This window comes from Leucoraja erinacea, chromosome 3 (genome assembly GCF_028641065.1).
Source record: "Leucoraja erinacea ecotype New England chromosome 3, Leri_hhj_1, whole genome shotgun sequence".
NCBI classification, from domain to species: domain Eukaryota; kingdom Metazoa; phylum Chordata; class Chondrichthyes; order Rajiformes; family Rajidae; genus Leucoraja; species Leucoraja erinaceus.
In genome coordinates, this window is record NC_073379.1 from 62,728,028 (window position 1) to 62,832,925 (window position 104,898).

At 43.6% G+C, this 104,898-nt stretch overlaps 1 protein-coding gene across 1 annotated transcript; it reads left to right on the top strand.

Moving 5' to 3' along the window:
- The first annotated feature begins 6,654 nt into the window (after positions 1 to 6,654).
- On the top strand, positions 6,655 to 83,866 carry carm1l (coactivator-associated arginine methyltransferase 1, like). Its single transcript, XM_055632802.1, is given in 11 exon segments — positions 6,655 to 7,347; positions 43,688 to 43,813; positions 53,760 to 53,866; positions 57,967 to 58,071; positions 59,610 to 59,720; positions 67,175 to 67,352; positions 69,223 to 69,313; positions 73,422 to 73,532; positions 77,758 to 77,880; positions 80,770 to 80,907; positions 83,773 to 83,866. Coding segments are annotated over 11 exon segments (1,380 nt in total). The 5' UTR covers positions 6,655 to 7,151.
- Positions 83,867 to 104,898: the final 21,032 nt, after the last annotated feature.

Here is a 104,898-nt window from a genome sequence, read left to right on the forward strand (position 1 = left end):
GAGAGGCAGTGGAGCCATTTTAAAAGTAGCTGACCCTTTAGTCTGGTGCAGTGTGCAGAGTTTACATGTCCCAGAGATTGGAGTTGATGGGCTTAACCTACATCTTTATCTTGGAAAAACTGTGTTGTATTTTGTGGGAAGGGGGAAGAGGGTTGAAAACAGTCAACAATGTGTTTAAATCCTTATATGCAAATACAGGTCTTGCCCTCTGTTATCAAGGCTCAGAACAGTCCTTCATAGGCTAGTGTTCAATTCACCTCTGCCCCATTGTGGACTTTGGACTGCAAGAGAACTGATGTGCTATGAACTGATGAGAACTATATCCTGCACTCTGTATCTTCTCCTTTGCTCTATCTATTATACGTAAGTTTAACTGACTATATCTGCTTATGGTATATCTGATCTGTTTGGATAACATGCTTTTCACTGTACCTTAGTACATATGACAATAATAAACCTAAAGTGTGTTATCAGCAAGAAGAACAAATAGTTAATGCTGAACAGACCACTACTGTTTAACCCCATCCAGTGCCCTACTGGAAAGAAAATCATGAACCAGGCCTCAAAAAGGAGAAAGCAATGTTAATATGCAGGGGTTTGGGTACCTAGACTGAGACTGCGCTGGTTATTACTAGTAGCTCTGGGTACAACAGCCACTGTTTAGCTTGATGTGAGGGTAATTTCAGGGCAACTGCTAGTGGTCCTGGGATCAGAGGCGAGTGCCGAGAATGGAGTCTGGGAACAATCTACTCTCCACGTGCAGCCTGGGGCAATCCATGGTTGGCCCTAAGCTGCCCTCTAGATGGCTGCTACGGAGAGGAGACCTCTGTGCAATGTGTGCATTTGTGAAGAGGGTCTGGGGAAGGATGCAAGGGTCCTTATCACGGTTCATGCACAGCTGCTGTTTAACAGAGGACACTCTGGTTTATGGGATGTTTTCCAGGGCACACTTGGAGACAGAGATCAAATGTTGAGGGAAGATCACCAACTCGGTGAAATTCACTCTTTGGTCTGCCTGGAACGTGTTGGCATCTGAGCACAGCAAGATGTAGGTCAGGGAATGTTGCCGACTGGCCCATTCCAGACTGCAGGAGTATGTGCTGAGGCACTCGCTGAAGCTTGATGTGGCCAATGCCGAAGATCTGTGAGGGAGAACAGTCTCTCGTCCTTCCGCTGCTTGATGTTGAATGGCAGAGTCTGGTGGGGTCACCCCTCAAATAAGGGAAGGGATATCACCCCAAGGGGCCACATGAGTGGCATGGATGTTTTGTTTAAAGATAGGTGTGAAAACCACTGAGTATGAGACCATTGAATGTATAGCAAATGTATGAAGAGTTTTTGCACAGATTTTGGTTTGTATATATATTATTATTCTTAAAGTTCTAAAATTAAATAAATTGGCTCTTCATGGAGCCCAGGGAAAGGGCTGAGATTCCCAGCTGGATCCTGGACCAGATTTTAGCCTGGTGCAGTGACTAAGCCCCATTGTTTTTGATGAGGATTGGTGGGCTGGAAAGAGAAAGTTCCTGGTTTTCGTTAATACTTTTAATTGCATGTGCTTTTGGGCAAGTTTAGCTTTACTTATTTTAAATGACCAAAAATATTTACTACAATTTTATTAGCTCTTAATTGTCCGTGGTGGCCAGAAAGAGGGAGAGTGAGTCTGCAGCGGCTCACTTCACCTCAGGAATGCTTTGGGCTTGCAATGATCGCACAACTGCAACTGGACAAGAGTGAGGCAGCGGCAATGTGATAGCATGATTACTTCATTCTACCCTCAGCACTAACTCAGATCTGAGGTGCCTGGTGCGTTATTTACAGTGAGGAATTTTCAACATCCCTATTATTGAGACCCTATTGACACTCAGTTGTCTAGATTGAGAAAATCAATATGTGCCTGATATTTGACCCTTGAAACATTCACACAATATTGGCAAATTGGAGGAACACCTCATATTTCGTTTGGGTAGCTTACACCCCAGCGGTATGAATATTGGCTTTTCAAATTTCAAGTAACCTTTGCCTTCCCTCTCTCCATCCCTCCACCTTTCCCAGTTCTCTGACTAGTCTGACTGTCCTCGTTTACATTTTATCTCTGTTCTTAAGGGCCTGTCCCACGGCGATATTTTTCGGCGACTGCCGGCATCATTGACTGATGTATCAGGTCACTGAAAAATACACATTATGACGCAGCTTGATGACGTATAACACGGCGGTGACGCAGCGTGATGACGTATGACGCGGTGTTTTTTCAAGTGTCGCAACATTTTTTTTGTCGCCGCTGGATTTTGAAATGTTCAAAATCTTTTGGCGACACTGATATGACGCCAACAAAATCGCCAAGTGGGACAGGCCCTTCTCCCAGCTAACAATGATCTATTCTACATTTTCCTTAATCTCTATCCCCTTTGTCTCATTTTCACACCTTACATTTCCTTATCTCTGTATCTCCCTCTCCCTTGACTCAGTCTGAAGAAGGGTCTTGACCCGAAACATCATCCATTCCTATCCAGAGATGCTGCCTATCTGCTGAGTTACTCCAGCATTTTGTGTCTATCTTCGATTTCAACCTGCTTTTGCAGTTCTTTCCAACACAATATGCCAAGTTTTGTTGCAGGAGCAGGAGATTGTCAGGTGGACATAGTAAAGTCTTCAAAGGTTATTTTTTTTTGGGGGGGGGGGGGGGGGGGGGGGGTTTGCTGTTTTCTTCGGAACCACTGACACATGATCATTCAAAATAGAACATGAACACTTCCAATGACCTAGTCAACCACATGCACAGGAAGAGTCTCCAGCTGCAAGTTTGATTTCTAGGTTTCAGAGTTGGAGCAGCAGCTGGAATCACGGAGGTATGTCTGTGATGCCAAGAACTTTGTGGATAGCTCATTCAGAGAGGTGATCAGATGTAGAGGGAAGAGGTGATTGCTGAGGTGAAGTGGAAGAGGCAGAATAGATAGAGCCGACAGGTCTTGGAGACGCGTAAGTCTATCTTGTTTACTAACAAATTTTCTTTGGGGTACAGGTTATAGTTTTTTTGGGGTAGGTGAGAGAGCAATAGTGAAATATGGGGCACTAATGCCTGGGGGAATCATTTGTGGCTGTAGGCATGACCTGGGGATGGACGTTGGTGCCAGGGTTAAGAATGTCACTGAATGGCTACAGTGCCTTGTAAAGAGGATGGGTGAGGAACCAGGGGTCATGGACCATATTGGTACCAATTACATGGGTAGGAGGTGGGATGAGGTCCCGCAAGCGGATATTAGGAAGGCAGAGTAGAGGTTAAAAACACAGCTCAAAGGTAAGAATCTTAGAATTAGTCCCAATGTCACCTCCAATAAGGACCAAAGTAAAAGGATAGAGCAAATAAGCAAGTTTGGTATTTCAACTGCGCATGCCCAGGTTATGGATCATTCGCGATAAACATTCTCGCCAGCTGTGCTGCTGCGTGTATATAGACCTGCGTTTCATCCGTATTTTCCAGTTTTGCTTCTTCGAGGTAAGAAAATACTGCTTTCAAAACTATTAACTAGTTGCATTTATGGTTCATTTGTACAAAACTACGATGATTTTGTTGGTTTTATTGCTTTATGCTTCGGTGTTTTATTGCTTTATGCTTCGGAGCGTATAACAGTTATACACTCATTGCAGTTATTGGTGTGCCTGGTGAGAACTTGGCAAACAAACTTTTACAATTTTCTGTGATATATTTGGATTTGTTCACTCTTTGCGATATAGTAATGTAACGTTATCAATCGCAGTATGTAGGACATCGGCGGTAATCAATAAGGTTGCTTTATGTTTTATTTTTTTTAACTCAGCTGGAATTAAACAAACTGTTGAAACAGACTCTCGCTCTCATTACTGCCGTTGCAGTGTCCACCCTTGTGGGTCCATTTCTACATGCCGCTGGAAATTAAATCTCGCCCCACACTCCTCCACTCTCTCTCTCACACTCCTCACGAACAGCCACCCGCTACAATAGGCGGAATAATTTTTTATTTTGTTAATCCTGCCCCACAGTCTCTGATGGAGCCAGTTTCACAGACTTAACCGTGACTGGTCACGTTTAACCAGGACACTGGGAACTTGGCATCTGATGGGGACGAGGAGGGTTACAGAGGGAAGGCAGGGTCAACTTAGAATCCGGCAGCAGAGTGGCTCTGTAAATGGATTCATTCCAATGGATGTTCAGTTCCATGCCGGTAGATCCATGGCCACAGGTTCAGAAGATTGATCCAATTATTGACCAACAGGTGGTGGAATCCATCTGTAACAGACTCCATAGTGAGACGTGTCCACAGGAGCGGGTGTTCACTCTGACTAATAACTTAGGCAACAGTGAACCTCACAATGTAAAACCATCCCAGTCAAAACCGTCCCAAGAGCTGCCTTGCCCGAGCACTGGGACAACTTGGGCAGGGTCCCATTGAAGGCAAGAACAACATTCTAGTTACAAAAAAAAATGTCAGCGGGCCGGATGATTTCGGGTTACAGGCTGAATCTGGCCAGTGTGCCGTAGGTTGCCGACCCCTGCCTTAACGGTACATTCACATCGCCTGTAGGTAAAGCATCAGCCCACATCACACTGATACGCTGCCTGCCTCAGATTAAATATATTGTAACATAAATTATGAATTATGGGGGTCAGGGGGACACGCCCTCCTGATTTGAGAGGTGGGGCCAATCCTCCCAATGTTTTGTAATCCGGACTTTATCAGCCGCTTTCTAAGGGCTGAATCGGCCCATTCGCGGGGCCTTTCAGTGACCGGCGTGGCTTAAAATCAAACACTGCATCGAGGCGATCGAGGCGATCGAGGCTCCCGTTGCTGAAGCCCCCGCCGGCCGATGAAAGACCCCGTGAACGGGCTGATTAAAGTCCGACGATTTGGGGCAGACAAAGCTGGTGTTGCTGGAGTTCGGAGTCGGTCACCAACCAGATCAGCTTTCGATGTTACCGTCCACAGGGCCCACGGCTGAAGCCTCGCGTGTGTGCGTGCCCCCAGCATTTTTTCTTAGCGATTTCCGTGCCTCGGCATAGGGTAACCAAAGCTGGGAAATACGTTTCCAGGATTTAGGACATTTAATAAGGACTAGACCAATTGCAGACCCATTGGGTTCCATTCCCCAACTCAATATTCCACCAAACTGCGCATGCACTGCAACGTTTTTAAAGTTTAAAATAGCAATAACTTGTAAAATATAAGGTCGATGTGAACGCATCTCATTCTCCCTCTTCAGTCCCCTATTCCCCTCGTCCATTAACCTCGCTCTCCCCACCCCCCACCAACCTCCCTCTGCTTCCTCCCCTCGCCCCCTCCTTTCTCTGCCCCCTCCCCTCCTCCATAACCTCGCCATCCCTCTTCCTACCCCTATCCTCCTCCATTCCCCCTCCCTCTTATTTCCTCTCCTCCTCCCCTCCCCCACTCCCTCTCCTTTCCCGTCATCACCCTCCCTCCCTCCATAACCCCTCTCCACTTCCTACTACCCTCCTCTCCCGCTATCCCCCCAACTCCCCCACTCCTCAACTCCCCTTATCCCACCCCTCACTTTCCCTCCTCACCTCCCCTACTGCCCTCCTCTCCCTTTATCCCCCACTCCCTACCGCCCCCACTCCCCCCCTCCATTCCACCCCCCACTTTCCCTCCTCACCTATCCCACTTTACCCTCCCTCTCCCTACCCCCTCCTCTCCCTCAATCCCCTACTCTCCCTCCTCACCTCGCGAGTTCCGCTCCTCTCCCTCCCCGCGGCCCAGGGCAGCAGCGCCGTCGCCCCCAGACACACTCAGCCAACATGTCCTTGGCGCAGCCCGTCCACGCCCCCGGACACACAGCGTGGATACCTGACCCACTGCGCACACGCGGTGCTAACAGGCCTCCCCCAACTGCAGGGCCACGGCCGGCAAGTGGGGGTACTGTTTTAAATTATTTTAAGTTTTAAATGTCAATAACATATAAATATAACATCAATCTGAACGATTGTTTCATTTACATCCCAGGACAATGGTGAGTAAGGTAGGCCAAAAATTGTAGGGCTATCGTGTACTGTTTTGGCGGGGTTTTCGGATATCACATCCACGCACACATGCATACAAACAAACAAACAAGCTGAGAGTTTTAGTAATATAATAATAACAATAATAATAATAATAAAGAAGGAAAGAGGAGGGGATTGCTCTGTAAATAAGGGATGACATCACTACGGCGGTTGGAAAGGATCTTGGTTTAGCAGATTGTGAGACTTAGAATAAGTTTGGATGAACAGCAGAGGGCAGAACTCATTGATGGGAACCTGTTCATGGGGGGATACACATATTTGTGATGTTGACCAGGATCTAAATAAGGAAGTCGGTGCATGTAACGGGTAATAAGGTAATAATGAAGGACTTTATAGACGAAGCGAATTATAACAAAAAATGCACAGAATGAATTCCAGGAGCATTTAGGAGATGGATTTCTAGACAGTTTAAATGATTTGTTTTTATTTGGCTAGATTTTAAAATTAAATGTCATGACGTTTTAGTTGACGGGACCAAGTCTCTTTCAAAATGAAGTGTTACTTTACGCACTTCTGTCGCTGCTGTCTGTAACATCTCGATTTTGTGAACACGTGTTACTTTCTCATCCAACCTAAGGTCGAATCCTTTGCCCTCATTTACTGGGTTATTACGTTTATTGCAACCGCCTCCTATAATATCAATGAACACACATTTAATCACGCGGTTAGCAACACCGTGAGCAAACTGTGGAAACCTATAAGATGGGATATGCCTGGAGGACTGTGTATATTTTCCCAATGTATCCTATACCCAGTATGCATCCAACTCAATTTGTTTTCGGGGTGGGTGGGGGTAGAGGTAGAGGTTAAATTTGACTGCCGGACTCTCGTTGCATTGCTGGCCGTGATTCACTAAGATCGATGCAGTTTGTTCTAAGCTGCAGGTAGTTCTGTGCTCGGCCCCTGGGCGTTGCGCAGGCGGTGCGTGTAGCAGCCGGAGCCCGGGCCGCGTCACTGGGATGTTTCCACCAGCAGGGGACGGAAGGTGGCCAGCGGATCATCCGACCCAGCAAAACCCGGCGTTTCCGTCCTGCTCAACTCAACTCGCTGCTGCCTCGGAGGCGTCGCGGTGCTTTTGTCTGTGCCTCGCCTGGTTATGGCCAGCTCGGCGCAGCAGCAGCAACAGCAACAGCAGCAACAACAGCAGCAGCAACAACACAGCGTCTCCTTGTTCTTCGTCAAGGAGGATCCGAAGGGAGGAGTTCAGTTTTCCAATTCGCTGCGGAGTGAGCAGCCGCTGAAATTGCTGGTGGAAGCAGAGGAAGAGGGAGCGGAATTGCGGGTGATTGACGGTAAGTTTGCTCCTGTTAATTGCTGCAGGGTTGCAGGCTGCCGGCCGTACCCCCCCCCCCCCCCCCCAGCAGCAGAGGCAGCATGCAGCCCCCCCCCCCCCCAGCAGAGCCCCCCCCCCCCCCCCACCCCCCCCCAGCAGAGCCCCCCCCCCCCCAGCAGAGGCAGCATGCCCCCCCCCCAGCAGAGCCCCCCCCCCCCCCCCCCCAGAGGCAGCCCCCCCCCCCCAGCAGAGGCAGTGTGCAGCCCCCCCCCCCAGTAGAGCCCCCCCCCCCAGCAGCCCCCCCCCCCCTCCCAGCAGAGGCAGCATGCACCCCCCCAGCCTAGCCCCCCCCCCCCCCCCCAGCACCGCCACCTCCTGCAGACCTTCATTGTGTTTGTTCAAAGTGCTTGGGAGGTGAATGAGGGCGGCCGCCTTAATCAAAGCACAGGTTAGAAAGTTCCCATCTTACCCAGAGTATTGATGAGTTCATCTCGCCAGGCCGAAATTATCTCCCAGATAGAAGGAATGCAAACGGATCCTTCCCATCCCTAACTTTGGGAATCTCGACCAGTGGCTGAGGGTCGCTCATCCCCGCACGGATACTCTCCTGGCGCCACCCAGCTTTGTTGGGAATGAGTGCTGTCACTTAATGAGCCATCAGCCCATTCCAACATTTTAAGACACTTAACACAAATTGAGCAGACTGTACATAGTTTTTTTTTTTAAGTCACAAAATCATGGGACATAATGCTGTGGCTTTATAAGGTACTGGGCAGATCGCATTTGGAGTATTATGAACAGTTTTGGGCCCCATATCTCAAGAAGGATGTGTTGGCATTAGAGTGAGTCCAGAGGACGTTTACCAGAATTATCCCGTGGATGATTGGGTTTAACATGATGAGCGTCTGAAGGCACTAGATCTGTACTCGATGAGGGGAGGAGACCTCATTGAAACTTACTGAACATGGAAAGGCCTGGGTAGAGAGGATGTTTCCACAAGTGGGGGAGTGTATATCCAGAGGGCACAGCCTCGGAATAAAAGAACGTTCTTTTAGCAAGGAGATGCCAGTTCATTGGCTATATTTAAGAGGGAGTTAGATGTAGCCCTTGTGGCTAAAGGGATCAGGGGGTATGGAGAGAAGGCAGGTACAGGATACTGAGTTGGATGATCAGCCATGATCACATTGAATGGCAGTGCAGACTCGAAGGGCCGAATAGCCTACTGCTGCACCTATTTTCTATGTGGGATAATTTCTTTAGTCAAATGGTGGTGAATCTGGAATTCATGGCTGTGGAGGCTGTTATTTGGGATTTTTAAGGCAGAGATGAACAAATTCTTGATTACTTAAAGTGTCAAGGGTTATGAGGAGAAGGGTTGATAGGGAAAGATAGATCAGCCATGATTGAATGGTGGGGTAGACTCGATGGACCAGACGGTGTAGTTCTGCTCTTGTGACATGAACTTATGATCACATCAATAGGAGGTCCTAACAGCCATGAATCATCCTGCATTCAGGTACACATTACAAATCATTTTCTCTGCAGCCTCCCATCAACCTTTACTGAAACAACAGATTTGCCTTTGTCGCACTTTACAGTTGTAATCACGACTAGCTCTCAGGTGCCATGGAGTGGTGAAACCAACAGCAACTTCTGCAATTCTGTGTTGAATAAGCACCTGTGGCCTCTGGGAATTGCTGTCATTGATTCTCTGCTCCACCAAGATCTGTGTTCTAAACTATAATCTTCAGTATCAATGACACTTAAGTCATTTATAAACTATTCTTTTTGTTGAAATATTTTAAATACAACATAAGACTGTAAGTCACACAAACAGCCCCTCTGTGCCAAACATGATGCCAAGACCAACTCATCAGCCTGTATATAATCTATAGTGTCCATTGGAGTGTCGGAGGAAACCGAATATCTCTGAGAATATCTAGTTGGCTGCCAGTGACTAGCGGAGTTCCGCAGGGGTCGGTGCTGGTACACTTCACGTTGTATATTAATGATTTGGATGAGGGGATTGAAAGCTTTGTTGCCAAGTTTGTGGATGATATGAAAATAGGTGGAGGGGCAGGTAGTGCAAAGAAAGCAAGTGACTCTGCAGAAGGACTTGGACAGGTTGGGAGAGTGGGCAAAGAAGTGGCAGATGGAATATAGTGTAGCAAAGTGTGGACTCGTGTATCGTGGTAGTAGGAATATAGTCATGGACTATTTTCTAAATGGGGAGAGTATTCTGAAATTAGAGGTGCAGAAGGAGTTGGGAGTGCTGTTACAGGTTTCCCAAAAAGTTAATCTACAAGTCGAGTCGGTAGTAAGGAAGCCAAATGTACAACTATCATTTATTTTGTGAGGACTAGAATATCGTCAAAACAGGGATATAATGCTAAGGCTCTATAAGGCACTGGTCAGACCGTATTTGGAGAATTGTGAGCAGTTTTAGGCCCCATATCCGAGGAAGGATGTGCTGGCGTGGGAGAGGGTCCAGAGGAGGTTTACGTGAATGATCCCAGGAATGATTGGGTTAACATTTGATGGCACTGGGCCTGTACTGCTGGAGTTTAGAAGGATGAGGGAGGACCTCATTGAAACTTATGGAATATTGAAAGGCCTGGATAATGTGGATGTGGAGAGGATGCTTCCACTACTGGGAGAGAGTAAGACCAGATCAGAATAAAAGTTTGTACCTTTAGAAAGGAGATGGAGAAAGGAGATGGGGAGGAATTTATTTAGTTAGAGGGTGGTGAATTTGTGGAATTCATTGCCACAGGAGGATGTGGAGGCCAAGTCAATGGTTATTTTTAAGGTGGAGATTGACAGATTCTTGATATGTTTGGGGTAATGGGAAGATGGCAGGAGAATGGGGTTAAGAGGGAAAGATGGCAAAGTAGACTTGATTGGCCGGAAGGCCTAATTTTGCTCCTATAACTTATGCCATGATCCCTCTGTACATCAATTCTGTTAAGGGTCATGCCATTGATTGTATATTTTCCCTTCAATATGACTGCCAAAGTGCAAGACCTCACACTTGCTCAGATTAAAATCCATGTGCAATTTCTCTGGCCATTTCTATATCTTATTGTATACTCTGAAAGCTATCCTCACAGTCTGTGGCTCCAGCAATCTTGCTATTATTTGGAAACTTGCTAACCAGCCCATCTACGATGATGTCCAGGTCAATATCTATCTATATTTATCTATCTATATATCTATCTATCACAAACAGTAGAGGTCCCAGCACGGATCGAATTGGAACTTGTGTAAGAAAGAACTGGAAATGTTGGGTTAAATTGAAGGTTGACACATAATGCTGAAGTAACTCAGCGGGACGGGCAGCATCTCTGGAGAGAAGGAATGTAGGCCAGTGAGGTGGTAGGAAGAGAAGGAATGGGTGACGTCTGGAGACTGATCAGTCTGAAGAAGGGTCTTGACACGAAACATCACCCATTCCTTCTCTCCAGGGGTGCTGCCTGCCCCACTGAGTTAGTCCAGCATTTTGTGTCCAATCGGAACTCTACTGGTCACATAACTCCAGCCTGAGTATTGTCCTTCCAACACAGCCCTCTGTCTTGTGTCAGTAATCCAGTTCTGAAGCTATACAACCAAGAAACTGTTAATCTTGTGCATTTTAATCTTCTGGATCAGCCTGCAGGTAATAAGCATGCAGGTACAGCAAGCAGTGAAGAAAGTGAATGGCATGTTGGCCTTCATAACAAGAGGAGTTGAGTATAGGAGCAAAGAGTGCAGTTGTACAGGGCCCTAGTGAGACCACACCTGGAGTATTGTGTGCTGTTTTGATCTCCACATTTGAGGAAGGACATTCTTGCTATTGAGGGAGTGCAATGTAGGTTCACAAGGATAATTCCTAGATGGTGGGACTGTCATATGTTGATAGAATGGAGTGGCTGGGCGTGCACTTTATGTGCAATGTGACGAATAAAATCGTATTGTATTGTATACTCTGGAATTTAGGATGAGAGGCGATCTTATTGAAACATATAAGATTATTAGGGGTTTGGACACGCTAGAGGCAGGAAACATGTTCCTGATGTTGGAGTCCAGAACCTGGGGCCTCAGTTTAAGAATAAGAGGCAAGCCATTTAGAATGGAGATGAGGAAAAACTTTTTCACACAGTTGTGAGTCTGTGGAATTCTCTACCTCAGAAGGCGGTGGAGGCCAGTTCTCTGGATGCTTTCAAGAGAGAGTTAGATAGAGCTTTTAGAGTCAGGGGATATGGGGAGAAGGCAGGAACGGGGTACTGATTGTGGATAATCAGCCGTGATCACGTTGAATGGCAGTGCTGGCTCGAAGGGCCGAATGACCTACTCCTACACCTATTGTCTACCATTGCCGACTTTATCAAATGCCCTATAAAAATCCATGTAGAAAACATCCACTGTCCTACCTCCATCGATCACCTTCATCAATCCTTCAAAACTTGATCAACTTATTAAAACACGATTTGCCATGTACAAAGCCATGCTGACTGTCCCTAATTAACACATTCTCTTCTAAATGGGAGTAAATCTTATCCAGAATAATCCTCTCCAATAGCTTCCCAACCACCTCAATGGCCTACAATTCTTTGGATTCTCTCTACTTTGTTTCTTAAATGTGGGAACAATATTAGAAACATAGAAAATAGGTGCAATTCGGCCCTTCGAGCCAGCACTGCCATTCATTGTGATCATGGCTGATCGTCCCCTATCAATAACCCGTGCCTGCCTTCTCCCCATATCTCTTGACTCCACTAGCCCCTAGAACTCTATCTAACTCTCTCTTAAATCCATCCAGTGACTTGGCCTCCACTGCCCTCTGTGGCAGGGAATTCCATAAATTCACAACTTTCTGGGTGAAAATGTTTTTTCTCACCTCAGTCTTAAATGACCTGCCCTTTATTCTAAGACTGTGGCCCCTGGTTCTGGACTCGCCCAACATTGGGAACATTTTTCCTGCATCTAGCATTGTCCAGTCCTTTTATAATTTTATATGTTTCTATAAGATCACCCCTCATCCTTCTAAACTACAGTGAATACAAGCCTAGTCTTTTCAATCTTTCCTCGTATGACAGTCCCGCCATCCCAGGGATCAATCTCGTGAACCTACGCTGCACTGCCTCAATCACAAGGATGTCCTTCCTCAACTTAGGAGACCAAAACTGGACACAATACTCCAGATGTGGTCTCACCAGAGCCCTATACAACTGCAGAAGAACCTCTTTACTCCTATACTGAAATCCTCTTGGTATGAAGGCCAACATTCCATTAGCTTTCTTCACTGCCTGCTGTACCTGCACGCCAACTTTCAGTGACCAGTGTACAAGGATGCCCAGGTCTCGCTGCACCTCCCCCATACCTAACCTAACCCCATTGAGATAATAATCTGCCCCCTTGTTTTTGCCGCCAAAGTGGATAACCTCCCATTTATCTATATTATACTGCATCTGCCGCGTATCTGCCCACTCACTCAACCAGTCCAGGTCACCCTGCAACCTCCTAACATCCTCTTCACAGTTCACACTGCCACCCAGCTTTGTGTCATCCGCAAACTTGCTAATGTTGCTCCTAATTCCCTCTTCCAAATCATTAATATATATGGTAAACAGTTGCGGCCCCAACACCGAGCCTTGCGGCACTCCACTCACCACTGCCTGCCATTCTGAAAAGGACCCGTTCACTCCTACTCTTTGCTTCCGGTCTGCCAACCAACTTTCTATCCATGTCAACACCCTACCCCAATACCATGTGCTCTAATTTTAGTCACCAGTCTCCCGTGCAGGACCTTATCAAAGGCTTTCTGAAAGTCTAGATACACTACATCCACTGGTACCCCTTTATACATTTTACTTGTCACGTCCTCAAAAAATTCCAGAAGATTAGTCAAGCATGATATCCCTTTCATAAATCCATGTTGACTTGGACTAATCCTTTTACTGCTATCCAAATGCCCCATTATTACCTCTTTAATAATTGACTCCAGCATCTTTCCCACCACCGAAGTCAGGCTAACTGGTCTGTAATTCCCCGTTTTCTCTCTCGCTCCTTTCTTGAAAAGTGGGATAACATTAGCTATCCTCCAATCCACAGGAACTAATCCAAAATCTAATGAACATTGGAAAATGATCACCAATGCGTCCACTATTTCTAGAGCCACCTCCCTGAGGACCCTGGGATGCAGACCATCAAGCCCTGGGGATTTATCCCCTGCTCTTATTATTAGCTGCTCTCTGGTCTTCTGGGGCTTCGCCAGTAGCTCGAGAAGAAGCAAAGATCTTTGTCAAGGTTCCCACATTCTCCTCTCTTGCCTCTCAACAATCTGGGATGGATCCCATTATATCTTGGGGATTTATTCATTTGAATGCTCCTCAAGAGTCCCAATCCCATCTCCTTCTTTATCTCAAATTGCCCTTGCGTGCTAATATTTTCCACACTGACCTTGCTGTCGTCCATGTCCTTGGTGAAAACAGATGCAAAGTACCTGTTTAGTATCGCTCCTGCATCCCCAGTCTCCGACCACAAATTCACTCCATTTTCCTTGAGCGATCCTACCATCTCCCTGCTTGCCATTATATTTCTAATGTAGGTACAAATATCTTTTCCTTAATCCAACTTGCCAAAGACATTTTGTCGGCCATTTAGGCCCTTCTCATTGCTGCTTGAGTTCTTTCCTCCTTTCTTTATATTCCTCAAAGGGCCTGTCTGATTTCATCCTCTTAAAACTTTGTTTTAACCAAATTTACAACCTCAGGCCATCCAAGATTCCCTTGCTTTGCCATCCTTATCCCTCCTCCTTATGCCAGTTCTGAACTTTGATGAACTCGGCTTTAACTGACTCCCACGTGTTGGATGTATACTTGCTCAATAACCACTCCTTCCAATGTATCCTCCCAAGCTCCTGCCTAATAATGTTGCAATTTGACTAACTCCAAGGTACCTTCACGCAAGATCCAGCCTTCTATCTATTCAAAACAATCTTTCAAACTTATGGAATTGTGATCACTATTCCCAAAAAGCTTTTCCACTGTAACACCAGTCATCTGGCCAGGCTCATTTCCCAACACATGGCCCAGCATATTACATTCTCAGGTTGGACCATCCTCGTACTGTTTTAAGAAACTCTTGTATATACCTCACAAATTCTGCCCTGTCTAAGCACCAAGGAAGTCCCATTCAATGTTGGGGAAGTTAAAGTAGCCCTCTTAGACAACCCTGTTGCTTCAGCTTCTTTCGGTAACCTGTCTACATAGCTTTTCCTCTATCTCCTGCATGCTATTGGAACCTTTTAGAAGGGGGGGAAATATAGTCCAATTCTATTAGAGTGCTCACATGTAGCGCATCAGTGGACAAACCCACCAATTTGCCCTCTCTGAGTGCCACCGTGGCAATCTCTCTGATTTAGTAGTGCAACTTCTCCACTTCCCTTGCCTCCCTCTCGATCACGCCTGAAGCATCGAAACCCCGGAACATTGAGCTACCAGTCGGTTCCCTCTCGCAATTATGTTTCTGTAGTGACCACATCATAGTCCCAAGCACCAATCAAGACTCTAAATTCATCTGCTTTTCTCCACAATACTCCTTGCATTAAAAGATCAGGATAGACTTCCTGTCATTGCATGCTAAGGTGAGCTGTTAAGCAACTTCCCTGTGTGAGATTTGTAACGTATTTTAAAAATGAATGGTTTGTAAATCTTTTTCAATTAAATAATTGTTAGGATGTATTTCATCATTTGCCTAAATCTCTCACAACGTTCAATTCTTCAACCAACTTATTTGAGAGAATTATGTGTTTAAGAGGGAACTGCAGATGCTGGACTTTGAGAGAATTATGTGTTGGAAGGAACTGCAGATGCTGGTTTAAACCGAAGATAGAACATAAAGCTGGCATAACTCAGCAGGACAGGCAGTATATCTGGATAGAAGGAATGGGTGACGTTTCGGGTCGAGATCCTTCTTCATAATGCAATCTGTCTGTCCTGCTGAGTTACTCCAACTTTTTGGATCTATCTTGAGAGATTTGTGTTGGGATGTGTGCTGGTGAAGTGGCAATGTATTTGGTCTGATCAAAGTCAAAGACAAAGTCCATTTTATTTGTCACGTGCACCCGAAGGTGCAGTGAAATGAATTTGCCAGCAGCGATACACTTAAAAAGAACACACAATAGGATTTAACACAAACATCCACCACTGCATTCTTCACTGTGGTGGAAGGCACAAAGTTCAGCCAGTCCTCCTCCTTTGTTCACCCGTGGTCAGGGCCATGGACCATCCGTATTGGCCGCTACGGACGGCACGATGTACAAGCCCTCTCGTCGTGATGTTCCAAACTCCGACGTCGGGATGGTCAAACGGACTCCGCGGCTTGGAGCGCCCGAATCGGCACTTTCTTACCGGAGACCGCGGTTTTAGGATGTTATAGGCCGCAGGCTGGTGGTCGGAGCTCTTCTCCGGTGATCCCCGGCAAGGGATCCCAGACTCCGGATGGTAAGTCCACCCCACACCCGCGGCCAGAAGCTCCGCAGACCACAGCCCCATGATGTCACCAGGCCAACGATCGGAGCACTCCTTTCTGGCGACCCCCGGCAAGGGTTCATCCGCTCCGCTGTGGAAAAAGTCCACGCTGCGCCCGCTGCTGAAGCTCTGGTTCCGACTCCAGTAAAGGCTGTTCCAATCCATGCTGTTAGGTCGCGAGGGAGACGACATGGAAAAAGTCACCTCTCCGTCGAGGAGGCGACCGAAAGTGGTTCCTCACCTTTTTCCCCACCACCCCCTACACAAGACAAACCGAGAGACACTAAAACAAACATTTGGACACACTAAAAAAAACAAAAAAAGTCTAAATAACGAACACGCAGGGCAGCTGACTTGCTGCGCCCCCACAAACCTTAATTACTGCTGACTGAGAAGGGATCCCAGTTCAGTTCAAGATCTTGCTTTCATGCACAAACATGAGACGGCAGGTGCTGGAATTTGGAGCGATAACCTATCTGCTGGAGGAACTCTAAGTAGTGCAGCATATGTGGAAGGAAAGGAACGGTTGACATTTTGGGTCCAAATCCTGGATAATTTTACTGCCCCAGAATTGTACCAATTGGTCATTTTTCAGCTTGGATGTTTTTTCTAATTTTACTAGAGTACAGAACAGCACCTTCCATTTGGAGACATTTGTATGATGTTAGAAATATATCATGTGTGAGAGATACATGGGTTTGCAATGCTTGGATAACTGCCGAAGTTGCATGAATCTGATCTTGTATTGTGATTCTGCAGTTGTAATTCGGACATTGTGGAGCTGACAGAGGGTGGGACAAGTTGTTAAAAACTATGAGGAAAGCTTTTACTTGATCCAGTAAACACCTATAATTGGCTCCATAGAGCTCCATTTTCTTGGACAGGATGGTATCTTTTCTTTCAATCGATTGTGTAATGGAAGCAGTAAATGTGAGATTTAGAGTTGCACTAACTTTGCACATTCACTGGGAAAGCCTTGAGCACTGTTTTTTGCAAGATCCTTGAAGTCGACTGGTGGGAGAGGCTGACCAATGTCTGCGTCCAATCCCAATACTGTTACATGGGCGGACCATGTCATTCCACATGTCTGACACCAGACTCTCAAGGTGAACTCTACTCCAGACTTCACTGTCACATGCAGCTTCACAGGATAGGAAAAAGTGTTTTGCAGGCATCTCAAGACCATTTTGAAAAGCGCAGCATCTTCCCTGCCTCGTGGGAGGGTGCTGTAGGCTCAGGAATGTTCACCCTGCACGAGAAAAATCTGCAAGGGCACCGGGCACATGAGGTAATTCTGACAGGAGCCCATGTAGTCCAAGTGCAAACCGAGGAAGGAGTATGCAAGCCCAGCCCACCTGCAGCCCAATTGTCCCACTTGTGGAAGAGCCTGCCAAAAGCCCTAGAGTGTAGTGCAACAAAGCAGCCCCCCCCCCCCCCCCCCCTAGCTTTGAGAATTGTACCCCCCCCCCCCCCCCCCGCATGTTTTGTAATCCGGACTTTATCAGACACTTTCTAAGGGCTGAATCGGCCTGTTCGTGGGGGCTTTCTGTGCCCGGCACAGCATAAAATCAAACTGCTGTATTGAGGCGATCTAGGCTCACGATGTTGAAGCCCCCCCTGGCCTATGAAAGACTCCGTGAACGAGCTGATTCAAGCCCCACGATTTCGGGCGGACGAAGATGCTGTTGCTGGAGTTCGGAGTCGGTCATGCTGTTGCTGGAGTTCGGACTCGAATAATAGTCGCGCCCTCACCAGGAAGCGGCTGAAGGACGGTATCCCCCGCACCGTGCAACCAGGTCGGCTCCCGATGTTACCGTCCACAAGGCCCACAGCCGAAGCCTCGCGTGTGTACGCACGCGCGGCTGCCAATAAATTGTGTCCCCAGCATGTATTGATAGTGATTTCCGTGCCTGCCAAGGCATCCTTAATCCCAAGGAATTGCTTTTGAAATATTCCGACTATACCAGCAAATGGGAATCTTTTGAGAGGTAAATGATGTAGAATAAGGGAGAATGATGGCCACATTTTAAGTAGCATGGACAAGAAAGTCTAACTGTTGAAGATTAGACTGCGTACTCTGATTATGCGTCATAAATGTAATTTGCTGGAGCTCAAATTTTGAAATGAAGCATGAGCAACCGTATAGGCATAAAATGGAGATAATTACATTTAAAATCAGTAATTGTCATATTCTAATAATAAGACTAAATCCTCGTTGATTTAGTAAATGGACTCCATTTTACCTCCTGCCACTGATCAGTCGTGCATTAATGCTGGGGAAACTCAGCGGGTGAGGCAGAGCAACAATGGAGCAAAGGAAATGGGCGACGTTTTGGGTCGAGACCATTTTTCGAACTGATGTGGGGGTGGGGGACGTGGGAAGAAGAATGGAAGAGGCGGAGTGTGGGATGTGAGAGAGCTGGGGAGGGGAGAGGGAAGGAAGGAGAAAGCAGGGACTACCTGAAATTGGAGAAGTTATGCATTAAATTACTACTGTACAATTTTGTTATTTTGAAGCGTGAAGTCAACTAATTGTCTGGGAAACATTTGTTTTGCACTATTCGCTGGTAATATTCAAACTTATTTTCCTGGGGCTTTATGTGTTTATGTTGACTGTCACTAATATCAAAGCATTGCTTAGACTAAGTTAGTGACAATTTAGTTAACAAATTAATCCACTGTAGTAGAGTGTCAGAATAGTATCCCTACGTGAACCACTGCCTCGTAGCTTCAGCAACACTGACCTCGAGTGAAATCTATGTGGAGTTTCATCCGATTTCCTTTCACATTCCAAAGACTGCAAGTTGGCAGGTTCATTGATCCACTGTATATTTCCCCTGGTGTGCCGGTGAGTGTTGGAATCTGGGGGCGGGGCTGGGAACGAGGGACGAATAAAATGACCTGGCTGGGTGGGCAGAAGGGCCTGTTTCCATAATGTATGACTATGATTTCCAAGCTTTGCATTCTAATGTAGTACAAAATGTTTAAAATATTGGTTAAAAATGGTGCCTTTTACCTTGTGCTGTTGTTTACCTGGTTTGATGATTTAGAAAGACATCTGGTTTAAAAGACATTTAGACAGGTACATAGATAGCAAAGAATTAAAAGTCATTGAGACAGATACATGGACAGGAGAGGTTCCAGATACATTTAGACAGATACATAGATAGCAAAGGTTTAAAAGAGATTGAGACAGGTACATGGATATGAAAGGTTTAGAGGAATACGAACCAAATACTGGAAAATGGGACTTGCCTAGATGGGCCATCTTGGTTGGCATGAATGAGTTGGGATGAAACGCATGAATGAGTTGGCATGAATGAGTTGGGATGAAACGCATGAATGAGTTGGCATGAATGAGTTGGGACGACTGTCATGTCTTGATATTTATTATCCTACTGTTTTTGTATTAATAAATGCAGGTATACAATCATTAGAATCGGCCAATAACTGACTAAACAGTAAAGTGCCTCCAAATTTGAGAGATATCAGTAAATTTAAGTGTTATTCAGAAAAATACTCTGGTGTGAATACAAATGTATACAATTTTATAATTTTGTAATACTGCAGTCTTAATATTGCAAGAAAATTTTAGATAAAGTCCCTTTTAATATTTAAATTTACTGGAGCCTCCATATAATAAATCAATGCAGTCTAGGTAATCCATTACATGCTCTTTTTATTTTTCTTCAAATGCCTTGTGCATCGTTCTTGTGGTGGAAATGTCAACGAAACTTAACTCAATTCTGTGGTATTATGGGAATAATAGTGTAAGGATGCGGTGGCCGGATGTGAAGTGGGAACCCGGGGGAGTGGCAGTTGGGGAGTTGCCCGGGCATGCACACGAGCCTGCGGCTACTGTACAGAGTTGTTAAATAAAGATATACTCCGTTTACATCGTGGTACGAGCCTTATTATACAAATAACTCGACATGCTGTCGGAAGTGGGAGCCTTGTAAGCAAAAAAAAAAGAGGAAGGGGTATCGTTTTGGCGGGAAATGGGAGAGGAGCCGGCAGATATGGCACAACCCACACCAACTGCTACGTTCACAATACAACCTCCAGAGCCATTCGATTTTACCAAGCCTCAAGAATGGGAGCGTTGGATCAGGAGATTCGACCGCTTTCGGCTTGCAAGCAATTTAAACGCGACGTCGGCAGAAAACCAGGTGAACACGTTAGTGTATTGCATGGGCGATGAAGCCGAAGATGTGCTAAAGGGGCTAACGCTAACTGCAGATGAGAGGAGGATGTACACGGATGTCAAGGCGGGTTTTGATGCATTTTTTGTACCTAAAAAGAATGTAATCTACGAAAGAGCCAAGTTCAATCAGCGTGTGCAACTGCCAGGAGAAACGGTGGATTCCTTCATCACTGCTCTATACGGATTAGCTGAACACTGCAACTATGGACAGTTACAGAACGAGCTGATCCGCGACAGGTTAGTGGTCGGGCTGAGAAACGTCTCATTGTCAGAAAAGCTACAGCTAGACAGAGACCTAACCCGTGGAACTGCTATAACAAAAACAAGGCAGTCTGAAGAAGTTAGACGACAGTGGTCTGACTTAAGAGGAGAAAATAACGGTGCTAGCAAGTGCTCAAATGTTGATGCTGTGCATGCTAAAAGCTACAGAAAACCCAAATTTCCCTCAAAGCCTCAGCCACAAGCACAAACACCAGGCAAAAATAAACTTAATACACAGCCACAGCCAGGTTCAAAGGCCTGTTATAGATGTGGAAAAATGCCCTCGCATGGAAAATTGGAATGCCCTGCTAAAGATGCAGTGTGTCACAACTGTGGCAAAAAGGGACATTATGGCAAAGTGTGCAGAAACAGTGCAAAATCTCTCAATGCTGTCACTACAGAGGAAGAAGAGAGCTTTTTCCTGGGAGCCGTGGATGCTGGAAAAGACCCGTGGACGGTGCAGCTACAAGTGAGACAAAAAAAAGTGTGCTTTAAAATAGACACTGGTGCTGATGTCACCGCCATGCCAGCGGAGGTGTACCATGACATTACAGGGGGGCATGATGTGCAGCGCCTGGCAGTGTCGACACGCCCATTGTTTGGGCCAGGGGGCAATGCACTCTCTGTCCTGGGTGTAGCCAGAGAAACACTGCGCAGAGGCAAAAAGACAGCCATAGAGAACATTTATGTAGTCAAAGACCTGCACACTGCACTGTTGGGAAGGCCTGCCATAGAAAGGCTTCAGCTTGTGTGCAGGGTTGACGGCATCACCGTGGAATCAGTGAAACATCAATATCCGAAGCTGTGTAGCGGCTTGGGTCTTGTTCGGAGGCCATACTCAATTAAATTGAAGCCAGAGGCTGTGCCCTTCTCTCTCCACACGCCACGCAGAGTCCCTCTGCCGCTTATGGGAAAAGTGAAGGAGGAGATAGACCGTATGGAGAAGATGGGCGTAATCACCAAGATTGAGGAGCCGACTGATTGGTGTGCCGGGATGGTGGTGGTGCCGAAAAAAACAGGTGATGTTCGCATTTGTGTGGACTTCACAATGATGAATGGATCAGTATGCAGAGAAAAGTTTATCCTGCCTTCTGTCGAGCACACTCTGGGCATGCTAGCTGGCGCAACAGTATTCAGCAAATTAGATGCCAACATGGGCTTTTGGCAAGTACCATTGACAAAAGAGTCTGCCAAATACACCACCTTCATCACGCCTTTTGGGCGCTACTATTTTAACCGTCTACCCTTTGGCATAGCATCAGCCCCCGAGCACTTTCAAAGGATGATGATGACAGAAGTGACCGGTGGCCTGGAGGGGGTACTGTGTCACATGGATGACATCCTGGTCTGGGGACAGACGCAGGAGGAGTATGATGTGCGGCTACTCTTGGTGGGAGGTCATCCAAAGCTAGAGAAGGCACAAAAGGCCGGCATTACGCTCAACATGGACAAATGTGAGCTCACACGCCACACAGTCAGATTCCTGGGTCATGTGATTTCAGCAGATGGAGTGAAGCCAGATCCAGAGAAGACGAGAGCAGTATAAGAGATGGATGCACCCAAAAATGTCAGCGAACTCAGGAGTTTTCTGGGCATGGTCAATCAGCTGGGCCGCTTCTTGCCTAACCTGGCTGAAAAAGACAAAGTGCTACGAGACCTGCTGTCCAAGAAGAACCACTGGTACTGGGGGACAGAGCAGCAGGCCGCCTTTGATCAGTTAAAAACAGAGCTGTCATCCACACCAGTGCTCACATTATACAACCCAAACAGTGCTCTAAAGATCTCTGCTGATGCCTCTTCCTTTGGCCTGGGGGCAGTCCTGCTGCAGAAGAGCGATGCCATGTGGTCACCTGTGGTATATGCGTCCAGGTCAATGACACCAACAGAGCAGCGCTATGCTCAAGTAGAGAAGGAGGCATTGGCTGCGACGTGGGCATGTGAAAGGTTCAGCTGTTTCATCCTGGGAAGACCATTCGAGCTGGAAACTGACCACAAGCCGTTGGTGAGTCTGCTGGGAGGGAAAGCTTTGGATGACCTCCCACCAAGAGTCCAAAGATTTAGGATGAGACTCATGAGGTACAGCTATACAGTCGATCATGTCCCTGGCAAAAGCCTGTGGACAGCCGACACCTTATCTCGTGCTCCTCTGAGAGCCGCAAGAACACACACAGACACAAGCCTATTAGAGGACACCAACATCTATGTAGACTCTGTCATCAGCAACATTCCTGTCAGTGGAGATTATCTGAGCAGCCTACATGAGCACCTGCAGGCAGACAGCACATGCTCTGCACTGATGGAGTACTGCACAGACGGCTGGCCCGACAAAAACCAACTGCAGGGAGTGCTGAGAGATTACTGGGCTGATAGAGCGCAGTAGACAAAGGTAGTCCACCCTTTGATCTCAAAGAAAGGGAGATGTGGTATTATGGGAATAATAGTGTAAGGAATGCGGTGGCCGGATGTGCCGTGGGAACCCGGGGGAGTGGCAGTTGGGGAGTTGCCCGGGCATGCACACGAGCCTGCGGCTACTGTACAGAGTTGCTAAATAAAGATATACTCCGTTTACGTCATGGTACGAGCCTTATTATACAAATAACTCGACAAATTCTTTATTGATTCTACTCTTCATATGCAAATTCAAACTTTCACTTCCTACAATGCTCTTGCAGCGTGCTAGATATGTCTGCTCTGTTTTAGTATAGGGAAGTCCAGCTGCAACGCTATGCCCTGCTGTCCAAGTGTCAGTGTGTCAAAGTAACACGTTGATTTTTCTCTCTTGAGCCGGCCCAGTGAGTGAAATATTGCCACTGAGAAAGTCTTGTTTATCAAGCCAATGCTGAGCTGTGACACTTATTTGGATGCACTGCTATGTCAATGGTTCCTTAGCCATTTGGAAATAGATTAAGTTTTGAATGAATGAATGATTTGAATAAGTTTAATGGCCAAGTATGTACACATACAAGGAATTTGCCTTTGTGCTCTGCTTGCAAGTAACAACACGACATACAGTAACAATAAAGAATGACACATAAAACATTAAACATTAATAATAAAACATTACAGTTTAAACATTTGAATGAAATATAATACCGAAGCAAAAGGAGGCTACAGACTTGGTTATTGAATAGAGTTACTGCTCATGAAAAAAAGCTGTTTTTATGTATGGCTGTGGCGGCTTTGACAGTCCGGAGTCGCCTTCCAGAGGGAAGTGCTTCAAAGAGTTTGTGGCCAAGGTGAGAGGGGTCAGAGATGATCGTACCCGCTTGCTTCGTGGCCCTTGCAGTGTACAGTTCGTCAATGGGCGGAAGGATGCAGCCAACAAGCTTCTCAGCTGATCGGACAATTCGCTGCAGAATCCGCATGTCGTGTTTGGTGGCTGAGCCAAACCACACCATGATGGAGAAGCGGAGAAGTCTCTATGATGGCACTATGGAATTGGACCATCATTACCTGTGGCAGGTTGTGTTTCCTCAGCTGCCGCAGGCAGGAAGTACATCCTCTGTTGGGCCTCTTTGACTGGAGTCGATGGTGGCCCCCCAATTCAGGTCCTTGGAGATGATAGTTCCAAGGAACTGAAAAGACTCCACGGATGTGACTGTGGTGTTGTTGATGGTGAGTGAGTGGAGGGAGAGCTCTCCTAAAGTCAACCATCAATTCCACTGTCTTAAGAGCATTGCGCTCCAGGTTGTTACAAAGGCACCAGGACGCCAGCTGTGTCACTTCCTGTCTGTAATGAAGAGGAACTGGAAGAGTGTATAAATCTGAGAGCATAGGGCAATCAAGGATTTGAAGGGTAACAATTGAGGCATTCCTAATCCAAGACCAACATGGGTCAGAGAGCAAAGGACTGAGTGTGCGGAACTTGGTGAGAGTTAAGCCTTTTGAAGAGTCCACATTTAGAGTTAGAAGAATGAGAGAGGCATTCAGGAAAGTATTTGTGTGGGTGAATTGGGGAATACGAAAGGATTAGGATTTCAGCAGCAGATAAGATGAGGTAGAGGTACAGACAAGTAAATGGTCCAGTGCCAGAATTCTAACCACCGTCACTGCCTTGCAGTGCAGTTACCGGGCCATTATGTGGCATCCTTTATTTTTCTTTCTTTCTTTCTTTCTTTCTCTCGCTCTCGCTCATATATGGGACTCGGGGGGGGGGGGGGGGATAGATCAGCTATGATTGAATGGTGGAGTAGACTTGATGAGCCGAAAGGCCTTGGTCTGCTCCTAGAACCTATGAATTTGCAGAAAGATAGTGTTCCCATGGACCTCCATCTATATGGAGCAAAAACTCCATCTATAATTGGAGGCAACACTTGATTAGATAGAAATTTGGTTAGGAAATTAGAGACTTAGTCGGAAATTTTGTGTATATATAAAATGGACATCCGGTGGCGCTGTTGAAGGCTGCCTCTGCCTGCAGTCTGTCTTTTTATCTTTTTTTATTTTTAGTATGTTTTTTTTTAGTATTTTATGTGGGGGTAGGGTAAGGGGGAAACCGTCCTTCAGTCACTTCCTGGCGAGGATGCGATTATTATCTGAGTCGCGCCCTCGCCCCCCTCCTCGCGGCCTACCGACTGGAATGGCGCGGCCTTTCCTTCCGGGACCGGACCAGAGCTTCAGCAGCGGCGGCGCAGCGCTGGATACATCCCGGAGCGGGCGGTCTCACCTGGCATTGCTGTTTGAGGCTCCGGAGTGTTGGGCCTGCTGCATTGACATCGCGGAGCTGTGGTTCGTGGAGCTCCCAATGCAGGGCAGCGCTGACCAACATCGCTGAGTCCTGGGACCATTTGCCGGGGGCCGCCAGAGTTGAATCTCTGCCCAGCTTGGCCTGTGGACTTCCCGGCGAGAGGGCCTGAACATCGGGTCGCCCGTAGCGGCGACTGCGGTGGGCCCGGGAGGCCACGACCACGGGTGAACATCGGGGAACATCAGCGAGGAGGTTGACTGGACTTCGGTTTCTTCCCTCACAGTGGGGAACTTTGGTGTCGCTGTGGGGATGTTTGTGTTGTGGACTATTGTGTTCTATATTTTTTTTTTATTCGTCTGACTGTATGGGGAATAGCATTTTGTTGTCTCTTACTTGAAGACAATGACAATAAAATCGAATCAAATCAATAGATGTATATCTATATATATATATCTCCAAATAAGCATGAAGTAATTACTAATGAATGAAATGAGAATCACGCAGTAGTTTGCTGACGACACCAAATTAAATGGCAAGATTAATTGAGGAGATGGGAACAGAAAGTTGCACAAAGACACTGGGAGGCTATTTGAGTGGGAAAACGAAGATGGATGAAGTTCAGTGCAGAAGGGAAGGAGGTAGTGGGAGACATAAGAAATGTTCAACTGAAATTGGCCATTTGACCGCTCGTACCAGACCTCTTGCAATGAAGGACAGCATATTGTTTGCATTCAAATTGCTTGCCTTAATTTTCAGTAATTCAGTCGATATCAGATCCCACTGAACAACACTGTTCTTGCCATTTTAAAAAATAAATTATTTTTATTCTACCAATTGTAGGGCCCCACCTTTTTCCACATTATATTCCATTTATCATGGTCTAGTCCTTTAATCTAATCTGTCTATTATCATGTGAGGCCATTCTGCATCCTCCATGCAACCTATGGCACCCTGCTTTGTATTCTCAACAAACTTTGATTATTATATTTGGTCCACACACACAAATAATTGATATAGGCTTTGAACAAATGTGCCTTGGCACCAATCCTTGTAGTATTTCACTGATCTCCTAAAATGACATTGATCAGTTTATTCCTTTTATCCATTTAGCCAGCCTTTAATTCAAGTCAAAATATTTTTCCAATCCCAAATGTTCTAATTTTGTTTAGTAACATTTAGCGTGGCATGTTATGAAAGGCGTACTGAAAGTTCAATTACACCACATCTACCCACTATCCTGCTCGTTAGAAAAGTTGGCGAGCATGTTTTCCCTTTCATAACTCCATGTTGGCTCAGCCCAGTTCAAGTGGTATTTTCTAAACAGTACCAGTACAGGATCAGACACTTTGGCCCATGGTGTCTGTTTTTAACATAATGCCAAATTAAACTAATTGCTTCTCCCTGTATCTGATCCATGCTCCCTAAATATGTACCTATATAAAAGTTGCTTGAAAATCAATATCATATCTGTTTCCACCACCACCATTGGCAGCACATTCCAGGTACCCACTACACTGACCACCTCCCTTGAATTTGACGGAAATACCCCTGTCCCACTTAGGAAACCTGAACGGAAACCTCTGGTGACTTTGCGCCCCACCCAAGGTTTCCGTCAGTCTCTCTATCTTTCTCTACCTGCAACCTCCGGGAACCGCACGGAAATCTTGGGTGGGGCGCAAAGTCTCCGGAGGTTTCCGTTCAGGTTTCCTAAGTAGGACGGGTATAAAAGTGTCACACTTAGCACTGCAGAAGGGCTACCCGCCGACAGGCCTAGCTCGCTGCCACAAAGAAAGACCCGACGGGCTGCAGCCACGGTGGGGGTGGGGGAGGGGGAAAGCTCGCGAGCCTCCGACCTCGGTCCTGAAGACCAAAGAGTCAAGAATGCAGGAGCTGCTGGCGACGACGGGTGCGAGGTTTGGGCCCGTAGGAGCGTGACCAGGATATTTCCTCCAGAGCTGTCAAGGTCAGCTGCAGTGGGCTCCCCTGGAACACAGGAGATTGGGCAAGGAGCGGAACATCAGTTTCTTTGGCCAAACTGGTCGAGGGCGGCCGGTGGAGGAAGCATGGCAGCAGCCTGGAACTTTTCTAGATCTTGAGCAGCTCCAGGACATCAAGCATACGGACCAGCCTGTGGACTTTTTGGAAATGGCACCAAACTATGGGGACTTGTCCATGTGTGATCTAGGCACAAAGAATTTCACGGTGCAATGCACATGTGACAATAAAACACCATGGAACTTGCCCGGACTAATCTCCACCTCCGTGACCAATTCCTTAATAATAATTCCATCACTGCTGATCACCAGTTTGCTAGTCTGTGGTCTCTTATTTACTCTTCACCTCTTTTTTAAAATAGTATGCTTAGAGTTTGAACATCAAATAGGTCAATCAATTATTCTGGTTGGTGAGTAGCCAGGAACTAAAAGAGCAGAGATCAGTTTTAACAAGGAATTCACTAAAAATGAATAGACACATGTACAAAACGCTAGTAGCATGTACACTTTAGTCTATGCGGCTAAATTTCACAGCAGGGAGAGCACATAACTCTGTAAAGTTCCACATAGGCCATATTTAGTGTTGAGGTTGGAGATTACACCTCATGGATGCTAAATGTGTATTGGGGGAAAACGATGTAGTCACCAGATTATAGACACAAAAAGATGAAGTAACTCAGTGGGTCAGACAGCATCTCTGGAGGAAAGGAATAGGAATTCTTTATTGTCACATGCGACTAGGCACGGAGAGATTCTTTGCTAATGGGCGATGTTTCGGGTTGAAATCCTTCTTCAGACTATTACCTGGGATGACGGAGTTGAGTGAACGTGTATTGTTTGCACAGACTAGCCTCAATATTCCTTGGGAGTCTAAATGATTAAATAAAGAATGATCTCATCGAACAAGTTAATGGAACTTAAAGAGCAGATTGAGTAAAATTAATTGCTTTTAACATGCGAACCAAAGGGCCATAAATTTAAAGTTAACGGCAGGCTGTTCAGGGATTGTGACTGAAAGTACTGGAGACAAGAAAAACATGAAGAATTTTCCCCTTCCCACAAGTTAATTATTTAAGGCTCGAGGCCAATTGAAAACTTTGCTTTGGAGATTGATGTTAGTTTTGTTGTGGAATGGTGTTACAATTTACAAAACCACGATGGGCACTGTGTTCCAGATGAGCCATAATCAAATTTTAAAAGTGGACTAGATTCACAAAGGGATCTACAATACAATACAATATACAATACAAATTTATTATCATTTGAGCCCCAGTGAGACTCAAACGAAATGTTGTTTCCACAGCCATACAAACAAAGACACTGTCTTACAGACATACACATAATTAAATTCACACAAACATCCATCACAGTGAAGCCACTGTGATGGAAGGCAAGTCTTTTCTCTCCCTTTCTGTTCTCCGTGTCTCTCCCGATGACCAAGCCCCAGGCGGGCGATGATGAGTCCCACGGCCATTTTAGGCCGCGCGGGGCGATTTACGGCCCCGCTCCCGGTCTGAAAGTCCAAGGTTGGAACCCCCAATGTACTTAATTTTTTAATATGGTGAGTCCCACGGCCATGACTCCGTGCCCCATCAGATGTGGACATGTCCATGACTATCCTGTTCCAACCCCGTGACACCGGCTTTGAGAAGTCGCGTTGTGGGGGGGAAAAAAAGCGGTCTACTCATTTACTTTGTCCCATGTTATATTGGATTTTTCAAATTTGTATCCGCCAGCAAGGACAATAAATTATTTAGTGAGGCACTGGTTCGTTTTCCTTCATCAATCACAATCCCAGGGCGAGGGGTTTAAAAAATGAAGCGGATAGCATAAAATTGGTAACGTCAGATTCTTTGACCACTTGTTTGATGATAAGATAGTTTGAATCGCTTAATTTTTAATAGAATTAGAATTGCACAGAATTTATCACTCTCTATTTTTGTCGTACAGACTTTCTACCTTTACCATTATATCGCGCAACAAAAATATCCTTCTATTCCTTTCTGTCATCTGTTCACCTGGTTTAAACCTGCTATCCACCTCAGGTACTCCCTGTTCCACAATCTCATCCCGAGTAAAAGGTTTCTTCTGAATTTACTTATTTAGTTTTTAATGTTAATTTGCATATTTATGACATCTCGCTTTGACTATGACTCCCTCTCGCCCCATCAGAAGTGGACATCTTCTTCATGACTATCCTGTTGAAACCCTATATTTTAAGAGCTTTGATCAGTTTTGTTGGTGGGGGGGAAAAAAAACATAATTGCATCATTTACTGTTGTCCACTCCTTTTTCCTCATTTGCCAGTAGTGTCTTCTATTCCATCTATTTTTCTCTTTAAGTGTGAAATGACTGGGGAACTGCGTTCCACAACAAATAACGCAAGGTGAGACTAAATCCGAAACTGCTCGGTTGCCAGGCAGCATCTGTGGAGAGAGAAACCGTGTTAAGTTAGAGTTTTCTGATGAAAAGACATCGACCTGAAATGTTGACGTTTTTTCTCACTCCACAAATGCCAAAAGACCAGCTGGTTGTTTACTGCGCTATTTTAAATTTCAACTTACACTTTTATTACTTTTCTCAAGGTGAGATGAGTTCCTCCGAGTGCTTTTAGTCATAGTTATAGAATCATACAGCATATAAACAGCCCCTTCGGTCCAATTTATCTGTGTCACCCAAGGTTCTTCTAACACTTATTTGCCTGTGTTTGGCCCATATCTTTCTAAAACCTTTCCTCTACATGTAAAACCTGAGTGTCTTTCTCTTTTTACAAATTCATTTATGATCACATAAATTGTGCACAAAATAAAATCATGATGAGGCACAGTACTTTCATATTTTATTTTTTTTTCAAATATCCTCTACTCCCATGAATTAACACAGAATTAACATAATGGAGACCATATTTCTGATATTACAATAATCTTTCAGAGAAGTACAGGATTTGAGTGCCATGATGAAAAATAAAATCCCATGGGTATGTGCTTTTGGGATCATTGAGAAATCATTTACAGATCACTGCCACTATTTTTAACAGAGAGCTATCAATTGTGGCTCAGCCTCACTGGAGACTTGTCACAAATTCCTGGTTAGGGTTTCTGTGCAATACATGGACATGCCACACATTAAACATTATGTTTTTCTGATGATAGATTAAGCCAACCGGTGATGAAGGGGGGGGGGGTGTAGGATCATATAACTGGCTGGAAGGAGTTTTGTCTGGAGATAACAAAACACTGACAGCCCAAATTGTATGAGAAATCTCCGAAAATAATATTTGTAAGAACAGTTCACATGTTCTGTGTCTAGCATTCACTTTTCTACTGCTTATTTTTATTACGTACACCCTTGTGTGTTTGCAGTGTGTTTAGATACAGCAAATACAAAATAGTCGGTAGATGTGAAGGGCAGCTGCTGGAGTAACTCAGCGGGTCGTACTGCTGTTTACCACAGTGACTTTCATTACTCCATACCTGAAAACCCTCAAACTAGCGGATTTCGCATCCGATTCACAGAAGGATATTTAGCACAAGCTTACTTCTATTTGTGGCTCTTGGGGATGGTGTGGATGTTTTTTTTTTTTGTTTTTTTTTATTTTATTTATTAGAAGTGAGTACAATGCATTGGTACAAAAATTATGTTAACATATTACATTCTCTGTACAACTTCCATTTTTTTTTTTAAAGAGAGAGATGAGAAAAGAGAAGAAAAAGGTTGTGAAAAGTGAAGAATAGACTAGTGAGCGTGAGTGAAAAACAGATAAAGAAAAAGTGAGAAAAAAAGGAATAAGTGAAGAAGGAAAGCAGGAGGGAGATCATTCAGTCGCCACAAGGATTTTTTAAATATTCTAAATCATCTTTCACCCATACCTGAAACTTTTAGTTTTCATGATACTATGTCACCACATGGATCCAAGAAATCAATAAATGGGGACCAACTCCTTAAGAATTGGTCTTGTTTGTCTATTAGGAGGAGTCTCATTTCTTCCAAATGTGCTGTGTCCAGCATATTACTAATCCACATTTTAAATGTTGGTATATTAGCATTTTTCCAAAATTTAGCTTGGGGGTCACGTAACTATTTATGGTGTGGATGTTTAGATCTGTGACTCATATTTTCTTTAAAATGCAATAAGGATAAAAATAAGAGCTATTAAAGTTCTTAAAATAATTTGATTACAGCTTTTGTTGTGTAGGTGGAAAAGGGTTACAAAATGCCAAAAGGGAGAATATAATTGGAGGGAAATGTATTCAAATAGAGGGCAAAGTATTTTGACGCTGCCATTTTCTGGGATTAGGATAATTTTTTCAAGGTGGATGGGCTGCTGGGGGAATTCATTTATATACCTCTTGAGCATTAGATTGGAAAAATTGAAAATGTCATTTCAAATACCTGTTTTAAAAACAGGGAGAGCAAGGAAAGCGCAGTAGCCCATGTTCAATTATGGAGACGTTGAATCCATCAGCAAAGACAATTGCAATTGGAAGGTCAGAGAGGACGAATAAAGGGATGAGAAAAGATCCATTTTATATAGCTTTGGCTTTTCATCGTTATATATTTATGAATGGACATTTGTTTATGTCACATTGAACAGTGGTGTAGATTTGCTATTTCATACTAGCCAATTATAGTGCTTGTTAGTAGTGACTCCGCCTAATATGTGCTTTATATTATCAAGAGCTTGTAACGCTAGTAAGTATTAGTAGCAGCCAGGAAATGTAATGTCTGCAGATCCTTGCTGTAAGTAAATTTAATAAACATGTGTGGTATCATTATATGTGTTCTGGTCACCTCATTACATGGTGTCAGAGAGTGAATCTTGCCCACTGTTCATGTTTATCGGATTTTTAAAACAAAAAAAATATTTTCTGTGTTTACTATCTCCATGGCAAATTCGTGTTGCCGTCCAAGTCCTCTGATCTTTGACTCTGACATTACTGAACGCTGGCGTCTTTTCGAGCACCACTACGCTCATTATACTCGCATTGTTCATCACAATGACCCCCCCACCCCGATCTGTGTGCCTCTGTTCTGCTTAACTTGACGGGACCAGAAGCAACTTGCCGACAACTTCACTTTTGCGACTGCTGTTTTGGATCATAACGGTCAGGTCCGAGTACCTGCTGAGACGATCGACAACCCTGCGGTTTTGCTCAAAGTTCAGAGAGCTGTGTGACCTGCCCTCAAACTACATTATTGAAAGGACCAAGTTTTATGTTCATTTACAGCTGGTCAGTGAACCGATTGAACGTTTTATCAGTGACATGAAGCATATGGCTGCATGCTGTCGATTTCGTGGTTTACAAGATGAGCTCATCCGCGACAAACTTGTTGGAGGTATGCTTGATAGCAAGTTAAGGGGTGAAGTTCTTCGTAATACTGACCTAACCCTTGATCAAGCAGAGCATGCCTGTCGGATTTCTGAGATAACGTCTCCCCACACTGATTCTGTGCCCTTCGGTCACCGTTCGCAGCATAGTGTCAATCTTACAGACTACACCTCCGCAAGGGGTCGACTGTTCGGTGTCAAAATTGCAACTATTTCCTTGCTAAGGGTCGTCAGTTCTGTGTTGCTTATGGGAAAGCCTGTAATTTCTGCAAGATGTTAAACCACTTTGCACAATGCTGCCGTTCACATGTGAATCAAGCAGCTTCAAGGATGAGCCTGCACCTGCTACAACATGAGCTTGCTGATAATGACTTCCAAGAGTTTAAGAAGGAACTGCAGATGCTGGAAAATCCGCTGAGTTTCTCCATGACCTCCAAGAGCCTGACTTGCCATCCCCCGCTCCGCTCTCAGAGAGTGCAGATACAAGTTCCACCATCCACTCTCTCCTCCCTTCGTCTAACGAGCAACTTGACCCTGAGGTAACCATGTTTGTGAATAACAGGCATTTGATCACGTCGGTTGATACTGGGGCCAAATGCAACTCATTAACAGAGTTTAAAATAATTCGTAATGTGGAACGTATTGAACAGGCATCCGTTGCACTTCAGGCTTACAGAGGAGATGTTCTACGCCCACTTGGACAAGCTGATTTAAAGTGCACCATAGATGCGCAGACCCATACCTTAAAGTTTTATATTGTTAAAGGGGATTCAGAGACTTTGCTCGGTATCAATGCATGCCACGATCTAGGCCTGGTATACTGCCTGGTATATGGCCGCGCTGTCCATCAACTCTTTCTCGCTGATGGGCCCACGCAACAGGTACTCTCTCAATACAAAGAACTGTTTAACAACGAGCTTGGAAAGTTGCCTATCAAATACCACATTGTTGTCGATCCCAAAGTCACTCCTGTGGTCAGAGCACCACATCGTGTTCCGCATGCCATGCGTGACAGAGTACACAATGAACTCAAGCGGATGGTCTCCATCGGTGTTATTGCTGAAGTTACTGACCCATCTGACTGGGTTTCCACCATGGTGGTCGCAACAAAGAAAAACAAGGAGGAGATCCGTATCTGCGTAAACCCCAGAGATCTTAACACTGCCATCAAACGCACGCATTACCCAATGCGAACATTAGAGGAAGTTGCTGCTCAGATAGGCAACGCATCAGTATTTTCCGTTCTAGATGGCAAAAGCTCGTTTTGGCAATTCCACTGGACCCAAACTCGTCCAATCCCACTACGTTTAGCACCCCCTTTGGCTGATACAAATTTCTGAGAATTCCCTTTGGCATCAACTCCGCCAGCGAAGTTTTCCAGCGCATGATGGAACGATTTTTTGCTGAGTACCCGTGCGCCTTCATTGTTGATGGCATTCTCGTTTATGGACGCGATTTGGCTGATCATGACATTAACCTGAAGAAAGTACTTGACCGTGCCAAAGACAATCAGCTCAAACTCAATCCCCTGAAGTGCAAGTTTCGAGTTCCTGAAGTTACTTATGTCGGACATGTTTTTACAAGTGATGGTCTCAGACCCGACCACTAGTGGTCAAAGGTGTTGGTCCGGAAGACCCTTTTCCACGAACGGCGGATGGTGGGGTAATGTCCAGGTGATTGGCACATTATGTGGCATCTGCGCCAGGCCCATCCTTTGCAATACCGGGGACAGGTACAACCTCAGCAGGTAGTGACACTTGGTGCCCATGTGCCTTGGCTCTCTGCTCCGCCTGATGCAGACATGAAAATTGCACACATGAAGATGGCCATCAGGGTTAGGGTGACATTGGGCATGCTTTTACCCCTGTTATCTGCCGTCTTGTGCGTTGTGGCCCATTGCACCCAGTCCATCCTCGACCCCCAGATGAACTGAATGACGGCATGGGTAATCCCTGTGGCGTAGGAGGGAATGAGAGGCTACACTTGCGCCAAGTGCAGCAGCCCCGAGAACACCTCGCACCTGATGACCAAATGTTTCCCTGTTATAGAAAGGGAGCTTCCACCGCTCCAGTTTCTTCCCAACCTTGGCCACCCGCTCCAGCCAGTTCTTGAAACATGCCCCAGCCCCCCGATGCCTTATTGTACACTAGACTAAGTGGGACTCGTTGGGTCCCATGTTCAATCGGGAGGGCTGGTCCCCCAACACAATATTCCACCTCTCCACCAATTCCAATATTGGTGGCGGTGGGGGGGGGGGGGGGGGGCTAGTATGGACATTGGGGCAGCTCAGTAACTTCCAGAAGTCATGGTCTGGTAGCTCAGAAACAAGTGAGACACGTTTGTGAGAGGGAAGGGGAGAGGGTGGAGAATCAATTTTAGACTTTTTTTATTTTTTTCTGCAGATCCCAGCAATGAAGGAGGAAAGTCTATCTTGGCCTGGATCTCACAGGGAGCCAATGAAGGGAGGGAGAAAAATACTGGGGTGATGTTTAATACATACAGCTGGATTACTTACTGATGAGCCGAAGGGACTGGGCGAGTACAGGGCTAATGGGCTGAAGGGGTTCTTTTATTTAAAAAAATCTCAGTGAAAGGCACTTTTACTGGACTTTTCCTGGCATGGCTCGGGCCTTTTGGGCCAAAATGCTCCTCCTGGGCTAATATGGCCATTTTGGGCAAAAGGGACTAGTTTCTCGGCTAATAAGAGCCTTGTGGGCTGAAATGGTTTCAGGCAGGCTAAACAACTAATTTCCATTTCATTTCAAGTGCAGGGCAGGCTGAACACCTCATTGCATTTTCATTTAATTTCCATTTCCATTGCAGTTTCAAGTACAGGGTAGGCCAAGCCAAACAGCTGATTGCATTTTCATTTCAATTCCATTGCCATTGCAGTTTCAAGCAAAGGGCAGGCCAAGCCAAACAGCTCATTGCATTTTCACTTCATTTTCATTGCCATTGTAGTCTCAAGCACAGGGCAGGCCAAGCCAAACAGCTCACTTCATTTTCATTGCAATTGCAGTCTCAAGCACAGGGCAGGCCAAGCCAAACAGCTCACTTCTTTTTCATTGCCATTGCAGTCTCAAACACAGGACAGGGCCAGGCCAAACAGCCCACTGCATTTTCACTTCATTTCCATTGCAGTCTCAAGCACAGGGCAGGCCAAGCCAAACAGCTCATTGTATTTTCACTTCATTTTCATTGCCATTGTAGTTTCAAGCACAGGGCAGGCCAAGCCAAACAGCTCATTGCATTTTCACTTCATTTTCATTGTCATTGTAGTTTCAAGCACAGGGCAGGCCAAGCCAAACAGCTCATTGCATTTTCACTTCATTTCCATTGCCATTGCAGTTTCAAGCACAGGGCAGGCCAGACAACTCATTTCATTTTCATTAAGGGCTAACAAATCATTTATTGCAAGTACATTACAGGCTCGCAGTTCAGTTGATTCACAGCCTAGAATGAGACGGGGCTCTCACTTAACTTATTTTCCCTGTTGCCAGTCGGGCAAGCTTGACAGCTTTTTAGGTTGCCAATGGCAGTTTAGGTGGTCATTTAAGACGGTTTGCATGATGCGTGCGATAATGTGCTCGGACGAAGTGCGTAGTTACCAGTCGGAATTATGCTCAATTAAGCATTCACATATTATGTTCAGGAAGGAACTGCAGATGCTGGAAAATCGGAAAGGTAGACAAAAGTGCTGGAGAAACTCAGCGGGTGCAGCAGCATCTATGAAGCGAAGGAAATAGTCAACGTTTCAGGCCAAAACCCATCGGTCTGAAGAAGGGTTTCGGCACGAAACGTTGCCTATTTCCTTCGCTCCATAGATGCTGTCGCATCCGCTGAGTTTCTCCACCACTTTTGTCTACATTCACATATTATGTCTGCTTCAAATAACTCACAAACTAAACATATTCACCAATCAAGACATATATATACCACAATGACATGCAGCACAATTATAATACAATATCTCAACTCTTTTTACACATTGCTATTAGTTCTTCCCACTTCCAAACAAAAATGTGCTTGGATTATTCAGCGTATGATCAACCTGTGTCAATAAATCCTGAACCATGGTAACATATATACTTAACCATGCATGAGGATTCGGATTCTTTTAAGTCAATCTTTAGTTTAATAAAATTCAATGCAAACACTTGTTACAACTTAACAATTTCTAATACAGCACTGTAGAGTTCTTAGCACTCGCCACACAAGCCAGCAGCTCCGAGGTGCAAGTTCTAAGAACTAACTAACAGTCCAGAAATGCAAAGATTATATAGTCCTTAAGCATCCGTATACAATATTACAATATGGTACGACACATTCTTATCCTATCAGCATTGTCATTAGGCACAGCTTATTAGCATCATCCAATCACCTAAATTAACAAATATAATTTATGCATTTGTTATCGCACACGTGTAATTTGTACAACTTTGTTTATCGTCGTAGCGAATCATTTTGTGGTTTGGGTGTTACTCAGGTACAGGCAAGATGCGTCCTACACAATACTAGCCATACATGCGACCACAACTCGTATGCTGCTGATAGTAGTAGTACATGAGGTGCGTGAGCAGCCCCCCCCCAACACGTATAATAGTCAGTACGTGCTCAAACAAACAATTCATACAGCTCCTTAGCACTGATAAGACACGGCAATACGTACTTTCAGCAAGCAGCTTCTTAGCACCGATAACAGTCAGCATTTTCACTGTCAGTGAAGCTTACAGCCCAACAATAAGAAAACTGAATAGTTAGTTATTTTTATTATTTGTAATCTTGTTTTATTCTTAATACCACATGCACACTACAGATTGATGCAATATGTTTTCTGTGAAGGACCGGAAATTACCATGACATGGCCATAGCATGGGTCGGTATTGCTATTGGTACAGAAACACTCTGGCTTCCCACATAATTTATCCATAACAAAATATACAGGTTGCAAGGAAATTTCTAAAGGCATTTTATGATAATAGTTGTTAAAACCGACTATACCCATCTGACAGGTTAAACATTACACTAACTAACAAGAGATGACGAAAGGACATAACTGCAGCAAATGTTCTTTTGGTAATATGTTGAAAGGTGTCAAAGCCGCATTACCGGACATTCAGATTAGATGTACGTGTTGTGAACAGCAATGAAGATACCCAGTTTGTACGCACCAGAAGAAAAAAAAATTATTGATAAATTCTGTTTCCATCATTCCCACTTCAGACTTAAGAATAAAATTTCAACTGAAATATCTCCTGACCAAATTTGTGATGTATATGACCGACTGTAGAAGTAAAACCTGGGGACTATAAGAACCACAGAATAAATAAAAAACATTACGCAAGTCCAAAGTTAATGGAGGTGGTGAAAATATCGGAGGATTATCTGTTGTATGTGACGGCTGGTAGGGTGGAAGGGGAGGACAAGGGGAACACTGCCCTTGTTACGAGTGGGGGAAATTGGGAGTGAGAGCAGAGCGGGGTATAGAAGAGACCCTGGTGTGAGCCTCATCAATAGTGGAAGAGGGGAACCCCCGTTCCCTAAAGAATGAGGACATCTCGGATGCCCTGGTTTGACAGCCAGTGGTGGGAAATTTAAGGTAGCTCTTTTTTCCCCCAAGAACCCTTTTTTGCTTAAGTCTACCCTCCAGCACCTCCAGTTTAAATTCCATTTGGAATATTTTTGGAGGACCAGGAAACCAAAAAGCAAGAGTTACTCTAGGGAATGACTTAGGCCAAGTCAATCACCCGATCTGAACCCAATTGAGCATGCCTTTTATATGCTGAAGATAAAACTGAAGGGTTAGCTCCCAAAACAAGCAAAACAAGCATAAGCTAGATGGCTGCAATACAGGCCTGGCAGAGCATCACCAGATACCCAGCAACCGGTGATGTCCATGAATCGCAGACTTCAAGCATTAATTGCATGGAAAGGATATGCAACAAAATACTAAACATGACTACTTTCATTTACATGACATTGCTGTGCCCCAAACATTATGCTGCTCTGAAATGGGGGGGGACTAGGTATAAACAATGCTATAATTTCATCATTTGGTCAGTGGGGTGCTGCAATTCGGCTGCCTTGCCTGCAGCCTGTTCGTTATTTTGACTTTTTTTGATGTGTGTAAATGTTTCTTTTAGAGTCTCTCGGTATGTCTTGTGGGGGGAACCGCTTTCCATCGCGGAGTGGGCGAACCCTTGCCTGGGGTCGCCAGAAAGGAGTGCTCCGATCGCGGGCCTGATGACTTTGACATCATGGGCCTGTGATCTGTGGAGCTTCTAGACGTGGCGTGGACTTACCATCTGGAGCCTGGGATCCCTTGCCGGGGATCGCTAAAGAGCACCGACCGCTGGTCCATGGACTACGACATCCTGAAGCTGCGGTCTGCAGAGTTTCTAGCCATGGACATGGCGTGGACTTTAGATTGCGGAGTCTGGGATCCCTTGCCGGGGATCGGGAGAAGAGCTCCGACCGCCAGCCTGCGGCCTATAACATCCTGAAGCCGCAGTCTCCGGTAAGAATGTGCCGATTCGGGCACTCAAAACCACGGAGTCTGTTCGACCGTCCCGACGTCGGAGTTTGGATCATCCCGACGAGACGGCCGTCCGTAGCGGCGACTACGGAGGGTTCATGTGCCCGACCATGGGTGAACAAGGGAGGAGGACTGGCTGAACCCTGTTGCCATCCACCACAGTGAAGAATGCTGTGGTGGATTTTTGTTTTAATTTATTTCAAAATAGACTTTATTCAGTTAATAAATATATACAATGAATGAACCATGTAAAAAATTCATCTGACATTTTCGGGGGCTTTACAAATTGTTCAATGCAGTCTACATACATTGCTCAAATTTCACGAATTTATCCCCCACCCATGCCACTCATGTTGGCAATGTTACAAAATGTTGAGATTTAAAAAATCAAGTCTTTAATTTATCCCATCAGATAAAGCATAAAAAGAAGTTTAATTTGACACCTAATTCACTTTCATATCTTCAGTATTAAAAAAGTTATGGCCATTTTCATACTCGGAAATTGGCATTTGTTCCCTATTGATTTTTCATTGACAATACAAAAGCTGTGATCGAGAACATTTAAAAGCCCATAACTTTCTTAAAATTTAAGAGAACTGAAAGAAATTTTCAGTTATTATAGATTGAAGCATTCTGAAACAAATATGAAACAATCTTACTTAGATGACTTGAAATTAAAGCATATAATTAGTTAGTTACCTAATTGTAGCTAATTACAAAATTCAATTACTAGATCTAAACATCTATCCATTTCTTAAGAATAGATTCACATTTTTAAATAGCCTAAGTGTCCAAATAATATTCACACAAGAATTCAGAATATAACATAATTTTAAAATCTCATTGTCATGGATTTATAGGCCAAATGGAAGGAATTTAATGTTTAATACTTGTAAATGAATGGCCATTTAAATCAACTTGCCTGTGGGATTTTCTGGTTTGCGACCATTTGGAACTTTGAGGTTGCGGTGATTTTAGTCACCATATCTGCAGCAAATACACTGCCGGTTCTTCGGGGAAAAAAATCACCGTTTCGCAACTTAAAATGTAAATTAAATGCATCTTAAGAAACACTTTAATACATAAAAATAAACTACTTTCTTTTACCTGTCCCCTACATAAAATCCCCCGCCCCCCTCAAACGCGCCAAATTTGCGCACAAGGCCAGTGGCAAAATTGGTAAGTATTGTAACATACCTACTCATGTGGCCCACTGGCGTGGAATCCCTTCCCTTATTTTGAGGGGTGTCTCCACCACACCCTGCAGCCCCATGTCCAGCAGCGGAAGTACCCTGGACTGTGGTCCTCCCCCACTGAGCCTTGGCGTTGGTTGCACCGAGCTACAGTGCGTCCCTCAGCACGTACTCCTGCAGTTTGCAGCGGGCCAGTCGGCAATGTTTGTGTTAAATCTTATTGTGTATTGTGTGTTCTTTTTAAGTGTATCGCTGCGGGCAAATTCGTTTCACTGCACCTTTGGGTGCATGTGACGAATAAAATTGACTTTGACTTTGACATGGTGAAATGTCTAAAAATTGCCTTTATTAAAATTTGACAATGTGCACTTTCATGTTTAACCACATGTGATTTATCTCTATTACAAATCTCAAATTGTGGAGTACAGAGGCAAAAAAATAAATGATGGGTCCTAAACATGGAGGCACTGTATTATGCACAAAGTGCAATATGTGCCACAATGGACTGAATGATTTGTTCCTATATTGTAGCTCTACAACATAGTTCCCAGTTCTTACCAATGGCATGTGTGAACTAGCTGTAGAAGTTTAGTTTATTGTCACGTGTACCGAGGTACAATGAAAAACGTTTGTTGCGTGCTAACTAGCCAGCGGATTACATGATTACATTTGAGCCATTCACAGTGTACAAATACATGATAATTGTAATTGATTTTATTTGCCAAGTATGAAAACATACGAGGAAGTTGATTTGCCATATAGTCATACCAAAAAAGCAACAAAACATGCAACCACATAAAAAATTAACATAAACATCCATCACAGTGGCTCCTCCACATTCCTCACTGTGATGGAAGGCAATAATGTCTTATCTTCTATCCTTTTTCTACCATGGTCGCAGGAATCGAACCATCTGCAGTAGGGGCGATTGAAGCTCCCGCAGCCGGCGTTCAAAGCTCCCACGTCGGGGTGATCGAAGCTCCCGTGATCGGGGCTGTTGAAGCTCCTGCGGCTTGGAGCTCCAAAAGTCGATCCCTAACCAGGGACTGCGAACTCCACAATGTTAAAGTCTGCAAGCTTCCGCGGTTGGAGCTTACGAGGTCGATCCCCGTCAAAGGGACCGCCAGCTCCGAGATGTTAAATCTGCAGGGTCCCGCGGTTGGAGCTCCCAAGGTCGGTCCCCATCAAGAGGTCGCCAACTCCACGATGTTAGGCCGCAGTGCAGGTGGAGATACGACAAGGAAAAAGTCTCACCTCCGTCGAGGAGAGATTAAAAAAGTTTCCTCCACCCCCCACAAAATACAAAACTAAAGATATACTAAAACAACCTTTAAAACAACTAAAAAAACAACAAAGAGAGAAAGGGACGAGATTGTTGGCGGTGCAATTATTGTACACTTTAACCCAGTGGTTCCCAACGTGGGGCGTACGCCCCACAGGGGGGAAATTTGATTTTTAAGGGGGGCAATTGAGCGAGTCTGAGGAGGTCTGGGTCCAAATTTTCGATTTTTCGTATGATACAATTCACAAATATTTCAATATTCTAATATAGAAATTTTCTCTCTCTTTATTACCTGTGAATACTCTTTTATTATCATATTTATCATTATTATTAATTTAATACCACCTAATGTTTTTTTCTTTTTTTTTACAATTTTTTAGTAATTTCTTTAATTTTTACCACATGTGATTTTTTTGATAAGAATTATATATCACCACTTGGGGGGGGGGGGGGGGGGGGCATTTTTAGAGGTGATTAGGTGGGGCATGGCCAAAAAAAGGTTGGGAACCACTGCTTTAACCACATGTGATTTTTTTTCTATTACAAATCTCAAATTGTGGAGTACAGAAGCAAATAAATAAATGATGGGTCTTTGTCCCAAATATTATGGATGGCACTGTATATTGGACACATTTATGCTGTTTGCCTTTAAAAAGTTATTTTCTTTCATTTTATAGTGAATTCCACTGTCTGACTATGTTGGATAAAGAAATTGCTCCGCAATCCCCTATTGGTTTTGCTGATCTGTATTCATGACTCTTCCATTTGATTTTTCTTCAAGGACATTTTTTTCTTTTTCTTCGACCATTTCATAATCTCAAAAGCCTCTGGGCCTTCTCTTTACAACAGTAATTACTGGATTATGTGTTTTGTACAAAACTAATACTCCTCAGTCAACCTTACAGGAAAGCTCTATGGCAATTGCAAACATTGCTTTGACTCTGTAACAACATCTGCAGGGTAATGAGGTGCTAATCCATGCATGGAAATAAATATCCCAAATCAACCCTAAACTTGGATTTACACAAGAAGGCCACACAAATATTAGTGTCAGTGAACAGAGCATTTGTACAGTGGAGAAACCAGGAACTGCAGATGTTGATATAACAAAGAAAATCCTGAAGAAAGGTCCCGATTTGAATCGTGGCCTATCCATATTCTCTAAGAATGCTGCCTGAACCACTGACTCACTCCAGATTTTGTTTCTTTGATTTGTACAGTGGAGTTAAGGGCCTTTCCCACTTGGCCATTATATACCCGACAGGCTGGTAGTGACTGCGTCAGCACAGCCGTCTGGAGAGTGTGATGTCATTTGAATACCCAGTGGAAAGTTGTTTAGTGCATAATACTGTATTTTCTTTCGAATTATGGTGTAATTCAGAAAATTGGTCGCGTTGGGTTATGTTTTCATCCTCCCCTTCCCTCCCCCCCGCCATGTTTGCTCCGTGCTCAGTACAAATGGTATTGGTTCCAATCGCTGTATTGCGGATGGTACCCCGCACTGAGGAAATGGCTAAACACTTATTAATTAAGTGACTTTTGCGTGTTCTCTTGGGGGTGTGGGACACTTGTTGTGAGTGAAGCTGGAACAAAAAATAAATAAACCAGTACAATAATCGGAGCCGACTCGACTCAGCGTATAAGCAAAATACCGAATATTGTTCTTTGACTCCCTGACCTTGCATTAACATTGACCCTTGCGCCGTGAACTCAATTATCGGTGCAGCTGCCCATTGAACAGAATGTTTTAAACTCTATAAAAGAGTGTCAAGTGTCTGAATGTTCCCAATTTTTAATGAATCATCATCAGCATCAAACGTCGCAGATCTGCCTACCGCAATATGTCACCTACATGTATACAGGCAAATGACTCCATAGAGATAACTTATTCTCCAGGGACTTTCTGATTTCAAACTCCATCACAAAATGCACCTACATTCCACCAACAAAAGCATGTACAATCAAGATATTCGTGATAGTTGATTTGTATACTACAGTACTGCACGTACGAGGTCAGGACGTCAGCGTGCGACCACAATATGTCACGCCGGAGGCGCGCAAAGATATTGTGCACTACAAAATCCTGGATCGTAACTCCATACCCCTCCGTGCTTCTCCAGGCGACCGGCCCGCGCCGCCCACCCGCTACCCGTGCGTCTCAACTCGACGACGAGGTCACGTAAATGGCACGCAAATGACAGCCAAGTGGGACAGTCCCTTTAGACGTGCGGTTGCCAAAGAAAATAACCTGCTCTTTTGTTGAGATTATATATTAGCAAGATCTTGAATGGATAACAGGCATTACAGCACAGATTCAAATGAGAACTGTTGTTGGTGTACTAATATACGCTTGCTTTCTTTCAGGAAATGGTGTTTGTGTGTTTAAATGCTCCATCAACCGGGAGACGGAAAGCTGCCGGGTGGGGAAACAGGCCTTCCTCATTACCGTGGGATGCAACAGTGTGTTACTTCAGTTTAACTCGCTTAATGGTGAGTATGTGATGCAGAGCTTGTGTGGTCCAGTCCAACAGAGGTTGACTTTGGACGTCTTCCTTATAATGCCTGGGTATTTTGCAATAACCTGAACCAATATATCGTCCAATTGGATATTTTACATGAATTGCTTCGTGCCTTTTTGGTTCATCATGTAGGATTTGTTGCAAAATCCTCAATTTGGATTCAAGCGAGTATCTTCTGTCTCGGTGTCTTGAGGGTTGTGCTAATTTAGGGAATCATGGCACAAGTGCTGTTCTTTGATGGTTCCCTCCTCAATATAAATGGACAAATATCTGATAGAATGGACTTGAAGGTTGTCTCATCATTTGGAAGGGAAAAAAGCTGCCGGGTGGGGAAACAGGCCTTCCTCATTACCGTGGGATTGCAACAGTGTGTTACTTCAGTTTAACTCGCTTGGTGATGTGTTCTTGTGTGTCCAGTCCAACAGAGGTTGACTTTGGACGTCTTCCTTATAATGCCTGGGTATTTTGCAATAACCTGAACCAATATATCGTCCAATTGGATATTTTACATGAATTGCTTCGTGCCTTTTTGGTTCATCATGTAGGATTTGTTGCAAAATCCTCAATTTGGATTCAAGCGAGTATCTTCTGTCTCGGTGTCTTGAGGGTTGTGCTAATTTAGGGAACAAAGGCATGGGATATCTGAAGACATAGAATCTCATCAGCTTCATGGTGGAAGAGGAAAATGCTCTTTCATAACAAAGGCATGGGATGATGCATAGGGTTGGCCCACTATTCCAGTGTCACTGAAATCTAGATCTCAGTTCCACACAGACACATTACCAAGAACTATTGTTTGCAATTCCCCTTCCTGTGTGTCGCCCATGCTCCAATGTAGACTCCTTGGGAGAATCTATGTACTCCAGTCTTTTTTTCTAGCCACATCCCTTAGATATTGCATCGTTTCTTATCAAATATTTCATTAGTTTGCTCCCAAAGTAGTCAAAATCTTTGCCCCTATTGTGGTGATATCCCATGCTATAATAGCTCTTATATAATGGCAGTTATTTTTTTTCATTTTATTGACAATCAAAAGTAACTTCACACTATAAATAAAATCACAGTTGGGTATAATGAAAATAGGCAATATTTAATTAGAATTTGCTGAAATAATTTTTGGTTAAGTAGGTGGATATGTTAGTATAGTCCTGTTAAAACTTGGCTTTGATATGACTTTTCTGGGCATTGTGAGATTAGTGTTTTTCTCACATTTATTTTATCATTTGTTTTTTACTTCTTGCATTAGACAATAGACAATAGGTGCAGGAGCAGGCCTTTTGGCCCTTCGAGCCAGCACCGCCATTCAATGTGATCATGGCTGATCTCCCCCAATCAGTACCCTGTTCCTGCCTTCTCCCCATATACAAACAAAGGATACAAAGGACATTTATTATCACATACACCAATTGGTGTAGTGAAATTTGACTTGCCATTGCAGCACACAAATAAAGATAAGACACAACATTAAAGAATTTAACAATAAACATAAAAACATCCCCCCACAATGGTTCCCACTGTGAAGGAAGGCACAAAGTCCAGTCCTCATCCCCTTGTCCACCCATAATCGGGCCTATTGAGGCCTCCGCAGTCGCCGCTAGGGCAGCCCGATGTTTCAGGCCCTTCTCACCGGGTGATGGTGCTCCGGCGTCGGGAGAACCCTGTCAGCGGCTTGGGAAACCTGGAACAGCCGCTTCCTTACTGGAGACCGCGGCTTCCGAAGCCAACAGGCCGCGCTGGACGGAGCTCCACCACTGGCGATCTCGCCGAGAGATCCCAGGCTCCCGATGTTAAAGTCAGCGCCGCCGCCCGCGGCTGGCCGCTCCACAGTACCGCGGCTCCGCGATGTTCACCTGCGATCTCAGCATTCCGGAGCTCCAGCGCGGCGACCCGGGCAAGGCATCGCCCGCTCCGCGATAGCGCTCCAGCGCTGTGCCGCCGCCGAAACCGTGGTTCTGGCCGGTCCCCTCAGGAAACGCCACTCCAGACCCGTTGGTAGGCTGCGAGGACGGGTGGAACATACTGCCCGGAGAAAATCCGCCTCTCCGACCAGGTAGGGACCAGGAAAAGCAGTTTCCCCCTACCCCCCACATAAAAAAAGAATAGACCTCCAAACAAAACACTTTTTAACACACTAAAAATAAAAGAAAGAAGTGAAAAGGCAGACAGCTGCAGGCTGGGCAGCCATACACAACTGAACGGCACCCCCTAATATCCCCTGGCTCCGCTATTTTTACGTCCCCTATCTAGCTCTCTCTTGAAAGCATCCAGAGAACCTGCCTCCACCGCCCACTGAGGCAGATAATTCCACAGACTCACCACCGTGAGAAAAAGTGTTTCCTCGTCTCTGTTCTAAATGGCTTACTCATTTTTAAACTATGACCCCTGGTTCTGGACTCCCCCAACATCGGGAACATGTTTCCTGCCTCTAGTGTGTCCAAGCCCTTACAATCTTATATGTTTCAATTAGATACCCTCTCATCCTTCTAAACTCCAGTGTACAAGCCCAGCTGCTCCATTCTCTCAGCATATGACAGTCCCACCATCCCGGGAATTAACCTTGTAAACCTATGCTGCACTCCCTCAATAGCAAGAATGTCCTTCCTCAAATTAGTGGACCAAAACTGCACGCAATACTCCAGGTGTGGTCTCACTAGGGCTCTGTACAACTGCAGAAGGAAGCATTGAAAGCTATTTCTGCAAATAAAACAAATGTCACAACTTATGTCCCGGTAATATTTATACAATTTTTATTTAATTTTCTGAAAGTTTACTTTGAAGAAAGATAAATTTCAGTCTGCTTTATTTAGATTTGTGTCTGTTTGTTTCCCCCTTTGGGATTAGTCTGTTTTAGTTTATTGTCACATGTACTGAGGTATAGTGAAAAGCGTAAAGGATTGACAGACAGTGCTTCAATTCACAAAGCTCCGTTTAGTTGTTCAGAGATGTCCATCGGCTTGTTCTTTCTCAGGTCAGCCGCTAAAAATAGTTGTTCTGAACAAATGTAAATTAATCACCTTGTAAACAAGCAGTAATTCCTGGGAGATGATTGGACCTCTGGTCCAAAGTCTCACCATTACACCATCCTCTCCTGTTGCCTGAAGCCTGTTATGGACTCATTGATAGATTGATTTTTATAATTAGCTAACAACTCCATTGATACGTCATGTGGCCAGCAGACAGAAAGTAAACTAGATTAGTCATTAGTTGTCTACCGTTGCAGTTTCAATGTTCCTAAATTAACAAATGGCTGAACTGATTTGTAGAGCGGCAGGGAGGAAGTAAGAGCATGAACTGAATAGATTATTTGTAGAGTGTGAACATGGAACTGTAGGGCCAAATGGCCTCTGTGTGCTATAGTGATTTCATGATCACATTAGTAAAATAGTACTAGTGTATAATTTCCTGGCTGTGTGCAGTACTTTCAATGTGCTGGTCTATGGAGTGGTGCATGTTATCAGATGATAATGCATCATGCACCAGTAACCATGTACAATGATGGGGTCGGCAGACTGTGCCCCTAAGCCAAGGCTTTGAGATGATGCTGGGGAACATGTCCTTATGCCTTCAGCCATGGGAGTGCAGCAGGTTAATTCCTGAGATGGCGGGGCTGATATATGATGAAAGAATGGGTCGACTGAGCTTATAATCACTGGAATTTAAAAGGAGGATCTTATAGAAACATAAAATTCTTGAGGGATTGGACAGGCTAGATGCAGGAAAAATGTTCCCGATGTTGGGGGAGTCCAGAACCAGGGGTCACAGTTTAAAAATAAAGGGTAGGCCATTTGGGATTGAGATGAGGAAAAACATTTTCAGCCAGAGAGTTATGAATCTGTGGCATTCTTTGCCACCAAAGGCATTGGAGGCCAACTCACTGGATGTATCAAAGAGAATTAGATTAGGGCTAACTGAATCAAGAGATGTGGGGAGAAAACAGGAACAGGGTACTGATTCTGGATAGACACAAAAAGCTGGAGTAACTCAGCGAGACAGGCAGCATCTCTGGAGAGAAGGAACAGGTTGAGACCTTTCTTCAGACTGGTTAGGGATAAGGAAAATGAGAGATGTAGATGATGATGTAGAGAGATAAAGAACCATGAATGAAAGATGGAAAAAAGTAACAATGATAAAGCAGTTTGTGGGGTGAAACCACTCGGGTGTGGGAGGGATAGAGAGAGAGGGAATGCCAGGGCTACCTGAAGTGAGAGAAATCAATATTCATACCACTGGGCTGTAAGCTGCTCAAGCGAAATATGATATGCTGTTCCTCCAATTTGCATTTAACCTCACTGACAATGGAGGCGACCTAGGACAGAAAGGTCTGTGTAAGAATGGGAAGGAGAATTAAAGTGTCCAGGAACCGGGACATCATGTTGGTTCACGCTCGCCAATGTATAAGAGTCCACATCTTGAACAACGGATACAGTAGATGATTCTGAATGATCAGCCATGATCATATTGAATGGCAGTGCTGGCTTGAAGGACTGAATGGCCTACTCAGGCACTTATTATCTATGTTTCTATTATCTTAAAACCAGCATCACCAGTGATGCTTCAACAGCCCTTGTTGGTCAGTAATTAAAAAAATCAGCCGATTAAATGCCAAGTAGAGCCCCAGGTGAATCCTAGGTGAAGGTGTCAAATGATGGGGAACAAAATGTAGGTCTGGAACAGGCTGCATTGTTGAGATAAACCAGTTTATTCCCTGCAGAAATAAAAGCAAAATGCAGAAAATATTCAACAGGCCAGGCAGCATCTGTGGAGAGAGAAACAGTTAACTTTTGAGTTGATGAAATGCATTGGCTGGAAACATTAATTTTGTTTCTCTCTCATGTGGTGCTGTCTATTCTGAGTGTTTCCAGTTTTTTATTTCAGATTTCCAATATCTGTAATAAAAATTGAAAATACTGGAAAAGAATAAACAAAGGATCTTTATTTCTTGGTTTATCTGCTGACTTCTTTGAAAATATCATTGGTGGTCCTTCAGTGCAGATAAAAATCAGAGATACTGTTGAATTGAATACATTTTATTAGCCAAGTATGTATACATACAAGGAATTTGCCTTGGTGCTTTGCTCGCAAGTAACAACAGTAGACAATTTAAAATAAAATATTGTAATTTAAACATATGGAATGAAATAAAATACCAGAGTAAAGGAGGCTACAGACTTTTGGCTGTTGAGTAGAACTACGTCCACATTAACGGGACGGAGGTGGAACGTGTTTCTAGCTTCAGGTTCCTGGGAGTCAACATCTCCAATGACCTCTCTTGGACCCACAATACCTCTACTCTGATCAAGAAGGCTCATCAGCGTCTCTTCTTCCTGAGGAGACTGAAGAAGGTCCATCTGTCTCCTCAGATCCTGGTGAACTTCTACCGCTGCACCATCGAGAGCATCCTTACCAACTGCATCACAGTATGGTATGGCAACTGCTCTGTCTCCGACCGGAAGGCATTGCAGAGGGTGGTGAAAATTGCCCAACGCATCACCGGTTCCTCGCTCCCCTCCATTGAGTCTGTCCAAAGCAAGCGCTGTCTGCGGAGGGCGCTCAGCATCGCCAAGGACTGCTCTCACCCCAACCATGGCCTGTTTACCCTCCTACCATCCGGGAGGCGCTACAGGTCTCTCCGTTGCCGAACCAGCAGGTCGAGGAACAGCTTCTTTCCGGCGGCTGTCACTCTACTCAACAACGTACCTCGGTGACTGCCAATCACCACCCCCCCCCCCGGACACATTATTATTTATTCAAATCGTTTGCTATGTCGCTCTTCCAGGGAGATGCTAAATGCATTTCGTTGTCTCTGTACTGTACAGTGACAATGACAATTAAAATTGAATCTGAATCTGAATCTGTACTGCTCATGGGAAAAAAAGCTGTTTTGATATCTATGTCCTTGGTGGCTTTGGCAGTCCGGAGACACCTTCCAAGGGGAAGTGCTTCAAAGAGTTTGTGGCTAAGGTGAGAGGGGTCAGAGATGATCTTACCCGTTCCCTTCCTGGCCCTTGCAGTGTACAGTTCGTCGATGGGGGGAAGGTTGCAGCCAACAACCTTCTCGGCTGATCGAACGATGCGCTGCCGCCTCCGGATGTCATGCTTGGTGGCTGAGCCAAACCAGACCATGATGGAGAAGGTGAGGACAGACTCTATGATGGCAGTTGGAAAGTATTAACCTTAAATAGTGGAACAATGCAACTAAGTTCAAAATCATCTAGCTGAGATTATTTGCTTCTGTCTGGTGGTTAAATGGATTTTTTACTGTTTAGTTGATATTTTTGGATTCTTTAGTTTTTTTTTTAATTATTTGAATTTCCCCGTGCAGGTTTGTTTCCTTGATCAAATAAACCCGGATAAGTCAAAGAGCTGCCTTACATCATCTTTAGTTTAGTGATACAGCATGGAAACAGGATCCACAGCCCACTAAGTCCGTCAATCACCTGGTAACACTAGTTCTACGTTAACTTGTTTTCTCATCCACTCACTACACACTAGGAGAGGAAGTTAGACACCAATTAACCAATAAACCCACACACCTTTTGGATGTGGAAGGAAACCCAAGCACCTGGAGGAAATCCATGCAGGCACAGGGAGAACATGCAAACTCCACATAGACAGTGCCCTAGGTCAGGATCAAACCAGGGCTTCTGCCGTTGAGGAAGCAGCTGCACCACTGTGCTTCCCTAGTTCTTATACCATTGTTTTGGATGGGAAATTAAGTAAATTCATAAGAATGGAATCTGAAGTAGTGCAAAGTGTAATTATGGAGGTTAAAGTCTAAAGGAAGTGGAGTTAAGAGTATGTGGCAGCAGCACCTATGGAGAGGGGATGTGACGGGTTCAGGATTCTGAAATCAGTGGAGAAGAAACTGTGCTTAGGTCTGGAGCTATCAAGCACCTGTGTCTTCTCCCAGAATGCAGAAGAAAGAAAAGGGAGCAGCTGGGTGGCTGGGATACTCGAAGAGATTTCCAGCCTTCCTGATGCAATGCTCTGAAGATCGATTGGATGGAAGGAAGTGACAAGCTTGTAATGGACTGGGCTGTGATTACCACTCTGTAGATTCAGACGATCAGGAGCAGTGCAGTTCCCACACCAAGGCGAGATGCAAAATCTTTTGAATACTTTCAATAGCGCATCTGCAGATGTTGGAGAGAATCCTCATTGTCATGCTGTATCTTCTTGGATGCCTAAGAAAGCTGATGTGCTTTCTTAATCATGCATCAGTGTAAATGGACCAGGTGATATGAATGTTTAGGAAATTGAAGCTGTCGACCATTTGTACAGTAACTCCGTCGATGAGGACATTGGACTTTGTCTATGGAACTGATGCACTACAATGTGTTACAATGCTAAGAACTATATTCTCCACTCTGTATCTTCCCCTTTATTTTATCTTTTGTACACAAGTTTGATTTGATGATATTTATGTTTTGTTTGGATAGCATGCAGAACAAAGCTTTTCACTGTACATGTCCTCTGTACATGTGAGAATGATAAAACTAAATCCTGGGAGAATCAACATGTCTTTCATTTTGCTGACTTTAAAAGCTAGGTGGTTGTTCTGATACCATGATACAAGATTCTTGATCCCTTTCCTACACTCGCACAAGGTTCCCAATCTCTTAATATGCAAGTTAAGTATTGTTATGATAGATCTGGTACGATTCCATTAACCCAAAAATATATGCACCTACAGGTTTATGTGAATTAAAGGTCTTTGAATAATTGATGTTTAAATGTGCATTGTTTAATTTTGAAATTATGGGGCTGTATTCCCTTCCACAACCATCCATAATTTGATGGGACAGTGGAGCAGTATTCCAGCCTTGGAGCATGTAACTGTAACCAGCCTCTCATCCAAGGCAAACAAGCATGCAGCTCACTTGTAATTGAGCAGGCCTGAAAATTACGTCAAGCAGTCTGTGAATGCCATTCTGCCTCAGGTGATCTGTTGAATGCATTGGGCAGCAAGCTTTTGCCATTCTGTTCGGTTATGTGCGACGTCTTCCACCCTTGATAGGCTTGCGTCCCGGGCTTCCAAATCCTTCAGGAATGTTCGCCTCCATGTGAGTTTTGTTTGGCCTGTTTTCCTTCTTCCGTAAGGTTGCCATATCATTGCTATCTTGGGTGCACGATCTGGTGACATTCGGAGTACATGTCCTGCAAATTTCATCCTGCGTACCTCTATGTCCTGGCTGAGAGGCTTTGTTGCAGTTTCATGGTAAGCCGTTCATTACAGTTACAACACTGCCATCTACCCAACCGTGCTTGAAATTTCCCCGGTTTGCCCTGTTTAATAAAGTAAGGTATATCTAAACTGCCCAGTTGGTCGACTCGCACTCAGCTGCCCAAATTTCTGAACCACATAGATTTCCAAACTGCACAAATGCCTGAAAATGCTAAAATTCCCTAATTTACGCTCTGTCATAAACTTCCCAAATTTCTCGGCAAAGCAGGGGAAATCTAAACTGCTCGATCAGTCCACTCTTGGTCATCAGCAGAGTGATTGAAGGCGGCATATGCTCACTTGTTGACTGATGCCCAGTTTCAGTTTCACCAGGATCACCTGATTCCAAATCTGATACGAACCTCTGTGCAAACGTGGGCTAAAGTACTGTATTCCCCCAGAGGTGAGATAGAGTGAGAGCCCTTAACATCATGGCAGCATTTCTCCGAGTGTGGCATCAAGGGGCCCTGCTGAAACTGACATTGGTGCATCAAGGGAAAAGCTGGGTGGCTGGAACCATACCATGTATGAGTGAAGATAATTGCAGGTAAATTACTCCAGCTCACTACAGGAGTTCTTCTGAAAGGTGTCCAAGACCCAATCAACTTCACTGGCTTCATCATGGACTTTCTTTTGATCACAAGATCAACGTTCAATTCCATCTGTGACTCCTTAGCAAATAAAATAGTCCGAGCCTGCGCACAGGAAGACCCAAGAACAGGCACACTGGGGGAGAGGGGAGTGGGGGGGGAGGAGAAGGAGAGGCCAAGTGTACTGAGCGATGGCATATTGCATATGGAGGCAGCGGCGATCGAACGGAGAGTGGGCAAAGCCACCGTCGACAGCAAGAAGCAGCAATTGGTGAGAGGGAAGGGAACCCCATAGTGACCGAACGTGTCTGTCAGTGGCAATGACCTGAGGAAAGCGCTGTACCCAGAGGCTACAACATGAGCCGCAACAACAGCTGTGTCACCAGACCAAGCGGTGGGGGAAGAAGGGCTCGCTAGTGCACCTTGCGAGTAGGGGGTGGGGTTGAAAGCCGGGGATCTAAGCGGCCGCTAAGAGACGGCACGAGCCAGGAGTGAATCAACAGGTCTGTCCACCATATCTGAAATCTGCGAAGAGAAACTTGATTTTTCGGTTAAATACTTCAGTTTAATAAGATTTCATCGAAATGAGGAAAAGTTAGAAATCAGACACCTGTTCAATCAAAGAAGTTCATTTGATTTATTTGGCCAGAATTATTTATAAACCTCCTGATGCTGATTTTAACTGTTTCAAGTTCCATCATTAGATCCACTCCTCTAGCAAGTCCGTCCAGATGAGACTTCTACTTGGCACCTGAATTATCCAATTTGTCTATTCACATTGACTATTTGCTCTTTCAGGCATCACATCAGCAGTATGAGTAAATTACTACAAACTTCTGAGGGCCAACTAAGGAGTGTTTTTTTATTTGGGTCACATCACAATTGTTATAATGAGATTTCCCTGTGATTATGTAAATGTTAAAGATGGTCCATGATTCAACCTGGATGTGAAAGGTTGCTAATGCCTGGGTCAGATTGTACCATGTAATGTCAGGAGAGTGTTTCAAAGAATATTGTGCATTAGCAGCTATGAATATTTTGCCCATCGTTTTTTTATAGAATGGTTTGAATTATTTGAAAGTAATGTTTATTTTCTTTTTCAGAATTCTTTACCTTTCATAACTCCTTAAAGGCCTTCAAAAACTCCAATAAAGTCCCCTCAGCATTCAGTCGACGAACAGAAGATGCGTCTGCAGCACAGTACTTCCAGGTGAGACCTTTTCCAGGTTTGTCAGCTTGACCGATGCTCATTCCTTGTCATTAAGTGAACCGTTCAGTCAATCATTGAAGAAAACCATTGGGAAATATAATCCTAGAAATGAGCCATGTTTTGCCCTCAATAGATCAGCTGTCACCAAAGATTTGTAGCTTTTTCCCATTTAAAAGAAGCTGAAACCTAATATGTGATTGAGCCTTTGCCTTGCAGACATGGGGAAATAATTATTGAGGTGAAATCAAGGAGAGGGATAATGCTATCGCTGCTCATATGGAGATCCACCAACACAAGGACCTCCAGTGATTGCTGCAATCTATGGTGGGCGGTAATAAGAGGTGAAAAGTTAAGTGCACAGATGTTTTAAACTATAGCAACAATATTTTAAATTCATTAAAAATAAGTGAGATAAGGGCAAGAGGTGGTGGTGTTAATATATAACAGACAAAAATGATATCAAGTTGGATATCAAGGATAATTCATTAATTTTGTATTAGAGGTTAAAACAGATTGTGGGGCAACCGTTATGGTTTTTGTCAACAGTTAATTAAAGGGTATTGATAATGATATCATGAATTACAGCAAAGAATTCACAGCTCTCTTGAGGTGCGGTGCAACAGGAGATGCCTGTCCAATTTGCTGATAGGTAGTAGTTCGACTGAATGAGTATGACTCAATAACAGGGAATGGTTGCAAACAGTTCAAAGCGTATCAAGCATGCTCTTTTGCAACCATTTTTAAATGTATAAATTATGCAAGTGTGTCCAGTTTCCAGGCAATAATACTTTGCATGCATACAATTAGTCCAATAACGTAAAAGAAATGTGAATGAGGCCAGATTGCGTCCTCATAGGAAATTATAATTTGGGAGCAGGAGCAGGTCACATAGCCCCGCTGTGCCTTTCCTTTCTATCCACACCTTTGCTCATCCAGCTCATAAAGGACAATGGAAACAAAATCTTGGAATATTTGAGGAAGAGAATTTCAAAGGCTTGCAAGAGAAAACACTTTGCTTCATCTCTGTTTTAAATGGGCAACTGTTTATTTGTAAACAATAATCATTAATTCTCAGTTCATCCTCTACAATGCACTGACACCAAATGCCATTCCACTGATTAAAATGGTTAGCAATCAGCACTGCTTTGCCAAGCACCTGTGCTATGGCCACCTGGAGCTCCCGAATGCTAACCATTTCAATTCCATTCCCCATTACCAAACTTAAGGAACCACACCTCATATTCCACCTTGGTAGTCTACAACTCGATGACACGAACATTGAATTCTCAAATCTCAGGTAACTTATCTCTATCCGCACACACATGCCCTTCTTTCCCATTACAATTTTGCTCCAGCTCACCTATGTCCCAGCTACATGTCCCAGCTACAATAGTCTCACCGGCCTGTGTTTGGTCTATATCCCTCCAAACCTGTCCTATCTGTGTACCTGTCTAACTGTTTCTTAAATGTTTGGATAGTCCCTGCCTCAACTACTTCCTCTGGCAGCTTGTTCTATACATCCACCAACCTTTGTGTGGAAAAAGTAATCCTCATTCCTAATAAATCTTTTTCCCTTCACCTTAAACCTATGTCCTCTGGTCCTCGATTCACCTACTCTGGGGAAGAAATTCTGTGCGTGTTCCCCTCCAACTCCATCTGCCATCACCCACTCTCTCCTGTCGGAGAAACTTCCCTAACTTCAAGTAACCCTTGCTTTCCCTCTCTCTCCATCCCTCCCCAGTTCTCCGACTACATTTTATCTCTGTTTACTTTGTTATTACCGTCTCCCAGCTAACAATGATCCATTCTACATTTTCCTTAATCTCCATTCCCTTTGTCCTGTTTTCATACCTTACACTTCATTATCTCTCCCCTGACATCAGTCTGAAGAAGGGTCTCGACCCGAAACGTCACTTATTCCTTCTCTCCAGAGATCCTCCAGCATTTTGAGTCTACCCACTCTCTTCTCCCATCGCGTCCCTTCTCATTGTTGCCATCTCCCACCCCACCTCCTTTTGATTTCTGCCAATCCTTCCCACTTCACAAAGCCACCTGAATATTCAATTGCAGCTTAAAGGGCCTGTCCCACCAGCATGCGACTGCATGCGCCGTGCGCGACCTAACGTGGTCGCTTGAGCCGTACAGCCTCGCGGGGCTGGTCCCACTTCGATCGCCGGAGCCGTATGGAGGTGTGCGGGGCTGGTCCGGACATCGCGCGGGGCTCTGAAAAACTGACACTGTCCAAAAATCCCGCGCGGCAACGGCCTGTCGGCCCGCAGCCGCATTGAGGCCGTACTCAGCGCCTCGACGGGCGTACGCAGTGTCTCGACGCCGTATGCAGCGTCTCGACGCCGTACGCAGCGTCTTGACGGCGTACGCCTAGCGTGTGGCGTTGCGTGATGACATCACCGCCCGGCATGCCGTTGCGTGATGACGTAACCGCCCGACGCCGTGCAACGTCCAAATTCAGTCGGCCCGCCTCCTGCCCAGCTGATTGGTGAGTATGATGTCGGGACCAGCTCCAGACGGCTCCGTGGTTGGAAGTGGGACCGGCCCCGCGAGGCCATACGCCTCAAGCCACCACGTTTGGTCGCGCTCGCCGCTGCAGTCGCATGCTGGTGGGACAGGCCCTTTAGTCACATTGCAATGTCAATAGCTGTCAGTTCATACTCATTTATTTCTGTTTATGCCAAATAATTATGAATGCTGTATACTTTCAGGTAATGGGCCATTGGTTTTAGTAATTTTTTTTACTCGTTTCTGGTAACCTCTTACCTTTGCAGAACCTTGCTCCTCCCTGATGCATTCTGGTCATCCTTCCCTGCACTTTTCTCTTTGCCTTTTCACATTTCTCTTTGTTTGAAATGCTTTCTTCTATTTTTGGCTTTGCTTTTCTCTCTTAATGGAAAACAAGTGAAACCACAGATGCTGGAATATGTAAAAGAACAGGACGAGTCCCTGACCAAAAACATTAATGTGTTTCTCTTTCCACAAATGCCTCTTGACTGACTTTCAGCATTTCTGTTTTTATTTTAGCATTCCTCCCTACTGATTCTGCCCTTTGGGTTCCCTTGGGAAGCATTGAGATTTGAGCAGGGAAGAGATACAGATCTAGATGACCAAAGCCGTTGTCCTCTTCATATAAAAATAACCTTAAATCCAACTTTGAGGTCATACATTTCAGCCACACAAATTTGACACATGAATTAGTTGTAAATTTATATCTTTATATACATTGTAACTTTATTTAATACCCAAGTACTCATGAGAAATGCTATAAATGTTCCTCAGGTTAGGCAGCATCTGGGGAGCAAGAAACAAAATGTTTATTCTGACGAAGAGTCTGAAATATTAACTTTTTCTTTTTGCACAGTTACCTAGCTGACCCACTGAGTGTTTCTAATGCTTCCTGAGCCATATTACGTAATCTTGGTCTATAAAGTTTCAGCCGTTGCAACAAATTTCTGGATGTGAATCCGATACCTAATTACGGCTAAATTACAATTATCTCCCTGGGGAAATTTATCCCTGATTCTCTTTCTGCCATCTTTAATGAAGGGTAAAACGCTTGAGGGTTTGAGAGGAAAATTACAAATATTTATTTTAAATTCCACGGGGAGAGTGGAAATGGAAAGCAGCAAAATTTAAGCACTTGCTTTCCTGAAAGTAAAACCATTTAAATTGCCGTGATCAGTTGTGGGCATAACGTGGAAGCCAATTTGAAAGATTGTTACTGGGAAAAGATCGCTGTGTTGAATGATTTGTAATGCCCGACCGATCCTCTTTCTCGTTGCTTACAAAAAAAAAGCAATTCTGTGGATAATAAACATCTTTCAATTCTCAGCAAAATTTCCATACAGATCAAGTGTTTAGCTGCATGTAAGAAAAGAGCATTTTTGTTGTATGATGCATAAAGTTTGATCAATATCCTTGCCATCTTTATCCATGAACAGGCCGACACTAAGTGAAAACAAGTGATAGAAATGTAGAGTATCCATGTTACTCCACTGTTGCTCGGTGGCAACCTGATAGCTTCTAAAATTAGAACACTGGATACATCAACTATTGACTAAAATTATGTGCTTTTGTTTTTTATTCAGTTTTATAGCAGCTTATCACAACAGCAGAACATGATGCAGGATTATATAAGAACTGCCACTTATCAAAGGGCAATACTCCAGAATCACGTTGATTTTAAGGATAAGGTAAGTGTTCATAAGGTTGAGTTGGGCAGGACTTAACCTCTTCATTATTATGTGATAGCATTTAACCCCTCAGTTTTCTCAATCCTTAATTTACTTTCAAATTGTAATCGATTCCAATAGCAAATGAGCATAGTCTCCACTAAAAGTCGTCTTCTGCAAATTTGCTGCTTCAGAGAATTAAGTTTTTCATGTTAAACTCTTTAAGGGCCTGTCCCACTTTCACGACCTCGGCCGAGTTTGCCCTTGACTCATACTCACAGCATGGTCGTAGGAGGTCGTAGGTAGGTCGTAGCAGGCCGTGATGGCCGTGTCGTAGCAGGTCGTAGGTACTCGTGGCATCAAGTAGGTCAGGGCGTTTTTCTAGCATGATGAAAAATGTCTACAAGTAAAAAAGGTCGTGAATTGGGTCGTGAAAGTGGGACAGGCCCTTTATTATAAAACTCTTGTCGTCTAAATTGCAACAATTCGTAGCACTTAAAGAATGGCCACAAGCATTCGGGTTGACTGAGATCTTAATGTGCATTTGGATTTCCAAAAATTGAGACGTCTATACATCAATTTCATCATTAAAAGGCTGGAACAATAATTGTTTAACGTAACCAACAAAAAGGCAGGCTTAGCTGAGCTCCAGGTGAATGCCCATGGCTACACCTTTAATTTGAAAAGAGAGGTTATTGAGGGTGAGGTCAAGAGAGTTTTAGTAGAGGGAAACTGATTGGGCCGCCAATAAATCAAGTTTGCTCGAGGGATGATATGAGAAAAGAGGTGAAGTGCAAAGTTGGGGACGGTGATAATGAGAAACGCAAAATTAATTTTGTAATGATGGAAATGAGAGCAACACTTTGATAATCAAGAAACTTTGGAGATTCTATTTTATCCAATAATCCAATCAAGAACTGGCCAACCATTCTCCATAAGGATTAATATGTTAAAAAAAAATGATGCCAATCTGTTACACAAAGTAACATAAAAATGTATCTCTCCATAATACCCATGAACGTTATATACCATTTTACTCTGCTGCTGAAAATTGATTCTAGTGAGCAACATGAAATGGAAAATTAGGAATAGCAACACAGCTACCTGCATGTGGTATGTTTAATGCTTCTAAGCCAGATGCATTTGTAAGCATCCATTCCTTCATGTAAAGGTTTATTCATGCTAACTAATAATATTGGTAAAAGTACACAATTTTAATTGTATTTTTTAATTGCAAGTTATCTAACTAAGTCATTTGGTGGCACCATAACAAGTCTCCCCAACTGGAAGCTGCATTGGTGCAATTGCAATGTTTGGGGGGGTGGTCTATCATAATTTATTGCAAAAACTCACAATTTAATCTTAGAACGTCCACTAATTGGCTGGTCTCAATATTTGGGGTTGGAGGCCCACTGCCTGTCCCTGAAGGACCTGTTCACATTGCATTAACTTGTGTAAAGGGCGCTTGGAGCTTATTTTGCGCACAAGCATTTCCTGTGACTAAAGTTTAGCACAATTGGGATAAATAAAGGTTTTGACTTTATTCTTGTTGTTTAAAGGTTGTTCTTGATGTTGGTTGTGGCTCTGGAATCCTTTCATTTTTTGCCGTTCAAGCAGGAGCACGGAAGGTCTATGCTGTGGAAGCCAGCACGATGTCAAAATATGCAGAGGTACTACACAGATACACTAAATGGATTACTTATTAACTAACACATGTACTCTTAACTTCTAATGATTTAACTGCTATTTGTAATGGCCATTGAAAGACAGATTAACTTGCAATGGATTTGTAAAATTGTAAATTGAATTTTTCTACAGATTCCTTTGCACAGGCTAACTTGAAAATATGAATCAAGAGGTTATGAACTCAATGCCAAGTCTTGGCTTGAGCACACTTATTTTGGATAGGATATTAAACAATAGCACTGCCTTCCTGTTCAGGTAAATGTAAGGAAAATATTGGCATAGCAGAACAAGGAATCTGGTTGGTTTCTTTCAATGAAGATACAATCACCTCTGAAGTGGTGCGATGCTGGTGCCAATGTTACATATATAAAACTAGTAATTTCATTTGAATAGCTAGTTTTTTCTTAAATTTGTCAAAGATGACAAATGTGCCATATAAATGCACTTGAATAAGCCTACAGTATAAAGGACCTTTTTCCTGTGCTGATGTGTTCTGTTTTGTTGCTTGCATATAAATGGAAAAGCTTGTCCAGAGTCAAGCGGAAATGCAGATAACCTGTACTTAATAAAAATGACTGATGAGCTCCTTGAGAAGGATCAGATGTGTATCTTCATATGTATTTGCAGCCACTACAGTAAACCGTCACTATAATGGACCACGCAGGGGGGGGGGGGTGACACACGGTGTCCCATGGTTCGATCCTGGCCATTGGCGCTCCCTGCAACAGCATGGTTTTTCCAAAGGGTGCCGGGTTTGCACCTGCGTTGCAGAGATGTGCAGGTTTGTAGTTTGGTTGGCTTCTGTGGGTGACTGGTGGAGCTGCTGCTCACAGCGCTGGGGGCCCGGGTTCGATCCGGGCCTCGAGTGCTTCCTGTGGCCTCATGGGTTTCCTCCGGAAGCTCCGGAGGGCGCTGGTGCTATCCTTCACGCAGTTGTGTGTGGGGTGCAGATTCTGCGCCAGGGCGCCATGGGGGTGTGGGCCCGCGCAGTCACAGGGGGGACCCAGGATCAGACCCAGGCCCGGGTCTCTGTCGCTGCGGGGCAGCAGCTCGTGAAGGAAATGTGAGCTGCAGGTCTGCATGTCTTTGTTATGGCGGGGCGAAGAGGGGGAAACCCACGCTGTCACAATGTCTTTGTCTTTGTAATGAGAAACAAGTCCGTGAAACAACAAACTTGGTCTACAACAGATTTGGTCTGCTATAACCAAAATCCATTATAAAGAGGTCTATTACATAGAAACATAGAACATAGAAAATAGGTGCACGCGGAGGCAATTCGGCCCTTCGAGCCTGCACCGCCATTCAATATGATCATGGCTGATCATCCAACTCAGTACCCTGACCCTAAAACAAGGGTTTACTGTATTGGAGAAGGAAATTTGATTTAAAATGTTTGACTCATCCACATGGTTCATCTGAAAGTTTCCTCTCTGCAGTGGGCAGGGGGAATCTTTACAAAATTTGTTTGGAGTGTTGTGGTTCCCCAAGGGTTATCATTTGTCATAGTTTGGCATTATATTTTGCTGTATTACAGCATTATTCAAGGAGAGGGCAGGAATGTCCATTGGATGAAATTGGAGTTCGCACTGGACATTGATGTCAAAACTCAAAAATTAATCCATTGAAGTACACTGATTAAAGCTTTGCTGTGCATGTTACATTATGTTGAAGCAATAGAAAAGATTAGCGATGGGAATGCAGTACTTGTCATCCATCTCTGGAACTCTCTGCCACAGAGGGTAGTTGAGGCCAGTTCATTGGCTATATTTAAGAGGGAGTTAGATGTGGCCCTTGTGGCTAAAGGGATCAGGGGGTATGGAGAGAGGGCAGGTACAGGATACTGAGTTGGATGATCAGCCATGATCATATTGAATGGCGGTGCAGGCTCGAAGGGCCGAATGGCCTACTCCTGCACCTAATTTCTATGTTTCTATGTTTCTATATGTATTTTCAGAAGGAATATGAAAATCCTATGTAAAAAGCTGGTTAGCAAAGTTTAAGAATCATGGAATGAAGAGATCATTGGCAGTGTGGATTGAAGAAAAAAAGCCTCAAGAACAGAAAGCGGTCTCATGACAGTTGGTTGTTTTTCAGACTGGAGCACATTGGGCAATGCTGGGATTACCGCCATTTAAAACAAAAACTGGGTGTTACAGCTAGTCCTTGAAAGAAGTCTGAGACTAATGCCCAGCTTCACTCTCGTGAACACATTTTGTTTCATAACTGTCCCCATAATGCAAAGTGAGTCAACCGGAGTGGATCAGTGTTGGCTAAGCAGCTACTGTTCTTTAATTGTGTTCATGCCTATCACCAAATGGCAAGTGCTGAAGAAGCTTAATGCTGTTGAAAGAGCCTGGAAATACTGAACAGGAAGGGAAGGACATAACGTCTAATGAATATGTTTTGGAATTGTCTGTTCTGTGACAGTCAGCCTTCAATTTCAGTCAATTGCATTTCTCTTAGATCATATATCCTGCTCTTTTCATTTCATTCATGTTTGCATCTATCTTGTGCATATTGTTTATAAATACTTGGGTTATTCTTTGTTTAGATGTCAGGGCTCATGGAAGACATTACCTCATTAAGATGGGATTACTAATTAGCCACAGGATAAAATAAATCAAATGTGTTATGGGAAGATGATAGATGGCCGCAGATGGGTCAACAGATAAAGTCAAAGCAGATAAAGAAAGAGCTGTTAGAGCATTGGCAATGTACAAGGAGGGCAATGAGAGTTGATGGTATCAAGTGGGTAGACAGGATCTTGCTGCCAAAACTGCATGGTATAAATACTGTCATCAGTGTCTTCAAGTCCCATTTTCCTCAGACGTTCTGCGACATGAAACCTGCCGTCAAATGTTTACTCCATTCCCTGTCATGTATCCCACTGTTTGGGATTTGAAGAGGAAGAGAAAAACAGGATTTGGTAGAGTACGACAACAATAGAAGATGAGAGAGAACTGGAATTTTTTCTTAAATAATCTCCAATTTTTTTTAAATTCTAATACCACGTCCTTAACACCAAAGAAGTAAGATAAATGTATTACTGGTTTTCATGTCATACAGAGGAAATTAATATTTTACAGTCTCCAGGCTACAATTTTCCACCAGGTGTTGCCAGCCACTTGCTGAATCTAAATCTAACCACTCTCTCCATACAGTGTGTTAGAGGTTGCTGTATGTCACAGGGCAGCCTTTCCAATACTTGCACCGTAAAAGTGTAAACTACTCAGTTGTGATTTAATTTCACACAGTACAGGGTTTTGACCTGATAAATCAACAGAATTGGAATGTTTTACACTCTCTCTGCCCACCAGAGTAATGACTTAATTCACTGGCTTTGTGAAGACCAGTTGTTGGGAAATGGCATAGCTTCATATAAACATTCATGAGTGGATGATGATTTATCCTAAAGTACCTGAATGGAACCTGGATATTTCACAAACAGGGTTCTAGTAGAAAGGGTATTAATGCAAGTATGACATTTTTGTAATTTTATTGAACTATGGTCAATGTTGGGAGAAAATCAGTCCCATGTATGCTGCAAGTTAAAGTTACATTCTTCAGTGACTTTTGTTTAGTGAAGAAGGGATTTGCTTTCCAGATTAGAGTTTGAAAATGCAGCAGTTTATCTTGGATTGCAAAGAAAACTTTCAAATTATTAATGTTGACTTTCAATTGGTAATCAGATGTCAGCGATGGCCTGAGCAAAATACAAACTGCGGAAGGAACTCAGCGGCTCAGGTAGCATCCGTGGAAGAAAATGGACAACTAATTTTTCAGGTCAAGTCCGTCCTTCAAGATGGGCAGCATCTGCCCAGTTTCCTCCACGGCTGCTGCCTGGCTCAAGAGTTCCTTCGGCAGCTTGTATTTTGCTCAAGATTCAGCCTCTGCAGTCTCTTGTGTCTCCAATGGCGTCACTGTGAACAATTCTGACTCATCTACTAGCCGGCAACAGCTTATATTTATTTTCTGACTACCTTTATTCCCATGTTCTTTTTTCTTTGACTGAAAGTGCTGCTTGAACGGATCGCTACGATGATTCATTCCATGAATAAAAGAGCCAAATAATCCAGGACAAAACTTATGCAAGCATGTGAATAAACAGGAAAGGGAGACATGGGAGGATTAATTTGAGGCCCTAAAGAGACATTCTCGCATTGAATGACTGACATAAAACAATCAAGCCTTTTCTGAACTAGGTCTAATGTGAGTGAAGTTAAGAACATGTCTTCAACTAAAAGTAAAGGAATATGATAGAATTATTACGAAAACAAACTGCAGGGGCTCTGCTGTCAGAGCAGTGCAATTAGTTTTGTTGCTTGGCTCCTTCCCTGTGGTGATGCAAATTTTGTTTCTCATTCTGATCCAATTTTGTTATGAAAATCATGTTTGTCAGGAAGAGAATTGCTGATCAAAACCTCTTGCTCTGTGTTGAGGTTTTTTTTAACCCATCGTCTTTTGCCATTATCTTAAATTTGTGTCTAGTCTTAACACCTCTGCCATTTGAAACTATTTGTTTTCAATTACTTTTAACATTTTTACTCAAGAGAGAATAATCCTAGCTACTTCAATCAGTTTATTCAAATTATGTAAAATTTCTAAAGATGTAAATCTGGGGGGAGAAACACCAGAAAATGCTAGAAATACACAGCAGGTTAGGCAGGATCTGCGGAAAGAGAAGCGATTAACATTTCAGGATTCGGACCTTTTGTCAGAACTGGGAAAGAGATAATGTAGGTATTTTTTAAGGTGCAGAGAAGGTGACAATAGAGTATGATTAGGCCCATTGGATTTTGCGATGGTTAATGAGTGATTATGCTGTTTTATTTACATTGTGTTGCTGATGCCAGGGCTGTAGGAAATGTCCCCAGTAACTTAGACATCAGTCACTGAAGTAAACATGCAGATACAACAGGCGGTGAAGAAAGCAAATTGCATGATAGCCTTCATAATGAGAGGATTTGAGTATAGGAGCAAGGAGGTCCTACTGGGTACAGGCCCTGGTAAGACTGCACCTGGAGTATTGTGTGCAGTTTTGGTCTCCTAATATGAGGAAGGACATTATTGCTATTGAGGGAGTGCAACGTAGGTTCACTGGGTTAATTCCCGGGATGGCGGGCCTGACATATGATGAAAGAATGGGTCGACTGGGTTTGTATTCACTGGAATTTAGAAGGATGAAAAGGGATCTTATAGAAACATATAACATTGTTGAGGGATTGGACAGGCTAGATCCAGGGAAAATGCTCCCCATGTTGGGGGACCAGGGGTCACAGTTTAAAAATAAGGGGTAGGCCATTTAGGACTGGGATGAGGAAAAACCTTTTCCCCTAAAGATTTGTGAATTTGTGGAATATGCCGAATGGCCAACTATTTTCTATGTGTAGGAAAGAACTGCAGATGCTGGTTTAAATCGAAGGTAGACACAAATGCTGGAGTAACTCAGCGGGACAGACAGCATCTCGGGAGAGAAGGAATGGTTGATGTTTTGGATCGAGACCCTTCTTCGGACTGATGTCTGGTGTGGGCGGGACAGAGATGGAATGTAGTCGGAGACAGTCAGACTGGTGGGAAAACTGGGAAGGGGTGAGGGGGCAGAGAGAGAGGGAAAACAAGGGTTATTTAAAGTTAGAGAAGTCAATGTTCATACCGCTGGTGTGTAAGCTACCCAAGTGAAATATGAGGTGCTGCTCCTCCAATTTGCGCTGGATCTCAGGGTCAATGAAGGCGGCCCAGGACAGAAAGATCAGATTGGGAATGGGAAGGGGAGTTAAAATGCTGAGCCACCGGGAGATCAGGTAGGTTAAGGCGGATTGAGCGGACGTGTACAGTGAAACAATCGCCGAGTCGATGTACAGAAGATGACACCTGGAAGAGCAGATACAGTAGATGAGGTTGGAAGAGGTGTTTCTATGTTAGACTACCAACGGAGCAAGAAAACCTTAGCTAATATCACAGATGGATAACTTGCAGCTGAAGTGGCCAGCTCTAATGCAGATGTGGAAAGCTAGTCTGTGCCTGGCATAGAGAATTTGATATTGAGTCTGGAAGGCTACAACTTGCCAGATGAAAGATGAGATGTCATCCTTCAAGCTAGCTTTGCACCTTGTTGCAACAGTGCAGGAGGCTATTGACAGGATGGAGTGAGATGGAGAGTTAATGACAGGTAACAGGTAGTTCAGTGTCACTCCCTAGGTTTCAATGCAGGTGATCCACAAACCAAACATCCAACCTGTGTCAGGGTTTCTCCAATATACAGGAGGCCACATTGTGAACAAGAAGTGTATTACATTTAATTGGAGGACATGCAAGTGAAGCATGCCACCTGTGGCTAAACAAGTATGATCTGTTTCCACTCAGCTATCTTTCAAGAAAGGTCCTACTAAGATCAATGGAACATATTTTGAAAGTGGAATGTAACACACAGCAGTTGCATCACGTGCTTATTTAACCCGATGATGAAATTTAGAAAACATAGAAAATAGGTGCAGGAGTGGGCCATTTGGCCCTTCGAGCCATTCAATATGATCATGGCTGATCATCCCCACATTCGGGTTTTATCCCCATATCCTTTGATTCCCTTAGCCCTAAGAGCTAAACCTAACTCTCTCTTGAAAACTGATGTGGACAATTGTTATCCTGTGTGCAAATTGTTCAGAACCAGGGCTATTTTTTGATGGATGTTCTTTACCCAGGGAATAGGTGACTTTCTGGAATGTGATTCTGGTTGCTACAGTGACTACTGACTCAAACCTTTAGAAAAAAGTAATATCAGGCTGGGTAGCGTATTGCTGCTGCCCTGTAGCTCCAACAATCTGGGTTCAAACCTCACCTCTGGTGCTAACTTTGTGGATCTGACAGGGGTTTCCATGTTCTCGCATGTCGAAAGACATGCAGGTTGGTAGGTTAATTGGTCTCGGTAAATTTTCCCTTGTATATAGGGGAGGAGTGTTAGAATTTGAGAGGAGTTGATGAAACAATAAATTTGGATTAGTGCAGGATACGTGCACCACTGTGCTCCTGGTAGACCTGCCGGAATCTGGGGTTCGATCCTGACTTCAGGTGCTGTCTGTGTGGAGTTTGCATATCTTCCCTGTGACCACGTGGGTTTCCTCTGAGTGTTGTGGTTTCCTCCCACATCCCAAAGATGTGTAGGTTTGTAAATTGTCCCCAGTGTGTCTGGAGTGGATGCAAAAGTGGGATAACATGGAATTAGTGTGAACAGATAGTCGGTAGGCCAGAGGGCATGTTTCTATGTTGTGTCTTTCATTTCAATCAATTCAATGCACCAGTATAAAGTAACCAATTAATTTTGCTCATTCATTCTTCTCTGCTGCTAATTCATTTTATAACTATAATATGTTTTGACCCATAAGAAGCCAGAATGTTTGTGATATATCTGTGCTAAGATCTTGCTTTTTGTTTATACCTTCAGATTCTAGTGAAAAGTAACAATCTTTCAGAACGGATAATGATCCTGGAAGGGAAAATTGAGGAAATAACTATTCCTGAGAAAGTGGACATCATTATTTCAGAACCTATGGGATATTTGTTATTTCATGAGAGGATGCTCGAAAGCTACCTGCATGCAAAAAAATGGTTGAAGCCAAATGGTAGGTCAACATATGTAGAAGTATACAACTTGTCGTCAGACTGTTTACAAGACTGTCTCGGATGAGGTTTGAGATCAGTGGCTATGACATTAGTGCCAATGATATTGCGAGTTGAATAATCAAAAGAATTTGGCTCTTTTAAACATGAAAATTGATTGTTTGCACATCATGGAGCAAAACAGCAATACTTTGGAGGGTGGTTTTAATATTTTTTGTAGCTGTGGATATATGTTGAATTGAATTGAATTCCTTTATTGTCTGAACGAAATTTTGTGCCTGCAGTCATACATACAATAATACAATAATAAACAACACTAAACACAAATTAACATCCACCACAGTGAGTCCTCCAAGCATCTCCTCACTGTGGTGGAGGCAAAAATCTTAGGGCTGCAGTCTCTCTTCCCTCCTCTTCTCCCTCTGCGCTGAGGCGATTCCCCACCGGGCGATGGCACAAACAGTCCCGCGGCTCACCGAACCCCGCAAACGGGCCGGCTCAAACGGGCCGGCCCGGGGTGATCGAAGCTGCTGCCCTCCAGTCCAGCGGACGCAGCCGCTGGCCCGCGGCTGAACCCCGGACTCAGGTCACCGCCGCCAGAACGCCGTCCCAGCCACCGGAGCACCGTTCCAGCCCCGAGCCGGATCGCCCTCACGTGAGTGCCGTTCCTCCCTCGAGCTGGGCCACTCCGACGGGAGCGCCGTTCCACCTCAGGCTGGGCCGCTCCGACAGGAGCGCCACTGCCCCTCACGGGAGAGTCTCAGCCCCGCGCCAGGCCGCCCTCTCGGGAGCGTCACAGCCCCTCACGGGAGCGCCGTTCCAGCCCCGAGCTGGCCGCCCTCACGGGAGCGAGTACAGGGTGAGTCCTGACTGGCTCTGCCTCCGGAGTCTCGAGGTCGCCAGCTCCGCCATTAGGCCTCAGCGCAGACGGAGGCAGAGAAGGGGGATACGACAAAAAAGTCGTATTCCCCCGAAGGGAGAGACAGCAAACCCCGTTTCAACCCCCCCCCCCCCCACATAAACACAACCTAAAAAAACCAAAAACTTAACTAGACAAAACGAAAAAAACCAACACAAAAAAGTAAAGACAAACGGACTGCAGGCGAGCCGCAGCCGTTCACCAGCGCCGCCACTTCCGGGTCTGTAATTTGACAACCCCTGAAGGCATTAAGAGCTCTGAAATCTTGCCAGGTAAACTGGCTGCAAAGCTTACGCTGTTTTGTCACAATAGCTATCTTTTTAATGGTTGAGAAGAAATAAGCCTAATGATTTCTTTACCCATCAGCCATTTGTGTGCATTCCTTAGGAAAGACATAATAACAAAGTTGTGTATGGTTTTATATAATCTGACATTTCTAGTTTCAAAACAATTGAGGTCACCATATTTTATTTCACTTAGGACCCTTGCAGCGGGTAGCAACGGGTAAACTTTAAGTATTGGCTTCATTAAGGCAATCTCACAGATGAAAATAGAATATTTTAACCAATGACAATCTCAGAGTCCATTCTTTAAAAAGGAATCAGTCTGAAGATGTCATTTCCTGCAGAACTAAAAGGATTGTGCTTCATCAAAGGCAAACTTGCTTTTCTTTATATAAAAAAATAGAACTTATGACCTGCTGTGGCACTGGAGCTCCGTAATAGTACCCATGACATTTTATTAACGGCCAAGGAGAAAAGCCAAGCAACCTGCTCATTCATGAGAAGGCATCAGAGGAATCAGATGTTCTGTTTTCCCATACCTTCATGCCTTAGTGAAAACAATGAAAATGTTAGCCATCCCTTTAAAGTAAGGCACTATTTATTATTTATCACTATTATAGCCCTGTTTAAGATGGCGTGTTTATCCCACTGCTGTGTATGTTTTCTTAGGGATGATGTTTCCTACTTTTGGTGATGTTCATCTAGCTCCATTTTCTGATGAGCAGCTTTACATGGAACACTACACGAGGGCAAATTTCTGGTATGTCCTCAAGAGACTATGGCAATGCTTGGTATCACCATCTGTAAACCTTTTGGGTACGACTTGTGTTCTAAGCAACATAGGCAGGTTATTTCTTTATCAGTGGATTATCAGAGAAATGAAATATGTTTTGTCTTAATTTATCCCACCCAAAATCATTATGTAATGATCTTGGAAGATAAGATGCAGTTATTGTTCATTTGATGTGTGTCCTCAGCAGGTTTCTCGGTATCACAATACCACAGTGCATTTTGTTTATTTGTTTGGAGACACCAGAGGCTGCAAATGCTGGAATCTTGAGCAAAAGACACTGCTGGAGGAACTCAGCGGGTCAGGTAGCATCTCTGGAGGGAATGAACAGACAATGTCTCGATTCAGGGTCCTCAATGGATAGTACGCAGAAGGTTTCCAACCCAAAATATCATCTGTCCATTTCCCTCCACAGTTGCTGTCTGACCCACAAAGTACCTCCTTGTGCACAACAGGCGTATATGGCACCAAGGCATCAAGCAACAATACTATGCCATTGCAAGCATAGTGTGAAGACCAAGACTTGTTTGTACTCGTTAGAATTTAGAAGATTGAGAGGGGATCTTATAGAAACTTACAAAATTCTTAAGGGGTTGGACAGGCTAGATGCAGGAAGATTATTCCCGATGTTGGGGAAGTCCAGAACAAGGGGTTACAGTTTAAGGATAAGGGGGAAATCTTTTAGGACCGAGATGAGGAAAACATTTTCACACAGAGAGAGTGGTGAATCTCTGGAATTCTCTGCCACAGAAGGTAGTTGAGGCCAGTTCATTGGCTATATTTAAGAGGGAGTTAGATGTGGCCCTTGTGGCTAAAGGGATCAGGGGGTATGGAGAGAAGGCAGGTACGGAATACTGAGTTGGATGATCAGCCATGATCATATTGAATGGCGGTGCAGGCTCGAAGGGCTGAATGGCCTATTCTTGCACCTAATTTCTATGTTTCTAAGACGAGCATTCCCAATGTAGAGACTAGAGAGCAATGATAACGGTTCCAGATGAAGGAAAAATAATAAAAGAAGATGAATATGGAGAGGGACAGAGAGTAAGAAGTAAGACTATAGAAGGAGCGAGAGGATGGGAAGGAACTGCAGAAAATGACCAGTTGGTGCATGGCATATAAACAGAAAATGCGGCAAACACTCAGCAGCTTAGGAACCAGGAACAGAGTTAATATTTTAGGTATTTAACAGATGGGAATGGCTGGTGCATTTTTTAGGAGAAATTGATTCCTTTTTACAAGTGTGAGAAAGGGAAATTACTTCTTGGTGGGAGAAGAGGACAGTAAACTATTTTGTACACAAAGGTGATGGTGCTGGTTACAGCTGGAACAGAGGAGGCTGGAGGCATGGTGGCTGTTTTAAAATGGTGGAGGACAATGCTAGAAATTGGATTAGTAATCATGATGATGGGAATACGTTTGTTTTTTTCCAAATCCTATTCTGTAGAAAGTTGATTATTCCTTTATGCAGGAGAAAGCCGAGTTAGTGCTCAGATTGTGGGAATTGAGGGGTGAACAAACAAGGGTGACTGGTGGTGGTATTTTTCATAAGTAAAAGACGAGTTTTCATGACCTTCATGAATAGTTTAGAAACAGATTGGTAGGTGAGTATTTAGGTCACAATTTTGTTTAATAGATTATTAACAGGCCTGCATCAAACACCGTCTGATACGTGACAGTAAGAAATAAATTATCTAAAAACTATTTCTTCTGTTTATGTTGGCAACACTACTAAACACTACTAAAGATGTAAAAGAGTGAAGCAGGGTAAATGATCCATTTCAGGAATTCAGTTTCTTTCTGAACAGAGCATGGTAGGCTCCACATCACTTGTTTCCACTGGAGCAGAAATTTCCAGCATTGCAAATATTCCAAATAAGCTTTTCATCTCCTTTTGACTGACATTGTACGCATTTAATGCTTGAACCTCACACCATTCCTCAGGGTCGTAAATAACTCAGTTTCATTTGTATCATCCGCAAGCCCAAGATATCCTTGGGATTTAGATTATCATCTTTAAACAGAATTTTGTGAAACTATATCCCGCATGTGAGAGGCCAGCTAAAATTATTTATAGGAGATTACTAAAGATGCTGATATCTCTTCCTATCTCAAAAGTCCAATATCCATGTGATAACAGTGCAAACATTTTTTCATTGTCTTTTATGGGGGGGGAAAATGTAAACGAGGCTGACGACTCACTTCATCCGTATTACTTTATCGTGCACAGGCAAAATCTCTAGAAATCATTATCGAGGACTAAGTTGTGAATAAACAGGCATGTATAAGTGATATTAAACACATTCTGATGTCTCTTTGTGCAAAGGTTGATAAAATGTTTTTTAAATTTCAAACCACGTCTCACAGGCATCATCTCAGGAAGTTTAGTTCAGACATATAGTTCGGAAACAAGCTCTTCGGCCTACCGAGTCCGTACCGACCAGCGATCTCTGCACGTTAACACTATCCTACACACACTAGGGACAATTTAAACGTACACCAAGCCAATTAACCTACATACCTGTACGTCTTTGGAGTGGGAGGAAACCGAAGATCTCGGAGAAAACCCACGCGGTCACATGGAGAACGTACACACTCCATACAGACAGCACCCATAGTCGGGATCAAACTCTGGTCTCTGGCACTGTATGCGCTGAAGGCAGCAACTCTACCGCTCTACCGCAGCGCCACCGTGGCCGCCCAGTGGACAATGTAAAACGGAGTCATGGAGAAATTGCAATTACATTTTTTTTTAAGTCATCAGTCCCGGTGATCTCAGTCATTCTTTCTGAAATCTTTGTTTTGGCAGTAGATGTGGAAAAAAAAGTACCTACAATAATCATCCACCAAACCTCTGACAATCAATCTGAACAATGGACAAAAAAATCCCTTCAATTGGTTAAACAAATAAATAATCTTATACAACAACACATTCATAGGAAGCTCTTATCAGGCACAACACATAATGTACAGTGAATAATGTTTGGAAAACAGTTAATGCCATAATTTAAGTTTATCTGAATGACTTAATGCATTAATGTTTTGTGAGTCTAAAGTCAGATTATGTAAATGTTTTGGAAGAAACTTTAAACTTGATTTTAATATTTTATGTTAGGCACTGATTGTTAGCAGATGTGGTTGTGCTATGCAGCTTGACATTGCTTTGAAAGATTCTCTGTGAAGCATGAAGCAAGTGGTGAAATGATTTCAAACTGCCTAAATGAAGGTTTGTTTGTCTACCCGACTGGCAGAAAGTTGTATTTTAAAATGAAGAAGATTAGGTGTCTGAGGGAGAACCAGGAAAGAAATTGCGAACAAAAGTTAAACATAATGTGAAATCATCTTTTTGTATTATTGAACTCAGCAAACCTCATGAGCATTGAGTATGAAAGATTAGGTTGGATTTGTAGTTAGTCATGGGGAACAGTACCAAAGTTAGGATAGTATTGGTTCTGCACAGGGTGCTTTGGGGTTGTTAGAACCCTTCTAAAAGGAAGGACCTGCATGGTTTTTCAACTTTGAAGGGAAGTATTTCAAAGGTACCTTTAAAATAGTGACCTATCGTCTTTACCAGCAACAACGGTTTCAGAAATTCCAAAGCCGCCTCACGTGATAATGCTGATGTTGGAGGGATGAAGGACAGGCCTCAAGACATTTCTTCACAGATAATTATTTTCTGGAGGTGGTTATGCTTGGACTCTGGACCCACTCTCAAAAGAAGATCACGTGGAGATAGGAAAAATGGCATTTTGAGCAAATGGGACTAAATCGCTGAATAGTTGGTTGTCTTGTCACAAACATTTTGCACAGCTTTGCAGTGCCTGTGGCATTTCCTGTTACTTCATTACCAAACACGAATGCTGTTTGCTGAGCTGCTATTTAAGGTTTGACCCAAAATCTGGTTCAATTCAGTTGTGAAAATATCTTAAAATGGCTTTTTGTAAGGCATGTCTTTATTATAATACCTCAACAAGATATCTCAGGCATCCCTCAGTGCCTGAGTGAATGCTTGTACTCACTGATTTAATTGCAGTTATTGAAATATTTTCTTTAATCTATTGATCTTCCTTCACTCCAGGTACCAGCAGTGTTTCCATGGGATTAATCTGACAGGTCTTTGCAGGGCTGCTATGGATGAGTACTTCAGGCAGCCAATTGTAGTAAGTGTCACTGTCAATCTCTACGAACAGTATGAATGCCAGAGATTTTTAATGCCAAACCCTAAGGACTGATATTTCTTTTAAACAAAGTTGGGAAAAATTGTGGAGAGTTTTTGGCTGAAGAGTGAAATAAGATTTCCTGTTGGAAAACATAGAATCAGTCGTTGACCAAATTGAACATGCGAGGGATCAAAGTTATTGATCCCTGGATCCTGATTCAGAAAGTAACTCCCACTAGTTTGATCTGATGCCTGAATTCGTGCTACCTGCTCTCATTAATGATTTTTGATGTGTAGCCAAAGCCAGGCCGTGACGTAGAGTGCTCCAACCTGTCAGCACAAGCATCAGTTGTGTAAGTCGTTTGCACAATTTCAAAGCAACCTGTACTCCTTGAAGTCAGCCTGAACGTAATAAAAGAGTGGTAGAGCAGGCGCTTTAAATCATTAGTCCTGGACTTAACAGTGTGGAAACAGGCTCTTCGGCCCAACTTGCCCACACCGGCCGGCTACACTAGTCCCATTGATATTTGGTCCATATCCCTCCACACCTGTCCTATCCATCTACCTGTCTAACTGTTTCATAAATGTTGGGATAGTCCCATCCTCAACTATCTCTTCTGGCAGCTTGTTCCATACACCCACCACCCTTTGTGTGAAAAAGTTACCCCCCAGATTCCTATTACATTTTTTCCCATTCACCTTAAACCTGTCCTCTGGTTCTCGATTCACCTACTCTGGGCAAGAGTCTGTGCATCGATTGTAGAGACTGTGCATTCTGTGAGGGTGTTGGTTTGCTGAAAAAGTGACACAGCAGGGGTGTTGGTTTGCTGAAAAAGTGACACAGCAGGGGGAGCCCCAGTGTTGATTTCGGTGATTCTATCCATGCTGAAAGAGAACTTTAGAAACCTTCTCACACTTAAAATGATTATCAGCCATGAAACATGCATATTTCCTGGATACCTTTGATGTAGTCACAACACGGTTCTGTCCAAGTGCACATTTTCTGGCATTTGATTTGCACTGGAGCATATATTTTCACAGTACATGCTGCCCTTTTATTTTCCCAAACCGAAAAGCTAAAACCGTTATTTTCCATTTCAACATTGTAAACTTCAGATCCAAACCCAGGTTACTACTGTACGGCTGAACACTTAAACAAATTTGCTTAAATGTTAAAGTTTGGACAAATTGACTTTATGAACTTGGTAGAAGGCGGGGATAATTTGGGTGCCTTCTCATGAGCTTAAAACCCCGGCAACTATTTGAATAAATATCAGGCCATCGGCTTAACATGTTTAAAATTTCCTGTCATAGGTGGCCGCCGACCTTGATGTAGTCATTCCGGGATGGCAACGGTCTGTCAAGTACACTCCGTGAATTTCCGCGAATGGAAGCTAAAGAAGGCATGATTTGCTGGTATCCCAGCGCTGCGACCAAAGATCCTATAGCGGAGCTCCTCTAGGATCTTTGGCTGCGACGCCGCCGACTCCCGACATGAGTCCGGCCGCGGGCCGCGCTGGATTTGGAGCGCCTCGCATGAGCTACAACTGGCGCCGCCCGCGGCCGGACGGAGCCCCCAGCTCCGCAGTTAGTGTTTAGGTACTTTTTTCCTTCACCCCTACACCACCACCACCACATAAAATTCCAAACTAACTAAAATTAATGATTGATATTAAGGCAGCTGGAAGACTTTTCAATAATAATGATCTGCTAAAGTTAAAAAAAATGTGCACATCCGACAAGTATTGGACGCAAGGCTTTCGATAAAAGGTTGTGCACCTGTAATTGTTAAAATTAATGATTGATATTAATCAATGGAAATTAATAATAATGATTGCTAAAGTTAAGAAAAATGTGCACAAAGTATTGGATGCATGAGACTGAGTTACGAGGTTGAGGCAATAGAATGAATTGATTCCTTTCTCACAGGTGATGTCAATCGAAGGTGCTTTCCATATTTTGCATCCTTTGTCAACATTTAATGTTAGACAATAGGTGCAGGAGTAGGCCATTCGGCTGTTTGAGCCAGCACCGCCATTCAATGTGATAATGGATGATCATCCACAATCAGTACCCCGTTCTTGCCTTCTCCCCATATCCCCTGACTCTGCTACCTTTTAGCTCTCTCTTAAAAGTATCCAGAGAACCGGCCTCCACCGCCCTCTGAGGCAGAGAATTAGATGCAGCGTTGTGCTCCTTTTACCTTGTCTTGCCATTCTTAATGGTAGGTAATTGGCCTGTAGATAGACACAAAATGATGGAGTAACTCAGCGGGACTGGCAGCATCTCTGGAGAGGAGTGCTGCCTGTCCCGCTGAGTTACTCCAGCATTTTGTCTTATCTTCGATTTAAACCAGCATCTGCAGTTGCTTCCTACACGTAATTGATCTGTATCTGTACGAGTGAGATTATCAGTTTAAAACCAGCTTTAAACCTTTTTGTTCTATATGCACCTAGAGTGGTAGAGTCATAGAGTGATACAGTGTGGAAACAAAACTTCGACCCAACTTGCCCACACCGGCCAACATGTCCCAGCTACACGTCCCACCCGCCTGCATTTGGTGCATATCCCTCCAAGCCTGTCAGATCCATGTAATGCATACCAGGAATTAAGTTTAAGATGCAATTTCAGAAAGAAAGATGCCCAGGGTCATTTTATACTTCTCCAATCGATAGCCTTGCTCATCAGATAAGTCTCGCTAAAATTGTGCCAAAGTCACAAAAGACTTTCAAACCTGTTCGTAAATAGTCAGAAAATCACATGCACAATCCAAACAAATTTTTGATATTTCCTACACGGGCCCGAGTACCTAACATGAAAAGGCCGTTTGGCTTTTGGCATGCTTGCTTCCATCAGTCAAGGGATTAAATGCAAGATTTGGGGTGTCATTTTACAACTATAAGGTTGGTGAGATCACTCTTACGGTGTAGTGCGCTTTTCTGGTCGTCGAGCAATAGAAAGGATGTGACTAAGCTGGAGAGGATGCAGCAAAGGTTCACAGGCATGTTGCCAGATGCAGCGGACGCAAGTTGTAAAGAGAGACTGAATGACCTTAGAGACATCCATGATCTGGATGATGGTGTGGTAAATTGAATTAGTAAGTATGCAGATGATACTAAGGTAGGTGGTGTTGTGGATAATGAAGTAGATTTTCAAAGTCTACAGAGAGATTTAGACCATTTGGAAGAGTGGGCTGAAAGATGGCAGATGGAGTTTAATGCTGATAAGTGTGAGGTGCTACATCTTGGCAGGACAAATCAAAATAGGACGTACATGGTAAATGGTAGTGAATTGAGGAATGCAGTTGAACAGAGGGATCTAGGAATAACTGTGCATAGTTCCTTGAAGGTGGAATCTCATGTAGCTAGGGTGGTAAAGATAGCTTTTGGTGAGCTGGCCTTTATAAATCAGAGCATTGAGTATAGAAGTTGAGATGTAATGTTAAAATTGTACAAGGCATTGGTGAGGCCAATTCTGGAGTATGGTGTTCAATTTTGGTCGCCAAATTATAGGAAAAATGTCAACAAAATAGAGAGATTACATAGGAGATTTACAAGAATGCTACAGAGAAAGGTTGGACGTGGATAAGCTTTTTCCATTGAGAGTAGGGAAGATTCAAACAAGAGGACATGATTTGAGAATTAAGGGACAAACGTTTAGGGGCAACATGAGGGGGAACTTCTTTACTCAGAGAGTGGTAGCTGTGTGGAATGTGCTTCCAATGGAAGTGGTGAAGGCAGGTTTGTTTTTATCATTTAAAAATAAATTGGATAGGTATATGGACAGGAAAGGAATGGAGGGTTATGGTCTGAGTTCAGATAGATGGGACTAGGTGGGAGTAAGTGTTCGGCACGGGCTAGAAGAGCCAAGATGGCCTGTTTCCGTGCTGTAATTGTTATATGGTTATTATAATAGGCTGGGTGTTTTCCTGGAGCACGGGAGACGGAGGGGTTACCTTACAGAGGTAAATAACATCATGAGGGGCATAAACCTTTTCCCATGGTAGGGGAACATTTTCACACAGAAGATGGTGGGTATGTGGAATGAGCTGCAGGAAAACATGTGTAACATGACAACAAATGTCCTTTATTTGGATAGAGAGATATGGGCTAAATGCAGGCAAAGGGGACTAGCTTGGGGAGGAAGTTTGGATGGTATAGATGAGTTGGGTCAAAGGTCCTGTTTCCATGCTGGATAACTATACGAGTGTCTATGAAAGGTCAACAGATTGACAATAAACTACTTTCGATACTAGCACTGATAATGATCTTTAAATTTGCCAATGTAGAATGGAGATCCCCTTTACCTTCCGAATTCTTCAATCTGGGCAAGTCCATGGCTTGGCATTTTGGTTTGATGTGGCATTTGTTGGTTCACAGTAAGTATATTTTAGTTTTCACATCTCCCATTTTATTCCCTTTGTGCTTGCATATATTCTCCATCTTTTTTTGTGAATTAATCTTCAAAGTTCTCTCTTAATACCTATAGAGTTTTGTATTTACATTGCCTCTTCAGAAAAACAACACCGGCTGCTTAAGGGGCACGAGCAATAGTTTCAGGTTTTACAGAGATTCCTAATAAGAAGGCAAAGGAATTTTGTGAACTTGGGTTACGAGGAGAACCAAAACATAGCCATTGATCATAGAGCAAGACGGTGCAGTGGATGGAGCACGGGTATAGTTGCAGGTGGAAAAGAGCAAAACCACCTGGATCAGAGGAATATTAATTTCCTGTAAACATTGGAGAATTGGAAGAGATTAGGGACTATGGTGGAGCAGAAAATGAAGGCATTTGAGCACTAAAATGAGAATTCCAAGTCTCTGCAGTTAGGTCAAGATTAGTTGGAGGTACTGCATAAACATGACTTGGTGAGATATAAGATACGGGGTGAGGAGTTGTGTACAAGGTAAAATCTCTTGTAGAAGTCCAGAAGAGCAATGAAATAGTCATGGTTGAAAGGAAAAAGTCCTAGATGAGTATCACACCTCTACAATACACAATACAATTTATTTGTCACTTGAACCTCATAGAGGCTCAAATGAAATGTTGTTTCTGCAGTCATACACACAAGAAAAAAAGACCCAAGACACAACACAATTTACACAGACATCCATCGCAGCGCATCTCCTCCTCGCTGTGATGGAAGGCAAAAAAAACTTATCTCTCCCCTGCACTCCCCATTCCCCTCCCGATGTCAGAGTCAAAGCCCCCGGCGGGTGATGGCAATTGTCCCGCGGCCATTAACGCCGCGCCGGGTGATGCAAGGCCACGCTCCGGGTCTTGTTGGAGCCCCCGGCGGGCGCTAGCAAAGTCCCACAGCCGTTGAAGCCGCGCCGGGCGGTGATGCAAGGCCCCGCTCCAGGCACTCCTCGACCCCGCGACTCGGGCGGGTGAAGTCGCCATTGCGGAAGCCCCGAAAAGCGGTCTCCCAGCAGGGACCCGCGGGCTCCCGGTGTCACTGTCCACCGGACCTGCGGTAAGCCTCCGAATCCCCGGGGTCGGGTCGCAGCAGCGCGCCACCACCGCTCCACCCGCTCCGAACTCGGCCAGCTCTACGATGGTGAGTAGGTCCGCAGCTCCGCGACTGGAGCCCTAGGTCGTTCATGCTGGAGGCCGCTCCACGTTGCAGCCCCAATGACAACGGAGACCCGACAGGGAAAAGGTCGGGTTCTCCGTGCAGGGGATGAAAGCATTTGAGCACTAAAAGATTTTAACACACGCACGCACGCTCACACTCACACTCACACCCCCCACACACACACACACACACACACACACACACACACACACACACACACACACACCCACACACACACACACACACACACACAAACACCATCAAAAAAAAATAAAAACTACATTAAAACGGGACAAAAAATATCAAAAAGACAGACGGACTGCAGAGGCTGCTGCGACGTGAGTCGCGCCGCCCACCGGAACTCTAGGTAGACAGGTAGTGAGTGTGTGTAGAGTCTTGAAGCCCAGATCAGTATCAAATTGAATGCTGAAATTGTGAGCAGTCTAGATCAGTCTGAAAAACAAAAATTGCCATTGAGAGTGCAGTGTTTGTGGCTGGGGAAGAAGTCACTGCCCAGAGTAAAACTGGTTATTGAACTGACTACATGAAATCATATGGGTATTTGAAAATAATTGGTGCAGTGATGGAACAGAGTTTTTGCATTGTTATTTGGACTTCATGTCTGTGAAATTTTCTTATTCGTTCAGGAGATGTGACAGTGAGTGGAAATGTCAATTTTCACAGTCCATGGTTGTAGGTGTAGGGTGAGAAGACATTTCCGGATATGCTGTTGGTATAATCACCAGCTAATTGTGAAATCAAGCAAGGACAATTCCACCGTTTTGGATGACAGGAAAGCATTTGGGAAGACGATGAAGCAAAGATTGCAGATACAAAAAAGGATAAAGATCACTAATCATTTGTTATTTTGATGAGGAGAATTTTAATATTGCGGCTTGTATGAAAATCTTATTAGGGTTTCAGATATGTAATTACAGAAAAGATGGCAACACATTTAAGAGTTGATACTGTGATGCTGAGTGCAATCTTTTCTATTTACTTTGTGGTAAAGTTTTGCCCTTTATGTATATTCATTAATGCAAAGCACAACCTGGGGTGTAGAATGTTTACTTACAATTTAACTATGGAGCTGAGAGACATTGCCCGTCCTCTTCTTTAATAATCTGTCATTGGATATGAGCCGACATACACTTCAGATGCACTTAATTGACTATGAAACCGAATGGAATGCCTGGTCAAAAAGCACTTTATGCATGAACATTTTAAAAGTATTTTAAGCAGCTTAAATGAAATGTTATTTCCACCTCGCATTTGCATTTTTTTTCCTTTTTACTCCTATCTCCTTTAAAATCTGTGAGAGAAACTATAATCCAAAGATTAGAGAGAATTGAAAGAAAGATTGATGTATTCCCCTTCCATCACTTTCTCCAGTGCTCTCCGTCACTTCTGATAGCTCCACACAATGCCAACACTCACGGCTCATCAATTTTCTCTAGTATTTCACTTTATTTTCATTCTCTGTATAGAAATTACAACACACAAACCAATCGGCCAAACAAATTAAAGAAACATGCTAGCTCTTCACAGAAGTTCTTTACTCACAGCCCGTAATATCTTTCTCAAACTTGCTCCATTAGTTTTCTCCACTATCACTGTATCAAATTAAATCTATGTTCAGATTTGTGATTTAATGTATTTTCAAAAAATCCAAAATACTGTCTCTTTCAGAAAAACTATTTGGCTATCAACTTCTCCCACTGAACCTTTGACACACTGGTACCAGGTGCGCTGTCTCCTACAGACCCCGCTGTTTGCTAAAGAAGGCGAGACGTTCTCAGGGAAAGTTTTACTTGTGGCAAATAAACGGTGAGACATAAAATGCACTAGATTGTAATGGCCTTGATGTGTCTTATCGCTATTTGGTATAGACAGAATTAAAGATGAACGAGTAACAAATAGAAAAGGTGGATCTCCTAGATGGAAGATAGGGAAAAATGCACCATATTCAGCTTAAATGTGACTCAGTTTAGTCTGAAAAATAGAAAATTGCATTGAAGCCCAAGCTTGCCGGATGTGATTTACAAGTGGGCCTGTAAATGGACAAGGATTCTTCCCATCTGACACAGGCTGCTTAGTATGCAAATTTGGACTGCTGGTTTACTTTTCATTTACATAGTGCTGAAAGAGTTGCATGAAACATTACCACAGCACATAGTTTGTCTTCCCATGTACGCTGGCAACATGTTCTACCACAGAAGTATCAGTGTTGATGTATCTGTCTCCAAATTATCTGCCACCCTGTGAAGGATAAATTATCTCCCATCAATAGTAAGGAGGATATGAGCCATTGTCTCCTGTCCTCACCACAAACCCATTCCAAATCTATCAATTCTATTGAAAGCTGGAGTAACTCAGCGGGTCAGACAGCATCTCTGGAGAAAAGGAATAGGTGGTATTTCGGATCAAGACCCTTCTTCAGACTGAGAGTCAGGGAAAGGGATTCTATCTCCCTCTGACAACTGAATCAGACTGCTCATAAACGTGAAGGTCTTTTTTGACCACAAAGATCGCTTTTGGCATGAGACATCTTCACCATTTTTGCATTGTATTACTACACGACCCCCACATTTGAAAAACTGGTAAATAACCTGACTGAATATTCACCCATCCATGTTGATGCTTCATCAGCTGAACGAGAGAAATGAACACTCCTTTAAATCACTTCTATTGACAGCAGTGCCAGAGATCACCTTGGATCTTATCTGCCCAGATGAAAATGACAATTTATGTTTTTTAAATCAACTGTGATATACAATATTCCAAGATGGCGGCGCCCTGGTTGGCTGCGGCTGCATTGACTCTCGTCGGGGATAGTGATAAGTTTTCTAAGGTCCGGTTCCATAACTTGCAGCGGGCAGGCTGCAAGTTAATGTACGATCGTGGGGCACTACTGAGATATGGACGCACCTGGAACTTTTAACTATTAACTGATTTTGGAGAGTAAAATGCAACGAAATTTCGTTCAATGTGCACTGTGTCTAGGTGTATATCTGAATGACAATAAAGTTTTCATTCATTCATTCATTCATCAATCACTAAATCTTGCACTGTGCCCCGCAGAATTACGTGCAGTCTCTTGATTATATGAATGTAAGCAACTTCTGTACCTTGCTTTACAAAATAGAAGAAACACTTTTAATTGCACACATAGTTTGTTCAGTGTTCTCACTTGAGAAATGAGTGTGAAACAATTCTTCCGCATTTGTGTTATTATTGTTAAGAATTGACATGGGGTTTATTTAATTTTAATTAATTTTGAAGGTATTGATTTTTGATTAGTACGGGTGTCAGGGGTTAAAGGGAGGGCAGAAGAATGGGGTTAGGAGGGAGAGATGGATCAGCCATGATTGAATGGCGGAGTATACTTGATGGGCCGAATGGCCTAATCTTGCTCCTATCACCTATACCCTTGTTAAAAGAACACTCACTTTTTTTGACATAACTGCATTTTTAACATATTTTTGACTAGAGTGAACGTTGTCATGGTTCTTTAACATTGGGTAAAGGCAGTGAATGTGAGCTACTTTCTCTGGGTACAAACTACACATATTCCCACCTGTGCTTCAGTCCCCATTTCCCAATCCGAGCCATGTTCTGACCCTGACCTCTGGCAATGCTTCTTGGTTCCACTCCAAATCCATTCCCCAACTCCTGACTAATGTTTGGCCACTGACCTGGTCTCATAGCAAACTGCATCTCATCTGCTCGCCTGATCATGTTTTTGAGCACACTTCTGTTGTGATCCCACTGTCAGAGGAGTAGGAGTGTACCCAGCCACTTGCTGTGGGTGGATGACTAACATAGAAGCAGGTGTGTCACTAGCTAACTGGGTTTGAGCATAGTATGTACATAGCCGTTCAGTGCAATGGTCGTTCAATCTATGGGAAGAAATTAGCCATCATTATCATACTGATTAATAACCAAATCAAGTTATCCTTTTTTGCGAAATGTGACTGATGTCAGAAGAGTCATTGGATAAACCTTAAGGAAAGTTTATGATAGGGTTTATGTTGCACAACCTGCCAAACTAACAGTGCCAATAAAAACTAAGGTGACAAAAAATGCAGCCTTTTCTTTAATGATAAATTATTTTGCAATAGATTCCACATCCAAATATCTCAACTCCATCATCATGAAGAGATTGAACTATCTGTATGAAGAACTATTGGTATCTTTAGACATAGATCAGTAATAACTCGATGTGCAATGTGATCATGAGTAGGTCTACTAAGGAGATGAGACGACAGTTAAAAGGTTCATATAAAAACGTATTGCTATCAGTTTAGTTTAGAGATACAGCGCAGAAACAGGCCCTTTGGGCCACCGAGTCCACACCGACCAGAGATTCTGGTACATTAGCACTATCCTACACACTTTTACATTCTTTACCAAAGCCAATTCACCTACAAACCTGTGCGTCTTTGAAGTGTGGGAGGAAACCGGAGCACCCGAGGAAAACCCACGCGATCACAGGGAGAATGTACAAATTCCGCACAGACAGCACTCGTAGTCAGGATCGAACTTGGGTCGTTGGCCCTGTAAGGCAGCAACTCTACCGCTGCGCCACTGTGCTGCCCAGTTGTATATTTCCATCAATGTCCAGGCTCTAATAAATTGATCAGGGAAAATAAGTTTGTTTTACTTGGGTCTTCCTCTGCCTTCACATTGCAGGCAAAGTTACGATATTCATATTATGGCGATGGTAGACCAGACAGGCTTCAAGTCTGGGAACCTACTGGACTTAAAGAATCCTTTCTTCAGGTAAGGCATTCAGTTCTGTACCTTTGTTAAATTGCTATAGTCCAAATTGATAGTATTCATCAGTATTACTGCACTATAAAGCAGTGCTGCTTGAACATGATTTGATATGCACAGTAATGCTTTGTGAAGATATAGGAGATATCTTTGGGAAGATATAGTCATAAATACAATATTTTGAATTTTAATGAATCAATGGTTAATGATCCTTGTATTGTGATAGAATTAGCCAGTAAACATTCAAACATACAAGAATGATATTAATCATTACTCATTTTCTTTTCTACTTTTTCTCTCATAACTAATGTTTATATTCTGATGCATCACCTGTGCTCAGCTGTTCGTTGGCTTCACGCATGCAGATGTTTTCCCCCTCCCTTTCCATCTCCATCTCTCTGAAGAAGGTATTAGATTCGACAACCTTTAGTCTGAAAACTCTTCCTGAGATCTGATGCCTTTGGAGTGTAAATTGTATCAGAAAGCCTCCAAGGAAAGATGTGGGTCTAAGTCCTGCTCCAAAGATGGGAACCTGCTGGACTGATATGTGAAGAAGAAAAGATTAGTGAAGAAAAATGTAGGTCCCTTACAGTCAGAAACAGGTACATTTATAATGGGAAACCAGCAAATGGCAGACCAGTTAAACGAGTACTTTGGTTCTGTCTTCACTAAGGAAGACACAAACAATCTCCCAGAAATACCAGAGGACTGAGGATCTAGAGGGAGGGAGGAACTGAAGGGAATCCACATTAGTCAGGAAATTGTGTTAGATAAACTGTTGGGACTGAAGGCAGATAAATCCCCAGGGCATGGAGATCTGCATCCCAGTGTACTCAAGGAAGTGGCCCTAGAAATCGTAGATGCATTGGTAATCATTTTCCAATGTTCTATAGAATCAGTTCCTGTGGAGTGGAGGGTAGCCAATGTAACCCCATTTTTTAAGAAAGAAGGGAGAGAGAAAATGGGGAATTATAGACCAGTTAGCCTTACAACGGTAGTGGGGACAATGCTTGAGTCGATTATTAAAGATGTAATAGCAGCACATTTGGATGGGATTGGTCAAAGTCAGCATGAATTTTTGAAAGGGAAATCATGCTTGATTAATCAGGATTTTTTTAAGGATGTAACAAGTAGAACGGATAAGGGAGATCCAGTGGATGTGGTGTATCTGGACTTTCAAAAAGCCTTTGACACGGTCCAACACAAGAAATTTGTGTGCAAAATTAGAGCACATGGTATTGGGGGTAGGGTATTGACATGGATAGAGAACTGGTTGACAGACAGAAAGCAAAGGGTAGGAATTAACGGGTCCTTTTCAGAATGGCAGGCAGTGACTAGTGAGGTGTTGCAAGTCTCATTGCTGGGACCCCAGATATTTGCAATATATATTAATGATTTAAACGAGAGAATTAATTGTAGCATCTCCAAGTTTGCTGATGACACAAAGCTGGGTGGCAGAGTGAACTGCGAGGAGGATGCTATGAGGCTGCTGGGTGACTTGGATAAGTTGGGTGAGATGGCAGATGCAGTATAATGTGGATAAATGTGAGGTTATCCACTTTGGTGGCAAGAACAGGTAGGCAGATTATTATCTGAATGGTGTCAGATTATGAAAAGTGGAGTGCAACGAGACCTGGGTGTCCTTATACATCAGTCCCTGAAAGTACCTGTCCCTGCAGGTACAACAGGCAATGAAGAAAGCTAGTGGCACGTTGGCCTTCATCGCAAGAGGATTTGAGTTTAGGAGCAAAGAGGCCCTGGTGAGACCACAACTGGAGTATTGTACGCAATTTTGGTCTCCTAATTTGAGGAAGGACATTCTTGCTATTGAGGGAGTGCAGCATAGGTTCACTAGGATACTTCCCGGGATGGCGGGCCTGACATATGATGAAAGAATGGGTCGACTGGATTTATATTCACTGGAATTTAGAAGGATGAGAGGGACTCTTATAGAAACAAAAAAAATCTTAAGTGATTAGACAGGAAAAATGTACCCCATGTTGGGGGAATCCAGACCAGGGGTCACGGTTTAACAATAAGGGGTAGGCCATTTAGGACTGAGATGAGGAAAAACATTTTCACCCAGAGAGTTGTGAATCTGTGGAATTCTCTGCCACAGAAGGCAGTGGAGGCCAGTTCACTGGATGTTTTCAAGTGAGTTAGATTTAGCTCTGAGGGCTAATGGAATCAAGGGATATGGGGAAAAAGCAGGAACGGGTCACTGATTTTGGATGATCAACCATGATCATTGAATGGCGGTACTGGCTCGAAGGGCCAAATGGCCTACTCCTGCACCTATTTTCTATTTTTCTATGGAACACAATAAATGAAGGGGTGCTGTGTATATAAAGGTTGGTTTCTTTCAAATGGGATTAGGGAGTTATTTCCAGTCTTTTAGTTAATTAATATTCCTAAAAATAAATACAAGTGTTGCTCTTTATTACATTTTGTGACCTTAGAACAGCTATATTTGGAATGTACTTCATCTGTAGAGCACCCAGGATCGATCATGCCGGACGTGTTTAGTTTAGAGATACCATGTGGAAAACAGGCCCTTTGGTCCACTGAGTAGACCAATGATCACCCCATAATAATAATAATAAATTTTATTTATGGGTGCCTTTCAAGAGTCTCAAGGACACCTTACAAAAATTTAGCAAGTAGAGGAAAAACATGTAAGCGGAATGAAATAAATAGTAGAGACATGACTAGTACACAAATTAAAGACAGAATTCAATTCAAAACACAATATGAGGCAATTCAAGCACAGATGAAAAGGGAGGGGGACGTGGGGCTAAGGATAGGCAGAGGTAAAGAGATGGGTCTTGAGGCGGGACTGGAAGATGGTGAGGGACACGGAATTGCGGATCAGTTGGGGGAGGGAGTTCCAGAGCCTGGGAGCTGCCCTGGAGAAGGCTCTGTCCCCAAAACTGCGGAGGTTGGACTTGTGGATGGAGAGGAGACCGGCTGATGTGGATCTGAGGGACCGTGAGGGTTGGTAGGGGGAGAGGAGGTCAGTGAGATATGGGGGGGCCAGATGGTGGAGGGCTTTGTAGGTGAGGACAAGGATTTTGTAGGTGATCCGGTGGGAGATGGGAAGCCAGTGAAGTTGTTTGAGGACTGGAGTGATGTGATGCCAGGATACACTGGTTCTATCCTACTCACTGGCAACAATTTACATTAACCTACAAACCTGCAGGGGGGGGGAAGACTGGACTGCTTGATTTTTCAATAACGTAATATTGTCACGTTAATTGACACCAACCTCCATGGAGAGAGAGACGCAAGAGACTGCAGATGCTGGAAGTTGGAGAACAAAATGAGTTGCTGGAGAAACACATTGGGTCAGGTAGCATCTGAGGAGGCAAAGGCATGGTTGATGTTTTAGGTGAAGACACTGCACGTCCCTTTGCTGCCTGGCCCACTGAGTTCCCCCAGTACCTTGTTTGCTGCCTAAAATCTCAATATACAAATAGTTCAAATGAGTAATTTTATGAATTAACACTTTTTTACTGTATCTTCGTGCATCGAGGATGACATTACAAACCCTAAAATTATTTTGTATTCGCAAAGGAAAAGGATTGCAGAAGGAAAACGTGAGGACTGAAAGCATATCTTGAATATGATAGTGAAGTATAATGAGTATAGATCTGTTTGAATATTTTATGTTTGTCTAAACAGGTGGTCTGTACTAATATTAAATGTTAAAGAAAGATGATGAAATATTGGTGATCATATCCAATATGAGGAAGAACTATTAAAGTGAAGAGTAATAACAGAAATTTTAGTGCCTGGGTTTAATGCATTGAATCTATTGCACTCTATTAATATCCTTTAATCGTGGTAAATATTAATAATTTGCACTTAAACAAAAGGGCCATAATTTAAAAATTCATAAAGGATTACAAAATCCATCAGAAGATTAAGGGTGATAAAAATGCGGCACAGTGGCATAGCAAAATAGTTGCTGCCTTACAGCGCCAGAGACCCGCGTTTGATCTTGACTCCGGGTGTTATCTGTACGGAGTTTGTACATTCTCCCCGTGACTGTGTGTGTTTTCTCCAAGATCTCCGGTTTCCTCCCACACTCCAAAGATATACAGGTTTGTAGGTTAATTGGCTTGGTGTAAATGTAAATTGTCCCTAGTGTGTGCAAGATAGTGTTAATGTGCAGGGATCGCTGGTTGGTGTGGACTCGGTGGGCTGAAGGGCTTGTTTCTGTGCTGTATATCTAAACTAAACTAATAAAAAAATTCTAGACAGCCAGAAGATATTGATGGATTGATCAGATGGGTGCGACATAAAACTCCGTACCGTACTTCCATCCCTACACGTACCTTTACCCATTCTTCAGATGCTCCTTAATTCATAATTCTTTGACTAAGCGTGTGGCCACCTGTCCTGATATCTGCTTATGTAAGTTGAGGTTATATTTCACCTTTGACCTCCCTTGTGAATCATCTTCAGGCATTCCTGAAAAAAATCATTTGCACCTCACAGGAACTAATACGATTTTGCAATATATGTGTCGGAGGTGCAACTACATATTTTTAAAAATTAGTTCATTATGTGAAAGAAAAGGCTTTACAATCTTAACTTTGAAAATATGATTAATCGTTACATAATAAACATTTCAGCCAAATCTAAAAAACAGGTAAATACTGATGAAGGATCTGATGAAAATGTTAGTTATTTTATTTTTCTATCATTTTTCAATTTGTCCTTTAGTTTTTACGAATGACAAGTTATGAAAAAGCTCAGTCCAAACTGACACCAGCATATCTTCTGAACAAGATACTCAGGTGACTGCAATGCAACAATATCAAGGTGGAACTTGAATCAGCGTTTTTTGATGATGCCTCCTAATTGCAGTATCCCCTCTCTAGAATATTTTATCAATCTGTATTAATTAATGAATTAATAAATGCACAATGTGTCATCACTAGTGTTACCAATGTGCAAACACTTGTGCAAAACATCAGATACAGCCTGAGATTTTGAATTGACCAAAAGCAGCCAGATATACATCTGTTGTCAGCTGCATGGTAATAAGAATAATGTCATAACTGTGTAGCCTGTTTTATACATGTATATGGTATATATGAGTGTGATGTTACTGTGTAGTAGGTCAGATACAATTAAGAATATTGTGTAAATAGAACAGTCATATCAACTTTAATAATGGTTAAATTGCAACTTTAATGGATAAATTGCAAGAAATCGTTTCAATACTTGCCTAAAAGAAATTATTTTAGAATTAAAAGGTTCAATAAGTATGGCTTATTTATATCTCCAACATTCTATATGAAATGTAAAATATATTTTTCACTGCTCCATGACCTGCAACCAAGAATTATTAACTATTTTCACTGATTAAATTGCAATTTCTCCATACTTGGGCCTGTAGCATTGTTTTGCCCAATATCGAACTTGTATCTGGATTAGATGTAAAATAACATTATAGCGTACAAAACTCTACTGTCCCACAAATGATCCAAAGTAGAGGATGATGCCCAAATGCCCAAGCTGCTGATTGCTTGTTCTTGACCAGCCATCTTTGCAGTATTTCTCAACTAATTTTAGTTCTAGCCTGTATCAAGTTATGGCTGGTGTAATCATGACATTGGATGTTGCTTCAATGTCTGTGAGAAGCAAATGACTACACCAATCATCTCTGCCAACTATGCCATCAGTATAAAATTATTCCTTTATTATTATTTTTGAAACTTTTTTAAATGTTACCCAATTACCCACTTCAACAGGAAACCAAGTGTTTAGGTATTTAAATGATTACACATGTGAAAGAAAAAGAGGGGCTTTAGACTAGTGGTGTATCTTTGGAAAGGGATTTTTAAAAATAAACTTTCCAACTATGTTTATAAATCATACCTCGTAATATTTAGAAGATTCACAGTCCAAAACCAATCCATAAAGCATCTGCAAGAATCTGCTCCCAAAAGGGTCAGATCCTGCTTTGAATTAAGAACACACATCGAAGAGCAAAGAATCCTTAAGACCCTGTTACACTTTCTTTTCCACAGAATTTTCCAATGAAAGTATCTGAGTTTGCTAGAATACTCAAATGCTTTTCTAGAAGGATATGTTCTACTCAAACTGCACCAAAAAACATATTTCCTGGTAAGTGAAAAAACAAATGTTAGAACTGAAAATGTAACTCCTGCATGTATGATGGCACAATAGTGCCTAGTTCATAGAATGGGGCATCTATATTCAGACGAGCCTAAGCTCCAACACACCTGTTTAGTGTCAGGACAGATGCCTGCTACGCGCTAGACAGCAGCAAGTTCTTTCAGATTAGTCTGAACTGAATGATCTGTGAAAAAACTACCTCTTATACCAAGTGGCAATGGTAATACCTGTTAATAGGAAGAAAATGAACTGTGGTCTTGGATTAAGTTAAGGTCGTTTTATTATCAATCGGAGAGACACGACAGACTGCAGAGTTTAGAACCAAAAACACACAGTTGGAAAAGGTCAGTGAGTCAGGCAGCAACTGTGGAGGGAAATGGATAGACAATGTTTTGTGTTGGTACCCTTCAAGATAAGCAGCATCTGTACATTTCCCTCCAAAGATGCTGCTGACCCGCTGAGTAGAGGAGAGCTGGTTGGTAGCAAGAAGTGAGAGTTAGGGGTAGGGCAGCTGGCAAATGATAGGTGGATGTAGGCAAGGATGAGTTAATTGGCAAATGGCTCGGGTGGGGAAGAGAAGGGTAGAGATAGTCACAAAGGCTTGAAGTAATAGTAATGGGTAGAATACAGGGGGGGGGATGGGAATAGATAAATAGAGGACTCTCGGTAGGGAATAGTGGATGATGAGCAGATGGAGGGGACAGAAACTGACATAGGCAGGGGGAGTGGAAAGAAAGATGAGCATGGGGGAGGAGCTGGGTAGATGCGGAGGGGTGCAGTTAACCTGGATTTGTAGAATTCAATGTTCATGCCATTGGGTTGTAGGCTATCCAAGCAGAATGCGAGGTGCTGCCCTTCCAGTTTACATGTGGATTCGCTCTGGCAGTGGAGGAGGCCAAGGCCATATGGTCAGAATGGGAAGGGGAATTAAAATGTCCAGCATCTCGGAGCTCCAGCTGGCCCTGATAGGCAGAGAGCAAGAGTTCAGCAAAGTGTTTGCCTAATCTACACTTTGATCTCACTGATGTAGATGTAGTGACATGGAGAACAATTAATGCATAGACAAGGTAGGAGGAGGTGCATGTAACCTGTCTCACCTGAAAGGGCAGTAGGGGTCCCCAGTTGTAGGTGAGGGAGGAATTACAGGGACAATTGTTTCACCTCCTGCAGTTGCAAGTGAAAGTGCCCGGGAACAGATGAACGAACCAAGGAGTTACAGAGAGATGTCATTAGTATTTACTTGACAATTGCTTGAATCTTTGTTTAACATTAAAGATGTACCTTTTTATCAATGTCAAAGTGTCAGCATCTGGATGATGAGAGTTTTATATTCCATATCATGTTTTTGCTGTCTAGAGTTATATATTTAAAGTAGGTCTTATTAACCTTTGAAAACCTAGGACCACCCTGTCCCCACAGGAAGATACTTCCCCAGTGACTTAGCTAAGCACCCGACTTAGTTCAAAGTAAATTTGTTTAAATGTACGAGACAATCAAAACCCCCCAAAATAAAGACAATGCAGGAAATAATTCATAATGACACACATTTAAAACAAATTAAAATCTAAATTTAATAATACTTCCTTGCAGCCATTCTTCATTGTAATGGATGAATTTTCAAGCACTCCATGGGATACTCTTACATGAAGCGTAGCAGGGGCTGACTAAAGTCAGTCATTTGAAGTTTAGTTTATTGTCAGGTGCTCAAGTACGGTGCGGTATAGGTACAATGAAGATCTGGCAGCAGCAGCATCACAGGCACAAAGCTTCAGACAATACATAAAATATAACTTATATAAGACTGTTGCTCCTGCTCTTTCTGAGCACTTTGACCAATATTGCATTTAGCCCGTTTTACCAAGATGCTTTACTTTTCAGTAAACTGAAGGGCATGAGTTGGATCCCAGTGCAAACACAAATTTATTCACGCATTCTCATATACAGTTAATCATAATATTTATTGGCCTGTCCCACTTAGGCAATTTTCCAGGTGGCCATCAAGTTGCTGGCAGTCGCCTGAAAAACCAGCACCTGGAACGGCGACTGTCAGAGTGCAACACACACACAAACACATCGCTTCCTTCACCAGCCCGTCATGCAGGCGGGGGACAGGGCAAGCGGGGGGAGCGCTGTCTGAGTGAAATTCACACGGTGCAAAGCCACGGTGAAACAGACACACACCGCGATGAACAGGAAGGTTGGCGCTGTAACTAAATCGGCTAAAGCACAGTGTACGGTAAGTCCTTTAAAAGGAGGGGAGAAGGAGTCAACTTTTAAGAAGCCAGAGATACACGGCTGCGAAGCTCGGCGGACATTTAACATTACTGGTCAGTTATCCTTGGTTCTGAAAACCACTGCTTGCCTTTTTTTTGCCCAATGAGCCAATGAAATTCACCGGTCAGCACCAGTTCCAACCTAGGAGAACCTATGACCTTCTGGCAACCCACTAGGACCTCCTGGCGACCCACCTACGGCACGAGAATTCTCGCTACTCTCCATCGCGGCTTTATTCTAGTCGCCGCTAATTTTTCAACATGTTGAAAAATTCGTGGCTACCATAATGAGGCCGCGACTAGTTTCCAGAATGCGGGAACTCCTCGCGACCATGAAAGCGACTCCCCGGCAAATACCCGCGACCATGTGGCGACTGCATAGTCTCCTGCAGTCGCCTGTGGGACAGTACCACTTACTTGACTTTTTCAGCGACTGCCGGCACCCGTCATAGGTCGTTGCAGGTCGCCGAGAATTTCAACATGTTGAAAATCCAGCAGCGACCAGAAAGACGCTACGACTTTTTGGCCGACTGAGGAGACTACTCACAACCATACATGTGACACCCTGGCGACATGTCGTGGAGTGAAGCCTGTATGGATGTGAGTAGTCGCCCAAAGAGTAGTACCTTGTTCTGGTCGCCGCTGGATTTTCAACGTGTTGAAAATTTTCGGCGACCTGCAACGACCTATGACGGGTTCCGGCAGTCGCCGAAAAAGTCGCGTAAGTGGGACAGGCCCAATAGGCTTTAGTGAGTGACATGTCCGTGTCCCAATCACCATCCATTGCACTTGGTCATAGGTGGCTTCACTGGGCTCCTGAAGTCCAGGTTTTTCTGCTCTTCACAAGGGTTGGGCTCCTGCCTCGTGTGATGCCAATGCTGTCTTCACTCCATTGGCTGGAGCTTGCTTTAGCCTGTACTGACTGTGTTACTCACTGGTTTCACGGGCAGCTGCCAAGGTTCCGTCAGGGTGAGCACAAAATGCAGTTATCGTTGCTCTTAGCTTGCTGATGGGAAGGCAGTTAGTTATACCTTAGCTGTGGCCTTCCAGAAACTTCTGTCAGCTTGACCAAATGGATGGCAAGTTTGGAGGGCCACGACTCATCACTTCAAAGGATATTGAGTTTGGGTAAGTCTTTGAAAGCAATCCTCCAAATAAGGTGGACACAAGGAACCGCAGATGCTGGTTTACCAAAAAAGTTTCAAATGTATTGGAGTAACTCGGCGGGTCAGGCAACATCTCCAGAGAACATCAATAAGCAACATTTTAGTTTGGATCCCTTCGAGTCTAAGGAAGAGTCCTAACCTGAAACGTCCACTTATCCATGTTCTGCAAAGGTGCTGCCTGACACACTGAGTTACTCCTGCCCTTTGTCTTCTCCAAATAAGGTCCAGACATGAAATCGAGACTCCACACCATTCATTCCGTGTCTCTGTTGTTGCCCTTTCCATGGACTGACACTTCACTGATCAATGGGTCTGCAGGAGGTCAGCAACACCAATTCTTCCACAGTATCACTAACCTGTGAGCTCAGACAATGTCTTGCCCAGCCATTTTTGAGGTGGATTGGATCTTCCATTTGTCCAATATCAGTTTGGCCAAACTCCCATGAGTCTCAGCTTCGATGTTCTGAGAGCCGCTTGACCACAGTGAAAATAAAAATACACAAAATCAAGACATGAGTGCATAAACACAATGAGAAAAACATGTCAAGAGTGTTTTATTGTCACATGTCCCAGATGATCAATGACATTTTTACTTGCAGCGTAACAGAATATGTAAACATGGTATGATATGACAAACAAGAGAGAAAAGAAAAGCTCATTGTGTATATATGCACATATTCACAACATACCCACATATATACATACTGTATACACATACACACGTACTCAAAAAAACAAGCATAACAGTGCAACAACAATAATAATAATAGTCTATTGTAGTTCAGAGCCTAAATGAGGTTGTAGTGTATAATATCCTGATGCCTGTAGGGAAGAAGCTGTTCCTGAACCTGGACGTTACGGTTTTCAGGCTCCTGTGCCTTCTTCCCGATGGCAATGGTGAAATGAGTGTGAGACCAGGATGGTGTGGGTCTCTGATGATGTTGGCTGCCTTTTTAAGGCAGCGAGTCCGATAAATCTCTTCAATGGCGGGGAGGACAGAGCAGGTGATGGACTGGGCAGCGTTCAAATCTTTTTGCAGTCATTTCTGTTCCCGGACGTTCCAAGTTGCCAAACCAGACAATGATGCAACCAGTCAATATGCTCTCTACTGTGCAATAGACAATAGGTGCAGGAGTAGGCCATACGGCCCTTCGAGCCAGCACTGTCATTCAATGTGATCATGGCTGATCATCCCCAATCAGTACCCCGTTCCTGCCTTCTCCCATATCCCCTGACTGCTATTTTTAAAAGCTCTATCTAGCTCTCTCTTAATTACTGAGCTAGGATTAGGGTTCTGCAGGCTGGTTCAAGAGCCTGATAGTTGTAGAAAATTAACTTTTCCTGAACCTGGTGAATAGGATTTAAAGCTTTTATATCTCCTGCCCGATGGTAGCAACAAGTAGAGGGCATGGTCTGTACAGGAGAGGATCCTTGATAATAAATGCCACCATATTGATTGAGACAGCACCTCCTGTAGATGATTTAGATGGTGGGTGCACTATTTTAGTGTTCAGTTCGGTTTTAGTTTATTGTCACATGTGCTGGGGTAGAGTGAAAAGCTTTTGTTGCATGCTAACCAGTCAGCGGAAAGATGACTGTCCACGATGGAACAAGTGAGTCCACTGCTCTCTGAAGCCTCGTGTGTCCCTGTGCTTTGGAGTTTTTGAAGCAAGCCCTGATGCAACCAGTCAGTACATCAGTTGAGCTTTGTTAGAATATTGACATGCTAAATATCTTTAAACTTCTAACAAAGGGGGACGCATGTATTCTTCATAATTATATCTCTCTGCCAGGCTTGGGACAGGTCACATGAGATGTTAATGCCTATGACTTTGAAGCTGCCAACTATTCACCCTGGTGCACTTTTGTTGAACAGCGAGGAGGAGATAATGTTACCGATCTGCACCGCTTGAAGCTAACAATCCATTTGCAATGAGAGGTACAGCAGCATGTCTTGGAGCTTTGTGATGAGTTTGGAGGGGATGATTGTATTGAGTGCTGAGCTGTAATCAATGAAAAGCCCCCTGACATTTGTGTTCCAAATGATCCAGGGCAGAGTGGAGAGCTAGTGAGAGAAAGAGCATCTGCTGTTGACCTAATGTGCCGATAGGCAAATTGAAACGGATTAGTTATTTCTGAGGCAGGTGTTGATTTGCGCAGTAAACAACCACTTGAAGCACTTCACTCCAATGTGAGTGCGACTGGACGGTAGTCATTGGGGCAGGCCACCATGCTCATCTTCGGCACCAAGATGCCCTTTGAAACAGGTGGGAACCTCAGAAGCAAGAGGTGTAATACTCCAGCCTGTTGATCCATGCAGGTTTTAAGCACTTGGTCAATATGTCATCTGGGCTGGACGCTATGCATGGATTTAGCTCCTTGAAGGATGTTGCTTCACAGACTGAGATCTCAGGGTCATTGGAGGCTGTGGAAGTTCATGCAGGTTCGTAATTTTTCTCCTTTTCTAAGAGTGCATAAAAGGCATTGAGCTCACCTGGAGGTGATGCATCAGGGTGTATGGGGGATTGAGCAACATACTTGAGAAGAAAATCAAGAGGTCAAAAAAGAGGACATGGGACAGTAGTGATAGATACGATTAGGAGAATCCAAAGTGATCTTTTAAGAACATTAAGATAAAATGGATAATTAGAGAGAGAAGGGTGGCTCGGTGGTACAGCGGTAGAGTTGCTGCCTTACAGCACCATAGACACGGGTTTGATCCTGACCACGGTGCTATCTGTACGGAGTTTGTACGTTCTCCCTATGACTGCGGGGTTTTTCTCCGTATCATCGGTTTCCTCCCACTCTCCAAAGACGTACAGGTTTGTAGGTTAATTGGCTCGGTATGAATTTAAATTGTCCCTAGTGTGTGTAGGGTAGTGTTAATGTGCAGGGATCGCTGGTCGGTGCGGACTCGGTGGCCAAAGGGCCTGTTTCCGTGCTGCATCTCTATACTTAAACTGAACTTAAACCTAGGGCTCCTCAGAATCCAAAGTGGTCATGTATGTTTTAGTCTTAGTGATACAGCGCGGAAACAGGCTCTTCAGCCCACCGAGTACGCGCCCCACTATCCCCGCACATTAACACTATCGTACAAACATTAGGGACAATTTACAGATATACCTAGCTAATTAACCTACAAAACTCTACATCTTTGGAGTGTAGAAGGAAATCGATGATCTCGGAGAAAACCATGGGGAGAACGTACAAAATCCGTACAAACGGCACCCGTAGTCAGGATCGAACCCGAGTCTCTGGCGCTGCAAGTGCTGTAAGGCAGCTACTCTACCGCTGTGCCACCGTGCCACACAAATGTGTGGAACATCAAAATCTTGTTGTTATTTTCTAAGGGCCCTGCTACCAATATCTTAATAATGGATTCCAGAATTTTCCCACTATTGATGATGGGCTAATTTGTTTTCTGTTTCCCATTTTATCTATCCTTCCATTAAATTCTAAGTTTATATTTGCTACAAATCTGTGGGATCCAATCTAGAACATGTGCATTTTGGAAGATGGCAACCAGAACACTTGGATAGCCAAATCTTTCAAAACTGATAATTCAGCAGGTCCTGGGGATTGATACATTTTTAATTCTATACATTTTTTGAATTTTTATTTAGAAACTAATGCTGTTTTTTTCAGCTTTGTTCATGCCAGACTTTATTTTAACTGCTTTTTCTATAAAGTGGAGGAATGATGGAAACGTTTACTTTCTTATAGTTTAAGACGTACCTAGATATACACTAGAATTGTTGGGGCACGGCAAATAAAGGACAAAGTGCTGGTAAATGGGGTTAATATGGATAGGCATGGCATTGCTAGCACAGAGGCTGATTGTGTGTTATTAGATTCTATAACTTGGGTTTTTTGTATTTTCCAGGAAGACGGGCATAAAATCTCGCATTTATCTTCAATTTACTTATTTTCCAAAATACTTTCTCCCATTTCAGTGGACTCACTGTCATTTTTGTTAATCTTATTTTCTTTATGTAACTGTATTCATGTGGTTCAATACAAATTGCTTTTTATGTATGTGCTGAAGAAGTCAGCAAGTGCAAAATGATGAAAAGCTGTTATTACTGGCATTCAATAAGAAACTCACAAAATCAGGAACATCACATGAATCTTACATCGCACACTATCCTTTGCAAATCTGACATCTTCATCTGTATAATGTTTACAAGGTCAAGGAAAACCAGAAACTAAAAGCAGAAAATGCTGGAAATATTCCTCAAGTCAAGCAAAATCTGTGGTGAGAGAAATGGAGATCAGATTTCAGATTAATTACTTTTTTATCAGATTTAGAGTTCAAGAAAATTTCATACAGAAAGGGGAGAGGCGAGAGAAAACACAAGGGAAGGTATGTGTTTGTGTGGAGATCGGGTTTGATTGCATGATATGGTGGCATGATATGTGGGCTGAAAGAGAACGATAAAGGTTATTGAATGACACAATGTATGTATTGAGGAGTAGGCAGGAGAAAATGAAATATGAAATTATCAGGAGATAATAAAATTCAATGCTGAAAACTGATAAGCGAGACAGGAAAAGCCGATTATCCGACATTGTTAGATTCATTCATGGCTGTGGAAGGCTGTAATGTGATATTGAAATCAATAATAAAAAGGGGAAAAAAAATGAAATATGTGAAGTTTTCATGAAGAAATGGGTAACTATTCTAGCTGTGGACTCCTATATATCGGCGAGACCAAACTCAAACTGGGTGATCGTTTTGCTGAACACCTGCACTCAGTCCACTTTGGCCTATGTGGTATCCCGGTTGCCAAACGCTTTAACTCCCCTTCCCATTCCCATGCTGAACTTTCTGTCCGTGGCCTTCTCCCTGTCAGAGAGGCCAAATGCAAATTGGAGGAAAAGCACCTTGTATTTTGCTTGGGCAGCTTACAACGCAGTGGTATGAATATTGATTTCTGTAACATCAAGTAACGTTTTCATTCCCTCTCTCTGTCCCTCCCCCACCTAGTTGTCGTATTAGTTTCACTTTCTGCTGGGTTTCACTGTTTGTATCACTCGTCATTACCTTCCTCACAGCCAACAGTGAACCATTGTGGGCTCAACCTTTCGTTGATCATCGTTGCTGACTTTGATTTATTCTATGTGCCTTTTCATACCGCTTGTTTCCCTCTCCTCTGATTCTCAGTCTGAAGAAAGATCTCGACCTGAAATGTCCTTTTCTCCAGAGATGCTGCCTGACCTGCTGAGTTACTCCAGTTTTTTGTGTCTTTCTTCAATGTAAGCCAGCATCTGCATTTCCTTCCAACACAACTTTGCTGTTGAGCTTGGAAAGGCTCCCTCTCGTGTTTGCTGTTGAAACTGCAGCCATCAGTTCTGAATGTCCTGGCTTGTTGGTACGCAAAAACTCCTTGTCATGGCAGTTAAATTCTTTGATCAGCATCAGTCAATCCAAGGACCCATCTAGGTCCTTGTTAGGTTCAGTCATAACTCAACAGTTGTGGAGAGGTTGTGTAAAAATGTCTTGTGCTTGTTTCCAGTGATCGTTTTTTCAGCTGGAGCTATGACATCAATTAGTGCTGGTAGACAAAAAGGTTCAAGTCTGAAGAAAGGTTTTGGCCCAAAATGTTGCCTATTTCCTTCGCTCCATAGATGCTGCCTCACCCGCTGAGTTTCTCCAGCATTTTTGTCTACCTTCGATTTTCCAGCATCTGCAGTTCCTTCTTAATCAATTAGTGCTGGTTGATTTCAACAGGTTTTATTTATCCAGTCACGTCATGTGTACTCCTTGACAAAATCTGCATAAATTAACCACCAATAACTGCCTCATTAATTCGGAGACAATTCAACATCAACTGCATAAGCCACTCCAGAATCATGATTATCATTACAGATATAGCAATTCCGGATTCACATTGCACATGAAATTACATGATTTACAAGAACTAATGGGTGGAATTAATAAGATTTGCAATTCAAATAGAGAATCATGGCACGTGGCGCAGAAAGAGATGCTTTGGCCCATCAAAGTGGTGCTGACTCAGTAAAGTAGACCTCACTAATCTGCTCTTTCCCCACAATCCAACATGTTTAGGGCCCGTCCCACTTAGGAGACTTATTTTTTGAGTGCAGGCGACTGTCATAGTCTTGTTGAATCGCCGAAAAGTGAATGTGCAGAAGACATCGTACGACTATGTAGAAGACAAGCTACGACTATCTACGAGTTAATCACCGATGCACTCGTGACAATTGGCGATCCAATAGTGGGGACTGAAGACGACCACCTTCGACTTACAGACGACTACACTCACGATCACAGAAAGCAAGCTACGACAGGCTACGACTCTATAGTCACCTCAAAAAATGACGTTAGATTTTTCAAACATGTTCTTTTAAAATCAGTGTATTGCATGTTTTAGTGTTAGATTTATCGAACACTAAAACACTTGCGTTTGTGTGTTTCAATTATCTAAATATATGAGAAATGAAATATGAGATATAAGTGATGACATGAGGGACTACAATGAAAAAGAATGATATTCATACATCAATTTGAGGTTAAAAAGTCAGGGATTTCCTTTATTGGTAATGAAACATACAAAAGTCTTATAAACAAACAAATGTTGATAACAGCCTGATGGGTGGTGTTGAGGGGTGTGCCCTGCCTCTGCGCTGAAGCCTTCTCCTCGGAGTCATGTCTCACACCGTCTGATCCACTGAAAGCAAAATTGCGCAATGACCGCGCACTGGAATGACAGCGCATCACATGCTGCTGTTTACATACCTTTTTTTTCGCAATGAACCAATGAAAATGCCAACAAAAGCGATTAACTAAAGAGGCTGTCCCACTGCAGCGACCTAATTTGTGAGTTTAGAAGAATTTAGGAGAGTTTGAAAAAATGTCATGTTGAAGACCTCCTTCGACTATGTAGAAGACCTCCTTCGACTGTGTTGAGATTAGCTTCGGGAAAATTGAACTCCGAATAGTGGAGAGTGAAGACGACCTCCTTCGATTTCCTTCGACCTCCCTTCGACTATGTTGAAGACTATCTAGGACTGCCTTCGACTACCTTCGATTACCTTTGACTACCCTCGATTACCTACGAATAACATGCCGACCTACTACGACCTACTTCGACTTAACCTACGAGTAAAAAAAGTATCGATTTTTTCCATGGCGACCTTTTTTTACTCGCGGGCATTATTCAACATGTTGAAAAATACGCCGCGACCTAGCTGAGGCCTCGAGTACGCGGGCACTACCCTCGAGCATGAAGGATTGTTACAAAGACCTCCTAGGACCTCATGTTGACCATGCTGCGAGTATGAGTCGAGGGCAAACTCGCCAGAACTTGCGGATTAGGTCGCCACGTTGGGACAGCCCCTTAAGACTACCTACAAGTACCGAAGATGACCTACGACCTCACTACGACTAGACCATGGTGACCAATTTTGGGTTGCAGAAAAATTTTGAACATGTTGAAAAATTTTGGTGACCATACTGAGGCCGCGACTAGCTCTTCCGGACCATGAAGGAGACCACCTGCGACCATGTGGCGATCTTGTGGCGAGCGCAGAGTCTCCTGCACTCGCCAAAGAGGTCGCCCATGTGGGACAGGCCCTTTAGCTTCTTTCATGTCACAAACCAAGGGAAAAGATGGTTGATTTTCCTTCGCCAGAGGAAGAATCAGGGATAGTAAAGTGCAAGTTCCGTGCAAGGACGCACAAGCGTAGGAAGGAGGAATGCCCGGCGTATGGGAAGGACTGCAATTGATGCGGACGACAAAACTACTTTGCCTGCTGCTGCAAGCAGAGGAAGGAGAGCACGCAGAAATGGGGTCTGCACAAAGTCGTAGAGACATCTGACACAACGTCCATTTCCGACACAAGGTCTGTGAGTTGCATTGAGATCAATGCAGCCGGAAACAATTCCTCTTCAGGCCTATCCGTTGAGATGCAGGTCGGCACAGCAGCCATCAAGTTTCAAATTGACTCTGGTGCCAGTGTTAATGTGATTCCCAAGCATCTTGTACCCAACAAAGAGGACATTAGATGAGAGAAAATCACCTTAAAGATGTACAATGGATCCAACCTGCTGGCGGAATGTAAGGCAAAAGTCATACTCCGGAACGAGATGAACAACAAGAAGTACCGGGTTCATTTCATAGTGGTAGAGGAAGGCTGGCTCACACCGCTTCTGAGCAGCTAAGCTGCACAACAGATGGAACTCATCACAGTTCACTACGAGAACTTCAAGAACCTGAATGCTGTTAGCAAGGCTGGCTCATTACTCAAGAGATACAAAGATGTCTTTGTCGACAAAAGACCTGGGAGACTGCCTGGCAAGGTCAAGTTGGTAACTAGGACAGAGGATGGTGACCCCATCACAGTGTTCTGCAAAGCCGGTACCTGTAGCCCTGAACGGGATGGTCATGAATGGTCTCATGAAGCTGGTCGAGCAGGACATCTTAACTAAAGGCGAAGAACCAACTGAGTGGTGTAGCAGGCTGGTCGTTACGGAGAAAAAGGACAGCAAAAAGGAGTTGAGATTCTGCATAGATCCTAGACCACTAAACAAAGTCCTGAAAAGGGAAATCCACAGACTACCAGTCATAGTGGATGTATTCCCTGAGCTGTCCATGGCGAAGATTTTCTCCAATTTCGATCTGAAGTCAGGATATCTCCCCTGCGAACTAGATGAGGAGAGTAGTTTCCTAACAACTATAAACACCCCTTTTGGTTGCCATTTGGACTGAAAGTAAGTGCAGAGATCTTCCAGAAGAAGCTGCAATAAGCCCTAGAAGGATTAAAGGGAGTGGAATGTGTTGCAGATTACATCATCCTATTTGGAGTAGGGGACACCAGAGAAGATGCAGGAAGAAATCACGAAGCAAGACTGCAAGATCTTCTTCAGCGATGCAGAGACAGAGGCATCAAGCTGAACCGGAAGAAGTCGGTAGTGAAAACTACGTGTATCACATTTCTAGGACATATAATTACAGATTTGTGGACTGAAACCGAATCCGAAGAAGATCCAAGCTATCCTAGAGATGCCCAACCCTACCAATCCAACAGAAATCCAAAGATTACAAGGCAGTGCAAACTACTTAGCAAGATTCCTGCCTATGTTGTCGGACACATTCGAGCCTTTGAGGGGATTGGCCCACAAAGAAGCAGAGTGGGAATGGTCATCAGAACATGACATGGCAACACTTATGCAAAAGGGACAACCACTGTCCTATGTGAGTGGAGCATTGATGCCAACTGAGCATAGATATGTTCAGATTAAAAAGGAGGCACTAGCAATAGTGTTTGCCCTCGAGCGCTTTCATCAGTACACCTACGGACAGAGAGTGAGCGTTGAGAGTGACCACAAGCCATTAAAAGTTATAGTAAAAAAGCCTCTGCATACAGCACCAAGACGTCTCCAAGGCAAGATGATGAGGATGTTACACTACGACATCGAGATCAAGTGGGTAAAGGGAAAAGACATGCATCCAGCAGATATGCCCTCCCGAGCATACCTCCCTGACACCACAGGATCAACCAGATTTACTGATGTCAACATAGTTGAGTCCTTGAGCATGGGAGAGGACAAGGTCAAACGCATCCAAGCCCGCACCAGGGAAGACGAAACACTACAAACAGTTAAGAGAGTAATCCAAAATGGATGGCCAGGTCACAAGGCAGTAGTTCCAGAGGCAGCACAATCGTACTTCAACGTCAAAGACGAGTTGAGTGTGCAAGATGGCTTAGTATTCAGAGGAGAGAGTGTTTGAGTTGACTGTTTTCCTTGCAAATCCTTCATCTTTTTCCTCGCTTCTGTGAGTATCTTAGCACCACGTGGTTTGAGGAGGTTAGATGTAGTTGGAAGTGTCGTCCTTGTTCTCCTTCCATGTAGTCAATGTTCAGTTAATGTTGGGTCAGTTTAGAAGATCACAGATAGATAAATCTCTGGTCTCAGTCCTTGAACATCCTGCTTATGAAAATCGCAGGTAACAAATCCCCTATCTGAAACAGATATAGGGGGCATCGTCCAGTTGGGTATGTCTGCCCTGCCTGCAGCTGTCCGTCCTTTCATTTCTTTTTTTTTTTTTTTAGTATGTTAAAAAGTGTTGTTTGGAAGTCTATTATTTTTATTGTGGGGGGTGGGGGGGAGAAGGGGGAAACTGTATTTCTCAGTCCCTACCTGGTCGGAGAGGCGGCTTTCCTCCGAGCAGCATCTCGACTCGTCCTCGCGGCCTACCATCGGGGTCTGGAGTGGCGTTTCCTGACCTGACCGGCCAGAACCTCGGCTTTGGCAGCGGCGCAGCACTGGAGCGCTATCGTGGAGTGGGGGATGCCTTGCCCGGGTCGCGCGCTGGAGCTCCAGAATGCTGAGTCCGCCGATTGAAGATCGCGGAGTTGCGGGTTTGTGGAGCGGCCAGTCGCGGGCGGCGGCGCTGACTTTAACATCGGGAGCCTGGGATCTTTCGCTGAGATCGCCAGTGGTGGAGCTCCGTCCAGCGCAGCCTGTCAGCTTCGGAAGCCGCGGTCTCCAGTAAGGATGCGGTCGTTCCAGGCATCCCAAGCCGCTGACAGGGTTCTCCTGACGCCGGAGCACCATCACCCGGCAAGAAGGCCCTAAAACATCGGGCCCCGTAGCGGTGACTGCAGAGGCCTCAATAGGCCTGACTATGATAATAATAATAATAATAATATCTTTTATTATCATTGCACGTCAGTGCAACGAGATTTAGTATGCAGCTCCAACCGATGAAAAAGAAAAGTAAAATAAATAAATAAGCTGTGTGTCGTGACCATCCGAGGGAGACAGTCCAGGGGGGGTGGGGGGCACTCAGCAGGGCCGGCTCAGAGTCGCTATAGCTCTTGGAATAAAGCTGGGTGGACAAGTGGATGGGGACTGGACTTTGTGCCTTCCCTCACAGAGGGAACCATTGTGGAGGGATGTTTTTATGTTTTATGTTAAATTCTCCTTAATGGTGTGTTTTATTCTTAGTAGTGTGCGGCAATGGCAACTTGAATTTCACTACACCAATTGGTGTATGTGACAATAAATGAACCTTTGAACCTTTGATATATTAAACTCTTTAGTCAAATATCCTCTGGATGTTCATTGCTCAAAGATAACAAAGGAACACAGCTTCTCCAGCTAAACCTACAACTTATCTCTTGTACAAGAGCTATTGAATGGGAATTGTTTCCTTGTTCAATATCATTTCATACTTGTATCTTTGGTTAGCACATTTCTAGCTCTCATCAAAAGCTCGTCAGGTGGTGTAATTGAATTACTGAGACAACTGATTAGATTTAAATTATTGTAATTCCTTTTTATGCAATTTGGATGTTCATTGTTTGTGTCCCTTCCAGAAAGAGAACTTGTTCACGAGGCTACATTGGAAACTAGAGCAAGATAATGAATCTTTGACTCCATGTATTAAAAATATATATAATCACCAGGAAAATACTAACAGATT